We start from the raw sequence: 144,179 nt of genomic DNA, 5'->3' as shown, positions 1-144,179 counted from the left end.
CTGTCAGAGCAGAGGTCTCATTAAATGGGTGCTGTGCAGTATACGTTCTAGATTTGCTCTACAAGCTTGCCCATAATTTGAGGACACTTATAGAAAACTCAACAAGCAAATTCAAATATATTTTTGAAATGTCCATAATGGCATAAATATCACAAGTGATTCTATACTTTTTCCCAACAATTTTAAAAAGAAAAATGAGAGGCTTTTAATTCAATTTGTGAGCAGTGTAATTATTTCACTTCTCACAACATTTAGAAGAGATACAAAGTGTGATAGTTATATATACACACATGTACGCACACATACGTACACACACATATATGATCTAGCCTGTTAAATTTTTGGTGGCTTTATAATGAGTTCATCTGTATCACATGGCATAAAACAGCAAAAACCTGACTGGGTCTGGTACTGCTGGGGCGGCTGGTCGAACACCTCCTCTGGTGCAGCCCAGGTTCTCTGTCGGGTGTGGGCAGAGAAAAAACATTCCTACTGCAATAGCATTGGGGTCCTGAATTCAAATGCTCACCAACTTTGCTCTAATTTGTACCCTTGGTTGTTAAGGCAAATGTTTTCCAGGAATGCCCTTAGGTAGGTGCCTTCAGGTAGGTGCAGTGCTCTCACTTGCTAGCTGTTCTGCATGGGGAAGGACGGGGGTACCTGATCAGGCAGAGCAGTCGTCTCCATTACCCAGATGTTGCAGAGCCCCAACCACCTTTACACACTCAGGCTTTGCTGTTTAGGAAGACAGCTGGGTCTGGTGGATTCTAGTCCTTGTAAGAGATCAACTGATACACTGTCCTGCTCTCTGCAAAACTCATGTGCTGTGCTTAATGCTTTCTGGCCATCATCCTCTAACTCAGGTTTGTGCACCAAGCTCTGGCTCCCTGACTCACCAGCCAAAGTCTGGCGCTGACCTTGTCCCATCAGCCTGGCCAGTAGAAAGCAGCACAGCCACCAGGTCTGCCTTGCTGCTCTTGCCTCAGATCAATAAAAAGCAGTCATAAAGGAAGACGGATATTTAAACTAAAGGAAATAGCTGAAGGCAGTGTTGAGATACTTCCAGTGAATCTCAGGGAAGCGTTGACTGATGCACTGCCTCGTCGTGAATCACACCGCACAGCGAAGCACCACACTCCGTGGCATGCATCTGAGGGCTGGGAGAAGCAAAAGCCTGATGGTGATTCTCATTCAGAAAGGAATGATTCCTTTACGTTAAATCAAAGCAGAAAAGTTGGGTTGACTGGGAAATTGCATCTCGGCAGCAGATTTTAAACTCCCCACTAGCCTTGGCTACCAGACTACCCTGTTACAAAAAGTGGGCTGGTGAGGGCAGTACTGCAAACCTTTAGGTTTGTGTCTGATGCCAAGCAGAGCAGCAGCCCTGCTGGTCTGCAGAGGATTGATACAACTGACATACTTTGCAGCCTCAGTCTCATATCTTCTGTTTTTTGGAGACAGATTTGGGAGGGCAGTGCTGGGACTTCAACGAGCTCCAGCTCTGTCTGCCCCATCCACCCTAATGCTGTAATGGGGCAGCAGGAGGCTGGCTGCTTTCTGGATTCTTTTACCCTCTTGGGCTCAAACACACAATTACGTGTCAGAAATCGTTTCTCTATTAGTGAACTGTGTAAAGTAGCTGTAAGAAGGAGAAGAGGAACACTTCATTGAGCTGTCAGTCCCCTACTTGGCACAGAAAGTTTCATCTTTTGCTGAACCAGAAGCTGCTTTTGCAACTTCTGGAATGAGAAAACAATTCCTATTTTTCACAGTTTTTTTTTTTCTTTTTCTATTCAAATTATAAATTATTTGGAATAAAGACTGTCATTTGTTATGTGTTTGAACGGTTGCTCCTGTAATGGAGTCTTTGAACATTTAGGGGGGCTATTTAGAACATAAATCATAACTATGCATTAGGCAGAAGTAAGAAAAGGTTTTATTTCATTTTGCATATCCACAGATCTATAAAATTAAACAAATTGCAAAAGAAAACCAGCATAAGCCTCCTTTTGATATTACAGTGCAGTAAACCCAGCGCTCTTCCTGTCCGCAGATGCAGGGCAGTTAAGAAAAATGGTCTTTGTGAGACCCTCCGAGAAATATGTACCGGTGACTTGAGAAATTGAATCAGAATAACATCAGAATGCGAAGATTCTGCTATGGAAATCCAATTATGATCTGTTACAGGATTTATTGTGTTGCCTTGAGAAGTTAGTAGCACTATGGAAACAAGTCCTTCCCAGAGAGCTCCGTTGGCTTGGTTTGCTGTCCTCAGAGTAAATACAATAGAGAACTTCAGTTTTTGTTTGTTTATTTTATTATTATTATTATTATTTATTTTTATTTTTCCTCTACTATTGGGAAGCAGGAATTTTTACTCTTGGCCTATGGGAAGAGATCATTACAAAAGATCGCTCTAGGTTCTTAATCAAGCACGGTGAACACAAAACATCCTTTGGGTGAGGTCTTGTTTTCGGACTTTTTTCAAAGAATGAGTATGCTAGTGGGCTAACTTTTTGAGTTTTTTAAAGATGGTTTGGGATTATATCTGTCATTATGCAGAAATCGTGAAAATGAATACTAGATCTGTCTAACAAAATGTTTGCTATAATTTTGAAGCACGTAGCTTTTGAAGACCAAGGTTTTATCCAAGCAGCTTCTCTCTTGATGGCTAGAGTGTGGGCAAAGTGCCTTCTTGTTCCAGACCTTGCCCTGCTGTTTGTGAATTCTTCAAATTCCACACAATGAAATCATGACTGGGATGGAAAAAAATAATAGTTGTTAGTAGTACCTTGTACATTCATATAACACCACTTATGAAATCATCTTAATGGAGATGACTGATTGATTGAATGTCTCGATTCTCTTGAGTGAAAAATAATAGATACTAAAATCTGGTATGTTCCCTGAGTGTTCTTGGTTTGTGGTGTTTTCCTTAGAAGAATGATAGAGTTTGTGCTTTCAAGGTGAATGTTTAGAAATGATGTGACGTAGAGTTTCTTTTGTGCTAACTGGGGGAAACTGCTGTTTTCCCTGTGATCAAGCTAATGGCTTTGTGCAAGTCAGGCAGCAGATTCCTTTCCAACAAGCAGGTAGGCTCATTCCTTAGCAAATATGTCAAACAATCTTGAAACGAGAAAAGATATATATATACACTCACACATATATATACATATATAAAGAAAGGAGATTCATTAAAAGTAAGGAAAATTAAACTCTGTATACTTTGAGGAAAAGGGAGTACTTTTTTAACATTTAAGTGTAAGTCCATACCTCCATATATGTGACACAAACCATCTGATTGAATTTTATTTATCAAATGATGGAATATAGTTTCCCATAGTGTCTTGTTACATTTGAATTGTGATGTTATGAATTTATAAGCTCAACTGCTGTTTGTTTTGGTAGGTGAGCCAAAAACACCTCAGACAGCTAGTGGCTGGTTTTATGTTAATCTAAACTATTTTCATTAGCTTTTCTAGCAAAACAGAAATCTTAAAAATGTCTTTGTTTTACTCTTTAAAAAGAAGTACTTTGAAATGAAACAGTGTGAAAGTAAAAAATAGAAACTATTTTGCTTTGAAATGTTGAAACAAAATAAAACACTTTGATGTCTGCTAAAACTTTTTTCCTTAGATGAGGCAATCTTGTGAATTAGTTATAAATAGTTCTGTTGACCTGAATCTGCATTTTTCAACAAATAGTTTCTTAGACCAACACTTGGTCCTTTGTTAGCCATGGTTAAGAGTCTTGTCCAGCACAGGTGGAATGGCACAGAAGTTTAGAAGACCACTCATATTATTATTAAAGGATTAAATGGTTTAATATTTGTTGGTCTAAACATAGGTGAACCAGAAAATCTTCACAGTGACTGTTAGTGAATCAGTTTGCTACCTTTTCTTTCTTTTCACTTTACATTAGAAGTTAACTTCTCAATAGGTAAACAGAATTCTGAAAACTTCTGAATGTCCAAAAATATTTTGTATTTCTAGCATTGATATGGAAAGTAATTCCATTTTCCATTCACCTTCCACTTCCTAATTAATACAAGCAAACTGCTGGATTTCTAATACAAAAAAACAACAACAACGTCAACAACAAACTCATCTAGATGGTCAATTTAGGCAATAGCACAGAATTTATTGCTTTTTATGTTAAAAACAAATGTATGCCAATATTGTTGTAAGCAAACTTCCACATTGTTCTACAGAAGAAATAGCTGCATTTAGTGTTCAGATATATATTGCAAACTATATTGACAGGCCCTCTGTAGTTTTTGAAAACCCTGTACATATACATCTAATTAAGGATATACATGCCAGGATGAAAGAGTCATTTGTATTTATGTATATGAAAGCAAATCTCTTTTTTTCAAAGCAAGATACTCACTTGTTTCTATTTTTTGATTTATTTATATTCTTCTATTTTTAATACCTTTTTCTCTTGGTTTTAGATAATGTATGCATTTGACAACATATTCTGGCTGCGACTAATTTAATGGGAAAGGCAGACATTTTTATTTTTAGATATTTGATCTAAGTAAATATTGAAAAATGTACAGTAAAACAAAGTTTTCTATTACAGCATCTCTATTCTCAAGCTATTTCACAAGTTTTTTGTTTCCATGCTTGTTGTGAAGTCAACGCACCTTGACAGTTTGACAGCTTATTTTATTGTTAAGGGGGACACCAAGTGACAAAAATATACAATTAGATGTATCTTCTTCTTACTCCCTCTTAGCCTCACAAAGCATATTTTTAATCTGTCACTGATTGGATAAGAAAATTTTGATCTGCTGGATTTTTTTTTTCTATTTATGTAAAATGATTTTTAAAAATATTCATTAAAATAGCCAAAACTATGTGTGAAAACTTTGATTTGAACTGACAAAAGGCAAGGGATCCCAGTTAAAACAGCTACAGATTTTTGCATTTTGTAGCACATCTGTTTCTGCAGCCAATTTGTATTTCTGTCCCCATAATACCTGTCCTAAATTGGATAAACATAAAGTAGAAAGAAAGTTTTGCACAAGTATAACACAGTTTTAGTTCGGTTGAAGCCACATCTTGCAATAGTATTGCAGAGTCCAAATTTTTTTGAATTCAAACTACATTATACAAATAATTGAGTTGTTTAAAAATTTTCCTATTCACAACTTCTTAGTACTTTCAGGGTCCTCAGCAAAACACATTTTGCACTTACTGTGCATGTAGAAGAAGAGGGGCAGAAGGTCATTAATATCATGTATGATTTGCTCAGTGTGAAAAGTGTAATTCACTAGAAGTATAAGGATGGAACAAAATATTTTCTGCTTTATCCAATAACAGGTTTGGCTATGTTGGCAATTACAGCTACTGTCATTCCACTATCCTCTCAGCTTACTTAAACAATATTAATCCCATCAAAAGTGACTCAGATAATGTCATCAGCTAAGACATGGCGTTCTCAAAATATCTTGCTTATGCCGTGGTATAATGTCCTCACAGGTGTAATTAAATTATGTCAAGAGGATTGTCTTGCCACGACTAGAAGCATTGGTAGTCAGGTACGAGATTGTTTAATTCAGCCTTGGCTGCCCGCTAAGATGAGCACTTAGCCTCGCCTTGCTGCCGGCTGTGAGTGCGACCACTTCCCCTCCCTGTGCGCCTTACCCCAGTCACACAGCCAGTTACTCTGCCTCAGGGAGAGTTGTGTTTGTCTCTAGTGGTCCAAAATTTGCTGTTAATGAATGGGAGTAGTCCCGTTAACTGCAGTGGGAGAATATCACCCACTGGAACTGATACTGGGAGTAAAAGAGGCATGATTTGGTCATCTGTTAGTTTTACTAGCGTACTAAATAATACTGCAGTAACCCGTTATTTATATAGTACCGAGTGCATTAAATGCTAGATTTAGTACTTCATTATCTATTTAAGATGCAAAGCAAACCATTATATTTGTTGTATTATGTTCTTCAAACTTTAATTATTACTTCTGCAGTTGGCAAGAGGTTTAAATGTGCTGCACCACATCTTTGTTAGCAATAATTCTTTATATTTTGTGGCCGTCTACTTTTTTTCAAACTGGTGGAGTACTAGCAGCAGTAATCACGCTAAAGATTCATGAATTTGAACTGAAATGTTATACAAAGAATGTCTTCATTTTAACACAGTATTTGTCTTTTTTTTCTGGAGTCAGCTTCTGGGTAGAAGCATTTCAAAAAAGGGCCTGTTTAAACTTCAGACACACTGCAAATGAAAAGCTTCTTGTGCCGATTGTCTTTAGATGGGTCCAGTTAAAAAAGAAAAGAGGCCATGAAATCTAGGTGAGTTCTGGATCCCCAGAATTTGAGATGAACCTGGAGGTTGAGTTCCTCCCCATCCATGCTGTAGTCTTTATAAATGAAATGAGTCTGTATCCCATGTATTCACCTTCTGGAAGTCAAACACGGTTTCTGTTATAAGAGCAAGGTTATGAATTTGCAGTTTAGGAAAACAAAAGTTCCTAATATTGGTTAGACTCTGTCCATCTCCTTTTTGAAACAGAAATTTTATTCACCTAAAGTGTTCAAGATCTACGTGAACTTCTGTGGGCAGCATTTAAAAACAATGTACTAAAAACTGAAGTTAGCTTTCATTATTGTTAATTGCCTCCCACAGAAGTTCAAGTGGGTTTTGAATTGTGTGGAAGGTACAAGAATATCTGAAGTGTTCTGGTATTTAAAAAAAAAAAAAAAGATTGACAAATTGTATTCGTATATCGAGAGCCCTAACATTTCTTCATCAATCATGTAGACTTTATTGTACTTTTCAGAAATGGAACTTCATTTTTGACTCTGAGTGTAATCTTGCTTCATCATATAAGACAATTCATAATTCTTTCTTTTCAGAATAGTTTATTAAAATGTTGGAAAACAGTCAAACACTTAGCATGTTATGACTGAGAATAGGGAAAAACTATTAATATTTGATGGTGATATTTCTGCAGTAGACCAAAAAAATTCTCTGCAAAGTGAAATAAAATGCATAATAGCTGAGCCTGCAAAGGAAATGCCCAGAACTCACTATTCAATTGTCTCATTTTTAACAATGCGGTAAATTGTGTGATTACCATAGCCTATAATGTACATAGGGAGCTTTAGTGCTCCATATGTCATTTTTAGTTTTGAAATGCACAATCTTTAGGCAGAAGGGAAAGATGGAAAATGTCCAGAGAAGGACTGGAAGGGCAGAGGGGTGGCTGCTGGGCAGCTGTGTTGGGGAAACACGTACCATGAGAGGCTGCCCAAAGCAGTCATGAAAAGCATTCAAACTTCCACACAGGAGCTCTTTTCCTCACAGGCATGGCCTTTTCCTTACAGCTTCTCATAGCTCTCTTGGCAAAACCATGAAACCTACTTTGTAGGCATTGGTGACCTACACAGACTACTGGCATCAAAGGAATATGTCAGCTTTCCTATAAACAAGGTGTATTTTACAGCATTTCTAACAGAGTCATAAGGGTGGATTTTAACTTGAAACTTGGCACTAAAGTTTCCACCAGTGCATTTTGTTTTCTTTTATTGTCTTCAACAGTGATAGGTTCATGTTGGATTTCATTTTTGTGATAGAAAGAAATGCCAGTGTGGGAAAAAAGCCACCAGATCCAGGTTCTTGCATGTAAAAGGCAATTTTAAAGAGCTCTCTCAATACAGACAGAAAAGGCCTTTGTGTTAAGTTCAAGAAAAACAAGTACAAGAGTAAAAGGACACTTCCTTGTAAGATAAAGTTGTACACATCCACCTCATTACTCATTTGTCAAGAGAGAAAAATGCAAAAAGGGCAAAAAGAGCAAAAACACAACCAGAGGCAGGCACCTCTGCGAGCACACCACTGCCAAGGGCCAGTCGCTGTTGGGGCTGGGGTGTGCCATCAACCCTTGCGCTGCTGTTCTGCCATGTCAAGGGCTCTTCACATGTGGTTTTTCCCCACTCCAACTCAACATTGAACTGTCCTCCAGGAGCAGTTGTTTTGGCTGCCAGCATGCACTCAATTTGCCAAATGGCTGAAGATGTCACTGCAGTAGCGAGTCAGGCAGCGAGCAGGAGCACAGAGGGTCCTCATGAAGCAGTCTGGTGACATGTTTTATCCATATAAGCTCTGTAGCTTGGATAAAAAAATCAAATTTACTTGTGAAGAAATTACTACTTCTCCCTGGGTTTAGTTTCACTAGAAGGTCCCCTCTTCTGTATTATTTAAGAACGTCTAGTCATTTAAGAATGTCTAGTCAAGCAAGACTGCCCTTAACTTCCAAACTATTTAACTTGGCTAAAGGGCCTGGACCTAGTCACTAGGAAGTTATCTGAGATCAGTAATGCCACAGTTTCACCAGCCCCATTTGTGGTAGTACTTGCAGAAATAAAAAGGACAGTTGCATCAAAATGTTGTTTGTTCTTTCTGTGTGTTCTTATCTAGAAGATGCAGTCAATGGTGTAAGAAATACAATAATAATAGATTAAACTTTTTAGCGTTTTACATTGTTATTTGCATTTACTGAGGCGTACCTGTATTGTGGGGCAACTGAGCAACTCCCCAGGTGGGTGAGCTTCTTCTCTGCTAGGCCTCTGGCTGCAGCAGGGAGACAGAGTAGAAGCTAATAGTAGCCATGTCAAAATCTTCCAGCACTGTAAAGAGAGAAATGTGGAGAGAAAAAAAAAAAAAAAAAAAAGCATTTTCACAGAAGGTCTTAATCACCTCCACTCCTTTTCCTGTATTTGTCCTATAGACAACTCTAGTAAGGGTCTGAAAACCCAGTGGCTAATGAATGGAATTAAATGTTAGGAGTGAATTTGATCTGATGCTGAAAGCCTTAATATCTGCTTATTGACTTCATTGGAGAGGGTCATAAAGTTTTTAGGCCATGCATGAATGTAAATTCTCACATTTTCTGCTCTCTTCTGCACTTTAAAGGGGTTTTATTATATTCTTTCCTTTTTTCCTGTTTCTATCTCATAATAATACTTTATCTGTTTCTCTAATAATTTCTGGCATGTCACATTTATTACATTCTTTCCCATTTTCCCTGTTTCATTTTATTTTTAAAAATGGGTGGAGTGGGAGGACTTTCAGAGCCAGTAGATGTTCTGACGATAAAACTGCTAACAATAAATGCATTTGCAGAGGCTAGTAACGTTAAAAATGCAAAGGTTTTAGTGTTTTGTGATAGGCTTGCATCTAACTGACACGGGCTATTCAAGTGAAAAGCACTTCGTTTCATCCTGCTGTTGGATGGCTGTGTGTGTGTGTGTGTGTGATTTGGGAGAATACAGGGAGGTGGAGTGGGATTTACAGGATCAGTCAGAACCAAGGTCTGAACTGGATTAGTCCAGAGCAGATGCCTCTGCTGCTTTGGTGAGACAGGGAAGCAGCTCCGTACAACTTGGTTGCGTCTAAAATAGTTGACATCAGATGCTGGATTTCTGGATATTTTTCTCCGAACCCACCTCTTGGAGATGTTTCTGTGCTGAATGATGCTGTCCTGAACCCAGTCATCCAAATGGCTGAATGACACCTTCGACATATTGTTCTCTAACTTCCCCTCCTGAAGTTATTTCCAACCCTTGACTCTAATGTATGCAGCCCGGCTAAGCTGTTAAATAAGGAAGAAGCTGCAAAGCACAAAAAATATTTAAATTGCTGCCTTTTCAGATTCTCTCACTGCTGTCTAATGGGCCTTCAAAAGCATGTTCATTGTTTCCCTCAGCACATCGTGCTGCGAGGCCTTGCAGATAGATTTCTTCTGCTTCCCGAATCCATGTCTCTGCCGTGCCGGAGATCAAAATGAATGCTGATTTCAAACTAATAAACAGGCTGCATTTTCTGACAGACTATTCACTGGAGTAATATCATAATGTATTTCTTTTGATGTGTTTGTTTCCCAAGTTGTCAATTAGCTGGAGAGAAAGTGCCACTCTCCCCACCATCTTTCTTTCTGTGACCAGATCCTTTTTGGTACATCATTTGTCAAAATGTCAGTGAGATAAGCTTGCTGGGGGTTTTTATGTGTCTGAAAATATTCTTAAAGGATGTTCTTTCATTATCTAGTGTACTTTTACACCAAATGCTTTTGAAGTAATGTTGTTAGGCTTTGGAAACTTCTGAAGTTGACAACAAAAAAGGCTACGTGGAAGTTGAAATTCTTTTGTTTCAACTGTAACGTTGCTTTTTTTTGCTATTGTTCAAATATGTGAGTTGAAATTCAAAAAAAAAAGAAAAAGAAAAAAAGTTTCTTGGTCTCCATATTTTTCCGCAGTGCTACATGGAGCCCTTTCCTCATGCTGGCAGTACTGGGGTGGTGCAGTGGGGTGAGGCACAGCCCTGATGCTTTTGGAAGGCTCCCATTGGCTGACCCTCCTCATCGTGAGTATTTTACTGTGTCTTTGCTCTTCTGGTAGCATGGCAATAAAAACTTTAATTGTACCTGAAAGTTAAACCAAGTAACTGCTCGGTCATCTTGCAATAAAAGCTCATTTTATTCCATGGGTCCTGTTAAAATTAAATATTTATAAGGTACCTATAAAGTAAATAAGAATAAAAGCAGGGTACTTGCAGTAAAGGGACTGAGGGACTAAAGTTTCTTAGCAGCATTTTCTCGCTGTGTACAGCCGTTCTCACTGCTGTTTGGCTGCAGCGTGTTTGAAAACTGCTGCAGATTTGCTACAGAACAACCATGTTTTCCTTCACAGCAGATATCTAGCACTATCTCCTGTGAGCATCTAAGCATGAGGATGATGTTCTCATACGCATTTTGTGATAAGTGCATAGCTGCTACTTTTTATTATATGTGATAGCGAAACAATCTGAAAGATTTTTTTATATTTAAGAAGTCCAAAAATTATTAAAAGAAAAACATAAAATATCAGGCTATAGGAACTGAAGTTTTTATTTTATCTTCATTCTTGAAGATAATTGCAAAAATATTAAGAATGTACTACTTTAAGCCTTGCATTAGAGAGGTACAGATTTATTAAAATTCTTGATGACTTAAAATTAACTCCAAAAAACAAAGGAAGCACACGGCATGTACCCAGACATCTACACAACTGAACAGATGGTTGGAAAGATATCTATGGGAATGCACAGTATATAGAGATTTTTTTTCCTAAGCATAAATGTCCATAAAAAAACAAATAGCTTCAATCTTTAAACGAGTTAACTTACAGAGACACTGTAATACAAAAATAGTATTGTTCGTATCTTAACATTACAGTGTGTTATTTTAATTATATTCATTATATGTATCCAGAGACGGAAAAATTGCATCTTTTGTCTAGTAACTAAATATTTCCCAGCTGACATAATCAGTTTTGCAGAATATGTAGATGAATGTCTCGGTGAGTAAATATTTTTCATTGTAGACACTTTTTATATAGGTATATGCTACACATGAATATGAAATCCACATTTCTAGCACTTGGAAATATTTCCTCTCTGGGTTTTGCTTCTACATGACAAAAAAAGCAAAAACAAAAACAAAACCCAGAACATTATGATTCATTACCCAATATGTAACGGAACTTTCACACAATCTATGTTGGAAATATATGGACTCAAAGTTTGACATTTTCAAGCTGTAGTCATTAAAAGAAAAGCTCTTTTTTTTTGTTTTTCTTGCCTTTATTTAAGGAAAAATAATTTCCTTTTTGACCCATATATGTATGTGTATTCTCATAAATATGCTTTATGGTCTGCTGGAAAGTATATTCACTATCCAACATCTATTAGTAATAAATGAAAAAAAATCTCCTAGGAATTATCTAGCAGTAGGTGGATAATTCCAGCTTTTGTTCTTCCCTTGCAAGGAAATATTGAATAGAAGGAAAGTATGAATTACCTCTCCAGGATGTAATGGAAGACTCAATAAGAAATGCATTAAAATGCATTATGAGAGGCAAAAAACCTGACCCAAAATTCTTCTCATAAGATATTAATGAATGGTTCTATTTTCTAGGTGCTGAGAGAGTATTTAAATAATCACTCTGGTCATGCATGTGGTGCTGCCGGCAAAAGCCTGCACTGGCTGGTGGCAGGACTCATTTCTTGAAAGTTACAAAAGCATAAAATGTCTGAAGAAATATCAAAAGCTTCAGCTTGTGGGAAGTCGGTCTGATGTGGCGTAGGAGACATCCAGTGAGGGAAGCGCTGATCTGAGGGAACCATGTTTCAGTGTACAGGTGAGGAAGAGCAAGCACTGAGGAACTGTCAGAAGAGCTGCCTTCTAGAAAGGACATGGGCATCTTCTTCTGGTAGGATTTTCAGTGTAATTCCCGTACAGCACTACATGACTTTTGTACTATGAGAAACCCCAAATCCCCAAAATGCTGAGAAAACAGAAATCCATTTATATTGGCCATGCGTGTAGCTGGCATTACATTAAACCCAGGGGATCCAAACTTGCTGAGGTCTGTGGGATGCTGGGCCGGGGCAGCAGCGAGGGGCAGAGATTTGCACCCCCATCACTCATCAACCTGGGTACCAGGTGCACAGCACCAGCATCGCTGTGCACAGAGATAATGCCGAGAGATTTGTGTCTCCATGTGGGATGTATGCGTGCATTTTATATATGCATCGTATTTTTAAATTATTTGCAAATTAGCTTTTTAATGAAATCATCAAAGGAAAATAAAATGCACCGAGACTTAGATTGCCTCATTAGTTTGAACTACGCGAATGTTTGTTTTCTCCCATAGATGGGATATATGCTGCTATAAATTATTCTAATAAGCCCGATGTCTCTGTGCTATGGTTTATTTTTGAGGCAATTAGTTACCACGGTCAGAAGACCCACACTGCAAGAAAGCCACCAGAATCTTCTACATCTTTGCTGGTTTGGCCACCTCCCAGGACAAAGAGCTGTGTGTAGTGCTCTGCGGCTGGTACAAGTGACAGCAAAGGACAGTGCAGTGACATCAGCTCCCACGGGCACCAGAGATTCAGGTGAGAAGCAGCGCATGACACGGGCACAGCCTCTCACCCTCCGTGCAGCAGCCGGGCTGTCGGTACCTGCCCGCAGCCCTGCCAGGCTTCGGCAGCACAGGCTTGTCGTGTAAATGAAGCCATGCGGGATGCTGATCAGTGGGCAGGCCTGTTTTCTTCCTGCACATCTGCATGGCTGGGAGAAAAAGTATCAGATAGCCCATTTTTCTTCTGAAAGAAAAACAACAAAAAAATCTGCCTGTTATAAAGCAACATGCAGATACTCACAGCCTTGTTCACCATAGCCCGTGACTTCTCGTAGAATGAGCCTGGCTAAATCACGTTTTTAAGCATATCTTCAGGTGTAAAAATCTGGGTCAGGCAAAATATTTTTACTATGGGTGTTTTTATAATTGCAGATTGTCTAATTGGATATCGTCATTTCTTACACTCTCCTGCACTTTTTGGAGCCTTCAGTCATATAGGCAGGTTTTCCTTAACTGAGGTGTCACTGAGCATTGCCGTACCTGAGTAACGTTAGTATACTTGACTCATATTTAGGGCACACTATAAAATACTGCCCTGAGCACAAGGACCTGACATGTTGCCCCAGTGGAACATGGCACATCACCTAGCAGGCGCTTGAGTTCTTCCTGTAAAACACAACCAGAATAAGGATGCTCAAAAAAAAGTTTTAACTGAGCTGTGCAGAGCCAGAATATCCTAAGTCTTGCCTTACTTCCTCAGCAGTATTATTAACCACATATTGGTTTCAATAGGATCCTCCTTCATGTATGATCATCTTGGTAATGTGCTTCACTTTCAGAAATAATTTTATCTCAGATTATTTTATTAAAACCATTTATTTGTGCTTTACGTAGTAGGTGCTGCCAGGCAGAATATGCTGAGATGAAAAAAGCCCACAGCAAGCTGAGCATCCTCAGGAACCCTCCTGGTGGAGGAACCGGCACAGCTTCTCTTGATGATAATGATGATAACCTCACCCTAATGCCAAGTCTCTCACCATCATTCGTTAATGTTACTGTTTATTTGTTAATTTGCCAGTCAGTAGAGGGAAAATCAGATTAACGTGTGCTCAATAGTCCTCAAAGCCACCCAGACTGTTGGGTTGCTACAGTGGCAAGAATTTTTCACCATGTTCCTGTTCCAATGTTTGGAAACTTTGAAGTCTCTGAGCGTTAATGCTGCATTAATGAAGAAATGTAGAGGGAATAAATCGTCCTTGCAAATATTTTGGAGGCTGATATACATTCACATAACTGGGGAAGAGGGAAGATATGTACAGAAAAAATGGTGGTATCTCCTGTTGTATTCAGTGTACTTTTTGAAATGAAATATGCAGCCGTGTCTGTAATAAATTTGGTGTCAAAATACACTGTGAACCAAGTCTCTATTCAGTAGTTTTGTTTCACATCATTTCATTCTTCTGTGTCTCTTGCCCTTATGTGCAACTCTATTCCCTGATTTTTTTGAGAGACCATTCTCACTGTAGAAGGGTTCATGAATAATTTTATAATCAGCTTTTTATTTATTTTTATGTGCATACTAGGTATGAAAATAGTCTCCACTTGGGAGATGATATTGAAAGAATTGGGGTGGGACTTGTGGTGAAAAAGGACATTTACAAAGAGAAGGAAAAAAAAAAACTTTAAGTGCACCAAATCTGCAATTGCCATATTAATTATAAATTGCTTAGATCTGTATGGTATTTAGTTTGATACCTTGTGCAATAGGCGACTGATAGCTATTTACTAGCCCATACATTATAAATATAGAAGTTCAAAGAAAACAGAGACATTTCTCTGTTCTGAATTCTTTTGGAGACGTATTAATAAGATTCCATTACCTGTGTCTATCCTGAAGTAAGTAATCACTGAATACAAGCTAATTACCTGAGGTAATTAGTAGCTTAAAATATTCTAAGTCATGCATTGCTGATGTCCAAAAAATACTTCGGACCATGCTGCAAGTGTATTTTAATTTTTGCTTTATGTTAATATGTTATTTTGCTTGAATTATTTGTGTAGCCACATGTTCTTTTGAGTCTCCAGTTTAAGGCAAGGGAGGATTTGATGATGTGTATATTCTTATATAGAATTAAATTTGTTGACAGAACCTCTCTATAAATTCTGGACAGGTAGTTTGGGATTGGTACCTACATCAGAAGTTAGGAGACTAAGTGACAAAATTACTTGCATGTTTCCATTCTCCAGCAGTTCTGTTTGAGCAATTTAAGAGCTCTTTTTTTCTGCACAGGCCCTTTCTGCAATAGCAGTCATCCCATCACTTGTCACTAGGAGAAGCACACTGCAGATTTGTATACAAAGGCTGCTGAAACCCAGAACAACGCGGCTGTCACTTTTTTCCCTCTTGCATCACCAGAGATTGTTTGCATGATCAGAGGGAGGTGGAAAAGAAAGACATAAGCAGGTGTAATTCTGAAAAAAATGCCAATCAAAATATGCAATTTGTCATAATTTTCTTTTTAGTTTTTATTGTTGATTTAGTTATCTTGAGGTTCCTGAGTCAGCTGGGGCCACAGAAGGAGCACAGAAGGTAGTGGGACGCTTCGTCCCTCTGCTCCCACTGAGAAGAGCGATCCCTCTTGCGCCTGCCCTAGTGCCCTGTCCATGTGGAATGAATTTCTGAGTGGAGGAGGGAGGTAAATCCAGGAAGAGACTCAGCCCTTTACAAGAAAAATGAGGCATAAGTGAAACCTTTACTGACGCAGGATTTGGAAACTGGGCGTTGTTCTCACCGTGTGTGGAAGAAAAGGCCACGTCTGCAGTCAGCACCCGGGCAGCCATGTGGCCAGGTGTGCTGCAGATGTGCCGTACGATTAATTGCCACTATGCGTGCAAGAGTGCCTGTGAGCAAGCCCCAGTCCCAGCATGGGACGAAGCTTGCTGATGCCAGAAGGTCATGAGGAGCTCATGCAGCTGCCTGTTGCCTCATCTCTGCCCCGGAGAGCAGCCCATGGGAGAGTTGGGTGGATGTGGCAGTGGCATCCCTCCTGCTTTGTGTTCCCAGAGGGCAAAACAGGACCCTGCTGTGTCGATCATTGTGTAGGAGCACATTGGTACACTGGGAGAGGGGTTGGTGCTTAGCGACATGAAAGAAATGTTTCCTTGTGAAAATTGCCAGGAAATCCAGTGCCCGGCAGTGCCAGTTGGACCTCTCATTTCATCAGTGGGGCCAAATGAAGGATCTGGGCAAGCTGACTGCAGTCCGTGGACTATGCTGGCCAACATCCATCACAGGCAAATAGACTTTTCATATGTAATCTGGAATATTGTTAGTCCTGAAGTGGTCAGGCAGTTGGACTTGGTATCTGTAGGGCTCTTCTAACTGCACTACTCCTATTATAGTCTAGTCTGGTCTAGTCTGGTCTAGTCTAGTCTGTTTTCAACATAGAAGATAACAGATTCGGGGCTTATGTATTTTTTTGTGATGCTGATGTTGGGGAAAAAAATGAGAGGAAAAAAATTGTTTAACCTATGAAGAATTCTATTTACATAAGGTGTAGTTAGTTATGCAAGAGTTACAGGGAAATGGGACAAGGATACACGAGGCGGGTAGTTATCCCAGAGTTCAAAGGTACACAGCTAATCAAAAGTAAAATACAAAAAAGAAATTATTGTATTCAAGCTGAAGATAAGACATGTTAACCTGAACAGATGTTTAGCTTCAATTAAAGCTCTTGGAAAAAGCTTTTGTGCTGTGGGTAAATTCTGAAAGTCAGGCAAACTTTTTTTATTGCTTGAAATGTTATATGGAAAGAGTGAGAGATTAGGCTATCACTGAAGGATGGGATATCTCAATTTTCATTTGAAAATGTTTCTAGTTATAAAAGGTAGAGGGCAGAACTGATTAGATCCATTTAAAATTGCAGTGTGTAGAGGTGGCATGAAAATATTTCGTTTTCTCAAGTTAGAGATGGAATAGGTAGAACCCTTAAAAGCATTTTCTCAAGACTGATAGCAGCATAGAGTGAACAGAAGGCAAAGGCTGGCAGTGAAAATGAGAAAAGGAGGAGCTGTAGAAGAGATTAGCTCAATTGTGAGAGGTATTTCATTAAAGGAATCAGATGAAAACTTGTAGAGGAAGCAAGAGCTGCCTGGAATGAAAAATTAAAAAAAAAAAACCACATTCCTCCTTAGCATCACTGCTTGCTTCAACAGAAAATGAATTGGGGAATATTGGATAACAACAAATTAATCTGAGAGTTCATATATGCAGTGTAGAAAATTCTATTTTCTTTTTATTCTTTATTTAATATGGGGAAAATGCAGAATTTTGAAATGTCAGAAAAACTTGGGATTGACTTACGCCCTGCTGTTAGAAAGTGACTACCTCTGGTTTAGCCTTTGGACTCCAGTGCTTCTAACAAGCAGCGCATGGAGCTGGCTGATGCATCTCAATGCGAGGCACCCGCAGCATTGGCGTTTTCCTCTCTCCATCTCTGCAGATGTAGGCAGGGAAATGCAGAGGTGGGCGTGAGGCGAGGGCCTGGGGTGGGGGTGGGGAGCGGGGCTGCGAGGGACCATCAGGAATTGGAAACAAGAGTGGTCAGAAGGAGAGAGGGAGGGATAAACCTGATGGCAAAGGAGGAAGAAAAAAGAAGCTCGTCCATTGCTTCCCAGCAAAGGGTCTCCAGTTGGAGAGGGTGGCACAACTGAAGCAGCAGAAACGGGCAGAGAAATGGTGATTCAAATGGTGAAAGCAGATGACATTGTCCCTAACACCCACTTCCCACAGTTTGCTTTCCATCTGTAAAATAGCGGATCATCAGTGAAAACAGACAAAAATGTCTATCTCTGCAACCCTCAGCTGAGGCTCGGAGGAGTTCAGAGTCTGGTACCGTCTGGAGCCAACAAGAAGAAACTGATGTAAGCCAAGAGGCAGAAAAGAATTGAGTGCAGCAAGTACACAACCCTCTCTATGCCACAGTGATAAGGCACAAGAAATGGTAAAAAAATAAATAAAACAAAACAAATAACAAAACAATAAAATAATTGCAGATCAAAAGTTTCTGGATTCACTGCAAGTTCCTAGAGAATCATTTTAATGAGGGTTACTATTTTCCCCTAGGAGTTGCAAGCACTGTTATGATGTTATTAGCCAAGGAGCTATTATATCGAGATATTAATGCAGGAGGAAACCTTTTCCCTAGCTCTGTTAGCTTTACCCTCAGGTAATGTCTGGGTCACTTCACGCTGCCCAAGTCCCTCCTTGGCATCGCTCATGCCCTGGAGATGGCACCAAGCACCAGCTGCGGAGGGAGTAGACTGCATTGATCCCAACATGATAAAAAAAAAGCGTCATGATTAAACAAGACCAACTGTGTTTTCTAACAGGACAGCTCCTCCTGGAGCTGGTTTATCTGTCTGTCCTAATCCAAACATCCCAGCACAGAAGATACATGTCGGGATGCAGCAAAGGATTGTGTAGGTCAAATGGGAGACAACAGAGAGGAGAAAAGAGAGTTTGCAGCTGTTGTTTCACATGAATGTACTGAGTTGTGCAGTCTTTTCAGAGGAGGCAGAAAGTGTCATTAAACATAACCCTTATTAAATATATATCTAACTATTGTTAAGAAATACTATTCATTTTTTCACGAATCTTAAAAATAAAAACCAATATAATATATTAATGAAAGCAATAATAACATGAAGGAATGAAAATGGTTCCTGAGCCCAACTCTCTCAAATTTCAATTTTCTGGCCTAATTTCAGACATTACAATAGTAAGTCACAATGTGTTACTCTCCATTAAATCCATATTCATGAAAATAACACAAGCTATTGAAGTTCTGTAATTTTTAGGTAGCGGTGCTTCTGGATTCAGAACATAAGATTGTACTCCTCAGTCGTAGACTTTATCTAAATAATAGAAACAGATGAGTGGTTTGTGTTTTTTTTAATTATTTTCTTATTATTTATTTGGCTGTTTCAAAGTGATTTGAAGTCTTCATGGCACCTTGTATCCTTGTATAAGAAGAATCCATAAATATAGGAAATTGGAAGGATGTTGCATCATTTGGTTTAATTCCATCTCCCATGTCTGGCCCCAGCTGAGTATTTTCTGTGTTGTTCCAGCCCAACTTTCTCAAAGCAGCCAGGAAAGCCATGGACCTGGAAGATCTCACCTCCAGACTCCACTCTCCTCCATCCCTATGAACACACAGTGAAGCCAATCAGGGCTGCAGGGAGCTTCTGGATGATAAAGCCATGTCAGGAGGAAATCAGAGTTGGTTATCCCCAGTCCCCAGCCCATCAAGGCAAGGACTGTAAATTGGTCATAGCAGGACAAAATCCTCAGGACCGCTACGGAGGTAGGAACTGAAAGTCTCCGAGTTCCTGTTGCCTCTCCAAAACTTGCCTTTCTGAATACTTGATGAAAAACTGTTGGTCACATTCCCTCTGAGTTCAACACTGCCTATACTCTATACTGCCTATACTCTATAAAAAAAAAAAAAAAAAAAAAAAAAAAAAAAAAAAAGAAGAAAACTACAACAACAAAAAAAAAACCACCATGGTATTTTTAAGAGGCAATTTATGAAAAATAATGTTTTTTAACAAAGAGTTTTTGGCCATCTCACTTGAATGTCACTTTTATTTGCCTTTTCTGCATTGAGTTCTCAATGAAAATTGCTTCAATTTAAAATAATAATAATAAAAAAAAGGAATATGTTAATATCAGCTGCTTTATGGCCTGACCCTGAATACAGGGTTTCTATCAGTGGGAGTAAATTGTGCACTATATCCACCTGAAAGGTCTCATGAAATTATTAAAAGGGAACCACTGGTCAGAGAGCATTTCTAAATTGTTTATTACATAATTATTATTATGTGCATAATGCCTCATCTGCACTAAAAATTCAGCTAAAAAGACTCTGAATTTGAGAATAACCATATAATAAGTAAAATAAAAAAATATTTTACACAAGAGAATATAAAATGTTAATAACTTAAATAACATATCATGTGTATGTATAATTGTATACAAACTCACTAAAGAATTCTATATAGCATGCACCAAATGTAAATTTAAACACTTAATCTTTCTACATATGACACTCTGAAGTGTTATGTCCCGTTGGATTAATTTTTAACATTTCAATTCCAACTCATTATTTTCAAAAATTTGTAACAATTGGTATTGCAATATATGCATATTACTAATACGAGTGAAAACACCAACAAACTTGTCTTAATCCTCAGAACACTATAAGATATTAGCATTTTCAGCAAAATGACAAATGTACAAACTTCAGATATCGTACCAAAATATCCTGTCTTAGATGAACAAACCCCCCAAATTCATCAACTGATAGTACAAAAATAAACAAAAACCAACCAAAAAAAAAAAAAAAACCTACATTTGATGGGAGAAGCTTTAAAACATCCAAGCAAGCTCATTTTCTCACCGCCTCATGATAAATAAAATACAAGGATGAGGAAAGCAAGAACTCTACCTCCCATGTGGGAAGTAGTGATGAGCAGCTCATGCTGGAGGAGTGAAGACATTTGAATAGTGAAACAGCGCTCAGTTTTCAAAACCTGACCATGCTCCTGCCGTGTTGCCACATGTTGCCATCCAGCTGCTATTTCCAGACACTGAGGAAAAATCCAACTCACTGCGTGTGGCAGCTTTATTAGAACAAGCACAGCCAAGCATGATGCTGTTTTGTCTTTTACATTAACAGAATAGTATTATCAGGGGCATCAATGTCTCTTTAGCACTACAATATCTGCTCGTGTTTGGCAGAGATACTCCACCCCTGGACAGCCCATCCGTTCACTTTCTGCACATTGTGACCAGGAGACGTCTTTTAAAATAAGTGCAAAAAGTCAAAAATAAAAGCATCCTGACTACATTTAATCTGTAAGAACCAGAAATATTTATAAAATTATAATATAAAAATATTATAAAACCCACTATTTCTGTAGCACATGCTATAGCTGAAATCTGTAGCTTCTGTCATCTTCCCAGACAGCAGTAATGTCAGGTGTGACACTACAGAAACTGACTCTGCAGCTTGGAGACTGGTGTTTTGACCCAAAATTGTCCTGGAAAGACCAGTATTTTACTATTGTTTCCATAGGGTTTTGAGTCAGAATCTGTTTAAGGTAACTTACCCTCTGGTTATTGCTGGGCTGTCTTCTGAAAATGTCCTCCAGCTACTTGTCTGACAAGGATGTAATTTACTGAGCTGTCATCCCAATAGTGCTCACTGCGTTATGCTTTCTAGAAGGAAAGCTCCAAGCTATTTCCAGGCTTGCACTTCATGTGTTTTACTATTGAGGAATCCTTGGATTCTTCCACTTTCAAAGCATTAGAAAGGTAATTAGAGCTGAATACTGCACATTAGTACAGCCATGTACCCATATTTAAAACACAGAGATAAACTACTGACGTAAATCGCACAGAAGGTGCACAGAGGTGTAGCATACTTGCTATTTTAGAAGTAGGAAGGAGAAAGAGTGAAATGAAAACCCACTTCTGCTGTTTCTCCGCTTTCTAAGACCACAAACAGAGGTTTCTTAGTAGGGCACAAGGGGCCCAGAGGGAATCCCAACAAAGCCCCCCCCACCCCGCCTTACACCCCAGCAGCAGTGCTTTACCCAGAAGCTGTGCCTACTCGTGCAGGGCCAGGTCTGCTCTCCCCTGGGTGGTGGTTTGCAGGGAGGTATCTGAGGGGCATGGAGAAGGGCACCTCAGTGGTGGCTGGGAGTTGATATAAGAGGTAATCATTTCTGCGGACCCAGAGCTACAATCTTTACTACAACTCACAGTTTAAATATATATATATATATATATATATATATATATATACACACACATATATTAAGCATACGCTTCCTCTAATGTAACAGGGAGTTTGTCATTGCACACTGGAGATACCAACAGATGTAATAAACAAACAAATAATAATAAAATAAAATAAAATAAATAAAATAAAATAAATAAAATAAAATATAAAATAAAATATAAAATAAAATGAAATAAATAAAATAAAATAAAATAAAATAAAAATGTACATATGCATAACCCATATAATGGGTTCTCTGGGTGATCCTGCTTGGCGGGGGGGGTTGGATCTAGATGATCTTCAGAGGTCCCTTCCTACCTTGGCCATTCTGTGATTCTGTGGTAAAAAGTGCTTACTGGAGCCATGTAGCCATATTGCCCAATATCTTGCTTCTAGCCATGATCAGTACTGGTTTCAGACCAGGATGCACGTTGTGTGGTGGTTTTAATATTCTCCTAACTCCCAGCAGTCTTTTGGGTCTCTGACACTACTTCTCTCTTGGTAGTCAAAACGTCATCTTCATATGCTATTCATAATGTAACTCTGTTATTCTGATACTAGGAAATATGTAGCTGAAATTTTTAATGTACCAAACAAATACAGGACTTCTAGCAGGTACAGTTTTCTCTGGATTTATTTTCTAAGCATGCCCAGGACAACAGCCAAAAAAGCTAAGAAAGATTTTGATGGAAGAACTTCATATCTTTCTGGGAAGGCACTATGCCTTCAGTAAGAATTTTCTAGTGGAATTTGGTGCGATAGCAGCATTACGTCGAACCTCAGGGTGTTGCTATGGTATTCTACAAGTAATATTTTTAAGTGCTAGAAAGTCAAACTACTCAGAGAACGAGTCAAAAATCGATCTGCTGGGAGAAAAGAAAGGGGAAAATATTCTTTGTTAACTGCTTTAGGGACTATTAGTTGTGCATGAGCTTACCCAGTCCAGCATTACTTCAATCTATAGTCTGACTACTTATTAATGCTAGCAATCTCAGTAGAAAAGATTTATGACTCTTCTACTCAAGCAGAAACAGCTCCTGTTTATCAGCAACTGTTGCTCAGGGTTGGTCTCTTGCAGATGAACTGTGGCAGAGAAGGGCTGCAGGTGGGGCCAGTACGTACAGGTTCTGAACCCCTGCTTCTGAGACAGGGAAAGAGAGGCCTCAGCCAACTGCTAGGTGTGCTTTCACAGTCTTCTTTCACTAATTCATTAACTTATCAAACTGATATTTATTTATTTATTTAACTAATTGAAAACAAACAAACGAAAAAAAGTGCAATGAAAGCAAGGCAGACTTTTTTTTTTTCCTTAAAGTGAAAAGCAAGTACAAACAGTGTTAATTAGACAGGTTCAATGGGACAGTGTTGCCAAATGGAACAATGAAGGAGGCAGTTCCTACTGTAAAGCGAGGTGGTGGGTCTGCAACTGATTTCTGAGCAGTTGCGTTACTGAACTCCTCACCAGAAGATGCTCTATATTCTCAGTTAAAATGGAATAAAAAGGGAGAGTGGAGAAAGTTATAGAAACAAAATGAATTTTACTTGGACGTCCAGAATACACCTAGTTTATGGACCTTTATGATGAAAACGTGGTAGACAGAAACCAACTTGGGAAAGAATCGTTTGTGCTTGCTGTTTTTCTACAGCTTTGTGAGGTTTTGTGGCTTTTGTGTGTATAATGGATATAGGGTTTATAACCACATGGTCTGGCCCCATGTAATCATTCCTGAGTTGAGGACAAGAAATGCTAAAGACTTTTCCTTACAAATTTGGAGCTGCACATGTAGCAGAGGATTGCTTTTGCCCTCACCTGACTCTGAACCCACCCTGGTCACAGGTTGGACATGTTCAAAAACCCAGAAAAAGGCATCATGTAGCAGGACATTTGTAGCTTGAATAGACACAACTACACATACATATGCTAGTGAAAAGAAGATGTATTTTTTATGATGGATTTGAAATTTACTAGTAATTTTTGGATCACGCAGTAACTGAAAAGATGTGAAAAGGAAGCAAATGTTGGCACAGAGCAGAAAAACATCCTTTAATAAAAGCACAAATGCTCTTGTGTGGTTGAGAAACCTATTTCCTCAATTTGGTTGAGGTGAGACCCTCACATAATCCTATCCTTAATACAAGTAGTGTGTTTTTGGTGCTCCCTTAATTCTGTTGAAGACTATCCCAGTACTCAACAAGACTCACTGGGCATCAGTGGGACTTGCTGCAGCAGGAGCCGTTTCACAGCATGTGTGCATCTGACCCAGAGAGAAGCATTGCACAAAGAGCTATTGTTGGCCTCAGAAAAATGCCACCAAGTTCAGTGTACAGCTTCCTTGGTCTCCAGCTAAGAACAGTGATGTTGCACAAGTATTTCAGAAGTAAGCTGTGGGCTGTGTCCTTCTCAGCTGCCCATGCGTGTTCAAACTGCAGGAAGGAATGCTCATTGCCTCAGCCCTTGGGAAGAGACACAGTGGGGAGCACCTCCCTGAGGCAGCCAACACCTGTTGGAAGCTGTGATTTCTCAGTCTGAATGAGTTCCTGATGAATTATTATCTTGGGGATTCAGTAAAAGCCGTTCCCCCTGGCCAAAATGCGTGTAGTTCAGCTAACATGCTGTGCTCTGACAAGCCCTCACAAAGCCAAGAAAACCGAATGATGAATTTCCTCAAATAAACATGGTAATACCAAAAATGATGAAAATAAGCTCTCGGAAGCTTTTGTCTGTGCCTAATGTTTCCCACATCAGTTGGGCAGGCACCAAGTGGTAGCACATAACCTGACAGGGGATGGGTCAAAGGCTTAGTAACCTGCACGTCCCCTTTCTGAAGCAATTTCCTTGTGCTTGCTTGCTTATGCATCTGGTCATCACTAGCTCAAGATTGTACTTTGTTCCTTTGGACAAAAATATTCATCAAAATAGTTAATTCATACTTAAATGAATTATTTTTTTTCCTTGCATTTCTAATTTTCTTACTTTACAGGCAAATTTCAGCAAATTCAGTCCTATTAGAACACTGATCTTCCTATGAGATGTTAACTACTTGGCTGTTCTACTACAAACCTTTAAAGCAGAGAAGCAGCCTTTAAATGATTTTTAAGCACAGTCAGTAGAGATTACTACTACTTCTGACAGCATTTTTTCCCATCAAATTTAATTGTAAACATGCTTTACCAATCTGTTTAGTTTGCATGCTGCACTCTTGGGATACAGAAAGTCGTTAACATGAATCACTGTTATAGTAAACATACGACATTTCCTTCAGTGAAATAAAAACTCAGAGACCAATATTTATTAGTTAACGTTGAAACTTCAAGTTTAATTTTGCGACTTCAGCATTGGGGAACACAAATGTCTGGCTGAAGTCATACAAAATACTTTGAATGACTTTTGCAAGTACCTTAATATTTTATAGATGAACAAGTGGAAACACTGTTTCATGCTAAAAGTATAATCTGAGAACATTAATTTATCTGTCTTTAAATACTTCTTAATAATAGTGACTTACATTGGCAGAGTTAAAATTAAGATGATAGAAGTTAAATATGGGCAGAATTATGGCCCCAAATTCATGCAGGTAACACCAACTGCATCTTGGTTTGCAAAATTTACCAAGCATGAAGTCAGCCAGAGATTCTGCTTAAAGAAAACATAGAATTTTACATTCAGATTTCAGTTTTGAAATATGACACAAGTGCCATAGTATTTAAAACATAAGTTTTGCATTACATGGAGAGCTTGTAGTTAGCCTTCAACAATACTAAACTACGTTTATACACATGATACCTTGATACGAACTGAATGTAAGTTATATGTTTTTACAGAATAAAGTATTTTTAGGGTACAAAATGGCAGTATGAACATTTCAAGCCTGTTTTAAAACAAAGAGAAATTTCAGCAATATGGCCAAAGTTATTTGAAAGGCATTTTAACTCCATTGCACTGTGTAGGTTTGGCCTAATTGAAGTTGAAGCTGGGTGATATTCAGGACCTGTGGAAAAACAAAAATGGTAACTATACATTGAGGATACACTCTTGTATTGTTTGTTTGTTTGTTTTTTCTGCATTTAACAGAGTGTAGTGGATTTTTTTAAATATATAAATAAAATATATAATAAATATATAATTAAAAAAATATCAGAGTATAATGTATCACTGGTTAGTTGAGACAGCATAGGCTTTCTGTTTCTGATCAAGAAGCTATCATCCCTTCATTCAGAGGAACTTTTGGTGCTGAGGAATATACACATACATGGATATAAATATATAAATAAAATGCAGTAAAACTTGGAACACACTACAATTCAGCTATGCATATCCATTTCTTTTTCTTCAAACCAAAAAAAAAAAAAAAAAAACTGAATGAAATATGTCCATTCTGTTTTACAATATTACTTTCTTCTTCTAATCTTCTTTTTAATTCATCTCTTTCATTATATACAAAAGCTAAATAATTTTGGCTTTCCACTGAAAGACAGAAAGTACTGAGACTTAACAAAATACTGAATTTCAAAGAAAGGGTAGTAAGATCCCAATAGCAGAAGAGATTAGGCCCTCTACCAGAAAAGTGGTGAGATTGAGTGCCCCAGCAGTCCTGTTTGCATTTGAAAGATGCTCCATTGGAGTGCTGTCCTGAGTGGCGATACAATTGTAGACATTTGTCTCAGTTGGCTTTAGCAGTGCTTGACTTTATTGTCTGGGAAAAAATGCCCTGGACAGACATGACCCGTGCAGATGGAAAACCTGGCACTCTGAAGTTGATGGGAAGCTTAGCCGATAACTTCAGAGGCATGGAATTGGACTTGTACACGTAGTGGCCCTGTGTGTGCTGCCTTGCCTACAGCTCAAATCTGACTTGACAGAAGAAGAAATGGTGTTGGCAAACAGAGGTAGGAAATAAAGTTGTCAGACAAAACTGACAACAACAGGGTCATGTAGAGACTACAAAAACATTTGTTGCTTTTCCTTCCTTCAAATTGCAGTCTGTGAAGTAAGCTATTAGGAAGAGTAGAAACCAGCACAAAACAAAACCCAACATTTCTTCACAGTCAGGAGCAGCCTGGGTTCCTCTACAGTAACTTCTGTGCTTAAAAACTCTACCACACTCCCTGCACAATATTTACTCTCTATTAAACAGTACCTTCTAAAAGTGACTGTCAGTTAATGATGATATGTCCTGCTGAACTATCCTCTAAATATGGTATTAGAGCTGAGAGCCGAATCCCCAAAGGCTTACGAGGAGATATTCAGTTGTGAAGGTGGCATTATGCGAAAACCAGCGTCTCACCTGGGTGGTGCTGTTGTAGCTCACAGTGTGAGGTGATGGAATTATCCCCCCGTCCTTTAATACATCTACCTTCTGAACGTTGGTGTTCACGCCCAGGACTTTAATTTCAGTAAACATTAAGTTGTTTGGATCAGTGTAACCCTGATGCACAACTGTGATATCTAAAACATTCTGAAAGAAAAAAATAAATATGAAATAGGATGCAGTCATTACACGGGTACAAGTCTACTTGAGCCTTTCAGTTGCTTTCCTCACTTCCCATGCATTTTAAAGAAAATATGTCCGTATGTTTTTATTTATTTTCCAGACGTTGAAGGCTTCAGTTTTCTTCACATTGTTAGTCTACCTAGATCCTGGAATCCACTGTGTCTTTAATTGCTGCATGGACAGACCTTCCCTGCTATCACCGGGACAGCAGTTATGCCTCATATCCCAGCTGCTGTGAGGCCTGATCCAGGTTTAAACCCAGTACTCTGTGAGAAATCATCTCCATCTAAAGGATGTGCACCAACATCCGTCCTGCAGCTTTCAGTCTGGGCCAACTCCTTAAAATGAATATGCACCTCTGAGGAATAACCCCACTGAAATAAACTAGGTTACTCTGATGTATATGAGTACAAAGAATGCCAAACGAGTTTGTTCTTCTAGTGTGCACTCATATATGCTGCTAGGATCCCAAAGAAGTTTTTAAAGCAACCTTTAGAGACCCACAACAGTCTTCACCCTACTGAATAACAATTACTCTTGTCATCCAGGATCAGTCTGAAAGGGGAATAGCTAAACTTTGGAAAGGAACAGATTAAAATACCAATAGTTAAAAATGTGACAATGATCACCTCAACTGATTATTCGGAAACCGTTAGCTAGCATTACATACCTGCTTAGCAGTAAATGATGTTAGCAGATATGCACCATCTTCATACGCGTCTGTTAGAAAGAAAGGATACAATCAAATGTGTTCGCTGTTTAGCTGTTCAGTTAAAATATTATAAAACATTCAATTGAAGAAGTGTGTATGTATGCTCTACCCAAATTTGTATATTTGTCTCTCTCTGTATAAAGAGAGCATAACTGTATTTGTGCAAGAAATGCTTTTCCTACCTCTACCTCTATTCACTGTCCAATTACACATGATTATTATATATGTTGATGCTTCTTTGAAATCACTGTTGTATAGTTTACCAATCCTCTTATTCAGTACTAAATGAACTCTAATGAACTAATGAAAGTAGTGCTGATGATAACAGGCATTGAAGGTACTGCCTTTCTGCTCTACAGCAGACTTCCCTACACATCACTGTGCAACATAACAGTTTTCTGCATTATTTGTCGTAATCTCAGGTAACGGCTTATTGTTATTACAAGGGTAATAGGCTCTGTATAGGAAGGATAAACAGCACACAAATATCTCTTGTCTGAAGACAATTTAGATTTACTAATGCTGAGGAAATTAGTGAAAGCTTCCCACGTTTCCTATGGTTATGGCTCCCATAGGTTTGAGGACAAGTCTTTGTTATATTTGCTGCCTTAGGTCCAGGACACCATTTCTTTGATACCAAATATTAATTCTATAAATCGTAGCATTCTGTGGTCTCAATCAGTAAAAATCACTTTGTTAATGTGGAGCTTTAATTTTTGGCTCTGAGGGCATGCTCAGATAAGGCCTCCAGAAGTGGGCTTGCTTTGGCCAGCAGAGTCTGGCATATCCACATGCCTCTAATGCTCAAACACCCCCCACTACACTGATGGCTTCTAAGGCAGAAGCAACCACAAAAGCCTTTTTTTTTTCCCAAGTGATGGGGAAGGGTTGCAGTTTCTTATAGCTTCACGTTTCCACTTTGACAACAATGTTATTGTTAGAACCGCAGACAAAAAAGTGGTTAGCTAGCTGCTGAGCATTATTTGCTGTTCATGGACTGCTGTAATTTGTTTCATCTCTTTCCAGTTCATCTCATTGTTTTTTGTTTCTCTGTTTTAATTTGGGCTTTGAATATTTCCAAAGATGGAGGCTCCACAGCCTCTCTTGACACCCTGCTGCAGTATTCTACCACCGTCACAGCTGGAAAGGTTTTTTAGGATGACAAGAAAACATTATACGTACCAATGCGAACCCCATCATCCCAATAAAGCTGTCCTTCTGCCATCTGAGTGTCATTCAAAGCAACAGTAAGTCCCATTGGGTTTTTCCGGCTGTACAAAACAGAATTTTTTTTTTTTCCTTAGTATCCTCAGCTAATCACATTTCCTCTCTCCCAAGCATTAGAACTTGTTTTAGAAATATTGTCTGCCATTCATCTGGTCTCTGATACTCATTTTCTTGACCCCACAGTATTACATTTAAAGGAGACCATTAGGAGGAGACTGAAGAGAAAAAGCATCCACAAATCTCAGGTGCTTCTATAAATGTATTCTTTAAGGACTGGTAATAATATGATATTATCAATTAATATGATAATTACAACTAAATTTTAATATTCTAGTTATTCTTATTGTACCTGTAAAAAGTTGTATTAGCAGGTTTTTGCCATGCGAGGATGTAACCGCCTCGGATATGAAGATTGATATGGTCCAAAGGAGCTGATAGAGTTACTGACTTTCCCCTAATACCAATATCTCCATCCTATTTATGAAAAAAAAAAAAAAAAAAAAAAAGTCTCTGTTGAATTGATCTCCCTTTACAGTTATTTTAGAATGAAATAATAATAATAATTATTATTGTTATTTATTTTTTTTTGCTAGGCAGATTCCTTAGGAGTTGTTTCTACAAATCTTGCTGTTAATACAGGAGTAACTACATAATGCTCTACATTGCACTCTCTACATAAGAGAAACCATAAAGCTATGCATCTGAAAAAGTGTTTATCAACCTCAGGGGAGAGCAGCTGAATCAAAGTGGCCATTCAGGTGAAATACAAACGTGTGATCAAGGAAGTGATTTTTAATGCCTACTCCTTCTTACTGGTCTTTTCTTATCTTCCATGAAAGGCTGGTGCAGCTAACCCTGTTTGTCTTTCTCCATTCCAGCATTCTTATGCTAGTTTTGGCTGGGATAGTGTCAATTTTCTTCAAAGAAGCTTGTGTGGTGCTAAGTTTCAGATTTATGATGAAAATCGTGTTGATAACACACTGGTGTTTTAGTGGTTGCTGAGCAGCGCTTATACAGAGTCACAGACTTTTCTGCTTCTCACGCTGCCCTGCCAGTTTGTAGGCTGTGGAGGGGACACAGCCAAGACAACTGACACAGACTGACCACAGGGATATTCCATAGTATACGATGTCATGCTTTGCAATAAAAGCTGGGGGGAAAGAAGGAGGCAGGAGTACATAGTTCAAGTACATAGTACGTAGTACAGCTGTGGTGCTGTTAAACATTATTACAATAAAATTTTATAAGATTTTTATAAGAAAAAAAGATTTTTAAGATTTTTATAAGAAAACAGCTAAGAAGATGTAGTTGTTAAAATGCCAAGAAATGATGATAAACACAAGTTTGTAAAAGGGAGATAGTGGTTTCACACCTCAGCACACCCTGCTACTATCTGAACAACATTATAAGGAATACATACAATTTTGAAAATGACTTACTGTGTAGTAATCATACCAGCGGGCATCGGGTATGTAAGCATCCACCGTTACAGCATTCTGGAATTAAAGATACGTTTTTTAGGGAAGTTAAAGCACAGAGGAAAGTTTAGCTCAAGTAGCTTTAATACTTTCATATACACTTGGATGCTTAAGCACATACCGGTTGCATTACAGGGCTGATGAGCAGTGCAGGTCCCCAAAGGAATTGTTCATATATGTCCCATGTTGCTCTGTCTTCCACAAACCTGCAAGTTAACAGAATCTTGATTAAACATTGAGTGCTGAACTTTTCCAAAATGTTCTTTTAAGACGTTTTCATCAGTAATTCAATCTACTATTCCTAGTATCTGCTATTTCCTCATCTGTATTTATTCTAGTATTAACAATAACTGAGATAGGTGATTAAAATGTATCTTTTATTTATCTGTTTCCTTTTAAATAGATCAATTATTGTTTGCCAAGAATGCATAAAGATCCTAATGTGAAAATCATTGCAGGAATGCAGGCTATTACTTAGTTTTCTTTTTTTGCCATTCCTTTGGCAAATTGATTTTCAGGATTTTTAGACCGCAAAACTCAAAAGATCAGTTTTGCTTTGGAGATAGCAGCAGTACTAAGATTAGGTAGTGGTCAGACTGTGAATCATTTTCTCATCTGTGTCACTTTTTCCTTGGGCGGGTGGTTTGAAAAAAATCAAGACAATACATGTAAACAGCTCAATGATCTTTAGCCAAGACAAGCGTACATATACTAGAGCACATCTTATAATAAAAGGAGCTAAACCTTTGTCCTTCCAGGGACAAAGAAGGTTTTGTACAACCAATAACTTTTTTTTTTTTTTTTTTGATCAATTCTATCAGTTTGGCCAGTAATACATAAATAGATAAATAAATAAATATGCTTTTCCCTGCAAAACTCTGTCATGACTTATGGCAGATTTATCTCCCTCTTCTTTGCTTAAAGTTTTTGTCCACCTGTTTTTGCAACATCTGCTTTTTAATTCTACATATATCTAGCATCAATATGTCTAGCATTTGATGAAACATCATTGTTGCTTATCCCTAAAGAGCGTAAGGGTGAGCTTTAAAATGTATACATTAACTCTAGCTAAGCAAATGTTCAGTTTTGCATAGCATAAAACAGAGAACTTCTGTTCTCTGTGAAAGTAAAACTTGATATTGAAAGCTCATATTCTCAATTTCATACTTTTTTTTTTTTTTTTTTTTTTTTTTTTTACAGAAAAAATGCTCTAAACAATGGAAAACATCATTAGGAGGGTTCTAACTCCAGAATTTGTAGTTGAAATTCTTGACAAGGGGAGCAAAGAAGTCACACTTACTCATGGAGTACGGGGCGGATCACAGTACTGCCGTGGGCATGGGCGTGGTACATTAATGTATAAAAATAGGGTAACAGAGTGTATCTTATATTCAGCACCTTCCTGGAAATGTCCTCAAATGTTGCATTCCAGGAAACAGGATCTTGCCTCTAAAAGAGAAGAGAGACAGTTGCTACTCAAACTGGCTTACTGTGTTTAGAACAGCTATGGAAAAAAATAATGCTGATGTTCACAAGAGAGTTCACATTTAGCATCTCTTTCGTTTTATGTTTTTCTCATGACTTCATAAAACCTAATGGTAGTAGTGGCAGTAGTGGTAATTACCAAATGTGCATCAAAATCCGCCTGGCAGGACAGCTGTGACAGTTTCAGTAGACCCTTGCAAATTCCTCTGCCTCCAAACTAGAGCACCTCCATTTACTTATTCTTCAGTTAAGGACTAAGTGACAGTAAAAACAGTAGGTATGACTGTCATCCCTAAGAGGGGAACTAGAAAGAAGGAAGATGAGAAAAACCTGTGGGGAGTACTGTAAAAAATATTTCTTGCAAGTTGTCCTGAAGGCGTTACACATCCTGGAGTACATAATTTATTATCCCTCTCTTCTGCAGGGCAGCACTCAGGACTTGCAAAAAAAGACCAAAGCACTAATGACTGATGTCAGGGAGCACTTCCAATCTTTACTAAATGTATTGAACAATACCTTGGCAAATTGGCTAAGACTGCAAGCAACATGATAACCCTGAATCTGCATTTTTAAAGGCTTTGGAAGTCCTATCGAAAGGTGTGCCGTGGCAAGATAAGCACGTAGTTTTTGAAAAGAAGACTCGGATTCATTAGACATGTGCCACACAAATAGCACTACTCGGCTAGACCTGAAGCTTTAACTGGAATCTACGTGCTGTTTCAGTTTTTATTTTTTCCACTTATCTAGTTTTACAGCTTTCTACAATATAGTCCTTGGCCAGCACAGACCTACATTTAAGTAATTATTTTCCTTTCTTCCTAAAAGAAATACAATATCTGATGGTGGCAAATGTGTAAAGTACATGAATTCCTGACTCGTATTCCAGAGTCATATTACACTGTCCCGTTTTCTCATTTATGGTAATAATTATGGACAATTAGCACTTCAAACTCCAAGGTCAGTTTTGCTCCTTTAACAGCATTTGCCATGAAAGCACTGTATTTTAGTGTAGTGACTGTAAATCAAAACGGCCTAAAGGGAAAAATAGGTAGGAGTTGGATTCAGTCAAATCAAACATAGTATATGCTTCCTTCAAGTGGTCTAAATCCCAGAGCAGCCCCTCTGCAGGCATAAAACCTCCCATGCGAGGGGGGAGGATTACAGCAGAGCTAGCATACAAACACAGACTGTTATTTTTTTGATGAAGAGGGAAACGTGTTCTTTTCATGTCCGTTTTGCTTGGAATGTACTTTTTTTGACACTGGCTGGCTTGTGTGATGCCCCAGCTGTTCTCTACATGTGCATTGCAAAGGTCTATCCATTAACAACCATTAAAAATCTGAAACTCACTCTTGTTCCTTTCTCATTGTGATTCCTTGAATATGGGTAAAATGCACCCAGCTGCATCCAGCGAAGACACAACTCATACTGTGAGTCATTAAAGAAGCCACAGATATCAGCTCCTGTCTGAAAGTTGACAAACAATCCAGTTGGAATACTGTAAATTCTTGTACAGTGTCAAGATAATTAAATAAAATATAATGACTGGTTAGCTTACATAAGATATTCCAAAGAGGCTGAACTCCATCATACCTGAAAGGAGAAATAATTCATTGTTACCAGCTGTTTTTCTTCCCCCTTTCATACGCTAATGGTTGTGCTAGATAATATATATTATAGTGCTGAATGAGAAAAAAAAAAAAAGTTTCACAATTTCTCTAATTTCTCATGTTTTTCTTCTACAGAAAGAGTTGGGAGATGATTTGTCAGAAACAAAGGTATGTCGGACAGCAGCACCAGCAGATGATGAGAACTGAGGTGACAGAACACAAGGTGGGAAGGTGGCTGGTCCCAGGGGAATAAAGGAGCTCCCAACAACCAGGGGAGAAGTAAAGAAGAAGTCACAAAGGAATTGACCACGGATTCTGGTTGTTGAACAAAGAGCGTATTTCAGTTAAAACCAACAAATTCTAAAAGCAGGTAAGTCAAGGAAAAGGAATTACTGCACAGAATATACTGATCAGAGACCTTCTTTCTTCTACATACCAATAATAGATTTAGCCAGCTGATCCCAAGCTGCCTTGTTATCACCCAGCCAATGTCCAGCCCATCTTCCACTGCTGGGATATGTTGAGCGGGTGATGACGATCCCACGCTCTTTTGTGGCATTCTGCACAGCACTGACATTGAAAATAGATGAAGAAATAAATTACATGAGAACTTATTACATAAGATCCTCTTTGAAAATAAATATAGTGTCTTATACTTTCCTAATAAAGGGCAGAAATTTTGTTGTACACATTACTATGGATCCATACAGTCCAAATGTGCTTTTGATGCTAGTGCACAGTGATTTGCACAGAAGCAGAAAGTCCGAATTAAGTGCCAGCAAACCTGCGGCAAAACAAGGAGGTGCTAAAATGCAGACTTCCAGCTGAGGGAAATTACGAATGTAGTCCAACTTGCACATTTTATTGGGCTACACGATGTGGTATATGGCACATCATTCCTTTATTGTAGTATCTGAAAATTTGCAGAACCAGCTGAAAATAATCTGAAGAAAACTAAAACCAAGAAGATAAAAAGGGGTCTAGAATACTAGATCTGTCAACATAACTCCAGTTGCCAGAAAGATACCGGAGCAAAAAGCAAGCCATGGACCCATAATCACATCAGAAGCACCAACATGGTAAGAATCTGATGTGAAGTGACCAACATTAGAAGCCAGAGAGTGCTCCTGGCAAGATGGCGTAGACTAGCCATGTGGAGGGAGAAACCAAATGCACCCTTCAAGATTCCCAGCTCATGGCCTCGCTGTGCATCACCAGCACCTAAAGCCTTTGGGGTCAGGAGTTAAAGGGAAACAGCAAGCACCGGATTAGGACCGTCATGGGCTTTTCAGGGGCTCTACCACAGAACCCAGATGGCTTCATTCATTGCTGCTGGGAGGGGAGACAGTGGCTTGCTGATAACTAAGGAGAGGAACTCTCAAGGTGTGGCTCTAAAAGAGCTGAATGGAAAAACAATTCACCGGCTAGGTCCGTTCCACAAATAAGATAAAGAAAAATGATTCATTTTCTTAAATAAAGCCTTGGCAATTGCCACAAAATACCTCCAAAGGTAACAAATAGGCTTTATGAAAAAAAAAGAAAAAGGAAAAAAAAAAAAAAAAAGTGGAGCTGAGAGGAATCTATGCTTCCTAATTGTCCCGCAGAGGACACTCACACCTTGCCGCTGCTGGTCTGTGCTGTGTGCCTAGTGTGGATGCACAACTGCCCTGGTTTCTTCGAAGAATCCCTTTGCAGGCGTGCACACACACTGTGAATCAGTACGGCAAAATACTGAACTGCAATACTAGTTAGAAAGCTGCACTGATTGAATTGCACTGCTCTCCAATGCTAGCTCCACCATAATTGCCTAAACAGCTGCTTCAATAAGGCACTACTTATTTATTTTTCCGACAGGATTTGCAGCTTTAGTGATGCTATAATTACAGCAAAAATACACAAGTCACTTAAATTACCGTTGTAATTAAACTAGACTAATGTGCTGTAATTATTTCTTCCAAGACAAACAGTAAGTTTTCTAGTACCTTTTATTTCTTTGTAATGTATTATCAAACATTTTCAGCCGCTGCTTCGTTTACCCTCTTTCAACAATCTTTGGAAGGTCCTGCTAAAATTTGAAATCCAAAGAAAGTGTACGTTGCCCACAGAACCGCCCAGGGATGAGCAGGGCCTGAGTGTTTTCCTGACTTGGGGTGCCATCTCTCTGCTTCAGGACTGAGCCAAAGCTGTATCCCTGAAAACCAACTCTTCGTGTCACCAAGCCCTCCAGACCTTTACCTCAAAATGGTTCCTAGATTCACTCTTAAAGGTTCTGGCTTTCACATCTCTGCAAAAGCCTTGTTACAAAAGAATAGCCTTGAGCCGATAAAAAGAAGGTTCCTCTGTCTAATTAATAGAGAACTGAAATTGTATCAAATTAGGAAAAAAATTGCTGCTTACTTTTCCATTACAGTGTTGTTTTTTGGTTTGTTTGTTTTCCATATTGTGGCTTTTGTATGCAAACAATCTTCTTGTTTGGATGGTTTAGTCTCAGAATAAGTTATTATTACTACACATCTTCTGTGTCACAATAACTCCTTTAGTCAGGAGTATTAGAGAGAGATCTAATTAGAGAGATCTCTTAGTTGTGATCTCTCCCTTTCTTTCTTTCTTTCTTTTTTTTTTTTTTTTTAAACAACAGTGTTCTGTTTGTTTCAACTGTGAGAATATCTGTATAGGCTGTGTAATTTATCGTACTCATTTCTGTTACAGTACCTCTCAACAGAGAAGAAAATATTTCACTACATTTCAGTTCACACCCGATGCACAGGAATGACAGCAATATTGCTCCCAGTGTTAAATTATTGTCTATTTACAATATCCAAATTGCATGTGATTTGGCTGACAGCAGAGGTATCAGACTTTCCTCCCTGTCCGGCCAGCAGATTCATGTGTGCCTTGAACGACAGCACTGCCATGCACGCTGCTGGCAGTAGCATCCACTCAGTCAAAAAATCAAATAGCCTTGGTATCTTCTTGTCTTATGGCAACATCAAAGTTACCAAGGGCTTTAAGATCATTAAGACTATAAGGAAACGCTGTTCCTTGCTTACTCATTGAATTGGAAATGAAACAGCAGAAATATACTATCGTTAGATCAGACGCTATCTAAAGTCAGCGGGGATCCTATTCACTAAGAAACAGGTAATGACATCTGTCTTGGAACTGAGAAAATAAATTCCTAAAAGGAAAGCCTGATAACAGAATGTGTGTTTTAAAAGTAATTGTTTTCTCTCTTTACCCATATTCAAGTAATTTTGAATACCCAAGATAATAGAGCCCTTCTTAAATTAATATTCTTAAGAAAACTGTATTCATTTTCCCTCACTACATGTGTAAGGCTAATACAATATCAATGCTAGAAATAAAAGAGGCTATTCTAGCACTAGCTAGAAACAAAAAACACGTGTTTTATATTTTAATTGCAGTAATTAGGTGAGACTGTCATTGAGTAATTACTGTTAACAACAGCTGATGCAAATGTTCAGACCTGTTCTCTGTTCTGCCTTGTAACAGAATAGCAGAGCGATGCCTTTTGATTGACTGCTCCCATTTACAATGCTGAGCATCGCCCCAGGACGGCCTTGCTGGCTGACTCTTAACAGAAACCTCTGCTGAAAAGGCAACGTGTTGTGTGTGAACACACTGGGACAGGACAACGATTGGTGGCGAGTTATTACATCCCAATTAAACCATATGAGAAATAGCACCGTGACCACCTTATTTCATAATACAGGTCAGCAGTTGGGCTTGCACAACTTAAAATGTGTATGGATGAAACCCTTAGAACTGCTATACAAAGACTTGCTCTGCAGCTAGGTGAAGAGTAACTTTCTTTAATATCAGACTTGGGTAAATTGCCGTTAAAAGGTACCTTGAAAATTGCATCTGCTCTGGGTCAGTGATTTTAAAGCCGCCACACTCAAAATAAAGGCTTTGCCTGCCTGTCCTGAGACAGTGAGTGATGCTGCTGCCGGTGTAGACATGCTTGAGATAGTTTTTTTTTTTTTTTTTTTTCTTGGCTCCAACAGCAGTATGCCTTTATTGCACTGCAACAGTGGAAGCTCAGCTTCAGCTCCAACCTGCACACACCCACCATGCCTTCTCCTGTACATCCTTGCTCAGGTTCCTACCACCCTGCTTGCACCACACGCGAGATCACAGCGCAAGCTGAGCAGGAACGTGACTGAAACACTGCCTACTGCAAAACCTGGAGCATTGGTGCTCTGAACACCAAACTCCACTTTGAACAGAACGGCAGAATCAGCACTACTAGGATGAAAAGGAAGATTTCGCAGACATCTAAAAGAGACTCAGGCAGGTTTGGGCCATAAGAATACGGACACCAACTGTTCTTGGCAACACATTTTGGAGATAGCAAGAAAGTATGCAAATCTCACTTACTCGTGGGTAGGTTTTGTTTGTGACCACCCATAAAGACTGTGGACATCATAGTGTCTAACTGGGGTACCGTCCGGAAGATACTGCTGACCTTCCATGCATGGAGTTTTGACAATTAAACCATCTGGCCGGGATCCCAAATCTAATGAGAAGGGAAGAAGAAAAGAATACATGCTTTTTAATGAGGAATATTCAATAACAACTGCAGTTAATCTTTGTTAATTGTCATGATTTCTTTTGTGTTCACTCTCTTTTAGGCACCTACACTGTCATCTATGACTTATTAGAAAAGAGCGTTTCCAACTTTATCAAATGGGATAGCTCCATTAGTCCTGTGCAGGCATCTGGGTTTCTAAGTGTGTTAATAGCTCTGTTATAGATGCTCCTACTGGAGCGGCTCAAAGAATAAACAGGGTATATCCTAATTCAGCAGATATTGCAAATCTTTGTAAACCCTGTCCTATCATCCATATAAACATGAATTGGGTTGGGTGTTGCATGTGCTGGTGAAGGCCTATGTCTGAATATTAAATTCCGGATGTTTCCTGAGAAACTATTTATAACAACCGAAGACCACAGTAAGCAACAGGACTACTCTAATAGCAGAATAGCAGAGCGATGAATGATGAACATTAATAAATAGTTCCTGAGTTGTACTACCTCATACCAGCACTTAAGTAAAGCCTAGTTAGGAATGTCAGTTATTTTTATGTATAGATAAATGCTAGCCAAGTGTTTCAGGTATTTTACTGTATAGATAAATGCTAATGAGAGGAGACACAAGAATATTTTTTGCATTTTCAGTTAATCGCATTATTCATCAGAGAGAACTGCAGAAGAGAGACCTACATTCTCTACCATGTCTAAAACAAAGCACCTACATATAAAATAGGTATCAAAATCCATATGTAGTCACATAACTACAAATAACTTTAGTTTTTAGAAGTGCCGTTACTGCTCATTCTAAAAAATATATGATTTAAGTGTGCTTATATTCTTGGAAAAGAAGGGACACTTTCAGTTAGGAGTTTAGTTGTGGTTTAATATACCTAACTATAGGAATTCATGCCACATGTACCTATATGTAAGAAATTTCATAGTAGTGAGCATGACCTAACACCCTTTTACGGACTCATCAGACTTACGAGGAATATATGGTGGCTTATTAAGGAGGTCATCTCTACAACCACCAATGGCGCCATTATAAAAAGTTGCCGGTTCATTCATGTCCTAAAAACATAGAGCAAAACTTGATTGTATTTTCTTCAATCATACAAAATACACTCAATTCTAAATTACAAATAAGCAGTATTGTAGATGCCCTTGAGAACCCTTGCAGCTGCAATCTCAGTCTGCAGCTCCACACGTGCTTGACACACATTCACACCACAAATCAGATGCATTTCTACACTTACAATCCACAGGCCATCAAACTTCACACTTTTTGAGTTGTTACGGGGGTTGTTGTAGAACTCCAGGATTTCTCTCTTCCACCACTCCACTGTGGAATTGCGGAAGAAGTCTGGGAAAGCTGCATGTGCTCCATAGAGCTGTAAAAATAGGAACATAGAAAAGATAGAGCACTGGAAGCATCCCACTGATAAAATGCTGGAATTTTCTAAAACAAAAAATAATTACTTGTTTTCTGTTCTGACTTTGTTAGGAAGGCTGGCCATTTTCTGCATCTTATTTCTGACGTGAGATTCTATCAACTAGTTCGCTGCTATTTTTTCTTAAATGATGTACTTCTCCCTCTATATTTGAGACAACAGCCAAACCGTACCAATATTTACCTGTATTTGGGTTTGCTCGGGAAGTGACTCATTGACTTCAACATTGGGAAGAAACGGCCAGACCTATAGGACAAAGAACATTTTGAAATAATTAAACCGCGCTGAATATAACTGAGCACCGGCAACAGAAAGATATGACAATTCTTTACTGCTACATATATGAATGACAGCATAAACTGAAGACAATTCAGTTTGCAGTATTTATTCAATGTATCATTTACATTCAGGCATGAACATAACGTTAGCAGACTGTGCCTATGGATAGCACTGAAGTCTAGGCTGACACGATGCTCACTTGGATATGGCATACCTCTATGGTCATACACTTGTTAAGAATAGTACCTTGGAATATATAATGTCATTGGTATTCGGCCACTTGATGAAGACATCGTCGGCTACACCTCTCGAGAAAGTAAGATAATCAGTTTCGTTTCCAGAGATCGTTGGATCCTAAAATGAAATGTAACAAACTTTTGCTTTATGCTGAAAAAATAAGTTTAGAAATGCTGTTAAATATATTCTGAATTCTGCAATGACAAAAAGTATGCCAAACTGACCAGGATAATGATGAATCTCATTCCTTCTGCTTTTATTTTGTTAATTAGAGCCGGTAATCCCTCAAAGCGTGGGCCAAGAGTGAAGTCCAGTTGCCGTTCCATATGGTCAATATCTACATATTGGACATCCTGCAATTCACAAAAGCAATAAAGAAAAAAATCATTTTCTTTTTATTCTCTTTTTTTTTTCTTTTTTTTTTTTTTTTTCCCCTCAAATACATATTTATAGAACATCTGCTAAGAAGTAACAATCAATTTAAACTATTGCGACAGAGTAATGCCAGACACGGGTACAGACTGGGAGACAGTGGCTAGAGAGCAGCTCAGCAGAAAGGGATCTGGGGGAGCTGGTTGACAGCAGGCTTCCTAGAGAGGTGTTTGATATCCCAGGGCTGTCAGTGTTCAAGAGGCAATTGGGCATTGCCCTCGTTAATATGTTTTAGCTTTTGTTTAACTCTGAAGTGGTCAAGCAGTTGGACTAGATGATCTTTGAAGGTCACTTCCAACTGAACTATTCTATTCTATAACTTTGTTTGACCTATGTGGTTTTGCTCCTTTCCCAAAAACAGACTGTGCCAAAACACAGCTGACTTGACATAGAGCACGATCCAATTGAAATGACGCTGCATTATTTCTTTCCTCCTTGTTTTTCCTGTTTATCACTGCTCCTTCATAGTCAGCATGGTGAGAGACATCTGAGTGCTTCTTTATTATGAATGATTAAAGATAATATAGAGCAGCCTAAAAACCACTTTTAACATGACCTAGGCAGAGATGTTCAGCTATAGCATAAAACAGAGTTTGCTCTTCTCTACCATAGTAGTGGGGTGCCTTTTTTCTTTTTTTTTTTTCTTTTTTCTTTCCTTGTGTGTGTTTAAAGGGTCGTAACTGATACTCTGAAGCCAGAAGTTCAGGCACGAACTCAAATGTTAAGTGCTACCAGCGTACATAGGGAATGTTAGCCGCCTTCATTTGCTCCACCAGCTGGGAAATTTCAGTGTCGTTCCTGTATCCGTAGCGGCACAACTGGAATCCCAAGGACCAGTAGGGTGGCATCACTGGTCGTCCAATCAGCTAGAAGTAAGGGAGAGTATTTGTGGTGAATAGGCGAAAACCAACCAACCAACCAGTCCACCAAAGAGTGCTAGTTTGTAATAGGGTAAGAATCCTACTGCAGTGTACTCCTGAACAACAAGTTCTGGTGTTGGGCCCAAAACCATGTAAAAGTCCAGAATTCCTCCAATGGTGCGGTATGTCAGGGCAGGGGTTGGCTGGAACGTCACATCTAGAAATGGGGAAAGTGAAATGAAAAAAGGATGCCTGGATTAGCAGCTCTTGCAAAACACTGAACATAAAAATAAAACACGTTGAGAAAATAAAATGAAGATTTTCTTACCCATTGCATTGCTGTTAAGCAAGAGAACTCCATGGGCATTGCCATCTTCTTCAAGAGCCATGTAAAATGGCTGATAACCATAGGAATTCAACTTATACTGCAAACAAGATAAAACACTTTCTAAAGCTGAAGCATCATAAGCAATGACCTGTTTACATCTATTTAAAAAGAATTAGTAAAAGATGAGACACACAACTTCCAAATCTACAACAAAAAGCTTCAAAAGTATACACTTATAACATACACACCTACAGAAAATCAATTTCAGCTTGACAACTGGAGTCTGTCTTGTTCAGAGTGATCAAGCATGAAGGAACGCAAAGGTACTACTGCTTTTAAACTCGCTAATGAGAAAGAGCTTTCCCAGGACAAATTTTCTCTTTTTTCCAGCTGTAGCAGACATCTATCTATATGATCAGGAGATGATGTTATTTTTCAATATATTTCAATATATTGAAATCTGCACCTGAAGTTATAGATGTAACAAACTGCCACTATTTCACTGGTCATTCCCTGAAAATTGCCAACATTGTGTTATCTTGTAGGAATAACACTCATATATGCACAGACATAAGATTTCTGATTTACCCCTCTAAGCTCTAATTGAATCCCAAAACCATGGGATTTGGCCTGATACAGTAAATAAGTTCATAGTCAATAAATGTGTCCAGTACCAGCAGACATCCACTGGACTTTAAAGTACTGTTGAATATCTCTGCACATTAGGTTCATTTCTACTTACAGTAGGAGCCTGGTCCCTTGTGAACATTCCCCAGGTGTGCCAGCTCATGTTGCGTCGAAACATGGTGTGCTCTGTTTCTCCAAATCCATATATATATTGGGATGCCAAACGGGTAGAAATCTGAATGAACATGTCGCTGAATGTGAAGGTAGGCAGCTGTGAATCCCAGCTAAAGTAGGAAGAAAATAAAAATAAGAATATTTAAAAATATATAAATATAAAGAAATGTAAATTTAAAGAATATAGCAGTATTTAGTGCCATGTTTCACTGGAAGACACTTCTTTTAGGCTGAAAAATTATTTCTTCTGTTCTGCACTTTCTCATGTGACATAGGACTGAGCAAATGTCGGACTACAAAGTGACAGGGGGAAAAGCTGTAAATGTGAGAAAATGATGTTGCTTATGGTACCTTCTCCATCCTTTCCCTGGTCAGTGCTCTCATACAGTGCAATGGTGAGGCCATCTCTGATAGAGCTGCACCTGGCAGTTAGCAGACAGTGCCATTTTGTGGGAAGGATAAAAAAAAACTAGTCTTGAGGTATTTGAAAAATACCAAAAAAATGGTTTGGGACGAAAAAAGCTAGCAAAAATAAATGAAATAAAATAGATTGATTGTGGCTTACATGACTGTCCCTGTGCTTTTGCGTCGAACCTGTATACCAAATGGTTTTCTCTGAACTGATACTTCATAGAGTAGGTCCTCGACTGTATTCGCTGGGGAGCTTGGGAGATTTAATGATATAGGAACCTCATATCGTGCATTCTGGTAATCATAAATCTATGAAAGAAAAAATGAAAATGAATTCATTTCAATGAGTTGTTTGAAATCTTACTTACTGTATAGGAATTGAGAATTAGTTAAAATTAAAACAGTAAATTATTGAATACTTTTGCCAAGCTGAGTATTTTCTTTCAACACATATTTTTGCTCCAATTCTTTCACAGTATTTGGGATGTAAAAAAAACAAAAACACTTAAGGACTGAAATGCGGATCATTAATGTCTGGTTAATTATTTAAATCTGTTAATTCAAAGTATATATTTGAAATTTTATTGGTATTTTACATGTTTTAATTATTTTAAATATAGACATATATGTGTGTGGTAAATACCTTTCTGATTAATCTTTTAGTCATTTTTAGACAACTCAAAAAAAGAGATTCCTTTTTAAGTTTTCTTTATTCTGTAAGCTCACACAACTTACTTCTTGATGTCTTACATTTTGTGCATCACATCATCACATTTATTTCAGTCTTATTAAATGCACAATAAGAAGTGACAGTCTAAAAGGCAGGGCATTAAAAAATTTAGAACACAGGTGGAAGAATTAATGCAAAAATAAAAATTAACAATCACAATTATGCTTACAGCATAATTTACCTGTATACTAAAAAATGTCTTTAGCTGCAGAGTTCCTGGCTGACATTACACATATACATTGACAGTATAACTTCAATTCATAGAACTTCATTGTAAATTCTAGCACAAACTTATAGAGAAAAAAAAAAAAAACACACACACACACAAAACAAACAAACAAACAAAAAAAACCCAGCATGGCCTAGTCTACAAAACCTTAACATTTATGTAATTTATGCAAACAGAACTATTTTGAACAATGGGACATTACAAACTACAAACCTCTTGACTGAAATTACCTTAAATTGCAGCATGTGGTTGCTATGATATTTAACCTCCAAGCGCAGTGTACCAATTGGTGCAGTGTAATTCTCATTAGCTCTGGCATTGATGCTGTTTACGGTCAGGTTGGCTACCAAACCTGATGAGGAGTATTCTACTCCATCAACAGAGTAAGCGTTGTCGGAGTTGTAATAGCAGGATGGACTATCTGGGTTTGATGGTGACTGCTGCAAATGACAATAGGTTGCAGGTTAGTGAGTGACGCTTGCCTATTGTATTTCATGCTATCAGCATGAGATCCAAAGCTCCCATTTTTACCAGGTAGCTGTCAAATGGAGAAACGTGGGGAAAAATTAATACAACTACTGACAACAAAGAAGCAATGCAGAACCCAGTGATCTCTATACTAAAATTCAGATATAATCAAATAATTCAGTCAGGAAATTGAGCCCATGCACAATGAAGATGGATTTAAATTCCCTGTATCTGTGATCTTCTGCTGAATCCTGAAACATGGCTGAGTCTTGGCCTACTGAAATTCTCAGAAGTTCCTCCCTCCTAATCCCATTGCCCCCTAGTCTCCACCAGCCTTCAAGAGGATGTGCCAAAACCACATTAGATATTCAGGCAACAGCAGACCAGGCCTTTCCATTGGATTGCGTATATCTTTAGTCATATAAATTATCCTAAAATATCCACTGAGAATTACATCCTATGTATCAAAGATCTCCTGACAGCAAGGTCAAAATTACTTTCGGTTTCCTGCTATAATTCAACAGAAACACTCAGACTAGTTATTCTGAGATTAGATGAGCTGACGTAGGTTAATGCATTAGCCTTCCACCTCTGCATACTTCTCATTAATTCTGCCTAGTTGTTCTAATGAAACTATGCCTGCTCCTCACATCTGAGCTGCTAATGAATATTTATTCATCTGTCATCAAAATCTAAGCACCTTTCAACTTGAGCAAGTGTTTAAAACATACACAGTCCATAACACGACCAGAATTTGATTTCACATGAAAAGACATTTCCAAATATCCAAAATTGCAAAAAAAAAAAAATCTTCCTAAGAATGCAACAAATTCAGGGAACTTCATCCACCCAATTCATCTGTTGCTGTTTCAGGAACAGCTAACAGACAATTTGGTCTTCATACTTAGTAGATATGTCCAGGCTCTAGAATTTAGATTTAGAGGAGCAGGGAGTAATTCAGCTGGAGACACCTTTTAAAGATCAACCCCGCCAGGGTAGAGTGCTCCTGCATGTTTGTAGTCATAAGATATCCATCAATGAAACTGTGTAATAAAGAATTGTATGTCAGTCATTATGGGTTGGATACATAAGTATCAACAGAGATATGAACAATTTAGTTTGCATATGAGTTATAATATCCAGGGGATTCAGGGATTTCTTCTCAAACAATCTAAAGGATTTTTTTTTTTTTTTTAACTTAAAATGTGCTTCAGTGACTATGAAGGTGAGACAAAAGGGGTGAGTCTTACAGGTGCCAGTGAAGCAGAAGAGGCAGTAGTTAAAGATGCTGATATTCTATTCTATTCTATTCTATTCTATTCTATTCTATTCTATTCTATTCTATTCTATTCTATTCTGTCCTGTCCTGTCCTGTCCTGTCCTGTCCTGTCCTGTCCTATTCTGTTCTTTTTTTTTTCCAAGTCTGTTATTATTTCTTACCATCTTGCAAAGAATACCACATTTTTCCTCAACTTCTGATACACTTTGAAAGAACTTACATTGTTGCTAACTACCTTAGTATCAGTGAAGTAAATAAAATTGCTAGTACAGGTCAGTTGATGGCAGTGCCCCCATACTAATTATGTCTGACAAATCTGCCTGACTACTTTTTCCACTGTAACCATAACAGAGAGAAAGCTATGATTCTGGAAATGTTTCTGTCACGACCTATTAGAGAAATCATTTTTGCTTACCTCCCAGACACAGCCAAGTTGTTCACATTTTTCTTTTGTTGGATCCTGATTGGGATAACAATCAAACCTTTCATTGATACTTAATTCCTGAGTCCATTGCAGTGTGTAGGATTTTCCCAGTTCAAGCTGAAGTCCTGTTATATGAACAACCTACAAATATTACACAATAAATACTTATTAAATCCTACATCAGATCAATCATTCATTCAGTTAGTAGAGAAGCCATTCCTCAGGAACAATGCATTTTCCTATGTTTTCCACATGTTTGACAGCATGCGTGCATCTGACCCAGAGAGAAGCATTGCACAAAGAGCTATTGTTGACCTCAGAAAAATGCCACCAAGTGTCATTGTGACCAGGAGACTGCACATTGTGCCTTGCCTGCAGCTCAAATCTGACTTGACAGAAGAAGAAATGGTGTTGGCAAACAGAGGTAGGAAATAAAGTTGTCAGACAAAACTGACAACAACAGGGTCATGTAGAGACTACAAAAACATTTGTTGCTTTTCCTTCCTTCAAATTGCAGACTGTGAGTAAGCTATTAGGAAGAGTAGAAACCAGCACAAAACAAAACCCAACATTTCTTCACAGTCAGGAGCAGCCTGGGTTCCTCTACAGTAACTTCTGTGCTTAAAAACTCTACCACACTCCCTGCACAATATTTACTCTCTATTAAACAGTACCTTCTAAAAGTGACTGTCAGTTAATGATGATATGTCCTGCTGAACTATCCTCTAAATATGGTATTAGAGCTGAGAGCCGAATCCCCAAAGGCTTACGAGGAGATATTCAGTTGTGAAGGTGGCATTATGCGAAAACCAGCGTCTCACCTGGGTGGTGCTGTTGTAGCTCACAGTGTGAGGTGACGGAATTATCCCGCCGTCCTGCAATACATCTACCTTCTGAACGTTGGTGTTCACGCCCAGGACTTTAATTTCAGTAAACATTAAGTTGTTTGGATCAGTGTAACCGTGATGCACAACTGTGATATCTAAAACATTCTGAAAGAAAAAAAATAAATATGAAATAGGATGCAGTCATTACACGGGTACAAGTCTACTTGAGCCTTTCAGTTGCTTTCCTCACTTCCCATGCATTTTAAAGAAAATATGTCCGTATGTTTTTATTTATTTTCCAGACGTTGAAGGCTTCAGTTTTCTTCACATTGTTAGTCTACCTAGATCCTGGAATCCGCTGTGTCTTTAATTGCTGCATGGACAGACCTTCCCTGCTATCACCGGGACAGCAGTTATGCCTCATATCCCAGCTGCTGTGAGGCCTGATCCAGGTTTAAACCCAGTGCTCTGTGAGAAATCATCTCCATCTAAAGGATGTGCACCAACATCCGTCCTGCAGCTTTCAGTCTGGGCCAACTCCTTAAAATGAATATGCACCTCTGAGGAATAACCCCACTGAAACAAACTAGGTTACTCTATGTATATGAGTACAAAGAATGCCAAACGAGTTTGTTCTTCTAGTGTGCACTCATATATGCTGCTAGGATCCCAAAGAAGTTTTTAAAGCAACCTTTAGAGACCCACAACAGTCTTCACCCTACTGAATAACAATTACTCTTGTCATCCAGGATCAGTCTGAAAGGGGAATAGCTAAACTTTGGAAAGGAACAGATTAAAATACCAATAGTTAAAAATGTGACAATGATCACCTCAACTGATTATTCGGAAACCGTTAGCTAGCATTACATACCTGCTTAGCAGTAAATGATGTTAGCAGATATGCACCATCTTCATACGCGTCTGTTAGAAAGAAAGGATACAATCAAATGTGTTCGCTGTTTAGCTGTTCAGTTAAAATATTATAAAACATTCAATTGAAGAAGTGTGTATGTATGCTCTACCCAAATTTGTATATTTGTCTCTCTCTGTATAAAGAGAGCATAACTGTATTTGTGCAAGAAATGCTTTTCCTACCTCTACCTCTATTCACTGTCCAATTACACATGATTATTATATATGTTGATGCTTCTTTGAAATCACTGTTGTATAGTTTACCAATCCTCTTATTCAGTACTAAATGAACTCTAATGAACTAATGAAAGTAGTGCTGATGATAACAGGCATTGAAGGTACTGCCTTTCTGCTCTACAGCAGACTTCCCTACACATCACTGTGCAACATAACAGTTTTCTGCATTATTTGTCGTAATCTCAGGTAACGGCTTATTGTTATTACAAGGGTAATAGGCTCTGTATAGGAAGGATAAACAGCACACAAATATCTCTTGTCTGAAGACAATTTAGATTTACTAATGCTGAGGAAATTAGTGAAAGCTTCCCACGTTTCCTATGGTTATGGCTCCCATAGGTTTGAGGACAAGTCTTTGTTATATTTGCTGCCTTAGGTCCAGGACACCATTTCTTTGATACCAAATATTAATTCTATAAATCGTAGCATTCTGTGGTCTCAATCAGTAAAAATCACTTTGTTAATGTGGAGCTTTAATTTTTGGCTCTGAGGGCATGCTCAGATAAGGCCTCCAGAAGTGGGTTTGCTTTGGCCAGCAGAGTCTGGCATATCCACATGCCTCTAATGCTCAAACACCCCCCACTACACTGATGGCTTCTAAGGCAGAAGCAACCACAAAAGCCTTTTTTTTTCCCAAGTGATGGGGAAGGGTTGCAGTTTCTTATAGCTTCACGTTTCCACTTTGACAACAATGTTATTGTTAGAACCGCAGACAAAAAAGTGGTTAGCTAGCTGCTGAGCATTATTTGCTGTTCATGGACTGCTGTAATTTGTTTCATCTCTTTCCAGTTCATCTCATTGTTTTTTGTTTCTCTGTTTTAATTTGGGCTTTGAATATTTCCAAAGATGGAGGCTCCACAGCCTCTCTTGACACCCTGCTGCAGTATTCTACCACCGTCACAGCTGGAAAGGTTTTTTAGGATGACAAGAAAACATTATACGTACCAATGCGAACCCCATCATCCCAATAAAGCTGTCCTTCTGCCATCTGAGTGTCATTCAAAGCAACAGTAAGTCCCATTGGGTTTTTCCGGCTGTACAAAACAGAATTTTTTTTTTTTTCCTTAGTATCCTCAGCTAATCACATTTCCTCTCTCCCAAGCATTAGAACTTGTTTTAGAAATATTGTCTGCCATTCATCTGGTCTCTGATACTCATTTTCTTGACCCCACAGTATTACATTTAAAGGAGACCATTAGGAGGAGACTGAAGAGAAAAAGCATCCACAAATCTCAGGTGCTTCTATAAATGTATTCTTTAAGGACTGGTAATAATATGATATTATCAATTAATATGATAATTACAACTAAATTTTAATATTCTAGTTATTCTTATTGTACCTGTAAAAAGTTGTATTAGCAGGTTGTTGCCATGCGAGGATGTAACCGCCTCGGATATGAAGATTGATATGGTCCAAAGGAGCTGATAGAGTTACTGACTTTCCCCTAATACCAATATCTCCATCCTATTTATGAAAAAAAAAAAAAAAAAAAGTCTCTGTTGAATTGATCTCCCTTTACAGTTATTTTAGAATGAAATAATAATAATAATTATTATTGTTATTTATTTTTTTTTGCTAGGCAGATTCCTTAGGAGTTGTTTCTACAAATCTTGCTGTTAATACAGGAGTAACTACATAATGCTCTACATTGCACTCTCTACATAAGAGAAACCATAAAGCTATGCATCTGAAAAAGTGTTTATCAACCTCAGGGGAGAGCAGCTGAATCAAAGTGGCCATTCAGGTGAAATACAAACGTGTGATCAAGGAAGTGATTTTTAATGCCTACTCCTTCTTACTGGTCTTTTCTTATCTTCCATGAAAGGCTGGTGCAGCTAACCCTGTTTGTCTTTCTCCATTCCAGCATTCTTATGCTAGTTTTGGCTGGGATAGTGTCAATTTTCTTCAAAGAAGCTTGTGTGGTGCTAAGTTTCAGATTTATGATGAAAATCGTGTTGATAACACACTGGTGTTTTAGTGGTTGCTGAGCAGCGCTTATACAGAGTCACAGACTTTTCTGCTTCTCACGCTGCCCTGCCAGTTTGTAGGCTGTGGAGGGGACACAGCCAAGACAACTGACACAGACTGACCACAGGGATATTCCATAGTATACGATGTCATGCTTTGCAATAAAAGCTGGGGGGAAAGAAGGAGGCAGGAGTACATAGTTCAAGTACATAGTACGTAGTACAGCTGTGGTGCTGTTAAACATTATTACAATAAAATTTTATAAGATTTTTATAAGAAAAAAAGATTTTTAAGATTTTTATAAGAAAACAGCTAAGAAGATGTAGTTGTTATAATGCCAAGAAATGATGATAAACACAAGTTTGTAAAAGGGAGATAGTGGTTTCACACCTCAGCACACCCTGCTACTATCTGAACAACATTATAAGGAATACATACAATTTTGAAAATGACTTACTGTGTAGTAATCATACCAGCGGGCATCGGGTATGTAAGCATCCACCGTTACAGCATTCTGGAATTAAAGATACGTTTTTTAGGGAAGTTAAAGCAAAGAGGAAAGTTTAGCTCAAGTAGCTTTAATACTTTCATATACACTTGGATGCTTAAGCACATACCGGTTGCATTACAGGGCTGATGAGCAGTGCAGGTCCCCAAAGGAATTGTTCATATATATCCCATGTTGCTCTGTCTTCCACAAACCTGCAAGTTAACAGAATCTTGATTAAACATTGAGTGCTGAACTTTTCCAAAATGTTCTTTTAAGACGTTTTCATCAGTAATTCAATCTACTATTCCTAGTATCTGCTATTTCCTCATCTGTATTTATTCTAGTATTAACAATAACTGAGATAGGTGATTAAAATGTATCTTTTATTTATCTGTTTCCTTTTAAATAGATCAATTATTGTTTGCCAAGAATGCATAAAGATCCTAATGTGAAAATCATTGCAGGAATGCAGGCTATTACTTAGTTTTCTTTTTTTGCCATTCCTTTGGCAAATTGATTTTCAGGATTTTTAGACCGCAAAACTCAAAAGATCAGTTTTGCTTTGGAGATAGCAGCAGTACTAAGATTAGGTAGTGGTCAGACTGTGAATCATTTTCTCATCTGTGTCACTTTTTCCTTGGGCGGGTGGTTTGAAAAAAATCAAGACAATACATGTAAACAGCTCAATGATCTTTAGCCAAGACAAGCGTACATATACTAGAGCACATCTTATAATAAAAGGAGCTAAACCTTTGTCCTTCCAGGGACAAAGAAGGTTTTGTACAACCAATAACTTTTTTTTTTTTTTTTTTTTTTTGATCAATTCTATCAGTTTGGCCAGTAATACATAAATAGATAAATAAATAAAATATGCTTTTCCCTGCAAAACTCTGTCATGACTTATGGCAGATTTATCTCCCTCTTCTTTGCTTAAAGTTTTTGTCCACCTGTTTTTGCAACATCTGCTTTTTAATTCTACATATATCTAGCATCAATATGTCTAGCATTTGATGAAACATCATTGTTGCTTATCCCTAAAGAGCGTAAGGGTGAGCTTTAAAATGTATACATTAACTCTAGCTAAGCAAATGTTCAGTTTTGCATAGCATAAAACAGAGAACTTCTGTTCTCTGTGAAAGTAAAACTTGATATTGAAAGCTCATATTCTCAATTTCATACTTTTTTTTTTTTTTTTTTTTTTTTTTTTTTTTTACAGAAAAAATGCTCTAAACAATGGAAAACATCATTAGGAGGGTTCTAACTCCAGAATTTGTAGTTGAAATTCTTGACAAGGGGAGCAAAGAAGTCACACTTACTCATGGAGTACGGGGCGGATCACAGTACTGCCGTGGGCATGGGCGTGGTACATTAATGTATAAAAATAGGGTAACAGAGTGTATCTTATATTCAGCACCTTCCTGGAAATGTCCTCAAATGTTGCATTCCAGGAAACAGGATCTTGCCTCTAAAAGAGAAGAGAGACAGTTGCTACTCAAACTGGCTTACTGTGTTTAGAACAGCTATGGAAAAAAATAATGCTGATGTTCACAAGAGAGTTCACATTTAGCATCTCTTTCGTTTTATGTTTTTCTCATGACTTCATAAAACCTAATGGTAGTAGTGGCAGTAGTGGTAATTACCAAATGTGCATCAAAATCCGCCTGGCAGGACAGCTGTGACAGTTTCAGTAGACCCTTGCAAATTCCTCTGCCTCCAAACTAGAGCACCTCCATTTACTTATTCTTCAGTTAAGGACTAAGTGACAGTAAAAACAGTAGGTATGACTGTCATCCCTAAGAGGGGAACTAGAAAGAAGGAAGATGAGAAAAACCTGTGGGGAGTACTGTAAAAAATATTTCTTGCAAGTTGTCCTGAAGGCGTTACACATCCTGGAGTACATAATTTATTATCCCTCTCTTCTGCAGGGCAGCACTCAGGACTTGCAAAAAAAGACCAAAGCACTAATGACTGATGTCAGGGAGCACTTCCAATCTTTACTAAATGTATTGAACAATACCTTGGCAAATTGGCTAAGACTGCAAGCAACATGATAACCCTGAATCTGCATTTTTAAAGGCTTTGGAAGTCCTATCGAAAGGTGTGCCGTGGCAAGATAAGCACGTAGTTTTTGAAAAGAAGACTCGGATTCATTAGACATGTGCCACACAAATAGCACTACTCGGCTAGACCTGAAGCTTTAACTGGAATCTACGTGCTGTTTCAGTTTTTATTTTTTCCACTTATCTAGTTTTACAGCTTTCTACAATATAGTCCTTGGCCAGCACAGACCTACATTTAAGTAATTATTTTCCTTTCTTCCTAAAAGAAATACAATATCTGATGGTGGCAAATGTGTAAAGTACATGAATTCCTGACTCGTATTCCAGAGTCATATTACACTGTCCCGTTTTCTCATTTATGGTAATAATTATGGACAATTAGCACTTCAAACTCCAAGGTCAGTTTTGCTCCTTTAACAGCATTTGCCATGAAAGCACTGTATTTTAGTGTAGTGACTGTAAATCAAAACGGCCTAAAGGGAAAAATAGGTAGGAGTTGGATTCAGTCAAATCAAACATAGTATATGCTTCCTTCAAGTGGTCTAAATCCCAGAGCAGCCCCTCTGCAGGCATAAAACCTCCCATGCGAGGGGGGAGGATTACAGCAGAGCTAGCATACAAACACAGACTGTTATTTTTTTGATGAAGAGGGAAACGTGTTCTTTTCATGTCCGTTTTGCTTGGAATGTACTTTTTTTGACACTGGCTGGCTTGTGTGATGCCCCAGCTGTTCTCTACATGTGCATTGCAAAGGTCTATCCATTAACAACCATTAAAAATCTGAAACTCACTCTTGTTCCTTTCTCATTGTGATTCCTTGAATATGGGTAAAATGCACCCAGCTGCATCCAGCGAAGACACAACTCATACTGTGAGTCATTAAAGAAGCCACAGATATCAGCTCCTGTCTGAAAGTTGACAAACAATCCAGTTGGAATACTGTAAATTCTTGTACAGTGTCAAGATAATTAAATAAAATATAATGACTGGTTAGCTTACATAAGATATTCCAAAGAGGCTGAACTCCATCATACCTGAAAGGAGAAATAATTCATTGTTACCAGCTGTTTTTCTTCCCCCTTTCATACGCTAATGGTTGTGCTAGATAATATATATTATAGTGCTGAATGAGAAAAAAAAAAAAAGTTTCACAATTTCTCTAATTTCTCATGTTTTTCTTCTACAGAAAGAGTTGGGAGATGATTTGTCAGAAACAAAGGTATGTCGGACAGCAGCACCAGCAGATGATGAGAACTGAGGTGACAGAACACAAGGTGGGAAGGTGGCTGGTCCCAGGGGAATAAAGGAGCTCCCAACAACCAGGGGAGAAGTAAAGAAGAAGTCACAAAGGAATTGACCACGGATTCTGGTTGTTGAACAAAGAGCGTATTTCAGTTAAAACCAACAAATTCTAAAAGCAGGTAAGTCAAGGAAAAGGAATTACTGCACAGAATATACTGATCAGAGACCTTCTTTCTTCTACATACCAATAATAGATTTAGCCAGCTGATCCCAAGCTGCCTTGTTATCACCCAGCCAATGTCCAGCCCATCTTCCACTGCTGGGATATGTTGAGCGGGTGATGACGATCCCACGCTCTTTTGTGGCATTCTGCACAGCACTGACATTGAAAATAGATGAAGAAATAAATTACATGAGAACTTATTACATAAGATCCTCTTTGAAAATAAATATAGTGTCTTATACTTTCCTAATAAAGGGCAGAAATTTTGTTGTACACATTACTATGGATCCATACAGTCCAAATGTGCTTTTGATGCTAGTGCACAGTGATTTGCACAGAAGCAGAAAGTCCGAATTAAGTGCCAGCAAACCTGCGGCAAAACAAGGAGGTGCTAAAATGCAGACTTCCAGCTGAGGGAAATTACGAATGTAGTCCAACTTGCACATTTTATTGGGCTACACGATGTGGTATATGGCACATCATTCCTTTATTGTAGTATCTGAAAATTTGCAGAACCAGCTGAAAATAATCTGAAGAAAACTAAAACCAAGAAGATAAAAAGGGGTCTAGAATACTAGATCTGTCAACATAACTCCAGTTGCCAGAAAGATACCGGAGCAAAAAGCAAGCCATGGACCCATAATCACATCAGAAGCACCAACATGGTAAGAATCTGATGTGAAGTGACCAACATTAGAAGCCAGAGAGTGCTCCTGGCAAGATGGCGTAGACTAGCCATGTGGAGGGAGAAACCAAATGCACCCTTCAAGATTCCCAGCTCATGGCCTCGCTGTGCATCACCAGCACCTAAAGCCTTTGGGGTCAGGAGTTAAAGGGAAACAGCAAGCACCGGATTAGGACCGTCATGGGCTTTTCAGGGGCTCTACCACAGAACCCAGATGGCTTCATTCATTGCTGCTGGGAGGGGAGACAGTGGCTTGCTGATAACTAAGGAGAGGAACTCTCAAGGTGTGGCTCTAAAAGAGCTGAATGGAAAAACAATTCACCGGCTAGGTCCGTTCCACAAATAAGATAAAGAAAAATGATTCATTTTCTTAAATAAAGCCTTGGCAATTGCCACAAAATACCTCCAAAGGTAACAAATAGGCTTTATGAAAAAAAAAGAAAAAGGAAAAAAAAAAAAAAAAAGTGGAGCTGAGAGGAATCTATGCTTCCTAATTGTCCCGCAGAGGACACTCACACCTTGCCGCTGCTGGTCTGTGCTGTGTGCCTAGTGTGGATGCACAACTGCCCTGGTTTCTTCGAAGAATCCCTTTGCAGGCGTGCACACACACTGTGAATCAGTACGGCAAAATACTGAACTGCAATACTAGTTAGAAAGCTGCACTGATTGAATTGCACTGCTCTCCAATGCTAGCTCCACCATAATTGCCTAAACAGCTGCTTCAATAAGGCACTACTTATTTATTTTTCCGACAGGATTTGCAGCTTTAGTGATGCTATAATTACAGCAAAAATACACAAGTCACTTAAATTACCGTTGTAATTAAACTAGACTAATGTGCTGTAATTATTTCTTCCAAGACAAACAGTAAGTTTTCTAGTACCTTTTATTTCTTTGTAATGTATTATCAAACATTTTCAGCCGCTGCTTCGTTTACCCTCTTTCAACAATCTTTGGAAGGTCCTGCTAAAATTTGAAATCCAAAGAAAGTGTACGTTGCCCACAGAACCGCCCAGGGATGAGCAGGGCCTGAGTGTTTTCCTGACTTGGGGTGCCATCTCTCTGCTTCAGGACTGAGCCAAAGCTGTATCCCTGAAAACCAACTCTTCGTGTCACCAAGCCCTCCAAACCTTTACCTCAAAATGGTTCCTAGATTCACTCTTAAAGGTTCTGGCTTTCACATCTCTGCAAAAGCCTTGTTACAAAAGAATAGCCTTGAGCCGATAAAAAGAAGGTTCCTCTGTCTAATTAATAGAGAACTGAAATTGTATCAAATTAGGAAAAAAATTGCTGCTTACTTTTCCATTACAGTGTTGTTTTTTGGTTTGTTTGTTTTCCATATTGTGGCTTTTGCATGCAAACAATCTTCTTGTTTGGATGGTTTAGTCTCAGAATAAGTTATTATTACTACACATCTTCTGTGTCACAATAACTCCTTTAGTCAGGAGTATTAGAGAGAGATCTAATTAGAGAGATCTCTTAGTTGTGATCTCTCCCTTTCTTTCTTTCTTTCTTTTTTTTTTTTTTTTTAAACAACAGTGTTCTGTTTGTTTCAACTGTGAGAATATCTGTATAGGCTGTGTAATTTATCGTACTCATTTCTGTTACAGTACCTCTCAACAGAGAAGAAAATATTTCACTACATTTCAGTTCACACCCGATGCACAGGAATGACAGCAATATTGCTCCCAGTGTTAAATTATTGTCTATTTACAATATCCAAATTGCATGTGATTTGGCTGACAGCAGAGGTATCAGACTTTCCTCCCTGTCCGGCCAGCAGATTCATGTGTGCCTTGAACGACAGCACTGCCATGCACGCTGCTGGCAGTAGCATCCACTCAGTCAAAAAATCAAATAGCCTTGGTATCTTCTTGTCTTATGGCAACATCAAAGTTACCAAGGGCTTTAAGATCATTAAGACTATAAGGAAACGCTGTTCCTTGCTTACTCATTGAATTGGAAATGAAACAGCAGAAATATACTATCGTTAGATCAGACGCTATCTAAAGTCAGCGGGGATCCTATTCACTAAGAAACAGGTAATGACATCTGCCTTGGAACTGAGAAAATAAATTCCTAAAAGGAAAGCCTTATAACAGAATGTGTGTTTTAAAAGTAATTGTTTTCTCTCTTTACCCATATTCAAGTAATTTTGAATACCCAAGATAATAGAGCCCTTCTTAAATTAATATTCTTAAGAAAACTGTATTCATTTTCCCTCACTACATGTGTAAGGCTAATACAATATCAATGCTAGAAATAAAAGAGGCTATTCTAGCACTAGCTAGAAACAAAAAACACGTGTTTTATATTTTAATTGCAGTAATTAGGTGAGACTGTCATTGAGTAATTACTGTTAACAACAGCTGATGCAAATGTTCAGACCTGTTCTCTGTTCTGCCTTGTAACAGAATAGCAGAGCGATGCCTTTTGATTGACTGCTCCCATTTACAATGCTGAGCATCGCCCCAGGACGGCCTTGCTGGCTGACTCTTAACAGAAACCTCTGCTGAAAAGGCAACGTGTTGTGTGTGAACACACTGGGACAGGACAACGATTGGTGGCGAGTTATTACATCCCAATTAAACCATATGAGAAATAGCACCGTGACCACCTTATTTCATAATACAGGTCAGCAGTTGGGCTTGCACAACTTAAAATGTGTATGGATGAAACCCTTAGAACTGCTATACAAAGACTTGCTCTGCAGCTAGGTGAAGAGTAACTTTCTTTAATATCAGACTTGGGTAAATTGCCGTTAAAAGGTACCTTGAAAATTGCATCTGCTCTGGGTCAGTGATTTTAAAGCCGCCACACTCAAAATAAAGGCTTTGCCTGCCTGTCCTGAGACAGTGAGTGATGCTGCTGCCGGTGTAGACATGCTTGAGATAGTTTTTTTTTTTTTTTTTTTTTCTTGGCTCCAACAGCAGTATGCCTTTATTGCACTGCAACAGTGGAAGCTCAGCTTCAGCTCCAACCTGCACACACCCACCATGCCTTCTCCTGTACATCCTTGCTCAGGTTCCTACCACCCTGCTTGCACCACAAGCGAGATCACAGCGCAAGCTGAGCAGGAACGTGACTGAAACACTGCCTACTGCAAAACCTGGAGCATTGGTGCTCTGAACACCAAACTCCACTTTGAACAGAACGGCAGAATCAGCACTACTAGGATGAAAAGGAAGATTTCGCAGACATCTAAAAGAGACTCAGGCAGGTTTGGGCCATAAGAATACGGACACCAACTGTTCTTGGCAACACATTTTGGAGATAGCAAGAAAGTATGCAAATCTCACTTACTCGTGGGTAGGTTTTGTTTGTGACCACCCATAAAGACTGTGGACATCATAGTGTCTAACTGGGGTACCGTCCGGAAGATACTGCTGACCTTCCATGCATGGAGTTTTGACAATTAAACCATCTGGCCGGGATCCCAAATCTAATGAGAAGGGAAGAAGAAAAGAATACATGCTTTTTAATGAGGAATATTCAATAACAACTGCAGTTAATCTTTGTTAATTGTCATGATTTCTTTTGTGTTCACTCTCTTTTAGGCACCTACACTGTCATCTATGACTTATTAGAAAAGAGCGTTTCCAACTTTATCAAATGGGATAGCTCCATTAGTCCTGTGCAGGCATCTGGGTTTCTAAGTGTGTTAATAGCTCTGTTATAGATGCTCCTACTGGAGCGGCTCAAAGAATAAACAGGGTATATCCTAATTCAGCAGATATTGCAAATCTTTGTAAACCCTGTCCTATCATCCATATAAACATGAATTGGGTTGGGTGTTGCATGTGCTGGTGAAGGCCTATGTCTGAATATTAAATTCCGGATGTTTCCTGAGAAACTATTTATAACAACCGAAGACCACAGTAAGCAACAGGACTACTCTAATAGCAGAATAGCAGAGCGATGAATGATGAACATTAATAAATAGTTCCTGAGTTGTACTACCTCATACCAGCACTTAAGTAAAGCCTAGTTAGGAATGTCAGTTATTTTTATGTATAGATAAATGCTAGCCAAGTGTTTCAGGTATTTTACTGTATAGATAAATGCTAATGAGAGGAGACACAAGAATATTTTTTGCATTTTCAGTTAATCGCATTATTCATCAGAGAGAACTGCAGAAGAGAGACCTACATTCTCTACCATGTCTAAAACAAAGCACCTACATATAAAATAGGTATCAAAATCCATATGTAGTCACATAACTACAAATAACTTTAGTTTTTAGAAGTGCCGTTACTGCTCATTCTAAAAAATATATGATTTAAGTGTGCTTATATTCTTGGAAAAGAAGGGACACTTTCAGTTAGGAGTTTAGTTGTGGTTTAATATACCTAACTATAGGAATTCATGCCACATGTACCTATATGTAAGAAATTTCATAGTAGTGAGCATGACCTAACACCCTTTTACGGACTCATCAGACTTACGAGGAATATATGGTGGCTTATTAAGGAGGTCATCTCTACAACCACCAATGGCGCCATTATAAAAAGTTGCCGGTTCATTCATGTCCTAAAAACATAGAGCAAAACTTGATTGTATTTTCTTCAATCATACAAAATACACTCAATTCTAAATTACAAATAAGCAGTATTGTAGATGCCCTTGAGAACCCTTGCAGCTGCAATCTCAGTCTGCAGCTCCACACGTGCTTGACACACATTCACACCACAAATCAGATGCATTTCTACACTTACAATCCACAGGCCATCAAACTTCACACTTTTTGAGTTGTTACGGGGGTTGTTGTAGAACTCCAGGATTTCTCTCTTCCACCACTCCACTGTGGAATTGCGGAAGAAGTCTGGGAAAGCTGCATGTGCTCCATAGAGCTGTAAAAATAGGAACATAGAAAAGATAGAGCACTGGAAGCATCCCACTGATAAAATGCTGGAATTTTCTAAAACAAAAAATAATTACTTGTTTTCTGTTCTGACTTTGTTAGGAAGGCTGGCCATTTTCTGCATCTTATTTCTGACGTGAGATTCTATCAACTAGTTCGCTGCTATTTTTTCTTAAATGATGTACTTCTCCCTCTATATTTGAGACAACAGCCAAACCGTACCAATATTTACCTGTATTTGGGTTTGCTCGTGAAGTGACTCATTGACTTCAACATTGGGAAGAAACGGCCAGACCTATAGGACAAAGAACATTTTGAAATAATTAAACCGCGCTGAATATAACTGAGCACCGGCAACAGAAAGATATGACAATTCTTTACTGCTACATATATGAATGACAGCATAAACTGAAGACAATTCAGTTTGCAGTATTTATTCAATGTATCATTTACATTCAGGCATGAACATAACGTTAGCAGACTGTGCCTATGGATAGCACTGAAGTCTAGGCTGACACGATGCTCACTTGGATATGGCATACCTCTATGGTCATACACTTGTTAAGAATAGTACCTTGGAATATATAATGTCATTGGTATTCGGCCACTTGATGAAGACATCGTCGGCTACACCTCTCGAGAAAGTAAGATAATCAGTTTCGTTTCCAGAGATCGTTGGATCCTAAAATGAAATGTAACAAACTTTTGCTTTATGCTGAAAAAATAAGTTTAGAAATGCTGTTAAATATATTCTGAATTCTGCAATGACAAAAAGTATGCCAAACTGACCAGGATAATGATGAATCTCATTCCTTCTGCTTTTATTTTGTTAATTAGAGCCGGTAATCCCTCAAAGCGTGGGCCAAGAGTGAAGTCCAGTTGCCGTTCCATATGGTCAATATCTACATATTGGACATCCTGCAATTCACAAAAGCAATAAAGAAAAAAATCATTTTCTTTTTATTCTCTTTTTTTTTTTTTTTTTTTTTTTTTTCCCCTCAAATACATATTTATAGAACATCTGCTAAGAAGTAACAATCAATTTAAACTATTGCGACAGAGTAATGCCAGACACGGGTACAGACTGGGAGACAGTGGCTAGAGAGCAGCTCAGCAGAAAGGGATCTGGGGGAGCTGGTTGACAGCAGGCTTCCTAGAGAGGTGTTTGATATCCCAGGGCTGTCAGTGTTCAAGAGGCAATTGGGCATTGCCCTCGTTAATATGTTTTAGCTTTTGTTTAACTCTGAAGTGGTCAAGCAGTTGGACTAGATGATCTTTGAAGGTCACTTCCAACTGAACTATTCTATTCTATAACTTTGTTTGACCTATGTGGTTTTGCTCCTTTCCCAAAAACAGACTGTGCCAAAACACAGCTGACTTGACATAGAGCACGATCCAATTGAAATGACGCTGCATTATTTCTTTCCTCCTTGTTTTTCCTGTTTATCACTGCTCCTTCATAGTCAGCATGGTGAGAGACATCTGAGTGCTTCTTTATTATGAATGATTAAAAGATAATATAGAGCAGCCTAAAAACCACTTTTAACATGACCTAGGCAGAGATGTTCAGCTATAGCATAAAACAGAGTTTGCTCTTCTCTACCATAGTAGTGGGGTGCCTTTTTTCTTTTTTTTTTTTCTTTTTTCTTTCCTTGTGTGTGTTTAAAGGGTCGTAACTGATACTCTGAAGCCAGAAGTTCAGGCACGAACTCAAATGTTAAGTGCTACCAGCGTACATAGGGAATGTTAGCCGCCTTCATTTGCTCCACCAGCTGGGAAATTTCAGTGTCGTTCCTGTATCCGTAGCGGCACAACTGGAATCCCAAGGACCAGTAGGGTGGCATCACTGGTCGTCCAATCAGCTAGAAGTAAGGGAGAGTATTTGTGGTGAATAGGCGAAAACCAACCAACCAACCAGTCCACCAAAGAGTGCTAGTTTGTAATAGGGTAAGAATCCTACTGCAGTGTACTCCTGAACAACAAGTTCTGGTGTTGGGCCCAAAACCATGTAAAAGTCCAGAATTCCTCCAATGGTGCGGTATGTCAGGGCAGGGGTTGGCTGGAACGTCACATCTAGAAATGGGGAAAGTGAAATGAAAAAAGGATGCCTGGATTAGCAGCTCTTGCAAAACACTGAACATAAAAATAAAACACGTTGAGAAAATAAAATGAAGATTTTCTTACCCATTGCATTGCTGTTAAGCAAGAGAACTCCATGGGCATTGCCATCTTCTTCAAGAGCCATGTAAAATGGCTGATAACCATAGGAATTCAACTTATACTGCAAACAAGATAAAACACTTTCTAAAGCTGAAGCATCATAAGCAATGACCTGTTTACATCTATTTAAAAAGAATTAGTAAAAGATGAGACACACAACTTCCAAATCTACAACAAAAAGCTTCAAAAGTATACACTTATAACATACACACCTACAGAAAATCAATTTCAGCTTGACAACTGGAGTCTGTCTTGTTCAGAGTGATCAAGCATGAAGGAACGCAAAGGTACTACTGCTTTTAAACTCGCTAATGAGAAAGAGCTTTCCCAGGACAAAATTTTCTCTTTTTTCCAGCTGTAGCAGACATCTATCTATATGATCAGGAGATGATGTTATTTTTCAATATATTTCAATATATTGAAATCTGCACCTGAAGTTATAGATGTAACAAACTGCCACTATTTCACTGGTCATTCCCTGAAAATTGCCAACATTGTGTTATCTTGTAGGAAATAACACTCATATATGCACAGACATAAGATTTCTGATTTACCCCTCTAAGCTCTAATTGAATCCCAAAACCATGGGATTTGGCCTGATACAGTAAATAAGTTCATAGTCAATAAATGTGTCCAGTACCAGCAGACATCCACTGGACTTTAAAGTACTGTTGAATATCTCTGCACATTAGGTTCATTTCTACTTACAGTAGGAGCCTGGTCCCTTGTGAACATTCCCCAGGTGTGCCAGCTCATGTTGCGTCGAAACATGGTGTGCTCTGTTTCTCCAAATCCATATATATTGGGATGCCAAACGGGTAGAAATCTGAATGAACATGTCGCTGAATGTGAAGGTAGGCAGCTGTGAATCCCAGCTAAAGTAGGAAGAAAATAAAAATAAGAATATTTAAAAATATATAAATATAAAGAAATGTAAATTTAAAGAATATAGCAGTATTTAGTGCCATGTTTCACTGGAAGACACTTCTTTTAGGCTGAAAAATTATTTCTTCTGTTCTGCACTTTCTCATGTGACATAGGACTGAGCAAATGTCGGACTACAAAGTGACAGGGGGAAAAGCTGTAAATGTGAGAAAATGATGTTGCTTATGGTACCTTCTCCATCCTTTCCCTGGTCAGTGCTCTCATACAGTGCAATGGTGAGGCCATCTCTGATAGAGCTGCACCTGGCAGTTAGCAGACAGTGCCATTTTGTGGGAAGGATAAAAAAAACTAGTCTTGAGGTATTTGAAAAATACCAAAAAAATGGTTTGGGACGAAAAAAGCTAGCAAAAATAAATGAAATAAAATAGATTGATTGTGGCTTACATGACTGTCCCTGTGCTTTTGCGTCGAACCTGTATACCAAATGGTTTTCTCTGAACTGATACTTCATAGAGTAGGTCCTCGACTGTATTCGCTGGGGAGCTTGGGAGATTTAATGATATAGGAACCTCATATCGTGCATTCTGGTAATCATAAATCTATGAAAGAAAAAATGAAAATGAATTCATTTCAATGAGTTGTTTGAAATCTTACTTACTGTATAGGAATTGAGAATTAGTTAAAATTAAAACAGTAAATTATTGAATACTTTTGCCAAGCTGAGTATTTTCTTTCAACACATATTTTTGCTCCAATTCTTTCACAGTATTTGGGATGTAAAAAAACAAAAACACTTAAGGACTGAAATGCGGATCATTAATGTCTGGTTAATTATTTAAATCTGTTAATTCAAAGTATATATTTGAAATTTTATTGGTATTTTACATGTTTTAATTATTTTAAATATAGACATATATGTGTGTGGTAAATACCTTTCTGATTAATCTTTTAGTCATTTTTTAGACAACTCAAAAAAAGAGATTCCTTTTTAAGTTTTCTTTATTCTGTAAGCTCACACAACTTACTTCTTGATGTCTTACATTTTGTGCATCACATCATCACATTTATTTCAGTCTTATTAAATGCACAATAAGAAGTGACAGTCTAAAAGGCAGGGCATTAAAAAATTTAGAACACAGGTGGAAGAATTAATGCAAAAATAAAAATTAACAATCACAATTATGCTTACAGCATAATTTACCTGTATACTAAAAAATGTCTTTAGCTGCAGAGTTCCTGGCTGACATTACACATATACATTGACAGTATAACTTCAATTCATAGAACTTCATTGTAAATTCTAGCACAAACTTATAGAGAAAAAAAAAAAAAACACACACACACACAAAACAAACAAACAAACAAAAAAACCCAGCATGGCCTAGTCTACAAAACCTTAACATTTATGTAATTTATGCAAACAGAACTATTTTGAACAATGGGACATTACAAACTACAAACCTCTTGACTGAAATTACCTTAAATTGCAGCATGTGGTTGCTATGATATTTAACCTCCAAGCGCAGTGTACCAATTGGTGCAGTGTAATTCTCATTAGCTCTGGCATTGATGCTGTTTACGGTCAGGTTGGCTACCAAACCTGATGAGGAGTATTCTACTCCATCAACAGAGTAAGCGTTGTCGGAGTTGTAATAGCAGGATGGACTATCTGGGTTTGATGGTGACTGCTGCAAATGACAATAGGTTGCAGGTTAGTGAGTGACGCTTGCCTATTGTATTTCATGCTATCAGCATGAGATCCAAAGCTCCCATTTTTACCAGGTAGCTGTCAAATGGAGAAACGTGGGGAAAAATTAATACAACTACTGAACAACAAAGAAGCAATGCAGAACCCAGTGATCTCTATACTAAAATTCAGATATAATCAAATAATTCAGTCAGGAAATTGAGCCCATGCACAATGAAGATGGATTTAAATTCCCTGTATCTGTGATCTTCTGCTGAATCCTGAAACATGGCTGAGTCTTGGCCTACTGAAATTCTCAGAAGTTCCTCCCTCCTAATCCCATTGCCCCCTAGTCTCCACCAGCCTTCAAGAGGATGTGCCAAAACCACATTAGATATTCAGGCAACAGCAGACCAGGCCTTTCCATTGGATTGCGTATATCTTTAGTCATATAAATTATCCCTAAAATATCCACTGAGAATTACATCCTATGTATCAAAGATCTCCTGACAGCAAGGTCAAAATTACTTTCGGTTTCCTGCTATAATTCAACAGAAACACTCAGACTAGTTATTCTGAGATTAGATGAGCTGACGTAGGTTAATGCATTAGCCTTCCACCTCTGCATACTTCTCATTAATTCTGCCTAGTTGTTCTAATGAAACTATGCCTGCTCCTCACATCTGAGCTGCTAATGAATATTTATTCATCTGTCATCAAAATCTAAGCACCTTTCAACTTGAGCAAGTGTTTAAAACATACACAGTCCATAACACGACCAGAATTTGATTTCACATGAAAAGACATTTCCAAATATCCAAAATTGCAAAAAAAAAAAATCTTCCTAAGAATGCAACAAATTCAGGGAACTTCATCCACCCAATTCATCTGTTGCTGTTTCAGGAACAGCTAACAGACAATTTGGTCTTCATACTTAGTAGATATGTCCAGGCTCTAGAATTTAGATTTAGAGGAGCAGGGAGTAATTCAGCTGGAGACACCTTTTAAAGATCAACCCCGCCAGGGTAGAGTGCTCCTGCATGTTTGTAGTCATAAGATATCCATCAATGAAACTGTGTAATAAAGAATTGTATGTCAGTCATTATGGGTTGGATACATAAGTATCAACAGAGATATGAACAATTTAGTTTGCATATGAGTTATAATATCCAGGGGATTCAGGGATTTCTTCTCAAACAATCTAAAGGATTTTTTTTTTTTTTTAACTTAAAATGTGCTTCAGTGACTATGAAGGTGAGACAAAAGGGGTGAGTCTTACAGGTGCCAGTGAAGCAGAAGAGGCAGTAGTTAAAGATGCTGATATTCTATTCTATTCTATTCTATTCTATTCTATTCTATTCTATTCTATTCTATTCTATTCTATTCTGTCCTGTCCTGTCCTGTCCTGTCCTGTCCTGTCCTGTCCTGTCCTATTCTGTTCTTTTTTTTTTCCAAGTCTGTTATTATTTCTTACCATCTTGCAAAGAATACCACATTTTTCCTCAACTTCTGATACACTTTGAAAGAACTTACATTGTTGCTAACTACCTTAGTATCAGTGAAGTAAATAAAATTGCTAGTACAGGTCAGTTGATGGCAGTGCCCCCATACTAATTATGTCTGACAAATCTGCCTGACTACTTTTTCCACTGTAACCATAACAGAGAGAAAGCTATGATTCTGGAAATGTTTCTGTCACGACCTATTAGAGAAATCATTTTTGCTTACCTCCCAGACACAGCCAAGTTGTTCACATTTTTCTTTTGTTGGATCCTGATTGGGATAACAATCAAACCTTTCATTGATACTTAATTCCTGAGTCCATTGCAGTGTGTAGGATTTTCCCAGTTCAAGCTGAAGTCCTGTTATATGAACAACCTACAAATATTACACAATAAATACTTATTAAATCCTACATCAGATCAATCATTCATTCAGTTAGTAGAGAAGCCATTCCTCAGGAACAATGCATTTTCCTATGTTTTCCACATGTTTGACAGCATGCGTGCATCTGACCCAGAGAGAAGCATTGCACAAAGAGCTATTGTTGACCTCAGAAAAATGCCACCAAGTGTCATTGTGACCAGGAGACTGCACATTGTGCCTTGCCTGCAGCTCAAATCTGACTTGACAGAAGAAGAAATGGTGTTGGCAAACAGAGGTAGGAAATAAAGTTGTCAGACAAAACTGACAACAACAGGGTCATGTAGAGACTACAAAAACATTTGTTGCTTTTCCTTCCTTCAAATTGCAGACTGTGAGTAAGCTATTAGGAAGAGTAGAAACCAGCACAAAACAAAACCCAACATTTCTTCACAGTCAGGAGCAGCCTGGGTTCCTCTACAGTAACTTCTGTGCTTAAAAACTCTACCACACTCCCTGCACAATATTTACTCTCTATTAAACAGTACCTTCTAAAAGTGACTGTCAGTTAATGATGATATGTCCTGCTGAACTATCCTCTAAATATGGTATTAGAGCTGAGAGCCGAATCCCCAAAGGCTTACGAGGAGATATTCAGTTGTGAAGGTGGCATTATGCGAAAACCAGCGTCTCACCTGGGTGGTGCTGTTGTAGCTCACAGTGTGAGGTGACGGAATTATCCCGCCGTCCTGCAATACATCTACCTTCTGAACGTTGGTGTTCACGCCCAGGACTTTAATTTCAGTAAACATTAAGTTGTTTGGATCAGTGTAACCGTGATGCACAACTGTGATATCTAAAACATTCTGAAAGAAAAAAAATAAATATGAAATAGGATGCAGTCATTACACGGGTACAAGTCTACTTGAGCCTTTCAGTTGCTTTCCTCACTTCCCATGCATTTTAAAGAAAATATGTCCGTATGTTTTTATTTATTTTCCAGACGTTGAAGGCTTCAGTTTTCTTCACATTGTTAGTCTACCTAGATCCTGGAATCCGCTGTGTCTTTAATTGCTGCATGGACAGACCTTCCCTGCTATCACCGGGACAGCAGTTATGCCTCATATCCCAGCTGCTGTGAGGCCTGATCCAGGTTTAAACCCAGTGCTCTGTGAGAAATCATCTCCATCTAAAGGATGTGCACCAACATCCGTCCTGCAGCTTTCAGTCTGGGCCAACTCCTTAAAATGAATATGCACCTCTGAGGAATAACCCCACTGAAACAAACTAGGTTACTCTATGTATATGAGTACAAAGAATGCCAAACGAGTTTGTTCTTCTAGTGTGCACTCATATATGCTGCTAGGATCCCAAAGAAGTTTTTAAAGCAACCTTTAGAGACCCACAACAGTCTTCACCCTACTGAATAACAATTACTCTTGTCATCCAGGATCAGTCTGAAAGGGGAATAGCTAAACTTTGGAAAGGAACAGATTAAAATACCAATAGTTAAAAATGTGACAATGATCACCTCAACTGATTATTCGGAAACCGTTAGCTAGCATTACATACCTGCTTAGCAGTAAATGATGTTAGCAGATATGCACCATCTTCATACGCGTCTGTTAGAAAGAAAGGATACAATCAAATGTGTTCGCTGTTTAGCTGTTCAGTTAAAATATTATAAAACATTCAATTGAAGAAGTGTGTATGTATGCTCTACCCAAATTTGTATATTTGTCTCTCTCTGTATAAAGAGAGCATAACTGTATTTGTGCAAGAAATGCTTTTCCTACCTCTACCTCTATTCACTGTCCAATTACACATGATTATTATATATGTTGATGCTTCTTTGAAATCACTGTTGTATAGTTTACCAATCCTCTTATTCAGTACTAAATGAACTCTAATGAACTAATGAAAGTAGTGCTGATGATAACAGGCATTGAAGGTACTGCCTTTCTGCTCTACAGCAGACTTCCCTACACATCACTGTGCAACATAACAGTTTTCTGCATTATTTGTCGTAATCTCAGGTAACGGCTTATTGTTATTACAAGGGTAATAGGCTCTGTATAGGAAGGATAAACAGCACACAAATATCTCTTGTCTGAAGACAATTTAGATTTACTAATGCTGAGGAAATTAGTGAAAGCTTCCCACGTTTCCTATGGTTATGGCTCCCATAGGTTTGAGGACAAGTCTTTGTTATATTTGCTGCCTTAGGTCCAGGACACCATTTCTTTGATACCAAATATTAATTCTATAAATCGTAGCATTCTGTGGTCTCAATCAGTAAAAATCACTTTGTTAATGTGGAGCTTTAATTTTTGGCTCTGAGGGCATGCTCAGATAAGGCCTCCAGAAGTGGGCTTGCTTTGGCCAGCAGAGTCTGGCATATCCACATGCCTCTAATGCTCAAACACCCCCCACTACACTGATGGCTTCTAAGGCAGAAGCAACCACAAAAGCCTTTTTTTTTCCCAAGTGATGGGGAAGGGTTGCAGTTTCTTATAGCTTCACGTTTCCACTTTGACAACAATGTTATTGTTAGAACCGCAGACAAAAAAGTGGTTAGCTAGCTGCTGAGCATTATTTGCTGTTCATGGACTGCTGTAATTTGTTTCATCTCTTTCCAGTTCATCTCATTGTTTTTTGTTTCTCTGTTTTAATTTGGGCTTTGAATATTTCCAAAGATGGAGGCTCCACAGCCTCTCTTGACACCCTGCTGCAGTATTCTACCACCGTCACAGCTGGAAAGGTTTTTTAGGATGACAAGAAAACATTATACGTACCAATGCGAACCCCATCATCCCAATAAAGCTGTCCTTCTGCCATCTGAGTGTCATTCAAAGCAACAGTAAGTCCCATTGGGTTTTTCCGGCTGTACAAAACAGAATTTTTTTTTTTTCCTTAGTATCCTCAGCTAATCACATTTCCTCTCTCCCAAGCATTAGAACTTGTTTTAGAAATATTGTCTGCCATTCATCTGGTCTCTGATACTCATTTTCTTGACCCCACAGTATTACATTTAAAGGAGACCATTAGGAGGAGACTGAAGAGAAAAAGCATCCACAAATCTCAGGTGCTTCTATAAATGTATTCTTTAAGGACTGGTAATAATATGATATTATCAATTAATATGATAATTACAACTAAATTTTAATATTCTAGTTATTCTTATTGTACCTGTAAAAAGTTGTATTAGCAGGTTGTTGCCATGCGAGGATGTAACCCGCCTCGGATATGAAGATTGATATGGTCCAAAGGAGCTGATAGAGTTACTGACTTTCCCTAATACCAATATCTCCATCCTATTTATGAAAAAAAAAAAAAAAAAAAAGTCTCTGTTGAATTGATCTCCCTTTACAGTTATTTTAGAATGAAATAATAATAATAATTATTATTGTTATTTATTTTTTTTGCTAGGCAGATTCCTTAGGAGTTGTTTCTACAAATCTTGCTGTTAATACAGGAGTAACTACATAATGCTCTACATTGCACTCTCTACATAAGAGAAACCATAAAGCTATGCATCTGAAAAAGTGTTTATCAACCTCAGGGGAGAGCAGCTGAATCAAAGTGGCCATTCAGGTGAAATACAAACGTGTGATCAAGGAAGTGATTTTTAATGCCTACTCCTTCTTACTGGTCTTTTCTTATCTTCCATGAAAGGCTGGTGCAGCTAACCCTGTTTGTCTTTCTCCATTCCAGCATTCTTATGCTAGTTTTGGCTGGGATAGTGTCAATTTTCTTCAAAGAAGCTTGTGTGGTGCTAAGTTTCAGATTTATGATGAAAATCGTGTTGATAACACACTGGTGTTTTAGTGGTTGCTGAGCAGCGCTTATACAGAGTCACAGACTTTTCTGCTTCTCACGCTGCCCTGCCAGTTTGTAGGCTGTGGAGGGGACACAGCCAAGACAACTGACACAGACTGACCACAGGGATATTCCATAGTATACGATGTCATGCTTTGCAATAAAAGCTGGGGGGAAAGAAGGAGGCAGGAGTACATAGTTCAAGTACATAGTACGTAGTACAGCTGTGGTGCTGTTAAACATTATTACAATAAAATTTTATAAGATTTTTATAAGAAAAAAAGATTTTAAGATTTTTATAAGAAAACAGCTAAGAAGATGTAGTTGTTATAATGCCAAGAAATGATGATAAACACAAGTTTGTAAAAGGGAGATAGTGGTTTCACACCTCAGCACACCCTGCTACTATCTGAACAACATTATAAGGAATACATACAATTTTGAAAATGACTTACTGTGTAGTAATCATACCAGCGGGCATCGGGTATGTAAGCATCCACCGTTACAGCATTCTGGAATTAAAGATACGTTTTTTAGGGAAGTTAAAGCAAAGAGGAAAGTTTAGCTCAAGTAGCTTTAATACTTTCATATACACTTGGATGCTTAAGCACATACCGGTTGCATTACAGGGCTGATGAGCAGTGCAGGTCCCCAAAGGAATTGTTCATATATATCCCATGTTGCTCTGTCTTCCACAAACCTGCAAGTTAACAGAATCTTGATTAAACATTGAGTGCTGAACTTTTCCAAAATGTTCTTTTAAGACGTTTTCATCAGTAATTCAATCTACTATTCCTAGTATCTGCTATTTCCTCATCTGTATTTATTCTAGTATTAACAATAACTGAGATAGGTGATTAAAATGTATCTTTTATTTATCTGTTTCCTTTTAAATAGATCAATTATTGTTTGCCAAGAATGCATAAAGATCCTAATGTGAAAATCATTGCAGGAATGCAGGCTATTACTTAGTTTTCTTTTTTTGCCATTCCTTTGGCAAATTGATTTTCAGGATTTTTAGACCGCAAAACTCAAAAGATCAGTTTTGCTTTGGAGATAGCAGCAGTACTAAGATTAGGTAGTGGTCAGACTGTGAATCATTTTCTCATCTGTGTCACTTTTTCCTTGGGCGGGTGGTTTGAAAAAAAATCAAGACAATACATGTAAACAGCTCAATGATCTTTAGCCAAGACAAGCGTACATATACTAGAGCACATCTTATAATAAAAGGAGCTAAACCTTTGTCCTTCCAGGGACAAAGAAGGTTTGTACAACCAATAACTTTTTTTTTTTTTTTTTTTTGATCAATTCTATCAGTTTGGCCAGTAATACATAAATAGATAAATAAATAAAATATGCTTTTCCCTGCAAAACTCTGTCATGACTTATGGCAGATTTATCTCCCTCTTCTTTGCTTAAAGTTTTTGTCCACCTGTTTTTGCAACATCTGCTTTTTAATTCTACATATATCTAGCATCAATATGTCTAGCATTTGATGAAACATCATTGTTGCTTATCCCTAAAGAGCGTAAGGGTGAGCTTTAAAATGTATACATTAACTCTAGCTAAGCAAATGTTCAGTTTTGCATAGCATAAAACAGAGAACTTCTGTTCTCTGTGAAAGTAAAACTTGATATTGAAAGCTCATATTCTCAATTTCATACTTTTTTTTTTTTTTTTTTTTTTTTTTTTTTTTACAGAAAAAATGCTCTAAACAATGGAAAACATCATTAGGAGGGTTCTAACTCCAGAATTTGTAGTTGAAATTCTTGACAAGGGGAGCAAAGAAGTCACACTTACTCATGGAGTACGGGGCGGATCACAGTACTGCCGTGGGCATGGGCGTGGTACATTAATGTATAAAAATAGGGTAACAGAGTGTATCTTATATTCAGCACCTTCCTGGAAATGTCCTCAAATGTTGCATTCCAGGAAACAGGATCTTGCCTCTAAAAGAGAAGAGAGACAGTTGCTACTCAAACTGGCTTACTGTGTTTAGAACAGCTATGGAAAAAAATAATGCTGATGTTCACAAGAGAGTTCACATTTAGCATCTCTTTCGTTTTATGTTTTTCTCATGACTTCATAAAACCTAATGGTAGTAGTGGCAGTAGTGGTAATTACCAAATGTGCATCAAAATCCGCCTGGCAGGACAGCTGTGACAGTTTCAGTAGACCCTTGCAAATTCCTCTGCCTCCAAACTAGAGCACCTCCATTTACTTATTCTTCAGTTAAGGACTAAGTGACAGTAAAAACAGTAGGTATGACTGTCATCCCTAAGAGGGGAACTAGAAAGAAGGAAGATGAGAAAAACCTGTGGGGAGTACTGTAAAAAATATTTCTTGCAAGTTGTCCTGAAGGCGTTACACATCCTGGAGTACATAATTTATTATCCCTCTCTTCTGCAGGGCAGCACTCAGGACTTGCAAAAAAAGACCAAAGCACTAATGACTGATGTCAGGGAGCACTTCCAATCTTTACTAAATGTATTGAACAATACCTTGGCAAATTGGCTAAGACTGCAAGCAACATGATAACCCTGAATCTGCATTTTTAAAGGCTTTGGAAGTCCTATCGAAAGGTGTGCCGTGGCAAGATAAGCACGTAGTTTTGAAAAGAAGACTCGGATTCATTAGACATGTGCCACACAAATAGCACTACTCTCGGCTAGACCTGAAGCTTTAACTGGAATCTACGTGCTGTTTCAGTTTTTATTTTTTCCACTTATCTAGTTTTACAGCTTTCTACAATATAGTCCTTGGCCAGCACAGACCTACATTTAAGTAATTATTTTCCTTTCTTCCTAAAAGAAATACAATATCTGATGGTGGCAAATGTGTAAAGTACATGAATTCCTGACTCGTATTCCAGAGTCATATTACACTGTCCCGTTTTCTCATTTATGGTAATAATTATGGACAATTAGCACTTCAAACTCCAAGGTCAGTTTTGCTCCTTTAACAGCATTTGCCATGAAAGCACTGTATTTTAGTGTAGTGACTGTAAATCAAAACGGCCTAAAGGGAAAAATAGGTAGGAGTTGGATTCAGTCAAATCAAACATAGTATATGCTTCCTTCAAGTGGTCTAAATCCCAGAGCAGCCCCTCTGCAGGCATAAAACCTCCCATGCGAGGGGGGAGGATTACAGCAGAGCTAGCATACAAACACAGACTGTTATTTTTTTGATGAAGAGGGAAACGTGTTCTTTTCATGTCCGTTTTGCTTGGAATGTACTTTTTTGACACTGGCTGGCTTGTGTGATGCCCCAGCTGTTCTCTACATGTGCATTGCAAAGGTCTATCCATTAACAACCATTAAAAATCTGAAACTCACTCTTGTTCCTTTCTCATTGTGATTCCTTGAATATGGGTAAAATGCACCCAGCTGCATCCAGCGAAGACACACTCATACTGTGAGTCATTAAAGAAGCCACAGATATCAGCTCCTGTCTGAAAGTTGACAAACAATCCAGTTGGAATACTGTAAATTCTTGTACAGTGTCAAGATAATTAAATAAAATATAATGACTGGTTAGCTTACATAAGATATTCCAAAGAGGCTGAACTCCATCATACCTGAAAGGAGAAATAATTCATTGTTACCAGCTGTTTTTCTTCCCCCTTTCATACGCTAATGGTTGTGCTAGATAATATATATTATAGTGCTGAATGAGAAAAAAAAAAAAAAGTTTCACAATTTCTCTAATTTCTCATGTTTTTCTTCTACAGAAAGAGTTGGGAGATGATTTGTCAGAAACAAAGGTATGTCGGACAGCAGCACCAGCAGATGATGAGAACTGAGGTGACAGAACACAAGGTGGGAAGGTGGCTGGTCCCAGGGGAATAAAGGAGCTCCCAACAACCAGGGGAGAAGTAAAGAAGAAGTCACAAAGGAATTGACCACGGATTCTGGTTGTTGAACAAAGAGCGTATTTCAGTTAAAACCAACAAATTCTAAAAGCAGGTAAGTCAAGGAAAGGAATTACTGCACAGAATATACTGATCAGAGACCTTCTTTCTTCTACATACCAATAATAGATTTAGCCAGCTGATCCCAAGCTGCCTTGTTATCACCCAGCCAATGTCCAGCCCATCTTCCACTGCTGGGATATGTTGAGCGGGTGATGACGATCCCACGCTCTTTTGTGGCATTCTGCACAGCACTGACATTGAAAATAGATGAAGAAATAAATTACATGAGAACTTATTACATAAGATCCTCTTGAAAATAAATATAGTGTCTTATACTTTCCTAATAAAGGGCAGAAATTTTGTTGTACACATTACTATGGATCCATACAGTCCAAATGTGCTTTTGATGCTAGTGCACAGTGATTTGCACAGAAGCAGAAAGTCCGAATTAAGTGCCAGCAAACCTGCGGCAAAACAAGGAGGTGCTAAAATGCAGACTTCCAGCTGAGGGAAATTACGAATGTAGTCCAACTTGCACATTTTATTGGGCTACACGATGTGGTATATGGCACATCATTCCTTTATTGTAGTATCTGAAAATTTGCAGAACCAGCTGAAAATAATCTGAAGAAAACTAAAACCAAGAAGATAAAAAGGGGTCTAGAATACTAGATCTGTCAACATAACTCCATTTGCCAGAAAGATACCGGAGCAAAAAGCAAGCCATGGACCCATAATCACATCAGAAGCACCAACATGGTAAGAATCTGATGTGAAGTGACCAACATTAGAAGCCAGAGAGTGCTCCTGGCAAGATGGCGTAGACTAGCCATGTGGAGGGAGAAACCAAATGCACCCTTCAAGATTCCCAGCTCATGGCCTCGCTGTGCATCACCAGCACCTAAAGCCTTTGGGGTCAGGAGTTAAAGGGAAACAGCAAGCACCGGATTAGGACCGTCATGGGCTTTTCAGGGGCTCTACCACAGAACCCAGATGGCTTCATTCATTGCTGCTGGGAGGGGAGACAGTGGCTTGCTGATAACTAAGGAGAGGAACTCTCAAGGTGTGGCTCTAAAAGAGCTGAATGGAAAAACAATTCACCGGCTAGGTCCGTTCCACAAATAAGATAAAGAAAAATGATTCATTTTCTTAAATAAAGCCTTGGCAATTGCCACAAAATACCTCCAAAGGTAACAAATAGGCTTTATGAAAAAAAAAGAAAAAGGAAAAAAAAAAAAAAAGTGGAGCTGAGAGGAATCTATGCTTCCTAATTGTCCCGCAGAGGACACTCACACCTTGCCGCTGCTGGTCTGTGCTGTGTGCCTAGTGTGGATGCACAACTGCCCTGGTTTCTTCGAAGAATCCCTTTGCAGGCGTGCACACACACTGTGAATCAGTACGGCAAAATACTGAACTGCAATACTAGTTAGAAAGCTGCACTGATTGAATTGCACTGCTCTCCAATGCTAGCTCCACCATAATTGCCTAAACAGCTGCTTCAATAAGGCACTACTTATTTATTTTTCCGACAGGATTTGCAGCTTTAGTGATGCTATAATTACAGCAAAATACACAAGTCACTTAAATTACCGTTGTAATTAAACTAGACTAATGTGCTGTAATTATTTCTTCCAAGACAAACAGTAAGTTTTCTAGTACCTTTTATTTCTTTGTAATGTATTATCAAACATTTTCAGCCGCTGCTTCGTTTACCCTCTTTCAACAATCTTTGGAAGGTCCTGCTAAAATTTGAAATCCAAAGAAAGTGTACGTTGCCCACAGAACCGCCCAGGGATGAGCAGGGCCTGAGTGTTTTCCTGACTTGGGGTGCCATCTCTCTGCTTCAGGACTGAGCCAAAGCTGTATCCCTGAAAACCAACTCTTCGTGTCACCAAGCCCTCCAAACCTTTACCTCAAAATGGTTCCTAGATTCACTCTTAAAGGTTCTGGCTTTCACATCTCTGCAAAAGCCTTGTTACAAAAGAATAGCCTTGAGCCGATAAAAAGAAGGTACCTCTGTCTAATTAATAGAGAACTGAAATTGTATCAAATTAGGAAAAAAATTGCTGCTTACTTTTCCATTACAGTGTTGTTTTTTGGTTTGTTTGTTTTCCATATTGTGGCTTTTGCATGCAAACAATCTTCTTGTTTGGATGGTTTAGTCTCAGAATAAGTTATTATTACTACACATCTTCTGTGTCACAATAACTCCTTTAGTCAGGAGTATTAGAGAGAGATCTAATTAGAGAGATCTCTTAGTTGTGATCTCTCCCTTTCTTTCTTTCTTTCTTTTTTTTTTTTTTTTTTTAAACAACAGTGTTCTGTTTGTTTCAACTGTGAGAATATCTGTATAGGCTGTGTAATTTATCGTACTCATTTCTGTTACAGTACCTCTCAACAGAGAAGAAAATATTTCACTACATTTCAGTTCACACCCGATGCACAGGAATGACAGCAATATTGCTCCCAGTGTTAAATTATTGTCTATTTACAATATCCAAATTGCATGTGATTTGGCTGACAGCAGAGGTATCAGACTTTCCTCCCTGTCCGGCCAGCAGATTCATGTGTGCCTTGAACGACAGCACTGCCATGCACGCTGCTGGCAGTAGCATCCACTCAGTCAAAAAATCAAATAGCCTTGGTATCTTCTTGTCTTATGGCAACATCAAAGTTACCAAGGGCTTTAAGATCATTAAGACTATAAGGAAACGCTGTTCCTTGCTTACTCATTGAATTGGAAATGAAACAGCAGAAATATACTATCGTTAGATCAGACGCTATCTAAAGTCAGCGGGGATCCTATTCACTAAGAAACAGGTAATGACATCTGCCTTGGAACTGAGAAAATAAATTCCTAAAAGGAAAGCCTTATAACAGAATGTGTGTTTTAAAAGTAATTGTTTTCTCTCTTTACCCATATTCAAGTAATTTTGAATACCCAAGATAATAGAGCCCTTCTTAAATTAATATTCTTAAGAAAACTGTATTCATTTTCCCTCACTACATGTGTAAGGCTAATACAATATCAATGCTAGAAATAAAAGAGGCTATTCTAGCACTAGCTAGAAACAAAAAACACGTGTTTTATATTTTAATTGCAGTAATTAGGTGAGACTGTCATTGAGTAATTACTGTTAACAACAGCTGATGCAAATGTTCAGACCTGTTCTCTGTTCTGCCTTGTAACAGAATAGCAGAGCGATGCCTTTTGATTGACTGCTCCCGTTTACAATGCTGAGCATCGCCCCAGGACGGCCTTGCTGGCTGACTCTTAACAGAAACCTCTGCTGAAAAGGCAACGTGTTGTGTGTGAACACACTGGGACAGGACAACGATTGGTGGCGAGTTATTACATCCCAATTAAACCATATGAGAAATAGCACCGTGACCACCTTATTTCATAATACAGGTCAGCAGTTGGGCTTGCACAACTTAAAATGTGTATGGATGAAACCCTTAGAACTGCTATACAAAGACTTGCTCTGCAGCTAGGTGAAGAGTAACTTTCTTTAATATCAGACTTGGGTAAATTGCCGTTAAAAGGTACCTTGAAAATTGCATCTGCTCTGGGTCAGTGATTTTAAAGCCGCCACACTCAAAATAAAGGCTTTGCCTGCCTGTCCTGAGACAGTGAGTGATGCTGCTGCCGGTGTAGACATGCTTGAGATAGTTTTTTTTTTTTTTTTTTTTTCTTGGCTCCAACAGCAGTATGCCTTTATTGCACTGCAACAGTGGAAGCTCAGCTTCAGCTCCAACCTGCACACACCCACCATGCCTTCTCCTGCACATCCTTGCTCAGGTTCCTACCACCCTGCTAGCACCACAAGCGAGATCACAGCGCAAGCTGAGCAGGAACGTGACTGAAACACTGCCTACTGCAAAACCTGGAGCATTGGTGCTCTGAACACCAAACTCCACTTTGAACAGAACGGCAGAATCAGCACTACTAGGATGAAAAGGAAGATTTCGCAGACATCTAAAAGAGACTCAGGCAGGTTTGGGCCATAAGAATACGGACACCAACTGTTCTTGGCAACACATTTTGGAGATAGCAAGAAAGTATGCAAATCTCACTTACTCGTGGGTAGGTTTTGTTTGTGACCACCCATAAAGACTGTGGACATCATAGTGTCTAACTGGGGTACCGTCCGGAAGATACTGCTGACCTTCCATGCATGGAGTTTTGACAATTAAACCATCTGGCCGGGATCCCAAATCTAATGAGAAGGGAAGAAGAAAAGAATACATGCTTTTTAATGAGGAATATTCAATAACAACTGCAGTTAATCTTTGTTAATTGTCATGATTTCTTTTGTGTTCACTCTCTTTTAGGCACCTACACTGTCATCTATGACTTATTAGAAAAGAGCGTTTCCAACTTTATCAAATGGGATAGCTCCATTAGTCCTGTGCAGGCATCTGGGTTTCTAAGTGTGTTAATAGCTCTGTTATAGATGCTCCTACTGGAGCGGCTCAAAGAATAAACAGGGTATATCCTAATTCAGCAGATATTGCAAATCTTTGTAAACCCTGTCCTATCATCCATATAAACATGAATTGGGTTGGGTGTTGCATGTGCTGGTGAAGGCCTATGTCTGAATATTAAATTCCGGATGTTTCCTGAGAAACTATTTATAACAACCGAAGACCACAGTAAGCAACAGGACTACTCTAATAGCAGAATAGCAGAGCGATGAATGATGAACATTAATAAATAGTTCCTGAGTTGTACTACCTCATACCAGCACTTAAGTAAAGCCTAGTTAGGAATGTCAGTTATTTTTATGTATAGATAAATGCTAGCCAAGTGTTTCAGGTATTTTACTGTATAGATAAATGCTAATGAGAGGAGACACAAGAATATTTTTTGCATTTTCAGTTAATCGCATTATTCATCAGAGAGAACTGCAGAAGAGAGACCTACATTCTCTACCATGTCTAAAACAAAGCACCTACATATAAAATAGGTATCAAAATCCATATGTAGTCACATAACTACAAATAACTTTAGTTTTTAGAAGTGCCGTTACTGCTCATTCTAAAAAATATATGATTTAAGTGTGCTTATATTCTTGGAAAAGAAGGGACACTTTCAGTTAGGAGTTTAGTTGTGGTTTAATATACCTAACTATAGGAATTCATGCCACATGTACCTATATGTAAGAAATTTCATAGTAGTGAGCATGACCTAACACCCTTTTACGGACTCATCAGACTTACGAGGAATATATGGTGGCTTATTAAGGAGGTCATCTCTACAACCACCAATGGCGCCATTATAAAAAGTTGCCGGTTCATTCATGTCCTAAAAACATAGAGCAAAACTTGATTGTATTTTCTTCAATCATACAAAATACACTCAATTCTAAATTACAAATAAGCAGTATTGTAGATGCCCTTGAGAACCCTTGCAGCTGCAATCTCAGTCTGCAGCTCCACACGTGCTTGACACACATTCACACCACAAATCAGATGCATTTCTACACTTACAATCCACAGGCCATCAAACTTCACACTTTTTGAGTTGTTACGGGGGTTGTTGTAGAACTCCAGGATTTCTCTCTTCCACCACTCCACTGTGGAATTGCGGAAGAAGTCTGGAAAGCTGCATGTGCTCCATAGAGCTGTAAAAATAGGAACATAGAAAAGATAGAGCACTGGAAGCATCCCACTGATAAAATGCTGGAATTTTCTAAAACAAAAAATAATTACTTGTTTTCTGTTCTGACTTTGTTAGGAAGGCTGGCCATTTTCTGCATCTTATTTCTGACGTGAGATTCTATCAACTAGTTCGCTGCTATTTTTTCTTAAATGATGTACTTCTCCCTCTATATTTGAGACAACAGCCAAACCGTACCAATATTTACCTGTATTTGGGTTTGCTCGGGAAGTGACTCATTGACTTCAACATTGGGAAGAAACGGCCAGACCTATAGGACAAAGAACATTTTGAAATAATTAAACCGCGCTGAATATAACTGAGCACCGGCAACAGAAAGATATGACAATTCTTTACTGCTACATATATGAATGACAGCATAAACTGAAGACAATTCAGTTTGCAGTATTTATTCAATGTATCATTTACATTCAGGCATGAACATAACGTTAGCAGACTGTGCCTATGGATAGCACTGAAGTCTAGGCTGACACGATGCTCACTTGGATATGGCATACCTCTATGGTCATACACTTGTTAAGAATAGTACCTTGGAATATATAATGTCATTGGTATTCGGCCACTTGATGAAGACATCGTCGGCTACACCTCTCGAGAAAGTAAGATAATCAGTTTCGTTTCCAGAGATCGTTGGATCCTAAAATGAAATGTAACAAACTTTTGCTTTATGCTGAAAAAATAAGTTTAGAAATGCTGTTAAATATATTCTGAATTCTGCAATGACAAAAAGTATGCCAAACTGACCAGGATAATGATGAATCTCATTCCTTCTGCTTTTATTTTGTTAATTAGAGCCGGTAATCCCTCAAAGCGTGGGCCAAGAGTGAAGTCCAGTTGCCGTTCCATATGGTCAATATCTACATATTGGACATCCTGCAATTCACAAAAGCAATAAAGAAAAAAATCATTTTCTTTTTATTCTCTTTTTTTTTCTTTTTTTTTTTTTTTTCCCCTCAAATACATATTTATAGAACATCTGCTAAGAAGTAACAATCAATTTAAACTATTGCGACAGAGTAATGCCAGACACGGGTACAGACTGGGAGACAGTGGCTAGAGAGCAGCTCAGCAGAAAGGGATCTGGGGGAGCTGGTTGACAGCAGGCTTCCTAGAGAGGTGTTTGATATCCCAGGGCTGTCAGTGTTCAAGAGGCAATTGGGCATTGCCCTCGTTAATATGTTTTAGCTTTTGTTTAACTCTGAAGTGGTCAAGCAGTTGGACTAGATGATCTTTGAAGGTCACTTCCAACTGAACTATTCTATTCTATAACTTTGTTTGACCTATGTGGTTTTGCTCCTTTCCCAAAAACAGACTGTGCCAAAACACAGCTGACTTGACATAGAGCACGATCCAATTGAAATGACGCTGCATTATTTCTTTCCTCCTTGTTTTTCCTGTTTATCACTGCTCCTTCATAGTCAGCATGGTGAGAGACATCTGAGTGCTTCTTTATTATGAATGATTAAAAGATAATATAGAGCAGCCTAAAAACCACTTTTAACATGACCTAGGCAGAGATGTTCAGCTATAGCATAAAACAGAGTTTGCTCTTCTCTACCATAGTAGTGGGGTGCCTTTTTTCTTTTTTTTTTTTCTTTTTTCTTTCCTTGTGTGTGTTTAAAGGGTCGTAACTGATACTCTGAAGCCAGAAGTTCAGGCACGAACTCAAATGTTAAGTGCTACCAGCGTACATAGGGAATGTTAGCCGCCTTCATTTGCTCCACCAGCTGGGAAATTTCAGTGTCGTTCCTGTATCCGTAGCGGCACAACTGGAATCCCAAGGACCAGTAGGGTGGCATCACTGGTCGTCCAATCAGCTAGAAGTAAGGGAGAGTATTTGTGGTGAATAGGCGAAAACCAACCAACCAACCAGTCCACCAAAGAGTGCTAGTTTGTAATAGGGTAAGAATCCTACTGCAGTGTACTCCTGAACAACAAGTTCTGGTGTTGGGCCCAAAACCATGTAAAAGTCCAGAATTCCTCCAATGGTGCGGTATGTCAGGGCAGGGGTTGGCTGGAACGTCACATCTAGAAATGGGGAAAGTGAAATGAAAAAAGGATGCCTGGATTAGCAGCTCTTGCAAAACACTGAACATAAAAATAAAACACGTTGAGAAAATAAAATGAAGATTTTCTTACCCATTGCATTGCTGTTAAGCAAGAGAACTCCATGGGCATTGCCATCTTCTTCAAGAGCCATGTAAAATGGCTGATAACCATAGGAATTCAACTTATACTGCAAACAAGATAAAACACTTTCTAAAGCTGAAGCATCATAAGCAATGACCTGTTTACATCTATTTAAAAAGAATTAGTAAAAGATGAGACACACAACTTCCAAATCTACAACAAAAAGCTTCAAAAGTATACACTTATAACATACACACCTACAGAAAATCAATTTCAGCTTGACAACTGGAGTCTGTCTTGTTCAGAGTGATCAAGCATGAAGGAACGCAAAGGTACTACTGCTTTTAAACTCGCTAATGAGAAAGAGCTTTCCCAGGACAAAATTTTCTCTTTTTTCCAGCTGTAGCAGACATCTATCTATATGATCAGGAGATGATGTTATTTTTCAATATATTTCAATATATTGAAATCTGCACCTGAAGTTATAGATGTAACAAACTGCCACTATTTCACTGGTCATTCCCTGAAAATTGCCAACATTGTGTTATCTTGTAGGAAATAACACTCATATATGCACAGACATAAGATTTCTGATTTACCCCTCTAAGCTCTAATTGAATCCCAAAACCATGGGATTTGGCCTGATACAGTAAATAAGTTCATAGTCAATAAATGTGTCCAGTACCAGCAGACATCCACTGGACTTTAAAGTACTGTTGAATATCTCTGCACATTAGGTTCATTTCTACTTACAGTAGGAGCCTGGTCCCTTGTGAACATTCCCCAGGTGTGCCAGCTCATGTTGCGTCGAAACATGGTGTGCTCTGTTTCTCCAAATCCATATATATATTGGGATGCCAAACGGGTAGAAATCTGAATGAACATGTCGCTGAATGTGAAGGTAGGCAGCTGTGAATCCCAGCTAAAGTAGGAAGAAAATAAAAATAAGAATATTTAAAAATATATAAATATAAAGAAATGTAAATTTAAAGAATATAGCAGTATTTAGTGCCATGTTTCACTGGAAGACACTTCTTTTAGGCTGAAAAATTATTTCTTCTGTTCTGCACTTTCTCATGTGACATAGGACTGAGCAAATGTCGGACTACAAAGTGACAGGGGGAAAAGCTGTAAATGTGAGAAAATGATGTTGCTTATGGTACCTTCTCCATCCTTTCCCTGGTCAGTGCTCTCATACAGTGCAATGGTGAGGCCATCTCTGATAGAGCTGCACCTGGCAGTTAGCAGACAGTGCCATTTTGTGGGAAGGATAAAAAAAAACTAGTCTTGAGGTATTTGAAAAATACCAAAAAAATGGTTTGGGACGAAAAAAGCTAGCAAAAATAAATGAAATAAAATAGATTGATTGTGGCTTACATGACTGTCCCTGTGCTTTTGCGTCGAACCTGTATACCAAATGGTTTTCTCTGAACTGATACTTCATAGAGTAGGTCCTCGACTGTATTCGCTGGGGAGCTTGGGAGATTTAATGATATAGGAACCTCATATCGTGCATTCTGGTAATCATAAATCTATGAAAGAAAAAATGAAAATGAATTCATTTCAATGAGTTGTTTGAAATCTTACTTACTGTATAGGAATTGAGAATTAGTTAAAATTAAAACAGTAAATTATTGAATACTTTTGCCAAGCTGAGTATTTTCTTTCAACACATATTTTTGCTCCAATTCTTTCACAGTATTTGGGATGTAAAAAAACAAAAACACTTAAGGACTGAAATGCGGATCATTAATGTCTGGTTAATTATTTAAATCTGTTAATTCAAAGTATATATTTGAAATTTTATTGGTATTTTACATGTTTTAATTATTTTAAATATAGACATATATGTGTGTGGTAAATACCTTTCTGATTAATCTTTTAGTCATTTTTTAGACAACTCAAAAAAAGAGATTCCTTTTTAAGTTTTCTTTATTCTGTAAGCTCACACAACTTACTTCTTGATGTCTTACATTTTGTGCATCACATCATCACATTTATTTCAGTCTTATTAAATGCACAATAAGAAGTGACAGTCTAAAAGGCAGGGCATTAAAAAATTTAGAACACAGGTGGAAGAATTAATGCAAAAATAAAAATTAACAATCACAATTATGCTTACAGCATAATTTACCTGTATACTAAAAAATGTCTTTAGCTGCAGAGTTCCTGGCTGACATTACACATATACATTGACAGTATAACTTCAATTCATAGAACTTCATTGTAAATTCTAGCACAAACTTATAGAGAAAAAAAAAAAAACACACACACACACAAAACAAACAAACAAACAAAAAAACCCAGCATGGCCTAGTCTACAAAACCTTAACATTTATGTAATTTATGCAAACAGAACTATTTTGAACAATGGGACATTACAAACTACAAACCTCTTGACTGAAATTACCTTAAATTGCAGCATGTGGTTGCTATGATATTTAACCTCCAAGCGCAGTGTACCAATTGGTGCAGTGTAATTCTCATTAGCTCTGGCATTGATGCTGTTTACGGTCAGGTTGGCTACCAAACCTGATGAGGAGTATTCTACTCCATCAACAGAGTAAGCGTTGTCGGAGTTGTAATAGCAGGATGGACTATCTGGGTTTGATGGTGACTGCTGCAAATGACAATAGGTTGCAGGTTAGTGAGTGACGCTTGCCTATTGTATTTCATGCTATCAGCATGAGATCCAAAGCTCCCATTTTTACCAGGTAGCTGTCAAATGGAGAAACGTGGGGAAAAATTAATACAACTACTGAACAACAAAGAAGCAATGCAGAACCCAGTGATCTCTATACTAAAATTCAGATATAATCAAATAATTCAGTCAGGAAATTGAGCCCATGCACAATGAAGATGGATTTAAATTCCCTGTATCTGTGATCTTCTGCTGAATCCTGAAACATGGCTGAGTCTTGGCCTACTGAAATTCTCAGAAGTTCCTCCCTCCTAATCCCATTGCCCCCTAGTCTCCACCAGCCTTCAAGAGGATGTGCCAAAACCACATTAGATATTCAGGCAACAGCAGACCAGGCCTTTCCATTGGATTGCGTATATCTTTAGTCATATAAATTATCCCTAAAATATCCACTGAGAATTACATCCTATGTATCAAAGATCTCCTGACAGCAAGGTCAAAATTACTTTCGGTTTCCTGCTATAATTCAACAGAAACACTCAGACTAGTTATTCTGAGATTAGATGAGCTGACGTAGGTTAATGCATTAGCCTTCCACCTCTGCATACTTCTCATTAATTCTGCCTAGTTGTTCTAATGAAACTATGCCTGCTCCTCACATCTGAGCTGCTAATGAATATTTATTCATCTGTCATCAAAATCTAAGCACCTTTCAACTTGAGCAAGTGTTTAAAACATACACAGTCCATAACACGACCAGAATTTGATTTCACATGAAAAGACATTTCCAAATATCCAAAATTGCAAAAAAAAAAAATCTTCCTAAGAATGCAACAAATTCAGGGAACTTCATCCACCCAATTCAGCTGTTGCTGTTTCAGGAACAGCTAACAGACAATTTGGTCTTCATACTTAGTAGATATGTCCAGGCTCTAGAATTTAGATTTAGAGGAGCAGGGAGTAATTCAGCTGGAGACACCTTTTAAAGATCAACCCCGCCAGGGTAGAGTGCTCCTGCATGTTTGTAGTCATAAGATATCCATCAATGAAACTGTGTAATAAAGAATTGTATGTCAGTCATTATGGGTTGGATACATAAGTATCAACAGAGATATGAACAATTTAGTTTGCATATGAGTTATAACATCCAGGGGATTCAGGGATTTCTTCTCAAACAATCTAAAGGATTTTTTTTTTTTTTTAACTTAAAATGTGCTTCAGTGACTATGAAGGTGAGACAAAAGGGGTGAGTCTTACAGGTGCCAGTGAAGCAGAAGAGGCAGTAGTTAAAGATGCTGATATTCTATTCTATTCTATTCTATTCTATTCTATTCTATTCTATTCTATTCTATTCTATTCTATTCTATTCTATTCTGTCCTGTCCTGTCCTGTCCTGTCCTGTCCTGTCCTGTCCTATTCTGTTCTTTTTTTTTTCCAAGTCTGTTATTATTTCTTACCATCTTGCAAAGAATACCACATTTTTCCTCAACTTCTGATACACTTTGAAAGAACTTACATTGTTGCTAACTACCTTAGTATCAGTGAAGTAAATAAAATTGCTAGTACAGGTCAGTTGATGGCAGTGCCCCCATACTAATTATGTCTGACAAATCTGCCTGACTACTTTTTCCACTGTAACCATAACAGAGAGAAAGCTATGATTCTGGAAATGTTTCTGTCACGACCTATTAGAGAAATCATTTTTGCTTACCTCCCAGACACAGCCAAGTTGTTCACATTTTTCTTTTGTTGGATCCTGATTGGGATAACAATCAAACCTTTCATTGATACTTGATTGTTGCGTCCATTGCAGTGTGTAGGATTTTCCCAGTTCAAGCTGAAGTCCTGTTATATGAACAACCTACAAATATTACACAATAAATACTTATTAAATCCTACATCAGATCAATCTTTCCTTCAGTTAGTAGAGAAGCCATTCCTCAGGAACAATGCATTTTACTACATGACATCTCACAAAAAAACTGTCCCGTGACATTTGATATCATCTTACTTCTATAAATGCACACAGCTGAAATTCTTACAAATAACATGTGCAAATAAGAAGATGAACCTGAAAAAAAAAATTTATTTAAAAAATGGAGCTGATCTCATGGTTTCTCTGGAAGCACACATGAATGACAGGGGCACAGCTCTCTCACCTTTTGAAATATGATTGCAAGAGGTCAGAAAAAGTTAAAATATTTTGATCTTGAGTCATTTACTGAGATAACAGGTAACACAAGTGCATGTAATAATTAAAGAGTGTATACAATGCATGTTCAAAACAAGTTCAAAGCAATGTCAGCGCTATCGTTAGTGCGCAAAAGCACTTCTATGAAAACTCCCCACTAGCAGCAGCAGATTCACTTACTTAGCACATAAATGCACTGTGTTGTTGATTACCACTACTCATGCTGTGAAAAATGCTGTACAAACTGATACAGGAGGTTCAAAAAGGGCATTTGATTTTGTTTAAAAATAAATAAATAAAAATCAATAAACTAATGCTCACTGGCAAGGTAAGAATTTTTTACCCTCCTTCAACATCAAACCAAATCACAAAGGTATTCCTCTGACACATCAAATGTTGTTGTGGGAATAAGTGCACAACTAAACATCATGTCATTTTGATGGTCTGAGAGCAAAACTTAGATGCTCTTCCTATACATGCTCTTAGATGCTCTTCCTATGCTTAGTTTAATGTAATTGCACTTGTATTCAGGTACACAATGTATTCTGGTGAAACAGTATTAGTATGGAGGACTATCCTTTGCAATGTATAAAATCCAATTGATGCAATTCCAATGCTTTCCATTTGACTGTTATAATTTACCTTATCTGAAGGATAGTAGGTGATATTATGTAAAGAAGTTTGTGGAACATTGTTCTGAGAGACAGTAAGTTGTGTTATTTCCTGGAGCACCCCCAGTATTTTGATTTCTTCAAACTTCAGGTTGTTTGGATCGACATAACCATTGTTTATGACATTCATTTGTAGAATATTCTGAAAAATAAGGTAGTCATCAGCTTATTACAAAAAAAATAAAAAATAATGGCCCAAGGTTCTCCTGACTTACCAATTTATTTTTCTCATTAGCTCTCCACGGGGTGGTATAAAGAAAGCCAATACTGTTTTCTTAACATATTAATTATTGTCCTGCTTGTTGTTATCATCATAATTCTTTCTTCTTTGTTACAGGATGAAACTGATGCTTTTGGCTACAAGACTTTCAAACTCCAAGAGTAACTAAAGTTTCTTATCTACAAATGATTCTATGATTCTATAAGATTAAATGTAAATCATATATGTAATAGATAGATAGGTATATATAGAGGCATGGTTCTCACTTCTGTTCCTGTGTTTCCACCCTACGCATTGTGCCTATGCATCTTCTCTCACTTGTTGCCTTGTTGTTTTACCATAGCAAGGGAAAGAATACCTTTCACAGATATTATTATCATTATACAAAACAATATTTTAGCATATTACTTGACATCCTGGTCATATGATATCTCTGGACAAAACGGAATAGAAAATTAATCATGAAGCAGATGCTGTAGGTTCAAACAGGACGTAGGTCTTCTCCCTTTTTTGGAGACGTTAAGCTACACTTTTTCAGTATCCCAGATTTGTTTTTTTTTTTTTTTTTTTTCAATTTCACAATTTTTCAGAATCACAAACACTATATCCCTCTCCTTCCTGGCACTGTTTTAACTGCCTCTGATGCTTTATAGTTCTCTCACTCAATAAACATTGCTGCTGAGTTTATGAAGTGAAGGGAATTAAGAATTCTTTAGATATTAAAATTAATTAGGGGAAGAAAAGACAACTAAAATACTTTCATTACATTTAAATTACATTATTTTTGAAATGACTCCACTGTGACTTTTTCAAACACTTTACTTCTCAGTAAATATTATGGGAGAATAAGGAGGGAGAAAAGAATGCCCTTTGACAATACTTTTTGATAAAGATAACAGATGAATATATAATCATTTAAAAGAGAATACTTACAGCAGAAACGTTAAACTCATAGTAAATGTAGCTTTTACTGTTAAGTGTACCTGTAAGGAAAAGAAACAAGATACACTTACAGTGCAGAAAAGAATGCATACGAACCAAGACTGTGTCACCAATCAATTACTAATTGTCATAAAGTCATTCAGAAGATGTTTGGAACAAATTATGTACAAATTACTGTTGGTTTCACCTTGTTCTGAAGACCTGACTCTTATTTTGTATTCTTTAAAAACCTGCATATAGCTCAGAATTGAAGATTCATTATCTTAACCATTGCTGTAGAGGATTCCCATTTCTAACAGGAAGCAATAGAAACATTCACTATTTCTGTTTATTATCCGAGTGGGAGTTTGCCATTGCAAAAGTGTTGATCACCTTCAATATCTCTATAGTATTTGGTATTTCCTCTCATCTTTCTATTTAGATCACACAACTTTTTCCATGAGGCCTATTTTCTAGACTTGTAATTGTTCTTGCTGCTGTCTTACGGTATCCTATTCTTCTACATTTGCCCAGAAGATTGAAATTTGTAGGCAGCTTGTAGGCCACCAAAGCTACAAAGTGAGTGATTACTCACTGCAGATCTGCTATAACACCAAGAAATTATATGCTGGCCAACAACTCTCTTTCCATAGGAATGAAGGAATGTAAACTAGATATAAATTATTATAGCTCAAGGATAAGAGTATGACAAAGTAATATGACTTGCTATGCTCAAAAGTTCAAAGTGGGTTCAAAAGTAGGGTTCAAAGTGAAGCCTTCAAAATATTTAAAGTAAGTGTTTCATGCAGAAAATGACTGTAATATTAATAATGTATGCCATGGAGACATAACAGAGGAAACAACACACCACCAGGAAAAAAAAAATGAAATACAGAAATTGACTACAGCAATCTGTTACTTTTTTACATATGAGAAAATGTAAATGCAAGCAAATTGTAAACTCTTTCTCTGAAAAGTCTGTAACCTGTAAGTTTTGGCCAGGAAATAGAATCACAAGATGTTTTATTGTTTTGTTTCTCAACAGAAGAGAGTACAATAACAGCTTAGTTATTTTAGATCTTGACAAAGCAGTACATACGGCTGTCATATCAGCAGCCAGCCAAGGCCTTCAATATTTACTGCTGCAATAATCAGCCAAATCACAGCTCTATTTCTTAAAAGCATCCCAAACTTTCACAAAAATCTAAAGAAAACTAGACGCTTGGAAGTTTTTCTGTGAGATATGATTGGCACAGTTAAAATAATAAAAGGGAGTCCTACAAGTCCGACGCATGAAGTTTTTCTCATTCCAACAGATTTTCTAGGATTGCCATCACATTACCTGTGGAGCACAAATACCTTACTTTCTGGCATTTTCTGTAGCTGTCTCCCTAACAGACTGCACAAAACGCTCCACCAGCATCTTCTTTTGCAGCATTAGGGTGCAGAAACCCTTCAAAATAGAGATTTTTGAGCTAAGATTTCTGATGTACATGTCCCAGTAGGAAATACCTGACCGAGGTTGCTACTACGTGAGTGAATCTGAGGGCTCTGACAGAGGTGCTCCAGTCAAGAGAGCCAAGCTGTTCCCTAGCCTTGCCCCCTCCAGCTGTCCGTCCTGACCTTCTCCCAGGGTGGAACCTCACAGTGTCAGCTGAGGCAGGGGAAACAAAGCATAATCACACCTTCTCTCCTGATGCTTTTGTTACAAAGACAGTGACCGCCAGCACAGCACAAAGCATTTATGAATTTAGGAAAAGTGGATACAGTTCTGAACCCCAACAGATGCTTGCTTTCATGCAAGTGGAGTCAGAGCCTTGGGCTTCCAATGAGTGGAAAAATTATTATACCAAGGATAACGGTAGCATTTAGTAACTGGAGGATAAATTAGGAAGGAGAAAAAAAAAAAAAAAAAAAAGAAAAAAAAAGAGAAAGACCACCTAAGTGTCTAGAAGAAGGAGTTTTTTGTTTGCTTGTTTTTCTAGAAGACAGAGCAAGACTGCACCAATGCAGATACCACCTACAGATGGACAGTAGTCACGTTAATTCACATGGGAAAATCTCTTGTGTATCAAACTGCCTCTGTGAGCAACCGTCTGCAGAACTGGGGCCTAATCTTCAGTAATACAAATTGAACATGCCCAAAATATATATTTGAACCTCAGTGGTAGTATTACTCTGACTTCATTTTTAGCTGTGCATTCTTATTGCTGCAGTTCTTGCTATGTTCACACCTACATTTTATTCCAGTATAGCTAAAAGAGAGCTCAGGTACTTTTCTTTTGGACAGCTGTCTATGGACACAATAGGACATGAAAGAAAGAAGATTGGGTCTGCCTGAATCGCAACAGCATCAACTGGCATCCACCATAAACTATAATCCTTAGCTCTGAATGATAATGCAAGATACAGTGTTCTATAAAAGTTCTTCAAAACAATTGTTTCAGAATTAATGTTCAACCTGCTTGCTGACTTCTCCCAAAATATACATAATAAAGGACAAAGGCTGCAAAAGCAGCCTAAAGGACTGAAGTACCCCAAATCCTTTTATTTTAATGGAAACTGAATGCCTACCTAAATCCTCAGAAATACCATAGAAAATCCCATGGTTCAAGGTATTCCATTTTTCAAAACTTCCTTCCCCTCAAGATTAAAATTTCTATTTCTATTTCTATTTTTTCCAAGGTTCTTCCATTGCTCTAGAACTAACACTGATTTCCTTAGACATGCATGTATACCAAATGCATTAATTTTCATGAAAACAGAAATTAATTTGACTGTAAACTACAGGTTGAGGTTTGTATCTTTTTTTTTTTTTTTTTTTTTTTACAGAATAAAACTGTCGAGGTAAGGGTTATCAATGCCAGTTCACCACCAGAGATGAAGTTGACAGGCTTTGGCATAATTATAGTGACTGTCCCAGGGGAAACAACTTCCCTGACTGCTTTTGCAAAGGCGAGGTTGGCAACATGACAAATATAGCCTGTACATGCTTACTTGTATTCTCGTGCACCGGTGTGATGCGGGAACTAGATGGCATGAAATATTTTGGCTTCAATACTGTATCTTTGAGTTGACAGAATCTCTACTGTTTTCACAAGTAATTTAAATAACTCCAGAGAGTTTAAAAAAAAAGCGCTACTTTTTCATTTTCTACCTGTTTGTAGTGTCCAACACTAATTATGTGAATTCTTGCACCCATTGAAACTATTTTGGATCTATACCAGAATATGTATCAATCTTGACACCACAGTTTAACAGTCAGCATGCTAATGTACCAAACCTTAACATATTTGTGGCTACAGTGAAAACATGGGTTGAAAATAATGGAAAAAAATAAAAAAGGAAGACTAACTAAATAACATTTTTTTTCACTTGAAAGTGATGAAAAAGTAATGATATATGAGTAACTATTAATAGGTTGTAACAATGTCCACAATGGCCTCTTCTTGCTCCATAAAATGAGCTGGAGGATTGAACGCTGTAAGAATATTTAAGTTTGGTTTATCGTACTTATTTCAGTATTGATAGCTCACCTGTAGAGTCTCCATCATCCCAGAACAAGTCCCCATAAGCTTTACTGTTGTCATCCAGGGCAATTATAAGTCCCATTGGATTCTTGCGACTATCAAAAGAAAGACATTCTGTCTTACATGTATCTAGACAGTTACCGAGACAGTCTTAACAAATCCTTCCTGTTCATGCTAAGAATGCAGTAATCGGAAGAGTTACAATGTTTGGGGAGTTGTCTTAGATTAGTCCTTGTTCATCTTTATTTTCATGGAAATGGATTAAAATACATGGCAAGTTGAAAAAATGTTATGCAAATAAACATTTAATGAATCATTACCTATATCATGTAAACAGTAGCAGAAGTGAGTTGTTGTTCACTGTTGTTCCCAAGTCTCAAAGTGAGAGTGCTAAATTGGATGGGCTGCTACTGATTTGTAACTTGACAGTCCTGAGCCCATTCTTGAAATTACACTTCATACTAATCTAATGATGAAAGCATTTGGTTTGGAAGCATACCTTTCAGATGTTGTGGGAGCTGGTTGTTGGGTAGGGTAAATGTAGCCTCCTCTCAAATGGAGCCCCAGTTTGTCTGCTGGCAGGTACAAATCGGTCCATTGTTTTCTTATGGGTATTTTTGCCCCCTTATTGACAGGGATGTAAAAGAATGGGTATGTTGCATTATTCACTGTTATGAAACTCAGGATTTAAGACAGCATTCATTTTAACTTTTCCTTTCAGAGGAGGTTGAATTTAGGTAAATATCTATGTGACTCTGGGCCCAAGAAATAAAATAGCCACATATCAATATGTTATATAAACCAACATCTCTCAGCGCTGAGTTTTGGGTCAGTCAGCACAGACAGCTGCTCCTGTTGGGACATCAGATGTGAGGAAAGCCCTCACAGTGGGAGGTCCCAGCAGTGGGAAACTTATTTGCAGAAATGAGATTAATAAAGAAAAATCCCAAACACTCATGCATCATAATGTTTTACTTTACTTCAAGCATGTCTTTGCTGAAGTTTCTATTCAATCATTTTCATTCATTCATTTCATTCATTCAATCATATTCTCATCCCCTGCACTATATTCCACACCTCCATGTCCTTTCCTTGAGGTTTTGACTCATGCGCTTACCCCCTCCATACTTCATCCTTTGTCTCACCATTTCCTCCCTGCAGGCTTTCTTTCAGGTCTCTGTCACTGAAGCAGGCCTGACAATCTTATTCTATCACATAGACCTTTAGACAATCACCCCATAATCTCCTGGGCATTTACTCACCGTTTCATACTCATACCACACTGCATCAGGAATATATGCTTGAATTACATCCACACCCTGAAACGTGAATAAAGAAACAACTGTCATATTTGAAATCAAGTTAATTAATAGACTAAACTTTCTTGTGATGTGTAAGACAAGAAAAAATGACATGAGAAAAGCTCTGATTTTGAGTGAAATTCTGAGATGATGCAAAGATGAGTTGAATCAGTATATCAGACCAGATGACTGGTTCCCCAGATGACTGGAAAACAGGAGATGGAAAATATAATAGATTATATGGGATTTAATACATAAAGTGCAAGATTTTCCATTTCAACAGTGACAAAAATATGTTGTGGGCTCTCTCACTGGAAGTAATAAGTGAAGGGGTGGAGGGGGAGGGGAAGAAGACTAACAAATGTACATTTGCAAGGAGTCCAAAGACAGTCAGTAATGTGATGTAGCAATGAATAATATGTACAATCATCTAGCAAAAAACATACTTCACCTGGAGAAGAAACTGTGTTACTGCTAATAGACAAGTAATTCTGCATTTTTCTTGTGAAATGACTTCACTTAAGGTCTACTCAAGACAGAAGAGTTCAGACCAGAATAGGACCAGAGGACATTTCCTGAGCTCCTCTGGGAAATAGGAAGATCCCATTTTTGTGGTTCACCTTGTTCAGCATAAAATGGGAGATGGAGTGTGATTTCAGGAGGAAATACATACACAGCAGAGGAGCTATAATCTTCAAGCTGAATAACAAAGTTGTCAGACAAACAAACTACAAAAGCTCAAAAAAAAAAAAAAAAAAAAAAAAAAAAAAAAAAAAAAAAAGGAAGGTGGTTTCTAACCAGAGGAATAAAGGAACAACAGCAATAACATAACTTCAGCATTTTATGCTGTAGTCCCCCACCAGAGAAAAGAGTTGCAACTAGTGACTTGAGGAGTCCCCCTTCCCCATGAGGTGGTTATGAGACAGACACCAAACAGCCAAACCTACCGGGTCAAGGACAGCAGAAATAAGTAGCCCGGGACCCCACAGGAACTGCCTATCAACTCCCCACGTCGCTTCATCTGAGTAGAACCTGGGAATTGGGAAGGACAGAGCACTAACTCGTTTTGAAGAACTAGACCATCATCAGCAATCCTAGTATTTCAAGGTACTGATTGCCTAGAATCATGACTGAAAAGTGTCAGGTGAAAATTCCTTCTTTTTCTTGACGTATTCTTGACCTAGTTGTGTTCAAAAGTTTCCAGGTAAGGAAATGTACATTCTAATATACAGATCATGGCCCAGAGTGATTTGATTAGCTGGCAGTAACATTTCATAGCACCTCTTAAGAGTGACTGACAATAATATATGCATATATACAGAAATTACAGATGGTTTCTGATTACTCTTCTGATTACACCAAAATGGTATTTCATGAATTCAGAAGTTGTCTCTCTCTATATATATTCCAACATGCATTTTCGCAAATTACATACCTATTTGGATAGCTCCTATCAACATTCAAGCTGTCTGAATCTTTTATTCCTAATAAAATTACCACAAAGGCTCTTTGGTACACTTACTCGTGCAAAACTGGACGTACAACCGTGTCCCCTTGAGTATGAGCTTTGTAAAAGAGGGTGTACAGGTAGGGCAGCAAAGTGTAGCGAATGTTCAAGTAATGTTTGGAGGTTTTCACCAAAACTGAATCGGCTCCAAACACAGCTGGATCCTGAGGCTGAAAATAAATATTAGATTATTTTCATTGTGTGGGAAATACCCTGCCAATCACGGAAAGTAGCTGCTGTTTGCGAGGAGCTGAAATTCAGTGGTGTGCATCTGCACAGTATCTGCCTTTTGGGCTGTGAGACTTGAGGTCCTGCTCCAGTCTCCCTTAGCACTGCCAGTCCCTCCTTGTCCATCTGCAAGGAGGACACGTCAGGGTCAGCCCAGGTTTCATTGGGCATGCATGCCAGTGCACACTAAAGGGTGCTCCTGAGGATCAGGCTAATGGGTCACAGAGCAGCGAGTGCTTGCCCTCACTGGAAGGGGCAAGTAATGGTGATGAAACTGCTGCCAAATCCGTGAAGCCTCTAGTACATAAAACTAACCCTTCTGAAGCAGAACCTCTTAACCTCTTGAAGGCAGGTTTTCATAAAGAGAGCTCAAGGTTCTGCCAGTTCCAGACTGCTCTGCTATCTAATTGCTAGTGATGGTAATGATCATTAGGGATACTATCAAAGGAAATGTGGTAGTGGAATCCAAAACAGTTTGTAAGAGAAGGTACAACTTACTATGTATCCTTCAGCATTGTGATTCCGGGAAAATGGATAAAAGGCTCCTACTTGCATCCACCGCCTGCAAAGTTCTTCTGTCGTGTCATCAAAGAAACCACAAATATCGGCTCCAATCTTTAAATAAAAGCAGAATGTGTTGCATAGAGAGTACACTGCACCTCTAATCTCTACACAAGACGTAACATTTAAGGGACGTATCAATTCATCCTTCTTTTTTTTTTGATAGGGTGACTAATCCATTGAAAACATTTGTACCTTTCTTCCTTTAACTAGGCTTTGTAAAAAATCAATCAATAAATCAAACAATCAGTCAACTGATTGGCTCCTAGCAGTGTCCATCATTCTTTTTTCTTTCTAACCCTTACCTTCCTGTTTGGTACTCATAGGCATATGTTCGGAAAACAACGCCAAATCATACAAATTTAAATCTTGAAGAACAATTTGGTCATTTCACTTATAAATGGATGCTTCTATTTCATTCAAAAATGGAAAGGAAAACACCACAGTATTTCACATGAATCACTAACGAATATAATAATACTAGATGTAAAAAGTAGCCTAGCATATGTCTGTTACCTGCACGTCTCACCATACACATACAGTCACTGAAACCAAAATACATGGCCTAAACCAAAAATCAGTCATTGGAAAAAAAATGTTAAAATCAGATCCCTAAAGGGGATTAAGGCATAGCTGAAGAGTTAAGATTGTTATATAAATAGCCTTTGATTAGACAACCCATTATCACAGAGGTAAAAAGGTAATGTTTTTCCATTGGTTTTGAAAGGAGGTCACAAACTAGAATTTCATACATAAGGAATTCCAAAGAGGTTAAATTCCAGCATTCCAGGTATCGCCCATTTTATGTGTTCCCATGTTGCTGCATTATCCCCCAGCCAGTGTCCCGTGTGCTTTCCTGATCCCACAAAAGTAGACCTCGAAATCAGGAAGCTTCGTTTTCCAGGAAACACTGTATTGATGACCCTGAAAATGAAACAAGACTGGAGCTATGCAACAGAATAAAGTTAACAGAGGCTTCAGTAGTTTTATATAAAGCAGATTTATACTGACTAATTTACTATAATCGGTCATCCCAGAGACCTGGACTCCTTTACAGTTAAACAGGCATCCTTTAGCAAAGTTCAAGATGTTAAATTTGAATAACCCCTCTGTAAGTCTTTGACTACTGATGCCTGACCCAGAACTTTAGTTAGTAGATTTTGCTTTTCTTGCAGTGGCTTAAATACAGTCTAATTTTGTCCAGAAATCAGGTTCATTAAGAAGTTGCTATTTTGGACGATGCAAACCTGAAACTTTTTTGTAAAGATATTAGGATGCATTCCTTACTCGTTTGTTGATATGGCCATGGAATATCCGTAAAGACTGTGGACATCATAGTGTTTGCCCCACTTCTGCACTGCATCCATACAAAGTGTCTTGGAAAACATGAGTTTATCAAGAATACCTTCAATAAAAGAACATAGATTTTAGTTTTAAAGCATGTTTTGATTCTGAATATTCCAACGTTTTATTTAGTGCACATTCATGACACTGAAGCCTTTCTTTCTTTCTTTAATGTTTCCATTAAACAAATTCACTATGTTTGCATTAAACAAATATCACTATTACTACTACAGGAACACAATTATTTTGTTGGCTGCTGGTTTTATTCAACTTTGCTCCAATGGTGCTGTTTTCTGCTCTTGAGCTTTGTATACCACATGACCATCAACACACAAATAGGAAAAAAAAATCATGCATTACTGCAAACAGCTCCTGAAATGCAGCTTTGCTAAGGGAGTAGAATTTAGTAGACATACGGAAAATGTGTATCAATTTCTTCAGTGCATAAAATAGTTAACTCAAACACTTTATCTTTGCCTAGGTGTGATTAAATGGTAACCACAGTTAATCCCTTCAGTGCCAGTGCTTTCTGCTGGCACCTCTCTTAATTAACCTATACACAAGTAGACTCACTGTCAGCTTTATCGTGAGCCCAAGCATATGTCTGGGAGCAACAAGATGGTGTAAGCAGACTCTGCATTCTCTGTATTGATTATTCGCTTTCCTGTAAGGTAGCAGACTATGCCTGTGAGGTCACAAGTGACCCATATTTGCTCTGTGAGCTACCTGGGGCCTGTGAATGCTGAAGAGACTCCCAAAAGCTAGTTCATTACTTAAAGTTTTAACTTTCAGTCAACTAACAGGTAATCCTTGCCTATTTTCCATCCTAAATTAGAACTGGGGATGCTAAATAGTTGCAATCTAGAACAGATGGAAACACTTTTTGTTTAATTTGAATAATTCATCTGTGTTTGAGGTCAGAGAAAATAACATTTTTACTTCCAAATTTTACAGTAAAATGACACACTAAGCACTGGCTCAAACTGACTGCGATTCAACCTTGGTCCAGCTGCATTTGTCCTGCAACTGACTGTTTACCCATGCAAAGAAGAACTGTACAGCTACACCCTAAATTTCTGAATCACTAGTGGACAATATGATGGTAACGGTTTCCTGAAGTTAGTACTTAATAGCAAATATGAATTCCATGTAAGTGCCGTGTACAAATGTAAAACTACTGAGTGAAAGAGCATCAATATATCTTCAGAGATAATTAAGGCAGCAAAAATATTCAGTAATCATTAGAAAAGTGGTAAAAACACATTTTTTTTCTCTTGATTTATATGAACTGTGCTTTTGAATCAAGCCAAGGCATACCTGTATTTTCTCTCAATTGGAATGTTCATATACCATCCATAAGAACTAGAGTAAATTCACTTTGCATCCTTGTAGGCAATCGCACAGTAATTTGTAATTCATTCTTTTAAATATTTTTCTCTATGATTAAAGAAGATAGACTTACTGGGAGTAAATGGAGGATAGTTTAAGTCATTTTGTGCACAACCCTTATCTGAGCCTTGAACAAAGTTGGATATTTCATTCATGTCCTGAAAAGGTAAGATGCAGACTGTAAGACACAGATGCAGATTGTAATAAAGTTTCCTCAACTATGTATTCCTAACATGTTCTATTCTGTTATTCTTTAAGTAATACTTAGTACTAGTACCATACATTTAGGTAAGAGTGGTACCACTTGGATTCTGAACTGGCTTGTTCCTGTATTAATACAGGTCTCACTGTTGGGCGGAATTCTGTATTCTGGTGAGCATCATTTTGTGAGAGCTACATCTTATCCCTCCAGAAAAAAGAAGCTCCAGGAGGTGCTCACGTATACATTGTTCCTGTGACCAACTCCACTCATTGGTCAAGCTAATGTCGTGAGTAGGGAGCGTGTGTTTGAAAAGAAATGCAGAACCAGCAAACGTGTGATGTGATTTCTGACAAAATACACAAGTTGACTAGATGTTCTTAAACATCTCCTTTATAATATTTTCCAAACCATTATGCTTTCCAACCTAGCTCTCTTTCTTCCATGCATATTTCACCTGGCAGCACTGTAACTGAAGGAGAACCATAAATGGAAGAAGAGAGCAAAGTCAGGATGGAAAGCACTGTAGTTTAGCACTGTAGCACTGGTCTAGTGACCAGTTTCCTTGACTCAAATCATTTGCTCTCTGCGAGACAGCTGTGCAGTCTGCACTTGAAAGACTGACCTGATGGAACCACAGTCAGCAAAACAAGTGAGAGCTACATATTCGGTCATGTAGTAGCTAAAGGACTATAACTTTGCCACAGAGGTTAATTTAAAATTGTTATAGCTTGCTAAAATGCATGTCCAAATATTCAGTAGATTCTTGCTTTCTTTCAGAAAAGTTCTTTATTTTTACGTAAAAGGAAGTAGGAAAAACAGAAAAAGGCTAAGGGGAAGAAGGTTTGAATATCAAATTTGAATTGATATCAAATTTGAATTGCAAATCCAACAGCAAAAGACATGAACATCCTGCAATGATTTCAGGTTACTAACAGTAAACTTTCCTTTCAAATTCAATGCAAATTGAATTTGATAAACATCTATCGTAAAATGAAAGTTCAGAATTACTTACAATCCAGATTCCATCGTACGGCACTGTGTTATAAAACATTCTGCATTCTTCCACCCACCAGCTGGTGCAGTCTGGGTTGGTGTAGTCTGGGAACACAGTTTCCCCTGGCCACACCTATAACATTAAAAAGGAAATAATTGATTACACTGTTAATTGTATTAGAAGAAGATGAAAATTTATATTAAACTTCCTTTGCTTGATTTTGTTGTTGTTCTGTTTTGTTTTCCAATAATAATTTGAACCAGGCCTAGGCCAAACATTAAAAAAATGTGAACAAAACCAAAATTCTCTACCAAAAAGGATTTTCTCTACCTTTTTCCTCTTTTAAGCCCTCTCTTCCACTTGCTCTTCAATGCCTTTTTTGGTACATGGCAGAATATGAGGATATGTATCAAAGTGAATAGAATAGAATAGAATAGAATAGAATAGAATAGAATAGAATAGAATAGAATAGAATAGAATAGTTCCAGTTGGAAGGAACATACAAAGGTCATCAAGAAGTCCAACTGTCAGACTACTTTGTGTCTGACCCAAAGTGCATCCAAATGACTCTGAAACATGGACAGCACGGCATATCAACCACCTCCCTACGAAGCCTGTTCCAGTGTCACACAACCCTCATGGTAAATGAGATTTTTCCTAATATCTAGTCTGAACCTCCCCTCATTCAGCTTTTAGGCATTCCCATGTGTCTTGTCAGTAGACACCAGGGAGAAAAGATGTACACCTACCTCTCCACTTCCCTTGCTCAACGAGCTGTAAAGAGCAGTGAGGTCACACCTCAACCTTCTCTTATCCAAGCTTAACAAACCCAGTGTCCTCAACCCCTCCTCAAAGGACATGCCTTCCATTTTCTTTCATCCTTTAAACATAGTTCTTGTTCTTCTCTGGATGCATTCAAATACCTTAACATCCTTTTAAAATTGTAGAGCCCAGAACTGTATTCCAGATGAGGCTGCACCAATGCTAAATATGGTGGGATAATCATCTCTTTTGACAGGCAGGCTATAACACGTTTAATGCACCCCAGAATACGGTTTGCCCTCTTCACTGCCAAGTTGCACTGCTGGCTCATGGTGAGCCTACCATCAACCAGAGCCCCCAGATCCCAGATTTACATTAACTGAAGTCCATAATTATATATATAATCTCATAATTATATATATATATATACAATCTGATTTGTTTTTATCATTGTGAGATGCCTGATAAAATCAAACGAAGCAGTGGCATATTAGAATACCATTTTTCTTGCATAAGTTTTCAATGGGTTGGCAGGGCTGTTAAGTGCTTTTTTCCCCCTACTATAAAGGGCATGTACTTTTAGTTTTCCTTAAAAACTGTATTAATATAAAACAGGATTGTACCAAAAATAGACACACATAATGTAAAAAAATGTATTAAAATTAATCAAGAAGGGTTGAAATGTATCATATGCTAAGTGGGACCTTATAAACTTGGTTCTCACTGGCTGGTAATTTCACTGGAAGAAGAGAGTTTAAAATGAACCCCCTGGCCAAATTAAGCCAAACTGACCATGTTTAAACTTCATAAAAATGTGTTTACCTCTCCAATTAATGGTGTTATTCCATCTGATTCATTAACCCAGACTCGTTTAGACTGTCCCCTGGTGTAGCTTCCATATTCACTACCATCAGATAGGCTTTTTGTGCTAATAGCAGGATCCTAAAAAAGTATAAATAAAATAAAATAAAATAAAATAAAATAAAATAAAATAATAAGAAACCAAGATACACACCATGAGTTACAGTGGAATGTTAAGCAGGAAGTGTAATAATTGCATAAAAATATGCAAAGTATCATGATATATAGTTATAATGATAGTATTTACAAGGAAAAAATAAATAAATTCTTACCAATATGATAATATATTTTTTTCCATAGTTATGCAGATAAGATGCAAAATTAGGGAGATCTTTAAACTTCACTTTGTCATATGTAAAATCTTTCTTTTCCTCCATGTAGTCAATATCAGTGATCTGAGCATCCTGGAAGAGAAGAGAGTTCAGCTTAAACATGAGATGTAACATGTAAAGGCTTTTTTTTTTGTTTGTTTGTTTTTGTTTTTTTTTGTATATTTTTACAATGTAATTTCTTATGACAATTCCTGCTCATCCTGAAGTGAATTTACTTTTGGGACTTTACTGCAGCCTGACAGAAAATACGCAGTCAGGACCATTTGCAATATGTGCATCTCATCTCACACTTACAGTCCAAATGTATTGTACTGACACATCTTTTGTGCCTTAAAGAATCTGTATTTCACATCAGAATTCAAATGAATGTGTAATGGCATCCTTTCTACTATCCCCATGATGGGTGAGTATTTCTTTGCAGTTGCCTGACTTCTAGAGCTACTCTTTAAATCCACATATTTCTTCCTCAACACTTAGCTTAAAAATAGGGTGTATTCATCTTTTGTACATCAGGCTACTATAATCTGGAATCTCATTAAAATTTATTTGTTACTTACCTTTGCTTATCAACTAAAAATAATCTCTGGTTCCGTAACTGTCCACAGTACACTGAAAAAATATTTCAGCACACTAGCTAACACTAAAAAATAAGTAGATATAGTTTGAAAATATAACTGAAAAGATATTACAATAAAGTGGGCAGATAAAACTTATCGTAATTAAGCCTCTCCTGGTGTCCGATTCTGATAATGGCTCTGCCATTAAAAAGCATAAAAACTTTTGACACCAGAAGTCCATATTTGGTATTTTATTAGAAATTTACTAATTTGAACTGATGTGAAATGAACTAGCAGTAGAACACCACAGTCATAATCTCTGGGCAATTTCTCCCACAGGACTCTGCCTTGATGGGTTGTTGCCCTCCTCAAACCCTGAACTTACATAAGGGAGGTCAATCAGACGGTTCCTCTCCACCACATTCTTCACTTCATCCAAGGACCCGTAATTCCAGCGGCTGAGCTGGAAGCCCAGGCTCCAGTAGGAGGGCAACAATGGCAGTCCCACAAGCTGCAAGTTGAGAGTAAAATTATTAGTTAAATTGAAATTATTAGGCACCATTAGCAGACACTGTGTGTGTCACCTCAGTGCCCCAAACCATTTGAATAATATACACTAAGCTTGAGTGTAAAATGAGCAGTGCACTCCAAATGCAACATTCATATATATATATATATATTTATCTGCCTTCAACTATATTTATATATATGTATATATATATGTTTCCTTTTAAGAAAGGCAAATACATTGTGACAATGAAGTTGGGTTCATTGTCACTTGTCTGTTGTTTGAGGTGTCACTGAAACCTGATCGAACCACAAGAAATTGTGTCTGTGATACCTAATGACCAGAAGATCATGACATATCAGAAAGCACAATATCAACCCTATAATGCTGCCATATGAACAAGAATTTGTCCTTATAGTTAGGGTAAGCCTCAGCACGGAAGCATAAATTGCTGTGTGTAGACCACCTCTAGCTCACTGTGGAAATCAGTCAGGGTGTACAGACTGATCAACTTAGCAGCTACAGACTTCTTGTGCCTCAAACAGATGCATCCTCTCTGCAACAGTATCTCCAGCAATAGTGCTCTGGTTTCAGCTGCCTGTAGGCCAGCTAAGAACATCTACACCCCAGTTTAACCCCAGCTAGCTATTACTAATGGCAGCAGTCACATTAGCAACATACTAACAGTTATTCGCAGATAAATATATAGTGAATCATACTTTCAATTAATAGATAACATAGCAAAGACATAAAAAAGGGAATAATAAAATAAAATAAAACAAAACAAAGCAAAAACTTTTAAGGATCTGTTCCCTGTGTAGTCTCTCTATATAAAGGTACCTTCAGGTACTCCTGGACTACTTGCTCTGGAGTGTTCCCCAAGAGGATATAGAAATCAAGGATGCCACCAATGGTTCTATAGGTCACTGCTGGAACAGGCTGCACTGCAAACTCTGCCAGAGAAGAATGCACAAACCCAATTCTGAATACCAGCTAAATATAAAATAACTTTGTCATACAAATATTGAAGACTAGAAAATTTACTTTAAGGAAAAAATAAAAAACACAAAACAAACAACAATAACAACAACAAAAACACAAAACAGAAATACCTAAGGAACTCAAAACCATTACTTGAACTGGCAGTGAAGGGGAAATGTATTTAGAAGACTCTTAGATGTTCATGTTTGCATTTCTTTACATCCCACAAAGAGAAAAGAATCAGAAAAAAATCCAATGGCACAACCTTTTCTCTTTAACTTTTCAGTACAACTTTCCAGACTCAAGAGAAATGAATAGTTTTCTTAAAGCATACATATATGCATGTTCATTTCAAAGACAAAAGTGTGTTTACTTTCAAGTAATGCTCGCTCCAAGTTTACGCTCTGATTCTGCTATCCTGCACATCTGCTCAGAGCTGTGCAAGGCTTCAGAGAAGTTTCTGACACTCAGGTGTCCAACATAATCTGCTTGTAATCCTGAGCCACTCACTGCTAACATTGCATATTTGCTAAACTATTAAATGCTTACAATGACTGTCATCAGATAATTGAAGACTACATTCATTATGATTTTACATGCAATAGGATTTTAAAAGGCATATTTACATTAACCCAGTTTTGATCTCAGTCCTGCGTATCATTTAAAGAGATACTTAGCTGCAATACTTAGAGTTACAGGGAAAGTTTTCTTACCCATGGCATTGCTGTTCATCAGGAAAACACCAAAAGAGGCTCCGGAGCTGTCTTCCAAACACAGGAAGAAAGTTTGGACTCCATATAAGTTATGCATTGACTTCAAGGAGAAAAATTTAAAAAAAAAATTAAAAAAAATAGAGAGAAGAGGAGTTAAAATATAATAACACTGTTTTGGGGATATTTCAAAATATAACATATGTAGAACTTGAAACTTTTCAAAACATAGCAAACAACAGAAAGAAAAACCACAACACTTTTCCTAAAGTTTTGTTTTCTATTGCCTGGCATTTTTCTCCTTTATGAGAATGTTTTCAATTAAAACTAAACTTTCCTGAAATATAGAGATAACAGACAAGCAGATATGATGGAACTTTGGGCAAGTCTGTATACACTGTAGTACTATTTCTGTGTAATATATGTGCACATCGAGTGACAATATAACTTGACAGGTGGTACAAGATTTTACCTCTCATCTATGTTACTATGAATCCTGCAAGACAACCATTTTTTACATCTAGTGTATGTAAGTAAGAGAGCATCTGTATTCTTTATTTCCATTATATTGTTTTTTCCATTATTACTAGCAACAACAACAATAAATAAATAAATAAAAAGATCACAGCTGTTGTCATAGCTGTGTTTCACCCCTGCAACTGAAAACTCAGAACACATGATGGAAGAGGGACAGAACCTGAGCAATGTGAAATTACCCTAACTTGATTTTGTTCACTGTTAAGTTTAACCTAATCAGCCTACACTCAATAGAGCCATTTGGATAAGAACTATCTTCAAACTTGCAAGTACTAATCATTAACAAGAGGCAGTTTATAAGCCGAACATGTAGTAGAGATAGGAAATAAATGGTATGATTTCTACAGTAGAGCTTGTTTATAGTGAGACAAATCTGACCTAATTTAGATTTTGGTCCTGAACCCTGAGTTCCTAATTCCAAATTATTAACTAATTACATATAGTGGTCTCTCCCCCTAGCTTCTGTTAGTATAGCTTAAATTTCAGCAAAATACTGAAGTGCTCTCTGAAAATAAATCATATGGATTGTTGCTTTCTTATACTGAGGTAACACTGACAAACGGTGTCTGTTGGAGGCTCACTGGTGAGTTATAAATAAATTACTCGAGGAACTTCAATAAAAAACACACAAAAATATTCACATTAACAAAAATTCCTTCACTCATGCTCCATATTGATTTCTTTCTGCACAATGTCCATGTGTTGATTCTGTACTAGACATGTAGGGCTTTGAATGTTTTGTTTTTTTCATAGTATTAGCTCAACTGCCTGCTTACAAGCTTTAGCGAATATTTCCCTAGTCAAAGCAAAGTATATTAATGAGTATAGCAATAAGATCTGACTGTTTACCACAACCAGAAAATGACTACTGTTGTTTGAATCAGCATCTCACCTGATTTTAACCCACACAAACTCATTATAACTCTGTGAGCAAATCACTGCAGGGAGGAACTGACAGACCAACACCATGTGCCTGTGCGCACCAGTGTTAAGGAGAACTTGGATCAAAGTCTAGAGAAGTCTCAGTGCAGATGTAAGATTCTTCTGTAATTATCAAAAATATGGGTGCCCTGGAAATCATTTTGGAAGAAGACTACAGACACAAATAACTGCTGACAGACATATTTTATCTCATAAAGAGACAGCTGTTAAAGAGAACTTTGCCATCATTTGCCAAACTACAATGTTGTTAACTGAAGCAGCATGTGTCATATGTACCAAACTCTGCACAAAGCAAGGCATTAAGACATTGTTATTTATTTTGCTTATCAGTAGAAACTGAAGACTCATATCTTTAGAAACTGATTTTCAACTTCACATCAAGACAAAAATAAAAATATTTACAAAAGGCTATCTTAGGGAACTCTCATCCGTACTATCTAGCTTTTAGTAATAAATACAGTGCCTGAGAAGTTCTTGGGGAAAAACTCAATGGATATTATTAATGTCTACTGCATAACAGTTTTGGATTCATTTGCAAAGAATAGAGAATAATAAAATAAGTCCTTACTCCAGAGGGGCCAATATCCCTGCTGAACATGGGCCAGGTTTTCCAGTTGACATCGTGTCGGTACTGTTTATGCACATGCTCTCCCACCCCATAAATGTTGCTGCTAGGTAGCTTGATTGATAGCTGCAAAAACTGGTCAGCATACTGCAGTGGTCCTATGGTAGTATCAAACCTGATGAAACAATTAAGGAAAAAAAACGGAGATTTCACCAAGAATTGGTAGAATAATTGTTTCTACTCCTTTTAGCTAGAGATGGATAGGCAGGCTCAGGTCTCCATCCAGAGGCCCAAAGGGGACACACATGGAAGGGGACAATGTGCAGCTGCAGCAGACAGAGATGTCCTTGCACATAGGATGAGAAGAGCAGTACCAATTGATCCATAGAATCTTCTCATACAAGTGGCCCTTCCATTTTTGGACATACATTCACAATCACCGCTTCCACCAACGCTTCCCACCCTGCATCTTTTGCACTGAATTGTGAATCTGCTCAGTAAAAGTCAATTTCATTAATAAAGTTTCTTCTGTTAATTTAATTTTGTATCTTTCACCAATCCCTTTCATTACAAACAATTCATATCCCAAATGAAGATTAGGAGAGCTTTAAAGGCTTAAGCTAAAGCGAAGTTTATTCCTTGTTTCTACAGAGGGGCTCAGGAAACTGAGGAAATCTGAGCAGTGTTGAGGCAGAGAGGAGTAAAATGCAAGGCAATTCCTACTGTCAGACAATAGTCCTTTAATCAATCAAAAGATTGAATTTTATTAATATTGATCATAAACATATTCATTTTCTTCTTTTATTGCTCTAAGACTTTGAACATTTCCACCCGGCAAATGGATGGAAATTGACCCCTACCCAGAATTAGCTTTACCTTTTCATTATTTTTTAAATGAAACAATCATAAGTAGAATGTAATTATGAGTCAACCCAGATTTAAATCACAAAGCAATTGTAAAGAAGCTGATCCTGAGATCTGAAGGTTATCTTCAGCTTCATTAAAACAAGAGCTTACAAGGATATGCAGAAACACGGTTTTTCACCAAAAGCAGAGAAAATGACTTTGAGAAAGCAAACTACATCAATAAGTTTTAACATCATACACAGTTTCAAAGTAATATGCTTTTATCTACACACTCTAGTTTTAATTAGAAAATTTTAAAAGTTATATTTTCATGTGATATCTGTGTCATTTATCATGATATTCATATGAAGAAGGAGCCTAAGGACAACTTTTTCTCAGCTTTATGCAAACATAACTGCATTGATTTTCAGGGACTTTACCACTTCAGATGTATTTATACAATGTATTTATCACCATGAATAAGTATATTACCATCATTAAAATATATTAAAAATATTTTTAATTTAAAAATATTAAATTACCATTAAAAACTAATAAGTAAATATACAGCTTACTATCAGTTATAAACATTGCACAAATGACAGAAAGGGGGGAGTTCAGGCTTGCTATAATTTTAATTTCCCATGTTACCATTTCTCTTTTTTAAAGTTAAAAATATTTATGTTTGAAAGGGTCAAGTCTTCATGTCATATATTTCTGTCCATTTTTAATGACTACAAGCACCATTTTGCCCAACTGCTTGCTTTCTAATACTTTGGGTTGAGAAAGTCTATAATTACTTGGATGATTAGGATTTTTGTAGTGATTTGCAATGACAGTGATCCTCACTCTTTCCAAAAAATCTTTCTCTTTTGGTTGCTTGTTTAAGTGTTAGGGAAAAGCACTCACTTTATCAAGGATTTACATCTGAGGGGCTGCTCTTAGCTCATGCTAACACTGGCTTACTTTGAGATACTCATCAACTCGGACTCGAGCATCATTATAATTTATTAAATTTCATAAAAGTGGTTGCATTTTCTATCTTAAAGAAAAAAAGGGGGGGGGGGGGGATATAGAAAAACTTGTTTCAACATGGTTCTTTTGAACTAGAATGCTTATTTCCCTTCATATACCTGCTTAATCAGTCACGGACTACTGAATACCATGTCCATCTTTTGTGCTCCATAGAATTGCAAATCAATCATTATAGAGGATTCTATATAAGAAAACAATACTAATAACAGCATAAAACTAATTGCTAATTAATTAAACTTGAAGCACTAATAATTTAACTATCCTAGAACTCTGACAGGTAATCATTCTTTGACTGATTTAACAGGCATGTTCATCCTGACACTTCCCCTTTTAATGCCTCTTAAAGCTATGTGGTTACTTCAGAGCTAAGTTTGTTTATTCTTAGGAAACAAATGGGATGAAAACTTTCAATATATAAGTACGTCAAATATTTTACAGAATTACATGACCAACTTATCACTGTCTTGCAACAGCTACTCTTGTGTCATAGGTCTAACGAGCAACCTGGTTTTGGTGATTCAAAGATTCAGCATGATTGCAACAACTAAGATAAAAGATGCAATGAAGAGTATTCACATGTCATTTGAAGAACTGAGAAGGTCTTCAGATAGTAGTGATTCCCTGTGTTGATGGAACAAAATAGCTGTAAAGATAGTACTGGTGGAAAGAGAACAGGTAGCCAAACCTAAAACCTTTACAACAGATCTCTCCATATCACAGTATTTATTTCAAAAGTCCTCACAAGAGCCCTTGCATAATGTCCATCAGTCAAAAGAGCAGAAGTAGACTACATGTCCAAGAGGGCACTTTACACACGGCGTCTGGGGGATACCTTACTTATACGGCAACATGGACTTTCAGAGAAAACCAGTAACATCAGTGTTACCCAGAAAAAAAAATACCAACGCTACTTACAGAACTTTTCCATTGCTCACTCTGGTCACCACGATACCAAAGGGATTATGCTTCACTTCCACTCTGTAGTTCAAATTGGAGGCCGCGGATCCACTGAAAGATCCCACATGCTCATGGGGGACTTCAAATCTTTTTGTTTTAGGATCAGTAATCTACACATATTTAAATAATAAAAGTGTAAGGCCTTTAAAAACTAATGTCTAATTTAAACATTTTCCAGCATTAACACAAGGGTCTGATTTAGCATATTCCCACCCCTGTCACAGTCTCCTCCATCTTCCTTCATTATTCTCTTTCCCCTTTCATCACACATTTTCAACTGTTTCCCTACTATACTTGACCTTGTTTTTCCCTGGTTTCCAGGGAAACCCACCACAAGAGGAAGGTCTCCCACAAGAGCCCTGCTTGACCCCAGAACCCATCGATACCCCACATTCACTACACAAACTGCTGAATTTTCCATGAAGAACAGAAAGCTTTGGAAGACCTAAAGATGTCTGACAAAGTTATTGGGAGATATGGCCAGGCTATATATAAAAAGGAAATAAATACATCTGCCCCCAAAATCTTTTCCTATAATGAGGAAAATAGGTAATAAAGTAAGGTCAATATAAAAGTTGATTTTTTCCATAATTGCTTCAAGCAGAAAACCCACTGTGCTGTACCCCTGCTAACCCTATGCATTGTAAGAGCAGAGAGGACAAAGAAAGGCAAAGCTGAGCTCTTCTCAGTGAGAGTCATGAGGGCGCATCAGAGGGATTAATTGAGCCTTCCTAAACTTACTGCACAGTAACAGCCAGCCTAAAATCTTGCACAAAACATAAACCTTAAAACAGCATAAGAAAAAGATTAACCTTGAACCGGAAGCGATTTGATGTCTGATACTCTCCTGTGAGGAGGACGGTGTTGATATCATTTCCAAAGAGGGAAGGTGATGGCAGCCTTGTTAATGTGGCCTCAAATCCTTGAGAAAAACACATGTTGCAACATTATTGTGTGAAATCAGATATCCACAAGTGCATAAAACTGGGGAACTCCGATCACAGCTTACCTGTCTGAGTTGATCTTACGGACCCATCCACTTTGTACCCATGTTTACTAGAGAAAAAACACCAGGGCACACTGGTATCACTCTGGGGACTCCAGCAGCAGCCACGCAAGGTGCAGACGCTCTGATTCAAGGACATGAAGGTCACAAATTAATTGATTTTACACAAATAAATCTTTTTATACTAAAACAGTTAAAATGCACATGAAGCGTATTTGGTCCCAAACATCAGAAAACTTAGTAACATGTGCAATCAGACCAACTCCTTCTCTGAAAATCTATTGTCAATTTGAATGGAACAGAATAAACATTTTTTTCTTCTGTATTCAGAGTAGAAACATGCTTATTAGACATTATTTTTTCTTAAAACCAGAATAACCACAGACAAATGAACCTGTAAAAAACTATTGAAACCTTTGAGCTGTGACAGATGTGGTATAGACAAACCAACAGACACTGGAGACTGGATAAAATTTATGGTTGGCTTAATGTCTAGTAAACATCTGGTTGGAAAAAATCCACATATGCACCATTGATAATCAGGTACAGGATAAATATTTTAACATAATTCTCCAATTACAGAAATGTTAAGATTGCTTCTGCAGAACCTTATATTGAGATAAATCAACTTTAAAAAAAAAATAAAATCAAACGACTGAGCAATTAAACCTATTGTTCAAAGCATGTATTTCAGTGTAGCGGCATCAACCTTTACACTACCTCTCAGCATTCCAATAAACTAGAATACCTTTGCTTTGCTGTTATAAATTAACTTATTCACAGATCGCCTGCATGAGTTTTATGTTTGAAGATAACATCTGAGTAATAGATCACTATAAGTGTTCACACATTTTCTCATGTTAAAATAACAACAAATTACTTGGGGCGAAGGGCAGCAGTGATACAAGAAGCTCCACTGAGGGCAAAGGGCCATGTCCATGAGTGATCTCAGGCACCCAAATCCAACATATAGGTCTTCAAGACCTCTCTCTCCACTTGTGTGCTAGCAGAAGCTGTTTGTTTGTGCTCAAATATATATATATATTTTTGTGCCATATTTACTTAAAATATTCTGCAGCATGATATAGGTGGAGATGTGCAAAAATCACTATTGCTGCTGGTGCATATGCCACTCTTTTTGGGGTTATAGAGCCCAATTCAGTCAGTACAGGTCAAATACAGTCTCTGAATAGAGAAAATTAAGCCAGGTCCAGTGCAGAAACAATACAAGTGCCAAAGAAAGCACAGACGGAGCTCACAGATTCACTGGCCCAAGACATTTTTATGCATTTATTTCGTAGTGATTGGACTGAGCACAGAAATCTCCACAAAACCACTCAAGATAAACCAAGATTCACCACACAGATAAATGTCTGTCTCTCTGTCATGGACTCTTCACATTAGAGAACATGTATGCTCTCATTTTCATTAGTTTTCAAACAAAAACACAGTTGGAGGAGAGATACAGTAACTCAATTTCTTCCCCATGATCCACAAATCAATGCACTTTCTAAGGCTGTGTAAAACATCATGCTCATTTTCCACCTTCTCAACTCCCACCATGAGAGTTCCCTACTTCCCAGGTTATGAACTATTTCAAAGTAAATGAGAAGAAGCACCCATCCCTTCCATGACTGCAGAGATTGCAGCTTTATTCTTCAAAGCAAAGAAACTTTATTTACTTCATTTCCCTCATAGTTAGGGGAAGTATCCTAAACACATAGCAACAGAGTTATTACCTCAATCTTCTTATCCCTTCCTAGACCTGTGGGTACCCCCTGCAACACAGAATAGCTTGAACAACAGATTAACCTGAAGCCTGGTAGTTCAAGCATCTCATTTTCCAACTTCATAAATACACTTTTCTTTTTCCCAGCTACTTCTCATGAACACCCGTTGAATATCTTCTGCAGTTACTTTACAGTGCAGTGATGGCCTTCTAGCTAGATCTTATTCTAGCAGTTGTGTAAACTACATTCCTGTATTTTTGTGGCATCCTGAGCTTGCTGCATAAGGAAGTAAATTCAGAAGTAAAAGATTGGTTACACCTGACACAGGGGAAGGAACAGAGTTCAAACAAAGATACTGTTGAGACTGTTATAAAAGTTATCATTAATATAAATAAAGATGGGAGGTTATCGCAGCCTCTGAGCTATAAAAACAGCATAATAGATACCAATATGCAATAAAATCAGAAAGAAAGTCAAAGCTTAATTAGAAAAAAATCCTGGATACAGGGAGAAGTTTTATGGTGGGGTACAAAACGAGATGGCTTCTGAACATTGAACTCAGCACCAAAGACTAAAAGAATATTTAAGCTATGTGCTGAACTAAAACTTTTCTTTTCTGAGCACCCAAACAAACCTGTGCAAGCAAGATAGTTTTGAAACAACAAGCTATACAGTCTCCCTTCAAGCTTTCAAAGGTATCAATCTAGGACTGGACAATACTAGCTCTGCTTACAGGTTGTTTTTTTTTTCCTTGTCTAATAAAACTCTGCAACAATTTTCCACAGCAGTGAATAGTTAATAAATGTCTACTTTCTTTCAGGATTTCTATCTTCAGCAATCCTGTGGCTGGTTAATCAATATCTACTTGCTTTCCATACTTCTATTTTTCTATTCTGCAATCCTAGCTTCATCTAGGACATTGTCAGTGCATAAAGAAATCAAGACAGACACTAACCTGCTACATGAGCTTAGGGAAAGCCTAATGTTCCCAGATGCTTGTTATTCTGAAATCCACTAATGGAAACCACTACAGAAGAGTTCTTTCCTAAGCAGATACCTGTAGGTTTAAAGCTCTGCTGGTTGCAGTATTAGAATAAGTCTAAAGAAGGACAACAATTCTTGCAGGTGAAAATTTATAAAGGAATGAAGAGACACTGGGGTGGGACTCTGGCTTGTGTCAGGCTTTCTTCAGCTTTGCTCAGGGCACAGATTAAAGGTGATCCTTAACTCTAATCCTCCGAAATCTGCTGCCCAGTATTCACTAAGGAAAGTGCAGATTTAGGAATCATTTATTTTACCTCTAATTCCAGAGCAAGTACCCCTGTGTTCAAATCTGCATCTGGCCCCCCATTTTTTTCTGGTAACTGTATTTTGATTATTTTTAATTATTCCTAATCACCAAGGGCAAAAGACAAGGTCAGATTTACAAAAAGGCTTGCAGTTGCAACCAGAGCAAAACTATTTTCCTACGTTGTGATAAGTGCAGCACTTAATGTGGGGTGACTGGTTCAAAGGTCGTAATTAAAGATTAAAGTGATCTGCATGACATCTATCGTGGCGTGCTTGCTCCTGGGGCATGGAACCAAAAGAGAACAGGAACATGCTGTGAGTTGAGCCTTTACTAATCTGTTAACCTGCAGGACTTTATTGAACTATATATCATAATGCATACCGTGGCATGACAGTAGCATAAACAACTGTATTTTCTGGAATTGGATTGGGAATTAACTGAGAGATTGAAACAGTTGATTAATCATTTTTTATACCTCTGTGAATGACGTAAGTATCACATATCATAATATACTCTCTGTCTTTTCTCATAAACTGCACCCCATGATGAAAAGAAAGATGGCAGGCACCCATCAGATTCCATCAGAAAATAAGAACATCCATGATAAAATTAATAATAATGATTATAAAAATAACAATAATAGCCTCAATAATAGCCTTCCTATAACAGCCACCATAAAAATGTTCTGAATGTGAGAGGACTAAAAAATTAAGATGCTATTTTTCGCTGGAAAACTTAACTCGTGGATTCTTAAGCAAGAAGGTCATTTCTAAACACTGTGCTTGCTCAGATGAGAGACAACAACCAAGAAAGAGAGAAAGTGAAATTCAAATCAGTTCTGAAAGGAAATTGGCAGTGTTCATTGCATTATAAAAATCATGTTCATCTGTGTAAAGTGCATCTTGACCTATTTCTAAAATATGCTTTATTGTAAATGCTAATAGTTGACCACCAGACAAAAATAAATTGCTTAGGCAAAATTGTTGAAAACAGTGAACTTTTCTAACTGTTTCTTGTTTGCCTAATTTTGTTCCCACTTATCATAAAGCCAAACTGCTGGGAAGTATATTGGCAGTGGTCTTCAACCCTTCACAGTATACTGCCACAGTGGCTAGAAAAATCAAACCTTATGACAAAGAGCTAAAATTAGTTATACAGGAGTTAAATTCCCCTCAAAGCATTCAGATGTTCAGAGACAAAAACAACAACAAAAAGTTATAAAACCACCAATATAGTAGAGAAAAAGTAAATTTTCATAATTAAACATGAATCTTTTTGTGAAAAATTCTATTTTGTAATTTTTTCTATAATGTTTTCAAACCTTTGTTGCTACTTGATCTGGGATGCAGTCAATTCTCTCTGTTATTATGTTCGGACATACTGGTGTAAATCCTGCCAGAGAAATAAAATAAGGGGTTATTAACAGGATTTCCAAAATTTAGGAATATCTGTATTACCTTTTAAATCATTAAGTGCTTCTGCTAAATATTTCACACCATCTGGAAACTCTAGACATTAAAATAGACTCAAATGAATTTAAAATATTGCTACTGTGATTTACCTTACATTTGAAACATTATACATTCCAGATAAAGATAGGAGAGCTTCACTTTCAATTTCTGCACATATGGGCAACACTGATAAATTTATTTCTTAAGATATAGAGTAATCCTATTTTTGGTAAGTCATATAACTCAATATGCATCGCTTCTTGTAAAAAATTTACACCGAATTAAAATCAGAAGGATTTCTTTTTTTTTTTTAATGGTGGTGTGTAAGTGCTTTTATGTATGCTCCTTCCCATGAAATACTGCTCATCCAGGCAGCTTGAATTAGAGCCTCAGACAAAAGCACCTTAAGCCTCCATTAAGAATATAACTGTTACACTGAAAGCCACAGGAAATACGTTGGTTTTAAAAAGAAGAGCAGAGCAATGCTTCCGCTTTTTGTTTGTTTGTTTGTTTGTTTGTTTTTCATCTGAACGTCAATGCTTTTTGAGAAGTCTGACTCAATGGTGATTTAAATGATGCCAATAGGCAGCTCCTGGAGCTGCATGGGATTCATGATCACCTCAGCAAGCAGAGCTGAGCAGTTCCTGATGAAGAGTTTTCATCTGGTAATACAAATGGCAAGTACTTACCTGTTGTTTTGATTCCAGGTTGTCCTGATGCTAACAGCGCAATGAGGACAATGGCCACCACCGTCACCAGACAGAAGAGGGCAATCAGGGTGGTTTCCAAACCACTGAACTTCCTCTTGCCCATCTAGACTCAGAGTAACACCATTGGCATAAGTAAAACAAAAGTAATAGCTTTGAAAACTCTATAAATTACATTATTAATTGTAATTAATATATGTTTATACATTCTTTAGTTTTTAAAACATGTCGCCTAATACTGGTGTTAAAAATAAATCTCCTGTTCAGGATAATTCACACAGCATAGAGTACTGCATTATTACACTCATGGGAAATCACTGAGAAATGTGTTTTATTCGCTATAAACCACTTTTAAATACTCACAAATCAGAGTTTTCACTTGAGAGTAACTATGAAGTTTCTTACATTTTACTGAAACTCCAGAAGCTAAAAACAAATCCCTGTGCATTTTTGTTTATTTGTTTGTTTGTCTGATTCTGCAGGGTTTATTTCCTTCTTTAGGACAAATGCATACTACCTCCTCTTTTATAAAGGAGGATGTTGGTTTGTGAAAAAAGGTAGTTAACAAAAAAACGCTAATGAGCTCTAATAGCATATCACACTTGTGACACTTGGCAAAGACTAGCCATAGGAGCCAGGGTAAGTTACTTATTTGTCAAGTGGAAGAAAATAGCATGCTTATAAACCCGTGGGATTTCACAGACATTGCTGGGTAGTCAAGGCAGAAGAAACCACCACAGGAGGTACTCTGGAAGCTGCTGAAATCACAACTGAAATGAAGGAGAGTATGTAGGTGGAGTCAGTGCCTCAAACTGCTGTTTAAAACCTGTGTTGTTCCCGGTATCGCTTCTCTGCAAGGCACAGTGGAGCACGGCGTGCTGTGCCAAGGGGTGTGTGCTGTCTGCAGAGCCAGCTGCTCAGCCCCACACACAGAACAACATGGTACTATTAATGTTGAACTGCACACCAACAATAAAACTACAAAAACTAGTCTCCAGCGTCCAGATCAATATACATTGGCAGCAGCAACTGCATTTTACCTTCGGTTATGAACATTTAGCCTTATAAAACAGCCTTAAATACAGAGAAATACCTTCTTTTTAGCTCAAGTAAGAAAGTGAAGGAATATGTGTGCATTGCACTAGTATATGAAAACACTCTCAAGGGTTTTAGTGATAACTCAAAAGAAAAATACTTTAGTAAAAGTTGTGTGTGGTGTGTGCGTGTGTGTGAAATAACACTAAATCTGTTGCACTTCATCACCTCTCATTTCCTACAAATATATTCTATCACCCCACCAGCATCCCTATTCCTGGAAATCCCACAGCCACAGGAATGAATAGAGAGGAAAAGCAATACTGAAACATCAACCATCCCCAGAATAGTGAAGGCAATACTTAGATACAAGTCCTTTTCCTTAATTAAAAATAATTATTTAAAATATTTAAAAAGCTTTTCTAAATAGCATAGTGCTATTCACATTTTCTCTAGTGATATCAAAATTGCTAGCCATTTTTATGATTATTGTTACTTCCCCAGGGAATACCATATTTAAAGTCTGAAACTACACTGTATATTTGGAAGTATATATTTAAGGCCTCTTCTTTATAATGAACAAATGATAATCCAGCAGTTCCTCTCCTGAGTTTCCTTTAACATTGTCAGAATACAGGTCCACTAGGAGCCCTAACAAGTGACAGTTATTTTTCTGAAAACTAGAATATTATTAAAGTCCTTGTCATCAAACTCTTCCCACCATCCACAAACAACCATAGCATTATATTTCAGCTTTTTCATTTTCATGGTCTCCCCCAAGACCTGAGACTTCAAAAACATGGATTTATAATTTATAACAGTTCTAATTTATAAAAGTTCTACTGCGTGACTTGTATGCAGTAGAGAAGTAAAGGTCTCCAGTAACTTGGATGCAATAAATTGGATGACATACCTTAAAGCCCCTCTGCTTCCTTCATCTGCTGCTCTTAGTTGTAAAGCTCAAACTCAAAATCAATGCTTTATTCTCTGCTCTTATCAGCTCATTGTGTTGTTTGCTAACCAATCTACCAATAGCAGGCCCATACATAATTACAGGCAGATTGTAGAAACTCTTTGGGCTAAAATTAGTTACTATGGTTATTGTAGCCAAGGAATGGCTAGTTAATTAATAATATTTTGGTTCAGTATTACTCAGCATGTTCTCTAAATAAGAGAAAAACAGCAATAAAATGACAATACGTTTGTCCGTGTTGCATGACTTAGTAGTTTTATTCTGTTCTTTTTCCATATCATTATTTCTAGAACCTTCATGCAACCTTCCCATTGTCTATCATTTCTGCTTTAATCACCACATGAAGTCATTAAATGTTCCCAAATGCGGAAAAGACTTATTAAAATAATTGTAAGAGAGAATCAAATTTATGATCACTGAAACTTTTTCAGGAATGAACTATGAATTATTAATTCTAATATTAATATAAACAGATTTCATGGGATTCTAACAAGAAATGTCAAAATCATAAGAGAAAGATGAAAGATTAGCATGGAAAAGTGCTTACAGGGAAGAGTTTTCAATCATAATCTTAATATGAAATCTTAACATGGAATTAGATTTTGCCTTCTCCTTACAACAGATCTAATCATAACCTTAAATCTCTATTTTCCAAAGGAAAACTTTTAGTTCATATTGTTACTGTACTTATAAGCTATTTTTCAGTAATAAGGAGACGGCTGAGAAGTGTCACTTGTAGTTTTGAATTTTCCACAAATTTATTTAATTTCCTGAATATTTCCCCTCCCACTGGAGACCCCTCTAAGCACCAAGTGAATGGTTCCCTTCTCCTTAGTCAGTACTTAAAACACAGGGCTCTCCTGGAACCATTCATCTCTGAATGCCACCACTCTCACTGACCGTTGTTGAAACACACCCTGGTATTTAGCTATCTCATCCTCTCCATTTCACTGTAACAACATCATGCATGTCTGCATGTGTGCAAACAAGCTCTTGAAATGTAATTCTAACATCCCTCTTAACATTGCTAAGTATGCTGCTTTATGAGCGCATATTGAGACGTAACAAATTCACATGAATTATGAAGATACCAATGGTTCTGGAGGTCTGGGGGGGCTGTTTGTGCATATCTGTTTTCCAAGTTTTATATCTTCATTTAGCTGTTCCAGTTCGGCAAAGCATATGGCCATGAGTTTCATTTAAGCATGTCTGCAATCACATTGCCATCAATATAACCATTTGCCTAAGTGCTTTCCTGAATTCACAGTGCTGCAATCTCATATTATCAATCACCTAGTGCACATTTTCTATGCAACTTGAGAGCATGGAAGCACTGAACAAAAAGGTCTCACAAGAGGGTTAACCAGCAGGTTTCCCAGCTGAGTATATTTTAATTTACCTACAAACGATATCAACAATGGGGCTTTCAGGTCAAGATGTGATATTGACCTCTAAGAAGCAGGAACGGAGAAGGCTCTTCAGTCAGGGACACCGAGGGTCCATAAAGAAAACCAAGAATTCTATCAAATCAAGAACTGGAACAGCATGGTCTCTGCTGTGTCCTGCTTTAGTTTCCAGGAATTAAGAGCCGATTCATTTCTGACAGCCGGTAAGAAGAATTACTAGAAGCCCGGGAATATAGGTTAGACTAGAGTCTAGGAAAAATCCTAGGAAATTAGGTACTGTTCAAAATGTAGTCATTTAGAAAGAAACATTTATCTATCAGCTTTTAACAGGACTGTTTTTAATTAAATCACATACAACTTGAAAAAAAACTTGTTAGGCGGTCATAGGTGGCTCCCTGAGAGTTGTGCTGATGAGCAAGTTCTTTTTCTACAGCTTCACAACATTTTTATTTTTCCCTCCAATGCTCCAGTATCAAACATTTACTTTAAGTTACAGTTTGGAGCCCTTAATTCCTGCAATAAGCTGCTTGCAGATCACCAGTTCAGGCAGGAACATAATCATTAACTGCCATGGAAGAACATCTACCAAAGATCCAATGGGAGCACACTGGCCCTCCTGTATTCCCCAGATGCTGCATTTGCATGTCTGAAACCGCTCTGCAATCCCGTTCAGCAAGATGGGAGCTCTTCAGTGCAGCCATGGTCATACAGAAAGAAGGAGGAAGTCTGAGCACTTTTTAGAGGCAGTTGTGGGGAATCCTGTGCTCAAAGACTCATCCCTCAAGACTGGGAAAAAGAAACTAGTTTGATTTACCTTCTACATATGATAAGGCAGATGCCTGCTGAGGTCTCCTCCCTTCTCTGAAAGGAGATCTGAAAGATGCAGCCCTTGTTCCTTCAGACGGAAATATGTGCCCTTATCACCATTCTGTGTACTGAAGCACACATGCGTGTTCAGAGCAAAGACCCACATGTCTGTGCCCCACTCCCAGCTCAGTTACTCATTAGCTGAGTGTCAGGTGGTGATTTTCCTACACTCATCTGCATGCTTCATGATTTTTTCCATCTGGATAAGGAAGATTATGATAATTCTTCAAATGCTTCAAACGGTTTGATTAGCAACAGCTTTTTACCTAGAGAACAGAATAGGGTCCAGCCTTTCCAAGAAGTCGCTGAATTGCTGTCTCAGGGAACCATACACACCCTGAAAATTCTGGCTGCAGTGCCCCGTTGAACAAAGGTCTTACGGACTGTTCCCCGAGGTGCTGGTCCACAAGCACCTACTCTGGTAGGAGTGCCCCATGGGCATTGCTGCTTGGGCTCCTCTCCCAGGCACAGGGACAAGGGGGCTATGTGCAGGTCCCATCATGACAGTACAGGTACAGTTGTACCATGGTTTGTATCTAAATATATCTGCATAATATTTGAACATTACAGGCTCTGCTTACTTTGAGTAATTCCTTGCTTTTCTTGAGACAAAACAGATATCCTAGTTGAGCAAAAGGCAAATAATTTGGTAAAATCAACATATTGGTGACAGAACAGGTCGTTGGCAGGAGACCCAATCTCTTCCTACTGTAACTCTGCTGCCATAAATTGGTTTATACTGTTGATGAATGTCCTCCCAAGAATTTCAGGACTGTTGGCAAACTAATGAGGCAGATGCACACAAGCAGAAAACCCATTCAAATTCGGCACAGCTCTTAGAGGATTCCTGGGAACCCTTTGATAAAATTCCACCATCAAATAACAAGCAGATCACATGGACGATATTCCTGTCCCCCAAAATCTTCTTCTTTGGCACTGAAATCACAAAAGACTTGTTGCAGCATTCAACTAAAAATATAACCTTCCAAAAATAGAAACACAACTCCTCTTCAAACTTAAAAAGATCAAGGTTTAGAAATTCCACTAGAACAGTCCCAGACCACAGAGAGAGCTAAGAGAAACTATTACTACACTTTTCCAATTGTTATATTCATCTGGAGAGAAGACTGGGTGCTTTAAGGATTATTTCTCTATTTCACATAAACAATGAAGAAAATACGTGGTGCTAAAGCAGAGGTTGGAGACTAGGACTCCTTATTTAGAAAACAGTATCTCAGTATCTTAGCCTTTGAGCTCAAATCATTTCACGTTCTCTCTAGCTTGATCGGCATGGAAATACTAAATGACTATGGCAGTGTTTAAACAAGAGCAAAGGAATATTTAGGTTGATACCTCTTCCTTTTATTTTTATAGACTGCACCTTATTGTCTTTATCAGGTGCGTAAATTGAAACTCAGACCTTTGCAGAAAACTAGCAAACAAAGCGTTATGAGTTTGGTGGAATTCAACCTGAAAAAGGTTCACTGCACATCTTAATCAGTTCTTCAACACTTTGCTAGAACCTCAGCGAACACATGGAACAAGTGATGTGGTTCACAGCATAGCTTTGCCTACTGCATCACCAACCTCCAGGGTTCTACTGGCACCCGTGAGCTCCGTATGGAGGACTGCAAAGAAAACACTTTCAGAAAGTTCATTAATGCCTATAACAAAGTAAATGCATACCACACCGTAGGCGTCTTTTTGCTCTTTTAAGCTTCAATAAGCACAGTGATGAGCACAGACCTTTGAAAACCCGTGTTAGGCAGCTCTTTTGTGGAAATTTCTAGGCAGAAGCCTTACCAGAGCAGGGAAAATTTTACTGGACCTCTGGACCTGAGAATGAAGGCGTACTGTTATTCAGCTTTCCAATTTGTTATGGGTTTCTGTAAAGGACACAGAAAATTCCTACAGTTAGGACAAATATATATATATATATATGTATATATATATAAAACAATTTTAAAGAGAAACTGAGCAAGAAAACTTCTAATGGAGAAAAATAAAATAAATAAAATAAAATAAAATAAAATAAAATAAAAATGTATACTTGCCCAGGAGTCTCATTCAGACACTGAACAATTAATGAAAATTCAACCAAGCAAGTAAAAGAACTGGGAAAGCCTCACAAAAATGTATTGCAAACATTTATTTCCCCAGTGGGACTTTGGAGAGAATGGATTTGAATTCATTCAAAGCAATCTCATTTGCACAAAGTGCCTCACAGTTCAAGATCAGATCACGTGAGCTTAGTCTCAAACAGAAGTAGTTTTCATTTCATAGCAAATGACAGCCAAAAGATTTTGATTTTTTTTATTAACGAGATACAGAAATAAGTTCAAGTGAATAATTTAATTTTCATGGAAAACCAGAACATGTTTGAAGTTCATTTTCAAAGTATGTGTAGTTTTTCTAAGAGAAATGCAATTAGACATTGTATAAACTCTGTCTTCTCATAGCTAAATTACTTTCTGTGCACCTAAACCATGGGCCTTTATCCTGGTTCAAATAACACTTCTGAGCCAAGAAAGTATGGCAAAGATAATGAACATGGTATAAAACTGAATCCAAATGTTATTTATGAGTTATTATTTCAAGTTACAGCCCAGTAAAAGCCATGATGGTGACTACAATAATAACAATTCCAACTGAACATATACTGTACAAGGAGGAAGAAATTCCACAGCTCTTAGGGCAGTTGAGGAAATTACTTGTTGTGAATCTCTAAAATACAGCAATATAACAGTTACCACTGAAAATTTTACTGTAGACAGAGCAGTACATGTTTCTCAGATGGTTGCGATGATCTGATAGTTGTTAAGATGTGAAATCAGATAAAAAAATACTTTAACATTTCCTTTTTTTTTTTTTTTTTTATAGTTAGTGAACATAAAAGCAGAAATTGAGAAGGTGTCCAATGTAGAAGGAAGAAGCATCATGACAGTTTGAATTATAATCATGAATGTAAATCACCTGATCATGTCTATAACTGCTGTTCTTCAAGCTAGCAAATGGTAGGTGCTAGTAGAGCCAAATCTTACGTATTGCCAATATTTATAATCTGTCCTTTCAGCTGAGAAAGGAATTACAAGCTTGCCTGGAGAAAAAAAAAAAAAAAAAAAAAAAAAAAGTGTATTTTCTCTGTGGCTATTCATGATTCAAGACATGGAAATATCAAAATGTGTTTTACAGAGTTACTTGATCTATTGTCTATTTTTTTTATTCTTCAAACTGTAATGAGATTGTATTAGGGATATTTGGAAATGTAAAATGTCCTACAAGCAAATGATTCAGACCTGTCATTTGTAGCTGACAATGTTAACTTTAGGATACCCTTTGCTGCCTATAAATGAGGGTGAAAAAGGATAAGTATTTTTTTTCCAGCTAATTGCTAGCTCCTGATAGTACATAAAACTCAAAAGTACACCACCAGTAATTCTCAGATACACATTCTCTCATCTCTGCTCTGTCATCCAAAGGGGATACTGATGGTATTCACAGGCATGTAAGGCCCAATGGCCACCCCTGTGGCATCCCCTCCAACTCCTTTGGTCCCCCACCTCTCCTCAAATATCTGAATCCGCAGTTTGAGTCACAGAGCAGAACCAACCTAACCCAGCTTAGATGCTTTTCTCAAGAAATGCTGACTTTGGAAAACGAAGGCATTATTGAAAGTGGAAACTTGGCAGCATGTTAGATCAGATTTATTCATGAGGCATGTCACAAGCTGACAGACTGAGCCCATTGTGGGTGCTTGTTCTGGAGTCTCATTACTGGGAATGGCTGTTAGTTTTACTCTCTAGTCTTCGTTTTCTTCAGCTTTGTGTAAATTTTTGTTTGTACTCCTTCCTATCTCAAATGTACCAGCAGAAAGAAAGCTTTACTTCTGTTAACAGATCTGGAGACATTTTCTGAAACACTTTCTGAAACACTTTCTGAACGAGGACGTGTCAAGGTTAACATTCTAAGTGTAGCTTATTGCTTTGAATAAAAAATATATGGCTTCATATGAAATCTATTGGTGAGAAAATCAAGGACTAGTTTCATAAAATAAAAATGCATGTATCATGTATTAAATCTCTTCAAAAAGAGAGTCCTTTTCACTCTTTTGAATCCCTACAAAGCAGATGAAACTGTCTCTTAAACCTCCTGATATCTGTCATGATGTTTTTCTCTCTAGAACATGGAAAATACACATATGTGCTTAAATAAAGCATGTACAGCCTAGCAAGAAAAACACAGGCAAAACTTAGTCTTGGATTTAAGAACCCTGGTCAGCCCATTCTGCATTTTGGCAATCAAAATGCACATTAACATAAAATAAATACTTATATGACTACCTACTTGTGGCAGTTTGAAGATGCATACGCACAAACCACTAGGAAGTCTAAGAGTCTGCCAACTCTTAAGATTTTCAGTCATATGTTAGGCAGATGCAAAATAGCAATTTATATAGTTTTCTACTGCAATTTGAAAACAAACAACTGCAAAAACAAAGGCAAAAATCTGGGGACTCTTTCTGACCTTCTTAGATTGTGAATTTGCACGTGCAAGTTTTTCTGCAACTATGAAGGCCAGAAACTTTGGTTATTCTCTTTAAATGGATGTTGGTACTTTTACTTAAAGTAAATAAATAAATAAATAAAAACATACACGATATTTAATGATTAATTATGAAGATACAATACTGACAATAACCTAACAGCAAAAAATCAGTTAGCAAATAACACTCCAAACACACCTTATTAAGTTCTAACTTCATTATTTGTAATTCCTAACCTATTATATTTTTTCAGGTCATTATCGAACAAAATCTGAAATGACAGATTGTCTCCCTGCTTTCAGAGTCAGGAAAAAATAATTCTGAAAGCGACTGCTTAATGAAATCACTGTTTTAACCCTTTGCATTTTTTTTATCAAAGCTTGTCTGCTGACTGCTTCTATGACTTTCCTTGCCCTTGCTGCAGATGGTCCTCCAGCCAGCGCCTGTGCTTCTTGCTGCTACTGAGTAGGAAACAAAGCAAAGCCACCGCTATTATATACTGATTCCTAGCCAGCTCTTTTACTTATTTAGACATTTTATTAGTTTATTATTCAGCTTTGCTTTTTTTTTTTTTCAGTAAAAATAATAGACGTTCATAATAAGAAAAAAATTATTAAAGGCTTAGGATTTTTATTTAAAAAGGTGAAAATTTAATATTCCACATATTAGTAATAATAACTGAAAAATGTGCATAACATCAGTGCCAAGAATCTCATTTCCTTCAGCCTCTGTTTCTATATGGCATTTAGTAAGCACTCAGTGGGCAGCCTGCTCTGCAGAAGTGACACAAGGGCTCATGCAGAGAGAATGGATCAGCTCATACTCACACTGTTCAGGATACAGGAAACTTCAAAGTTCAAGGTGCTTATGATCTCCATTAACATAGTTCCCTTTGTGTCTTTTAACCTGCACAATAACCTCTGAGCTGCAGCCTTGCACCTAGTGGAAATTTTTTTGTCTCTGTGATGAAGCATTAAAATCTTGAAATAAATAATCCCATCAGATGCTTTTCCTTTACTCATGAATCTTTACAAACCTTTAAAGATTCTGTTCAAACCAGTTCCAAGGTGATCTCTCTGATCACAACAGCTGGAAGCTTCCTCCCGCCCACGCCCTCCCCCCCCCCCCCCCCCTTTTTTTTTTTAAAGCCTAGCATCTGATATTTTACAGTTGCTTGTAATCTCTTGTGGGAGTCTAAATGAAAACATCAAATAGTGCAAGATTTTAAACAAAGCTCTGGGGTCTGGCAACAGCACAGCAAAAATGATGGGATTGAGTACTTTCCTTGGCTTGACTGGTTCTCCTGCTCCTGCCTTTCCATTCTCTCTCCATGTCTTACCTGCAGTTTTCTCTTTCAAGAGGCACTGTGTACTGCTGATCTTGTGGGACACAGAAGTGCCCAGTTCTCCCCAGATCACAACTCCGTTCAGGCCCTCACATGTGGCAAGGGTCACTTAAGTACCAAGAAAAACTAGCTGAAGGCTGGACAAGGGGGCTTCATTCCCCCAGCAGACTTCAAAGAGGAGAGTATTGGCTGTTGCAGTTTGCTGGCCCAGATGGACTCACCAAGATATTTTCCTCCATGACTGATTACATTAATGACAAGGGCTTGAGTCAAGGAATTCAGTGTTAAAATGATTTGTTACACCAGTAACATAGTTTGGGCTCAGAATTCTGCGAAGGTGTTTCAAGGAGAGTAGATTGTAAAGAGAGCACAGCATGTCTTAGAATGGAAATAAACTGGCCACGAGATCATATGCTTGTGCTAGGAGATTTGTCATGTGGAGAGCGTAAACAAATCTTAAGAACGAGGTGAAAAACAACTTATATTAATGGCACAGATCAATGCAAAACCTTATGGCACTGAGCCTTGCGGTGACAATGATATTAAAGAACCTCAGATGAGCTGCAAGATACATGAGTCTCCTGGTTAATGAATGATGGTGTTAATACCTCAAGGTGTAGAGGGCATGGGTGTATGCATTTTTCCTGAATGTGTAAAAAACTGTACCAGCTGATTTTGGAGCCACTTCCAATAATGTCCAGTTCTTGTACTGTACCCGGCTTTTTGTTTTGTTTGCTGTACCCAGGATGGCACCAGAGTGATGAGAAATAAACATTACCAAGAGGGAATGGCAGCCCAGCAAATGCTTCGCACCATTTACCTTTGTATTGTTTGCTGCTTCTGCCTTTGGACTCTCGTAGTGCTCCAGGAAGGATAAATGCACCTACGGAGTTTAGAGGGGAAGATCCAACACTTTCAAGTGAATGGGCAGAGAGAAGGAAAAAAGTTGTTACTCTTACAGGAAATTATTTGATGCTTTCTTCAGTTCTTGTGATTTTTGAAATAACACTTGGTATAGAAGCTATAGCCACTCTTTCTGCCTGTACATGTTAGCACATGACAAATATATATATATATCAACAATTTAATGTCTTCACCTATTAGCAGTGCCTCAGGAAGATAAATACTCGCTTAGTTTATTTTTATTTTTTTATTCATTGTCGCTCTTGAAACAATTCTTTTGTGATAAAAAGAATTCAATTTGAAAGTATATTATTGAAGTGTAAAGGCAAAGGCCTTCAATGATTCCTGTCTTTCTCAGCTGCAGACATCCTGAGGAAAACATAATGGGTGATTATTATTGATCAAACAAACATCACAATCTGTAAGTTCCTGTACTGTGAACTTAAAATCCCTGGACCCAAATGGTCAAAATCAAGTTTGTGTGTGTGGTGGGCAACCTTGACAGGCTCCCAGGCACACACCAGACCTCTCTCTCTCCCCCTCCTCAACAGGATAAGGAGAAAATATGACAAAAAAAGCTCACAGGTTGAGCCAAAGACAGGCAGATCACCTGTGCCACTCCTTCCTCCTCACACAGTTCTGTTCCAGTGTGGAGTCCCTCCCACAGGATGGAGTCTTTCACAAACTGCTCCGGCATGGGTCATTTCCATGGGCTGCAGTCCTCAGGAACAGACTGTTGCAGTGCAGGTCCCCAGCAAGCCGCAGTTCCTGACAGGGGCCTGAGCCTGAGTGGGCTCCCCATGGGCTGCAGATCCATTCAGGGCATATTCTCCTGCTCCTGCGTGGAGTCCTCCATGGGCTACAGTGTGGATATCTGCTCCAAAGTGGTCTTCCAAGGGCTGCAGGGGTGCAGGGGGCCAGCCTGCTCTGCCATGGTCCTCCCCACCATGGACTGCAGGGGAACCTCTCTTTCAGCACCTGGAGCACCTCCTGCCCCTCTTTCTTGGTGTCTGCAGGGCTGGTTGTCTCACATTTTTTCCTCACTCCTCTCTCTCAGAGCTGCACCACCATGGGTTTTTTTTACCCTTTCCTAGATATGTTATTACAGAGGCACCACCCAGGTTGCTGATGTGCTCAGCCGTGTGCTGTGGCAGTTCGGCTGGAAGTGGCTGTGCTGGCAGTGGCAGCCCCTGGTCTCTCCTCACGGAAAACGCTCCTGATGCCCCCAGTACAAAAACCTGGCCACAAGCCTAATTTCCTCAGCCATTGGGAAGGAACACAGTGGGAAGCACCTCCCTGAGGCAGCCAACACCTGTTGGAAGCTGTGATTTCTCAGTCTGAATGAGTTCCTGATGAATTATTATCTTGGGGATTCAGTAAAAGCCGTTCCCCCTGGCCAAAATGCGTGTAGTTCAGCTAACATGCTGTGCTCTGACAAGCCCTCACAAAGCCAAGAAAACTGAATGATGAATTTCCTCAAATAAACGTGGTAATACCAAAAATGATGAAAATAAGCTCTCGGAAGCTTTTGTCTGTGCCTAATGTTTCCCACATCAGTTGGGCAGACACCAAGTGGTAGCACATAACCTGACAGGGGATGGGTCGAAGGCTTAATAACCTGCACATCCCCTTTCTGAAGCAATTTTCTTGCATTTGCTTGCTTATGCAGTTGGTCATCACTAGCTCAAGATTGTACTTTGTTCCTTTGGACAAAAATATTCATCAAAATGGTGAATTCATTCTTAAATGATCTAAATGATCTATTCATCTGTTCTATTACCTGTTTCCCCTGCATTTCCAATTTCCTTACTTTACAGGCAAATTTCAAAAAATTCAGTCCTATTAGAACACTGATCCTCCTATGAAATGTTAGCTACTTGGCTGTTCTACTACAAACCTTTAAAGCAGAGAAGCAGCCTTTAAATGATTTTTAAGCACAGTCAGTAGAGATTACTACTACTTCTGACTGCAGTTTATTCCCATCAAATTTAATTGTAAACACACTACTAATCCTTTTAGTTTGTATGCTGCACTCTTAGGATACAGAAAGTCGTTAACATGAATCACTATTATAGTAAACATACGACATTTCCTTCAGTGAAATAAAAACTCAGAGACCAATATTTATTAGTTAACCTTGAGACTTCAAGTTTAATTTTGTGACTTCAGCATTGGGGAACACAAAGGTCTGGCTGACATTTTGCAAGTACCATAGTATTTTATGGATAACAACTGGAAGCATTGTTTCATGCTAAAACAATCTGAAAACATTTACTTTGCGTATACTTAAATACTTTTAATCAGTAGTGACTACAATTGGCAGAGTTAAAATTAAGATGGTAGAACTTATTATGGGTAATATTATGACTCAAAGTGCATGCAGGTAACATATTCTTTATGTTGCAATAAGCAATATCTTTGTTACATATCTTTATGCTGCATACTCTTTAAAAAAAAAAAATGGGCAAGCAGGAAGCCAGACAGAGATCCTACTTTTCTTCATTCGGTGGACCTTTTAGCATTTAGTTTTTGTATATACATATATATAAGGCAGCAAAATTTGGAACACACTGCAATTCAGCTATGCATATCCATTTCTTTTTCTTTCATCCAAAATAAAAAACAGAATGAAATGCACCATTCTGTTCCACAATCTTAATTGATCTGTTTCGTTATGTACAAAAGTTACATAATTGTGTCTTTCCACTGAAAGACAGAAAGTACTGAGACTTAAACTACTGAATTTAAAGAAAGGGTAGTAAGATCCCAATAGCAGAAGAGATTAGGCCCTCTACCAGAAAAGTGGTGAGATTGAGTGCCCCAGCAGTCCTGTTTGCATTTGAAAGATGCTCCATTGGAGTGCTGTCCTGAGTGGCGATACAATTGTAGACATTTGTCTCAGTTGGCTTTAGCAGTGCTTGACTTTATTGTCTGGGAAAAAATGCCCTGGACAGACATGACCCGTGCAGATGGAAAACCTGGCACTCTGAAGTTGGTGGGAAGCTTAGCCGATAACTTCAGAGGCATGGAATTGGACTTGCACACGTCGTGGCCCTGTGTGTGCTGCCTTGCCTACAGCTCAAATCTGACTTGACAGAAGAAGAAATGGTGTTGGCAAACAGAGGTAGGAAATAAAGTTGTCAGACAAAACTGACAACAACAGGGTCATGTAGAGACTACAAAAACATTTGTTGCTTTTCCTTCCTTCAAATTGCAGGCTGTGAAGTAAGCTATTAGGAAGAGTAGAAACCAGCACAAAACAAAACCCAACATTTCTTCACAGTCAGGAGCAGCCTGGGTTCCTCTACAGTAACTTCTGTGCTTAAAAACTCTACCACACTTCCTGCACAATATTTACTCTCTATTAAACAGTACCTTCTAAAAGTGACTGTCAGTTAATGACGATATGTCCTGCTGAACTATCCTCTAAATATGGTATTAGAGCTGAATCCCCAAAGGCTTAAGAGCATATTGCTAACATAAGTTGTGAAGTTGTGAATATTTTCCATTATGCCGAAAACAGCATCCTACCTGGGTGGTGCTGTTGTAGCTCAGCACATAAGCTGACAGAATTGTCCCAGCTGGTGAACTTTGGTGGTCATGCCCAGGACTTTAATTTCAGTAAACATTAAGTTGCTTGGATCAGTGTAACCATGATGTACAACCATGATCTCTAAAACATTCTGAAAGAAAAAAAAAAATGAAATGGGATGTTGGCATTAGACTGGTTCAAGTCCACTTGAGCCTTTCAATTACCATCCTTCCTTTCAGGTGTTTTAAAGAAAATATATCTGTATATTCTTTTTTATTTTCCAAATGCTGAAAGGCTTCAGTTTTCTTCACATTGTTAATCTATCTAGGTCCTGGAATCTGCTATGTCTTTAATTGCTGCTCGGCTGCAAGGTGTGAGAAGCAAAGCAGCCACATGCTCTTAACCCTTGTCACAGGCAGATACTGCCGCATAGGCAAACCTGTCCTCTGCTGTCACCAGGACAGCAGTTATGCTGCATCTCCGAGTTTCTGTGAGGCCTGAACTAGGATTAAAAAACAGATTTTCACCTGCAGAGCTTCAGTTAAGACCTTTTTTGAACTGACTCTGGTTCTGAGTAGGGTCCAAATCTATTAGATCCATCAGAAATATTTCTCTGCTTCTATGGACTAAATGTGCTATAATTCTGCATATTTAATGCAGTAGTCATGGGTCTGTTTATTTTAGTGTGAGCATTTCTAACTTTTGGTTGATTCACGACCCCTTTAACTAGGCTTTTCCTTACCAGCTTTCTGTAAGAGCGGGAAAAGGTGTATTTATTTCATACTCTTTCAGCTGCAAATAGTGTATATTAGCAAAACACACTTCTCTTCCTTACCAGTTAACATCCAAGTAATTGACAAAGACAGAATTAAATGAGAAGAAAGAACAGTTGGAATCATTCTTAAATTTGTTCTTAACACAGTTTAATCGTACAACCTGTGATGGATTCGATGATGAGCACAACAGACTCCTTGTCAGTTCCTTCTGATAGACCCAAAAGACTGTCAGATGTGTACTTCTAGGATTCCAGCCAGTCTACTCTTAAGCTGCAAACCCAGTTCCCTGTGAGAAATCATCTCCAGCTACAGGATGTGCACCAACATCCGTCCTGCAGCTTTCACTGTGGGCCAACTCCTTAAAATGAATATTCACATCTGTGGAATAACCCCACTGAAATAAACTAGGTTAATCTGATATATACCAGTACAAAGAATGCCAAACGAATTTGTTCTTCTAGTGTGCACTAATATATGCTGCTGGAATACCAAATAATTTTTTTAAGCAACATGTATAGACCCACAACAGTCTTCACCCTACTGAATAACAACTGGTCTGTCATCTAGAATCAATGTGAGAATGGGGAATAGCTAAACTTTGGAAAGGGCCAAATTAAAATATGAGTAGTTAAGAATGAGACAATGATCACCTCAAGTGATTATTCAAAAACTGTTAGCTAGCATTACATACCTGCTTAACAGTAAATGATGTTAGCAGATATGAACCATCTTCATATGCATCTGTTAGAAAGAAAGAATACAATCATGTGTCCACTGTTTAGTTGTTCAGTTAATATATTATAAAACTTTCAATTGAAGAAGGGTGCCCATATGCTCTACTCAAATATGCACGTTGTATATCTCTCACTGTATACAAAGAGAGTATAACTTCATTTCTGCAAGAAATGCTTTTAGACATAAGATACTTTCTTGTTGGACTGTTTGCTATTTAAATGAGAACAAATTTTAGAGGTAAAACATACAAGAAGGCAAACAAACTGCTTCAGAAAGATCAAGGAAGCTAAGACCAGCAAGAGAAAAATGTTTCTCGCTGAAGGAAGCACGGGAGTCAATACCCATTTCCATATCTATTCACTGTCCAATTATGCATGATAATGATAGATGTTGATGCTTCTTTGAAATCATTGTTATATATTTTACCAGTCCTCTTATTCAGCACAAAATGAATTCTAATGAACTAATGAAAGCAGTGCTGATGATAATGGGCGTTGTGGGTTCTGCTTTTCTGATCTACAGCAAGCAGATCACTGAGATCTTGGTAAAGGACTAAGTGACAGTAAAAACAGTAGGTATGACGTCATCCCTAAGAGGGGAACTAGAAAGAAGGAAGATGAGAAAAACCTGTGGGGAGTACTGTAAAAAATATTTCTTGCAAGTTGTCCTGAAGGCGTTACACATCCTGGAGTACATAATTTATTATCCCTCTCTTCTGCAGGGCAGCACTCAGGACTTGCAAAAAAAGACCAAAGCACTAATGACTGATGTCAGGGAGCACTTCCAATCTTTACTAAATGTATTGAACAATACCTTGGCAAATTGGCTAAGACTGCAAGCAACATGATAACCCTGAATCTGCATTTTTAAAGGCTTTGGAAGTCCTATCGAAAGGTGTGCCGTGGCAAGATAAGCACGTAGTTTTTGAAAAGAAGACTCGGATTCATTAGACATGTGCCACACAAATAGCACTACTCGGCTAGACCTGAAGCTTTAACTGGAATCTACGTGTTGTTTCAATTTTTATTTTTTCCACTTATCTAGTTTTACAGCTTTCTACAATATAGTCCTTGGCCAGCACAGACCTACATTTAAGCAATTATTTTCCTTTCTTCCTAAAAGAAATACAATATCTGATGGTGGCAAATGTGTAAAGTACATAAATTCCTGACTCTTATTCCAGAGTCATATTACACTGTCCCGTTTTCTCATTTACGGTAATAATTATGGACAATTAGGACTTCAAACTCCAAGGTCAGTTTTGCTTCTTTAAGAGCGTTTAGCAAATGTAGAACATGTTTCCTTCAAGTGGTCTAAATCCCAGAGCAGCCCCTCTGCAGGCATAAAACCTCCCATGCGAGGGGGGAGGATTACAATAGAACTAGTATACAAAGACTATTATTTTTTTGATGAAGAGCAAAACGTGTTCTTTTCATGTCCATTTTGATTGGAATGTACTTTTTTTGACACCGGCTGGCTTGTGTGATGCCCCAGCTGTTCTCTACATGTGCATTGCAAAGCTCTATCCATTAATAACCACTAAAAATCTGCAACTCACCCTTGTTCCTTTCTCATTGTGATTCCTTGAATATGGGTAAAATGCACCCAGCTGCATCCAACAAAGACACAGCTCGTACTTTGACTCATAAAAGAAGCCACAGATATCAGTTCCTGTCTGAAAGTTGACAAACAATCCAGTTGGAATACTGTAAATTCTTGTACAGTGTCAAGATAATTAAATATAAGGTAATAACTCATTAACTTACATAAGATAATGTAAAGACTGAAGTCCATCATACCTGAAGGAAGAAATAAATCAATGTTACCAGCTATTTTTCTTCCCCCTTTGGTATGTCAATAGTTGAAAAGATAATACACACACAATGCAGAATGAGAAGAAGAAAAAAAAGGTGTTTCACAATTTCTCTAATTTCTCATATTTTTGTGGTATGTAAAGAATTGAGAGCTGGATGTCAGATGCACACAAAGATGTTCAGCAGGATCCAAAAACTCAGCTGAACAAAAAACAAGCCATGGAGCTATAATCATATCAGAAACACAAAGAAATGAGTCAGAGTTCAAGAAGTGTTTGGACAATGGTCTTAAACATGTGGTTTGATTTTCAAGTTGTTCTGTGTGGAGACAAGTATTGGATTCGATGATCCTTGTGGGTACATTCAAACACAGAATATTCTATAATTTTATGACTCTGTGATTTGATGAGAAGAGACCAACATGGGCTTGTCTAGAAAAACATATATTAAAGCTGTTGTTTTCGTCTCACACCAGGTAATGAGCCACACAGCTCAAGGAAGACCAGTTTGGGTGACTGCCTTGGCATTAGGTGATATTTCTATGCAAATGACCTGGAAAGAAAAACAATTCACCAGCTAGGTCCGTTCCACAAATAAGATAAAGAAAAATGATTCATTTTCTTAAATAAAGCCTTGGCAATTGCCACAAAATACCTCCAAAGGTAACAAATAGGCTTTATGAAAAAAAGTTGTGGAGATGAGAAGAATTTATGCTTCCTAATTGCCCCGCAAAGGACACACACACCTTGCCGCTGCTGGTCTATGCTGTGTGCCTAGTGTGGATGCATAACTGCCCTCTTCAAAGAATCCCTTTGCAGGCGTGCACACATACTGTGAATCAGTACGGCAAAATACTGAACTGCAATACTAGTTAGAAAGCTGCACTGATTGAATTGCACTGCTCTCCAATGCCGGCTCCACAATAATTGCCTAAACAGCTGCTTCAATAAGGCACTACTTATTTATTTTTCCGACAGGATTTGCAGCTTTAGTGATGCTATAATTACAGCAAAAATACACAAGTCACTTAAATTACCGTTGTAATTAAACTAGACTAATGTGCTCTGATTATTTCTTCCAAGACAAACAGTAAGTTTTCTAGTACCTTTTATTTCTTTGTAATGTATTATCAAACATTTTCAGCCGCTGCTTCGTTTACCCTCCTTCAACAATCTTTGGAAGGTCCTGCTAAAATTTGAAATCCAATGAAAGCGTACGTTGCCCACAGAACTGCCCAGGGATGAGCAGGGCCTGAGTGTTTTCCTGACTTAGGGTGCCAGCTCTCTGCTTCAGGACTGAGCAAAAACTGTATCCCTGAAAAGAAATCCCTCATGTCACCAAGTCCTCCAAACCTTTACCTCAGAATGGTTCCTAGATTCACTCTTAAAGGTTCTGGCTTTCACATCTCTGCAAAAGCCTTGTTACAAAAGAATAGCCTTGAGCCGATAAAAAGAAGGTTCCTCTGTTAAATTTGCTGCTTACTTTTCCATTACAGTGGCTTTTTTTTTTTTTTTTTTCCCATATTGTGGCTTTTGTATGCAAACAATCTTCTTGTTTGGATGGTTTAGTCTCAGAATAAGTTATTATTACTACACATCTTCTGTGTCACAATAACTCCTTTAGTCAGGAGTATTAGAGAGAGATCTAATTAGAGAGATCTCTTAGTTGTGATCTCTCCCTTTCTTTCTTTCTTTCTTTTTTTTTTTTTTTTTTTTTAAACAACAGTGTTCTGTTTGTTTCAACTGTGAGAATATCTGTATAGGCTGTGTAATTTATCGTACTCATTTCTGTTACAGTACCTCTCAACAGAGAAGAAAATATTTCACTACATTTCAGTTCACACCCTATGCACAGGAATGACAGCAATATTGCTCCCAGTGTTAAATTATTGTCTATTTACAATATCCAAATTGCATGTGATTTGGCTGACAGCAGAGGTATCAGACTTTCCTCCCTGTCCTGCCAGCAGATTCATGTGTGCCTTGACCGACAGCACTGCCATGCACGCTGCTGGCAGTAGCATCCACTCAGTCAAAAAATCAAATAGCCTTGGTATCTTCTTGCCTTATGGCAACATCAAAGTTACCAAGGGCTTTAAGATCATTAAGACTATAAGGAAACGCTGTTCCTTGCTTACTCATTGAATTGGAAATGAAACAGCAGAAATATACTATCGTTAGATCAGACGCTATCTAAAGTCAACGGGGATCCTATTCACTAAGGAACAGGTAATGACATCTGCCTTGGAACTGAGAAAATAAATTCCTAAAAGGAAAGCCTTATGAACAGAATGTGTTTTCTCTTCTCACCCATACTCAAGTAATTTAGAATACCTGAGATAATAGAGCCCTTCTTAAATTAACATTCTTAAAAAAAACTGTATTCATTTTCCCTCACTACATATGTATGGCTAAAACAGTATCAATGCTAGAAATAAAAGAGGCTATTCTAGCACTAGCTAGAAACAAAAAACACGTGTTTTATATTTTAATTGCAGTAATTAGGTGAGACTGTCATTGAGTAATTACTGTTAACAACAGCTGATGCAAATGTTCAGACCTGTTCTCTGTTCTGCCTTGTAACAGAATAGCAGAGCGATGCCTTTTGATTGACTGCTCCCATTTACAATGCTGAGCATCGCCCCAGGACGGCCTTGCTGGCTGACTCTTAACAGAAACCTCTGCTGAAAAGGCAACGTGTTATGTGTGAACACACTGGGACAGGACAACGATTGGTGGCGAGTTATTACATCCCAATTAAACCATATGAGAAATAGCACCGTGACCACCTTATTTCATAATACAGGTCAGCAGTTGGGCTTGCACAACTTAAAATGTGTATGGATGAAACCCTTAGAACTGCTATACAAAGACTTGCTCTGCAGCTAGGTGAAGAGTAACTTTCTTTAATATCAGACTTGGGTAAATTGCCGTTAAAAGGTACCTTGAAAATTGCATCTGCTCTGGGTCAGTGATTTTAAAGCTGCCACACTCAAAATAAAGGCTTTGCCTGCCTGTCCTGAGACAGTGAGTGATGCTGCTGCCGGTGTAGACATGCTTGAGATAGTTTTTTTTTTTTTTTTTTTTTTCTTGGCTCCAACAGCAGTATGCCTTTATTGCACTGCAACAGTGGAAGCTCAGCTTCAGCTCCAACCTGCACACACCCACCATGCCTTCTCCTGCACATCCTTGCTCAGGTTCCTACCACCCTGCTTGCACCACACGCGAGATCACAGCGCAAGCTGAGCAGGAACGTGACTGAAACACTGCCTACTGCAAAACCTGGAGCATTGGTGCTCTGAACACCAAACTCCACTTTGAACAGAACGGCAGAATCAGCACTACTAGGATGAAAAGGAAGATTTCGCAGACATCTAAAAGAGACTCAGGCAGGTTTGGGCCATAAGAATACGGACACCAACTATTCTTGGCAACACATTTTGGAGATAGCAAGAAAGTATGCAAATCTCACTTACTCGTGGGTAGGTTTTGTTTGTGACCACCCATAAAGACTGTGGACATCATAGTGTCTAACCGGGGTACCGTCCGAAGGATACTGCTGACCTTCCATGCATGGTTTTGACAATTAAACCATCTGGCTGGGATCCCAAATCTAACGAGAAGGGAAGAAAAAAAATATATATTTTTAATGAGGAGTATTCAATAACAACTGCAGTTAACCTTTGTTAATTGTCATGATTTCTTTTGTGTTCACTCTCTTTTAGGCATCTATACTGTCGTCTATGACTTATTAGAAAAGAGCGTTTCCAACTTTATCAAATGGGATAGCTCCATTAGTCCTGTGCAGGCATCTTTCAGTATCCTCCTATAATTCAATAGAAACACTCAGACTAAGTATTCTGAGATTAGATGAGCTGACGTAGGTTAATGCATTAGCCTTCCACCTCTGCATACTTCTCATTAATCTTGCCTAGTTGTTCTAATGAAACTATGCCTGCTCCTTACATCTGAGCTGTTAATGAATATTTATTCATCTGTCATTATCAAAATCAAAGTACCTTTCAACTTGAGCAAATGTTTAAAACATACACAGTCCATAACATGACCAGAGTTTGATTTCACATGAAAAAACATCTCCAAATATCCAAAATTGCAAAAATTTTCCTAAGAGTACAACAAATTCAGGGAACTTCATCCACCCAATTCATCTGTTGCTGTTTCAGGAGCAGCTAACAAACAATTTTGGTCTTCACACCATCGATTTATTATCAAAAAAATCAGCCTAAAGTTCTCCTGACTTAATTTATTTTTCTTATTAGTTCTCCGTAGAGTAGTATAAAGTAAACCGATACTGTTTTCTTAACATAGTAATTATTGCCCTTCTCCTAAACTTCCCCCCCAAAATAATGTATTCAACATCTCTAAAATGAATGGATATTTTTTACTCATATCTTCTTAAATATAGATGTATGGTTCGAAGTGAAGCCTTCAAAATATTTAAAGTAAGTGTTTCATGCAGAAAATGACTGTAATATTAATAATGTATGCCATGGAGACATAACAGAGGAAACAACACACCACCAGGATAAAGAAATACAGAAACCGACTACAACAATCTGTTACTTTTTTACATATGAGAAAATGTAAATGCAAGCAAATTGTAAACTCTTTCTCTGAAAAGACTGTAACCTGTAAGTTTTGGCCAGGAAATAGAATCACAAGATGTTTTATTGTTTTGTTTCTCAACAGAAGAGAGTACAATAACAGCTTAGTTATTTTAGATCTTGACAAAGCAGTACATACGGCTGTCATATCAGCAGCCAGCCAAGGCCTTCAATATTTACTGCTGCAATAATCAGCCAAATCACAGCTCTATTTCTTAAAAGCATCCCAAACTTTCACAAAAATCTAAAGAAAACTAGACGCTTGGAAGTTTTTCTGTGAGATATGATTGGCACAGTTAAAATAATAAAAGGGAGTCCTACAAGTCCGACGCATGAAGTTTTTCTCATTCCAACAGATTTTCTAGGATTGCCATCACATTACCTGTGGAGCACAAATACCTTACTTTCTGGCATTTTCTGTAGCTGTCTCCCTAACAGACTGCACAAAACGCTCCACCAGCATCTTCTTTTGCAGCATTAGGGTGCAGAAACCCTTCAAACTAGAGATTTTTGAGCTAAGATTTCTGATGTACATGTCCCAGTAGGAAATACCTGACCGAGGTTTGCTACTTCAAAGAGACACGCGAGTGAATCTGAAGGCTCTGACAGAGGTGCTCCAGTCAAGAGAGCCAAGCTGTTCCCTAGCCTTGCCCCCTCCAGCTGTCCGTCCTGACCTTCTCCACAGGGTGGAACCTCACAGTGTCAGCTGAGGCAGGGGAAACAAAGCATAATCACACCTTCTCTCCTGATGCTTTTGTTACAAAGACAGTGACCGCCAGCACAGCACAAAGCATTTATGAATTTACGAAAAGTGGATACAGTTCTGAACCCCAACAGATGCTTGCTTTCATGCAAGTGGAGTCAGAGCCTTGGGCTTCAGATGAGTGGAATAACAGATTATACCAAGGATAAAGGTAGCATTTAGCAACTGGAGGATAAACCAGAAAAAAAAAAGGGACCGCCAAAGTACCTACAAGGAGGAGTTTTTTTTCTATCAGAAGACAGAGCAAGACTGCACCAATGCAGATACCACCTACAGATGGACAGTAGTCACGTTAATTCACATGGGAAAATATCAAACTGCCTCTGTGAGCAACCATCTGCAGAACTGGGGCCTAATCTTTAGGAATGCGAATTGAACATGCCCAAAATATATATTTGAACCTCAGTGGTAGTATTACTCTGATTTCATTTTTAGCTGTGCATTCTTATTGCTGCAGTTCTTGCTATGTTCACACCTACATTTTATTCCAGTACAGCTACAGAAAGCTCAGGTACTTTTCTCTTGGACAGCTGTCTGTGGACACAATAGGACATGAAAGAAAGAAGATTGGGTCCGCCTGAAGTGCAGCAGTACCAGCTGGCATCCACCATAAACTATAATCCTTAGCTCTGAATGATACGGTTTGTTGCAAAGAAAACAATAAGATCTGTCAAATAACACTCCTTAAAATGTTAACGCAAGATACAGTGTTCTATAAAAGTTCTTCAAAACAATTGTTTCAGAATTAATGTTCAACCTGCTTGCTGACTTCTCCCAAAATATACATAATAAAGGACAAAGGCTGCAAAAGCAGCCTAAAGGACTGAAGTACCCCAAATCCTTTTATTTTAATGGAAACTGAATGCCTACCTAAATCCTCAGAAATACCATAGAAAATCCCATGGTTCAAGGTATTCCATTTTTCAAAACTTCCTTCCCCTCAAGATTAAAATTTCTATTTCTATTTCTATTTTTTCCAAGGTTCTTCCATTGCTCTAGAACTAACACTGATCTCCTTAGACATGCATGTATTCCAAATGCATTAATTTTCATGAAAACAGAAATTAATTTGACTGTAAACTAGAGGTTTGTATTTTTTTTTTTGACAGAAAAAAAACTGTCGAGGTAAGGATTATCAATGCCAGTTCACCACCAGAGATGAAGGTGACAGGCTTTGACATAATTATAGTGACTGTCCCAGGGGAAACAACTTCCCTGACTGCTTTTGCAAAGGCGAGGTTGGCAACATGACAAATATAGCCTGTACATGCTTACTTGTATTCTCGTGCACCGGTGTGCTGCGGGAACCAGATGGCATGAAATATTTTGGCTTCAATACTGTATCTTTGAGTTGACAGAATCTCTACTGTTTTCACAAGTAATTTAAATAACTCCAGAGAGTTAAAAAAAAAAAAAGCGCTACTTTTTCATTTTCTACCTGTTTGTAGTGTCCAACACTAATTATGTGAATTCTTGCACCCGTTGAAACTAATTTGGATCTATACCAGAATATATATCAATCTTGACACCACAGTTTAACAGTCAGAATGCTAATGTACCAAACCTTAATATATTTGTGGCTACAGTGAAAACATGGGGAAAAATAAATAAATAAATAAAAAGGAAGACTAACTAAATAACAGTTGTTTTTTTTTTCACTTAAAAGTTATGAAAAAGTAATGACATATGAGCACCTTATTGACATATGACCAGCTACGCTCAAGGTCTGCTCAATACAGAAGAGTTCAGACCAGAATAGGACCAGAGGACATTTCCTGAGCTCCTATGGGAAATAGGTAGAGCCCATTTTGTGGTTCACCTTGTTCAGCATAAAATGGGAGATGGAGTGTGATTTCAGGAGGAAATACATACACAAGAGAGGAACTATTATCTTCAAGCTGAATAACAAAATTGTCACACAAACAGCCAAACCTACCGGGTCAAGGACAGCAGAAATAAGTAGCCCAGGACCCCACAGGAACTGCCTATCAACTCCCCACGTCGCTTCATCTGAGTAGAACCTGGGAATTGGGAAGGACAGAGCACTAACTCGTTTTGAAGAACTAGACCATCATCAGCAATCCTAGTATTTCAAAGTACTGATTGCCTAGAATCATGACTGAAAAGTGTCAGGTGAAAATTCCTTCTTTTTCTTGACGTATTCTTGACCTAGTTGTGTTCAAAAGTTTCCAGGTAAGGAAATGTACATTCTAATATACAGATCATGGCCCAGAGTGATTTGATTAGCTGGCAGTAACATTTCATAGCACCTCTTAAGAGTGACTGACAATAATATATGCATATATACAGAAATTACAGATGGTTTCTGATTACTCTTCTGATTACACCAAAATGGTATTTCATGAATTCAGAAGTTGTCTCTCTCTATATATATTCCAACATGCATTTTCACAAATTACATACCTATTTGGATAGCTCCTATCAACATTCAAGCTGTCTGAATCTTTTATTCCTAATAAAATTACCACAAAGGCTCTTTGGTACACTTACTCGTGCAAAACTGGACGTACAACCATGTCCCCTTGAGTATGAGCTTTGTAAAAGAGGGTGTACAGGTAGGGCAGCAAAGTGTGGCGAATGTTCAAGTAATGTTTGGAGGTTTTCACCAAAACTGAATCGGCTCCAAACACAGCTGGATCCTGAGGCTGAAAATAAATATTAGATTATTTTCATTGTGTGGGAAATACCCTGCCAATCACGGAAAGTAGCTGCTGTTTGCAAGGAGCTGAAATTCAGTGGTGTGCATCTGCACAGTATCTGCCTTTTGGGTTGTGAGACTTGAGGTCCTGCTCCAGTCTCCCTTAGCACTGCCAGTCCCTCCTTGTCCATCTGCAAGGAGGACACGTTATGGTCAGCGCAGGTTTCAGCAAACAATACAAAGGTAAATGGTGCGAAGCATTTGCTGGGCTGCCGTTCCCTCTTGGTAATGTTTATTTCTCATCACTCTGGTGCCATCCTGGGTACAGCAAACAAAACAAAAAGCCGGGTACAGTACAAGAACTGGACATTATTGGAAGTGGCTCCAAAATCAGCTGGTACAGTTTTTTTTACACATTCAGGAAAAATGCATACACCCATGCCCTCTACACCTTGAGGTATTAACACCATCATTCATTAACCAGGAGACTCATGTATCTTGCAGCTCATCTGAGGTTCTTTAATATCATTGTCACCGCAAGGCTCAGTGCCATAAGGTTTTGCATTGATCTGTGCCATTAATATAAGTTGTTTTTCGCCTCGTTCTTAAGATTTGTTTACGCTCTCCACATGACAAATCTCCTAGCACAAGCATATGATCTCGTGGCCAGTTTATTTCCATTCTAAGACATGCTGTGCTCTCTTTACAATCTACTCTCCTTGAAACACCTTCGCAGAATTCTGAGCCCAAACTATGTTACTGGTGTAACAAATCATTTTAACACTGAATTCCTTGACTCAAGCCCTTGTCATTAATGTAATCAGTCATGGAGGAAAATATCTTGGTGAGTCCATCTGGGCCAGCAAACTGCAACAGCCAATACTCTCCTCTTTGAAGTCTGCTGGGGGAATGAAGCCCCCCTTGTCCAGCCTTCAGCTAGTTTTTCTTGGTACTTAAGTGACCCTTGCCACATGTGAGGGCCTGAACGGAGTTGTGATCTGGGGAGAACTGGGCACTTCTGTGTCCCACAAGATCAGCAGTACACAGTGCCTCTTGAAAGAGAAAACTGCAGGTAAGACATGGAGAGAGAATGGAAAGGCAGGAGCAGGAGAACCAGGAAAACCGAGCCAAGGTAAGAACTTGATCCCCATCAAGAAAAACTGCAAACTGCCTTAGAGATCACAATGTAGGTTAAGCGAAAAAGATTCTGAAAATGCACGTGATGAAAACTGAAATAAAATGGTTATAATATCACCTTTTATAATGATGAAATTTACTGCTCTAAGAAGTCTGCCTTTTTGTATAGAAAAAGTAAACCTCGGGTGATAATTGTTAGTTGAATTTTCATTTTTTCAATATTATCTGTGTTGCTTGGATAATTTTCTTCCTTCAGTTTGAAAAGCCTTGCATAACAGCAAGTAGTAAGCAAAAACTTTGAACCATTTTAGTTTGCTTCCCTAAAGGAAAAATAGCCAACCAAGCAGGCAAAGTATTTCTGCTTATAACAGCATAAAGAAAAGGTAATTTCTGTTTCGGTAACATCTTCCCTTCAAAGTAAGATAAAACCATTTTATGTTCTCAGACAAAAATGAAAATCTAGAAAACGCTGTCTGAGCATCCAGCTACTCATACTTCCTTGCTAGGCAGCCAAGAGGAAAGCAAAGGTGCCCTGGAAAAATGCTGCTGTGGGCATGTAAAGAACAGGGACTCTGCTCAGTCCAGTCATTGTTTGTAGGATTGCCGCCCTGGGTCAATGTTTATCATGACTTGCCCTTTTGGCAGCAGTGCTTGCAGCAATAACCTGCTAGCTGAAACCCTGTCTGCCCCACGTGGCGTCCAATGTGCTGCTACACGTTCTGGGCTGATAGGGAAGGCATCTGCTTCAAGTGGAGCCCTGCTCTGTGCTGCAGCCTCTTTGTACGCACTGGTGCCGACACTTCTTCACACTGCTCTCTGTTAACAGTCTTGGGGTGGGAGTTAGATGATCTTTAAGGTCCCTTCCAACCCAAGCCATTCTATGATTCTATGAACAGCTCTGTACTTCAGACCATTTTTACAAAATGGATGCTTTTTAAGGAGAAATGCATCAAAACAGCATCAATGTATGTAATTAAGCTTCTCTAAGGTTGCCCATGGGTACCAGCACACTGCCTTTTCTACATGATACTTACATCTGTGCTGACACAAAAGGACGCAAAAAATTAGTCTCCAAAGGTAAACTCATTAACAGCACTTACATGAAAGAGGGGACACAACAGAATGTCAACCAGTATACTTGTGTGTGGAATTACCATAGATTCTGGTCTTTATGGTTAAAGACACCTAAAAAAAATGATGTAAGGTACTTTGCTGTGCATGACGTGGAGTTTGTAACCACACCTCATCTTTTCAGAATTTAAAATCAGTGTCTCTACAGAACGCAAAACTAGCCATGAAACACATTAACAACTACAGGTTTCGTTTAGTTTATTATCGTTATTATTTATTTTATTTACTCTAATCTCTTGGAGCTAGATAACTTTTATGATGGGTGCTTACGTGACTCCTATAATAAGGAGCCAAGGTTGCTACTCTGCCTGCGGAAGAAAGGAGTGTCTGCAACATCCTTGGATGAACAGGAAAGCTATGGGTGATTCTTGAGCCAATATGGTTTGACAATCATTTTCAGTGACCAGCAAGTAAAAAGTACCCTAAAACAAGCCACCTTAAATTACCAAACTTAGTAACAGCTCTGTGAGGACTATGTAAATTGTTATCTTTCC

At 38.1% G+C, this 144,179-nt stretch overlaps 1 protein-coding gene across 1 annotated transcript; it reads right to left on the bottom strand.

Moving 5' to 3' along the window:
- Window positions 1-25,068: 25,068 nt before the first annotated feature.
- LOC121074809 (maltase-glucoamylase, intestinal-like) lies at window positions 25,069-115,548 on the bottom strand. The gene is made up of 70 exons (XM_040567332.1): window positions 115,425-115,548; window positions 114,606-114,676; window positions 110,267-110,387; window positions 110,070-110,179; window positions 109,216-109,367; window positions 106,423-106,594; window positions 104,379-104,478; window positions 103,525-103,637; window positions 102,562-102,687; window positions 101,560-101,691; window positions 101,249-101,368; window positions 99,683-99,796; window positions 98,542-98,626; window positions 97,023-97,140; window positions 96,488-96,659; window positions 95,673-95,789; window positions 94,962-95,116; window positions 94,387-94,471; window positions 93,401-93,457; window positions 92,638-92,762; window positions 92,145-92,233; window positions 88,621-88,670; window positions 87,439-87,609; window positions 86,317-86,466; window positions 84,375-84,584; window positions 83,342-83,496; window positions 82,718-82,886; window positions 81,974-82,070; window positions 81,750-81,862; window positions 81,526-81,651; window positions 80,579-80,707; window positions 80,364-80,471; window positions 80,022-80,084; window positions 59,619-59,753; window positions 59,349-59,433; window positions 58,207-58,345; window positions 54,241-54,374; window positions 53,753-53,787; window positions 53,545-53,661; window positions 52,010-52,158; window positions 50,821-50,905; window positions 50,661-50,717; window positions 49,575-49,699; window positions 49,180-49,268; window positions 47,957-48,006; window positions 47,080-47,250; window positions 46,250-46,399; window positions 44,318-44,527; window positions 43,283-43,437; window positions 42,659-42,827; window positions 41,917-42,013; window positions 41,693-41,805; window positions 41,469-41,594; window positions 40,521-40,649; window positions 40,306-40,413; window positions 39,964-40,026; window positions 39,586-39,720; window positions 39,316-39,400; window positions 38,174-38,312; window positions 34,209-34,342; window positions 33,721-33,755; window positions 33,513-33,629; window positions 31,978-32,126; window positions 30,799-30,883; window positions 30,639-30,695; window positions 29,549-29,673; window positions 29,155-29,243; window positions 27,931-27,980; window positions 27,054-27,224; window positions 25,069-25,757 (listed from the first exon to the last, which is right to left on the bottom strand). The coding sequence occupies exons 1-70, from the start codon at window positions 115,546-115,548 to the stop codon at window positions 25,695-25,697; spliced, it is 8,124 nt and encodes a 2,707-aa protein (XP_040423266.1). The 3' UTR covers window positions 25,069-25,694.
- Between the last annotated feature and the right edge of the window lie 28,631 nt (window positions 115,549-144,179).

The sequence above is a fragment of the Cygnus olor genome, chromosome 9 (assembly GCF_009769625.2).
Source record: "Cygnus olor isolate bCygOlo1 chromosome 9, bCygOlo1.pri.v2, whole genome shotgun sequence".
NCBI classification, from domain to species: domain Eukaryota; kingdom Metazoa; phylum Chordata; class Aves; order Anseriformes; family Anatidae; genus Cygnus; species Cygnus olor.
The sequence above is the reverse complement of the archived record's forward strand: the minus strand, read 5'-3'. Positions and strand labels throughout refer to the sequence as shown.

What these genes read in the sequence shown, in the direction of transcription:
- LOC121074809 (XM_040567332.1), bottom strand. Translation starts at nt 115,548, where the DNA reads ATGGGCAAGAGGAAGTTCAGTGGTTTGGAAACCACCCTGATTGCCCTC. An exon ending in CCTACTATCCTTCAGATAAG is followed by an intron (nt 86,467 to 87,438) that starts GTAAATTATAAC and finishes TAATATTTGTAG; the next exon opens with GTTGTTCATATAACAGGACT. An exon ending in TCAGCCCTGTAATGCAACCG is followed by an intron (nt 50,718 to 50,820) that starts GTATGTGCTTAA and finishes CTTTAATTCCAG; the next exon opens with AATGCTGTAACGGTGGATGC.